This window comes from Amphiprion ocellaris, chromosome 12 (genome assembly GCF_022539595.1).
Source record: "Amphiprion ocellaris isolate individual 3 ecotype Okinawa chromosome 12, ASM2253959v1, whole genome shotgun sequence".
NCBI classification, from domain to species: Eukaryota; Metazoa; Chordata; class Actinopteri; family Pomacentridae; genus Amphiprion; species Amphiprion ocellaris.
The window spans coordinates 817848-962026 of record NC_072777.1 but is presented as its reverse complement, the minus strand read 5'-3'; the positions used below and the strand labels follow the sequence as shown (position 1 = coordinate 962026).

The window sequence follows — 144179 nt, the reverse complement described above, 5'->3', positions numbered from 1 at the left end:
AGGACTCAAACTAGATTTATTTTAGAAAACAAATCAGCTTAGAGGCATTTGTTCACACGTGGCTGAATAGGAGGCCGTCCAATCAGATTGGAGGTCTTCACTCTGTAGGTTGTTTGTTGGGTGAGACTCTTGGACCTCCATCAGCTGACGTGGATGTTTGATGGTCTTCCTCTCTAGTGCCAGATGATTCATCCATGAATTCAGCAGCTACAGACTGAAATGAAGCTCATGCTGCCGTGATTGAATTCCTGTTCCAGATCAAATGTTCAGAGCTCACCTTGAATGCAGCCGTCTGCTGTCTGATAGTTTTTCTCATTGTAGTCTTCAATAAAGTCTTTTTCCTCATGTCAGGATGTGGTGAGACTCTTTCTCAGTCGCTGCAGACGTCCCTCATTGTGCATCTCCAGAGAAGAAACAGAAAAACTGGTCACTGCTTCAGCATCACAAACGCTCTCCAGCATTGAGAGTGTTTTAGGAATTCATTCATTGTGTTGTGAACTTTGAAGGAGCAGAAACTTTACAGCTGCCAAAGATATGAGCTCCAATTCTGGATGTTTTAGGAAATGAAGTTCATCAAATGAACACTTGATTTTTGCTGATGACTCTCATTAAATTACTGAAGAAATCTAACATAAAAACCTGTAAACTCTCAGGCAGCTTTTGTTAAAGTTTGTCTATAATTCTATCATCATGTTCTGGAACCAGGACTCTGCAGAAGTTCCTTCAATCAGATACTTGTGTGTTTCTATTTAAGGCCTCAGGTTTGAACGTACAGCAGAGGATTAGAAAGGAGCGATTTTAATATTTAAATCAGTCCTGTAAATGTTTGGAGTAAAAATGATTCATATTTTGATTTAGATAGATTTGTGTCAAAGAATATTGTAGAGTCTCACTTAAATATATCCAAATGAATTCAGTGTATTTACATTTTATAGAATATTTGATTTCTTAATCTCAATACTGTAGGGTCTGACCCTAAATATTATAATGATGATGTAAATTTAAATAATAAATAATATTGTAGTGCAGAGTCATAAACTTTAATCAGCTAAACTTACATAATAAATATCACTGCACAATCTTAACCTGAACATTCATATTATTGAGGTAAATTTACATAAATCCTGATATTCTAGAGTCTTAACTGGAATATTTCTAACATGAATCTTTTTGTATTGTGCTGATAAACAACAATAACCAGACTTTCAGATAATATTTATTCACTGTGTATTGGGTAGTACTCATTCTGATTTAGACTGATTAGCATAAAGAACCCTGTGATGTTTATGGTTTACAGCTGAGAACTGGTTGCTAAAAGTACAGAATATTATTTCTTGTTTTCTGTGTGATAATTGGCAGTAAACATTCTAAGAAGTGGAAATTGTCAGGGTTGTAATATTGCTGTTCTTGCACAGTATTTGTCACTTAATTGCCCTCAGGATGCTGTCGTTGAGCTACTAGTTTTACAGAACAGGCAGATGTTGCAGCTAATGATGCTGTAATTCACATAAACAAGGAAACACATCCATCATAATTTGAATGTTAACAGTCCAAAATGAAAAGGTCATATAGAGCTTTCCTATTGGGTTAAAGAGCCAAAAAAACATGTAAAATACTTTGTAAAAGCGAGAGGTCAGTAGCAGCTTTCATTTTTTCTTACAACCCCCCCAAAATATCTGTTGTACCCCCCGTTCCCCCCCACTAAAATTAATCTGGATCCGCCCCTGTTAATGAAGGTTTATAATTGTCCCTTACTGCTTTACATAGCCAAAAAAAACTTTTTTAGAGGACAAATAATCATTTATATTAATCAGTTAAATACCTGATGTATTAATTAAAATAAAAAATGTTAATTATTTGCAGCTTCAACTCTAATAAACAGTGAAAAAGTCAAACTCGTGTCAGATCAGAGTTCACATTTATTTACCTTCTCTCTTTGTTTTTGAGGCTTGTATCTTTTCCTGCCGTCTGATTGGTCGGCCGCTGACACACCACCTGGAAACATCAAACAAACCAAACAAATCAACTTCCTGTCACATGACCGAGGAGGCACCATGTGACCCCCGACTGTTTACCTTCACTTCCCTGTTTGACCCACAGACAGACGTCAGTTTATCTGCTTAGAATCATCATATTATCATCCATTTATCTATAAAATCTATTTCCACCATTCATTTAAATTCAATCACAAAATAATAATAATAATTTACTGATTTAGACAAAACTTTACATTGAAAACATCATTTAGATCAGGGGTGTCAAACTCATATAGTCCAGCTTCCACCTTCAGTCCAGTCTGATCTCCAGTAAAACCAGTAAAACCACAGCATAATAACCTCTAAATAACCACAACTCCTCATGGTTCCGAATGTTGACATTTAAGGAATTATCTTTTTACTAAACATCATGAACAAACTGAAATTTATGAAGAAAAATAAATTCAGTTTCATCAACATTCAGCCTCAGTTTATCATTTCCACATTACAACTTCCAGATCACAAAGTGTCGACAAAGGAACACAACATTTAGTCACCTGGAACTGAACCAGAGAAAATTTTACATTAAAAAAAGATAAAAAAACAACATAAATAAGACAAATTATTACAAAATAAGACACATAACGACAAAAGCCAAAAATAAAATAACAAAAAATGAGACAAGTGACACAAAACAATAAAAAAAGCGACAAAAAAGTTATAAAGCAACAAAAGAATGGACAAATGACACAAATGAGACCAAAAAATGACAATACCGTGAAACAAAACAACAAAAATGATACACAAAATAATGAATAAAAGAAAACAAAAAAAACCTCAAAAATGAGACAAAAAACACAAGCGAGACAAAAAGGAAATGCAAAATGACAAAAACATGAGACAAACTACAAAATCAGTCAAAAAACAACAAAAACAGACAAAAAATTACAAAACTGAGACACAAAACGACAAAAGAACAATGAACAATCTAGTATTTCACTTTATGATCTAAACAACTTGTCATGGTCTAGAAATGATTTTAAATTAATAGTTTTACTAATTTACAATCTGCAGTTAATGTCTTCTCTGGAATTTTTACACTTTGAGGACCGGATTGGACCCTCTGGAGGACCACTTTTGGTCCATGGGCCTCATGTTGGACACCCCTGGTTTAGAGGGTTGATTTGACAGGATAAGGTTGGATCAACTTAATAAAATGTCTAATTTAAACTAAACTTTCTGTGTTTGTTGATTTAAAACTAAACTCGAGTTAACCGGCTTGAAAACTTCATTTTTCTTCACTTTGAGTTCAGGATTTCTTCCTACTAAACCCACCTGGACAGTTTCAGACAGTTCAGATTCTGTTTTAAAACCTGCAGCTAAAACTAAAATGACATAAAGGACATTTCAAGGTGAATAATTTTTATTTTAGTGAATATTTCCACTCTGATCCCACCAATAGTCGACTCACGTTCACGTTCTGTAGCTAATGCTAATGCTAATGCTAGTCATATTTAGCAGAGAAGTTCTTCATTTTAATAACCTGGTGGATTGTTCAGGAAAGCAACGTAAAACCAGGTGTCGTTTATTAGGAGACAAAAGAGACAAACAGTGAATCCAAGCGGACCGGAGTCTGAAACCAATCCAACCAATCAGGACCGACTCTGGTCCAACTCCTCCAGTAAAACTACAAAAGGAAAAAAACTACAAACATGGCTGCCACACCCCAGACAGGTGAGCTCAACATGAACGCTCAGTGCTGTGATGCTGCAATCTGATTGGACAACAGGACGGGACAACGGTCCAATCAGGACGGTCGTTGGGGGAGGAGCTAAAGTTTAATTTGACAAATCTGCCCGGATACAGACGAGTTTCCACATCTGTTTATAATCTGTGGTGAAATTATGTTTATGATAAAACACAGAAACAGTCAATTAGAGACTATTTTCCTGTTAGAATAATTAGTTAACTAAAAGCTATGACATGAACAAAAATATTAAAAAGTGAAAACTGTGGGAGACAATCAAGTTGGAGCAACTTTAAAAACAGTTTTTGTCATTATGATAATTAACATACGTGAGACACAAAAATGTAATTTAAATAACGTTAGAAAACTAGTTGGAACATAATGCTGTCACCACCGTGCTTCACATCATGATGATGCCACCACCATGCTTCATATCATGATGCTGCCACCACCGTGCTTCACATCATGATGCTGCCACCACCGTGCTTCACATCATGATGCTGCCACCACCGTGCTTCACATCATGATGCTGTCACCACCGTGCTTCACATCATGATGATGCCACCACCATGCTTCATATCATGATGCTGCCACCACCGTGCTTCACATCATGATGCTGCCACCACCGTGCTTCACATCATGATGCTGCCACCACCGTGCTTCACATCATGATGCTGCCACCACCGTGCTTCACATCATGATGCTGTCACCACCGTGCTTCACATCATGATGTTGCCACCACCATGCTTCATATTATGATGCTGCCAACACCGTGCTTCACATCATGATGCTGCCACCACCGTGCTTCACATCATGATGCTGCCACCACCGTGCTTCACATCATGATGCTGCCACCACCGTGCTTCACATCATGATGCTGCCACCACCGTGCTTCACATCATGATGCTGCCACCACCGTGCTTCACATCATGATGCTGCCACCACCGTGCTTCACATCATGATGCTGCCACCACCGTGCTTCACATCATGATGCTGCCACCACCGTGCTTCACATCATGATGCTGCCACCACCGTGCTTCACATCATGATGCTGCCACCACCGTGCTTCACTTCATGATGCTGCCTCCACCGTGCTTCACATCATGATGCTGCCACCTCCATGCTTCACATCATGATGCTGCCACCACCGTGCTTCACATCATGATGCTGCCACCACCGTGCTTCACATCATGATGCTGCCACCACCGTGCTTCACATCATGATGCTGCCACCACCGTGCTTCACATCATGATGCTGCCACCACCATGCTTCACATCATGATGCTGTCACCACTGTGCTTCACATCATGATGCTGCCACCTCCATGCTTCACATCATGATGCTGCCACCACCATGCTTCACATCATGATGCTGCCACCACCGTGCTTCATGTCATGATGCAAAACAAACAAATGCATAAGATTTCATGAAAGCTCTCAATAAAATACATTAAAAAACACATTATTCTATCAAAATGGTGCAAGTACCATCAAATATCTGTAAAATAATTAGATTTTTTAGAAGTTTTAATTGCAGTAGAACAGGATAATTTTATGGTCACATCTTGTCAAATAAAAACTAAAATATAATGATTTTCGACGAGTTGCTGTCAAAGGAAATGTTGGATTCATTTCTCTGTATAATTGTAAAAGCTAATGCTGCTAATTGGTTCTATCTTAATAGAAAAGAACAGAATTGAAAAGAATAATCACCTCCTAATTAAAATTCTTCTTCACCGGATGATTCATTTTGGATTTTTGCTGTCAGATATTCAGCCGCTGGTTTGTTGTTTACCCAGAAATTTAATGATTTCTTTAATTTGGTTTCATTATTTTTCAGATCACATCCAGTTATTGTTGTTTGTAGTTCAGAGCTTTTCATCTGCGCTCAGTAATTAGACGGGTCGGCAGGAAGTCTCACTTTGTGTTATTGTGTGTTATTGTGTGTTTGTGTTGCGTAACTCCCAGTGAGAGTAGCCTGCACAGGAAGCCGGTGAATCTCTGAGGATTCAGTCAGTCGTGTCTCTGAAACCTGCTGAGGAATTAAATAGAGATGATCTCAGAGACAGAAACAGAAGATGCTGAGAGGATCAGAACCAGCAGGAAGCAGAAGGATTTGGTCCTCATATGAAGTCCAGAACGTCAGTTTATGTCTACAAAGAACACAATCATCTCTCCAACATCTAGAGACTCCTTGTTCTTCTTCTTCTTCTTCTTCTACTCCTTTTTCTTCTTGTTCTTCTTCAGGCATCTTTCAGGTTATTCTGGTCAAATTTCAAGTCATTTTTTAAGCAAATTTAGAATAATTTTGGATCCATGTTTGTCTTTTTAATCAGGTTTTTGTCATTTTTGACAAATTCAGAGTTATTCCGGGCACCTGTTTTGTAATTTTCTACCTTTTTTTGTAAATTTTGAGTCATTAAAGACAAGTTTGTTTATTTTATTCAACCACTTTTTACTGTCCAGATGTGTTGCAAGAGCTCTGGGAGCAGAGCATCGTCGCACGACTAGGACTTCAATGGGATGGAAGCAAATTTTAAATCGGGTTTTAGATTTTTACAACAACAGTCTGAACTTTTTTATTGCACCTGATATCATGTTAGAGTGTCCTGATTATTATTGAGATTGTTGATGTTTCAGCCTCAGTAAATTCAGCTTTAATGGAAAATTGTTGCAGATTTACGACTGTAGTAAAAATCACAAACCTGATGCTTATTGTCACTTGTTTTGTGTCTCTTTGTTGTAGTTTTGTCTCTTTGTGGTCGTTTTGTGTCTCTTTGTGGTTGTTTTGTGTCTCTTTGTGGTTGTTTTGTGTCTCTGTGGTCGTTTTGTGTCTCTTTGTGGTCATTTTGTGTCTCTTTGTGGTTGTTTTGCGTCTCTTTGTGGTCGTTTTGTGTCTCTTTATTATTGTTTTGTATCTCTTTGTGGTCGTTTTGTGCTTCTTTGTGGTCGTTTTGTGTCTCTTTGTGGTTGTTTTGTGTCTCTTCTGGTTGTTCTGTGTCTGTGGTCGTTTTGTGCTTCTTTGTGGTTGTTTTGTGTCTCTTTGTGGTTGTTTTGTGTCTATTAGTGGTTGTTTTGTGCCTCCTTATTGTTGCTTTGTGTCTCTTTGTGGTTGTTTTGTGTCTCTTCTGGTTGTTTTGTGTCTCTTTGTGGTCGTTTTGTGTCTCTTTCTGGTTGTTTTGTGTCTATTTGTGGTTGTGTTGTGTCTCTTCTGGTTGTTTTGCGTCTCTTTCTGGTTGTTTTGCGTCTCTTTGTTCTAGTTTTGTGTCTTTTTAAGGACTGTAGTAAAAGTCACAAACTTGATGCTAATAGATGAGAGTAAATTACGATGTGAATATTATAAATTATTGTTCTGTTTGTGTTGTTTGGTGGCAGAATCTGATTTTATTTATGAAACTATGTCACTGAACCTGTTTTTCTCCTCTGTGTTGCATCATTCTGAACATTCTACACATGTGTTTGTATTCCAGTAACCTCCGTATTGGCTCTGCAGGGCGTCTGCACTCATAGTTTCCTGCTGTTTATTCTGAGGCTCCACTCCGACTCGGACTTTACTCACGTTCATCGTGGTCGTCCTGAAACCTCCCAAACGTCGGCTCCTTGTCGGCCTCCTCCTTGTTCCTCTCATGTTAAACACACAAACATCTGGAACGTCACAGCTGGAAGTTAATAATAAGTTCACGAACCTTCAGCGTCTCAACAGTCTGACAGAAATCACACACAGTCAGAGGTCAGACTGGACCTTTATCTGCAGCTGCACTTCTGGATCTGGGTGCGAAATAGTTCAATTATGAAAGTACAGTCAATTTAATGTGCACATTTTTAATCATGTATATATTCCAAATCCATGCACAATATTCTAATTTAATGTGCAATCTTTCATGTGCGACATTGCTTTGCTACCTCTCTATGAGGTCGTTTGTGTCATTTTCTGTGTCTATATTTGTGTGTATCTGTGTGTCTTTAGTGTCATTTTGTGTGTCTATATTTGTCTATATTTGTGTGTCTCCATACTGAGGATCTCTTCTGTCCGTCATTCTTCTGGTTTCCTGATCTGAGACCACTGAAGGGTTGGGTTTTATCATCGTTTATCGCTGCGTCTCTCAAATATTTGTCTGAATCTGAACCGATTCTTCTTGGGCTCATTGTTCTCGGGGTGTTTCCTGACTCACCGTTCTGTCAGGGATCAAGCACGAGACCAGGGAGGTTTGAGTCTGAGAAGCAGGAAGCCTCTGAATAGCAGCTCATCTATTGTCTGAGCTGCTGCAGTGTCTTCCTCCTGCAGAACCCGACCAAACCCAAGGAGACTCTCCGGCACCAGGAGGGAAGCTGCTGCTGATGGAGGGAAGCTGCTGCTGATGGAGGGAAGCTGCTGCTGATGGAGGGAAGCTGCTGCTGATGGAGGGAAACTGCTGCTGATGGAGGCACCAGGAGGGAAGCTGCTGCTGATGGAGGGAAGCTGCTGCTGATGGAGGGAAACTGCTGCTGATGGAGGCACCAGGAGGGAAGCTGCTGCTGATGGAGGCACCAGGAGGGAAGCTGCTGCTGATGGAGGCACCAGGAGGGAAGCTGCTGCTGATGGAGGGAAACTGCTGCTGATGGAGGGAAACTGCTGCTGATGGAGGCACCAGGAGGGAAGCTGCTGCTGATGGAGGGAAGCTGCTGCTGATGGAGGCACCAGGAGGGAAGCTGCTGCTGATGGAGGGAAGCTGCTGCTGATGGAGGGAAACTGCTGCTGATGGAGGCACCAGGAGGGAAGCTGCTGCTGATGGAGGCACCAGGAGGGAAGCTGCTGCTGATGGAGGCACCAGGAGGGAAGCTGCTGCTGATGGAGGCACCAGGAGGGAAGCTGCTGCTGATGGAGGCACCAGGAGGGAAGCTGCTGCTGATGGAGGCACCAGGAGGGAAGCTGCTGCTGATGGAGGGAAACTGCTGCTGATGGAGGGAAGCTGCTGCTGATGGAGGGAAGCTGCTGCTGATGGAGGGAAACTGCTGCTGATGGAGGCACCAGGAGGGAAACTGCTGCTGATGGAGGCACCAGGAGGGAAGCTGCTGCTGATGGAGGCACCAGGAGGGAAGCTGCTGCTGATGGAGGGAAACTGCTGCTGATGGAGGGAAGCTGCTGCTGATGGAGGCACCAGGAGGGAAGCTGCTGCTGATGGAGGGAAGCTGCTGCTGATGGAGGCACCAGGAGGGAAGCTGCTGCTGATGGAGGCACCAGGAGGGAAGCTGCTGCTGATGGAGGGAAACTGCTGCTGATGGAGGGAAGCTGCTGCTGATGGAGGCACCAGGAGGGAAGCTGCTGCTGATGGAGGGAAGCTGCTGCTGATGGAGGCACCAGGAGGGAAGCTGCTGCTGATGGAGGGAAACTGCTGCTGATGGAGGGAAGCTGCTGCTGATGGAGGCACCAGGAGGGAAACTGATGATGTTCTAGAGGAGGAGCTAACAGGAGAACAGACACAGAATCCAACATTTATTACTATACGTCTGAGATTACTTAGATCTAGAGAAGAAAAACCTGCAGACTGAACTCTGAAGGAATTAATGGACCTTTATTCACGATTAATTACAGGGATGGATTTATTGAAGTTCAAAATAATAAAAATTCTAATGATTAATATCCTAAATGAACAAAACTCTATTTGGAGCAGCTTTAAAAACCTGAGTTCATAAATATGGTTAAAATGAGACACAACAGTTCTTTATAATAAAGCCAGAAAACTATTTCAAACAACTTAACTTTTATGAGTAATGAGCTTTAAAACTGTGCTGCTGATCAATAAATAATTAAAAATACGTTTGATTGTAAAACGAAATTCCTCCTCACTGGTTAAATACTTATTCAAAAAATTTATTATAAAGGTATTTATTTTATTTAACAAAATATATTTATATATTTTTATTTTCTTTAAAATAAGCAATTTATTTATCATCAAGTTTATATATATATATATATATACACACACACTTTAAAGCAATCTGTTTATTTATTTTAAAGTAATATATTTATATATTTACTTATTTTATTTCAAGTAATTTATTGATTGATTTATTTTTTTTCAGTAATCTATTGATGTATTTTATTAAAAGTAATCTTATTTATTTAGTTCGTTATTTTAAGTAATTTATTGATTTATTTTAAGCAATCTATGTATTTATTGTTTATTTTATCTAAAGTAATCTATTTCTTTATTATTTTTTAACAAATGAAACATAATTCAACAAAGTTTTTATTGTAGTTTAGCAAAACTAGAAAAGTCGACACAATAATATTAATATTGGTTATTTGAAAATGTTAAATTATTTTTTTTTCTTTCCAGTTTACAGCAAATAAACTGCCAGTAAAAGACATTTATATTTATTATAACATACGTGATTTAATCTGTCTCATTAGTTTAGTTTAGTCAGATTCCTTCTATTATTGGTGAGAATTAATTTAATTCAATTCAATTCAATTTTATTTATATAGCGCCAATTACAGTCAGATTGTCTCGAGATGCTTTACAGAACCCATATGCCTGACCCCCAGAGCAGCCTTAAGGAGACAGTGGCAGGAAAACACCCTTTTAACAGGGAAAAAAACATCGAGCAGAACCCGGCTCTAATGTGGGGGAACCATCTGCTGCTGGCCGGACGGGTTGAGAGGGACAGAAGAGGTAGAGAGGTGGAGATAGAGGTGTAGAGATAGAGGGATAGAGGTAGAGGGGTAGAGATAGAGAGGGATAGAGATAGAGAGGTGGGGGGGGACACAAGGACCATAAAACACACAGTATAATACATGCATGATAAGACAGATGATACATGCAAAGTACAACTAACATGGAAACTGATTATAGTTTACTGCTATGGTGTACAGCTCTGGCATAGTCAGAACGAGGTCAAGGGTGTGATTAAAATTATGAGTTGGTTTATTTACATGTTGAGAAAACCCAATTGAGTCTAATATTGAATTAAAAGCAGTCGTAAGGCTGTCACTGTCCACGTCAACATGAATGTTAAAGTCATCCACAATAATGACTTTATCTGAGCACTAAATCAGATAAAAAGTCTGAGAATTGAGATAAAAACTCAGAGTTAGGAGCAGGAGGACGATATACAGCAACAAATAAAACTGGTTTCTGAGCTTTTAAATCTGGATGAGAGATACTGAGAGTAAGATTTTCAAATGAACTGTAACTAGGTTTAGGTCTCTGGTTCATTTTTAAGCTACAGAGGTAAATTGCTGCCACTCCTCCTCCTCGGCCTGTGATTGGAGGAACATGACAGTTAGTATGACTAGTAGGAGTTGATTCATTTAGACTAACATATTCTTCCTGCTGCAACCAGGTTTCAGTCAAACAGAACAAATCAATCTGGTTATCAGTTATCAAATCATTTACTAACAGAGATTTAGACGAGAGAGATCTAATATTTAACAGACCACATTTAATTGTCCTGTTTCTTCGCTCAGTTGAAATAGTGGTATTAATTTTAATTAGATTTTTATGGTTACTATGTCTTTTGTTTATATTTGAATTGTTTAATTTATTGAATTTTGGTGGTCGGGGGACAGACACAGTCTCAATAAAGCTAACTGAATTCCTGGAGGGTGACAGCTGAGAGGAAACTGCAGAGAGGTGTGGAAGACTACAACTCTGCATCCTGGTCTGAACTCTGGGTTGTCATGCTTTAGGAGTTCTAATAAAATCAGCCATATTTCTAGAAATGAGAGCTGCACCAGCCAAAGTGGGATGGATGCCGTCTCTCCTAATCAGACCAGGTTTTCCCCAGAAAGAGCTCCAATTGTCTATAAAGCCAACGTCGTTTGCAGTACACCACGTAGACGACCAGCGGCGAAACGATGCCATACGGCTAAACATATCATCGCTTGTCAGATCAGGCAGGGGTCCAGAGAAAACTACGGAGTCCGACATGGTTTTGGCAAAGTTACACACCGATGCCACACTAACTTTGGTGACCTCCGATTGGCGTAACCGGGTGTCATTACCGCCGACATGAATAACAATCTTACTGTATTTACCATTATCTTTAGCCAGCAGTTTTAAATTTGCTTCTATGTCGCCCGCTCTGGCCCCTGGGAGGCATTTTACTACGGTCGCTGGTGTCGCTAGCTTCACGTTTCTGACTACGGAGCTGCCAATGATCAGAGTTGGTTTCTCAGCGGGTGTGTCATTGAGTGGGGAAAAACGATTAGAAATGTGAAGCGGTTTGTGGTGTGCCGGGACAGCGGGCTTGAGCTTAGGACTACGTTTCCTACGAACTGTCACCCAGCTACCCTGACTTCCCGGCTGCTCGGGAGCTGCTAGGGTACGGCTAGCAGAAGCTACACTAGCAGAAGCTACACTAGCAGCTATGCTATTGCGGTCCGCAGCGGCTAAGGGGGCATGGCTAACAGCTAGCGGGGTGTTTTCCATGGTGCGGAGCAGAGAGCCTCGCCTCCAAAGCTACAGAGAGACTGCATTTATTACAGGTATCGTTATCACTAAAGGAGGCAGAGGAGTAACTAAACATGTGACACACTGAGCAGGAAAGAGAAGGAGAGGAAGAGGGAGAAGCCATGCTAACTGCTAAGTGCTAGGCTAGCGGACAGAGATAACAGATTAACTTAGAATTAAGTACTGAGAAGGTGCATGAAGAAAACGAGTGTATGTTACGATTGAAATATTACCGCTACACACAGATTTAATGAATATCAAATTAGATGGAGTGGATACGCTACAACAGTCACAGAACACAACACAGCGCTACAACAGGAAGTGACGCAATACGCTCACCGTAACGTCAGACGTCTGCAGGAACTGTTCTTGTGGGATTACAGCACCAAGATCAGTCAGTCTTCTGATCCAAACTGAACCTGTTGAACCGTTTGAAGCTTTTTCAGCTGCAGAATCTGAACAAGTTCTTCTTTGGAGCGTCTCAGTGTTTCAGACTGAAGCATCTTTATGTAACGTGAGATTTCTGTCAGCAGAGAGCTACAGAAAAAACCATGAGAAATTTTATTTTTATTTATATATATATATATATATATATATATATACATATATATATATATATATACATATATATATATATATATACATATATATATATATATATACATATATATATATATATATACATATATATATATATATATACATATATATATATTTATATATACATATATATATATATATACATATATATATACATATATAAGAGATAAGAGATAAAGTTCTTTATTTCTCCCCACTCCAGGGGAAATTTACATTGTTACAGCAGTTTTATTTACAATATATACAAGGGTGGCAAAATTTTTAACAGAAAAAATAAAAATAAAGTTTAAAAGTGCAAAGATGTGCAGTGCAAGAATGTCTGTGCAAATTTTATGGTTTGGGGTGGTAATGATATAGTCCAGTTTATGTTAAGTTTATATACATATATATACTTTACATATACATATACATATATATATATACATATATATACATATACATATATATATATATATATATATATATATATATATATATATATATATATATATATATATATATATATATACAGCAGAACAAACCATCAGAACAAAAGAACTTAACTCCAGCAGCTAAATAAAAGATAAAAGCCTCTCCAGCCCTGAAATACCTCCTTTACTCTGAACAAAGAGTTGAACAAACCGACTCTAGAAACCTTTCCTGTGATTGTTTGAACTTCATGACCAGAGTCCATCCTCACGGAGGAACAACAGAGAACCTGAACTGTCTGCAGCCAGAAGTAAATCACAAATCTGATTAAACATGAAAATACAACGTTTAAAAGATGCTGTAATAAATCATGTAGGAGTTCTAACTGATACAGCAGCTTTAATAATAAAGATTAATGTCATCTGATATCAGAGAAAATAACAGAGAACCTGGGGACACCTGGATTTACCATGGCAACAGCTAAGGTGTTAAATTTGGCAGAATCCAGTTCATGTTCAGTTTTATTCACTGTAACTGTAGTTAATAAAAACTATAAACTGTGAATTTAATCCACTAATGAAATTAATTTGAGAATATTTTCATTTCAGGCTAAACCTGAATTTGTTAACACCCTCGATATGAACAAAAACAAAAAAAAATGAAAGATTTCAGAGGAAAATAATAAAATCAACTTCATTTTAAAATGTTCGTCAACCTAAAAATTTGTGTTCATAATTAAGGTAATTAAGTTAGCTTACTTTAAGTTAGCATCCATTGGATTAGCTTCCATTAATTAGCTCACATTAAGGTAGCTTATGTTGATTAGCTTACTTTAAGTAAGCTTACATTAAGTTAGCCTACATTAGCTTATTTCTGGATGTTTCTTTAAGAACTACAAACTAAAATAGGTTAAATTCAGACACTCAGATATGAATCTTTAAACTGCACCAAACTTAAATGACTTGACATCCAATAAACTCTTAAAATAAATATTTAGGTTAAATAAAAGAAAAATTAACACCTCAGTTAGCATCAGTCATGTTTTTAACTTTATAATAAATCCTCTTCCATCAGTCAGAGCTCCTCATTCAGGGAGTTTTATTAGAAAATAGTGAATATAAATCCACATTTACAGTAATTCTTCCACACATGAATCTGCTCTGAGCCTCGTCCTTCATCTGATGTAACAGCAGAGAAACAGCAGCTTCACTTATCAGACTTTAATCAACGTTCTCAGCTGCTTCATGGACGTCTGCTTCCTCAGCTTCAGGCTAGAAGCTCTCAGAGGAACCAGATCAGGAGATCATCAGCAGAAGAAGGAAAAACCTGAAGGACGAGAGAAAAAACACAGTGGAGATAAATAAAGGAAGAAACATGGAGGAAAAACAGAAAAGAAGAAAGAAGGGAGATCAATACATTGTAAAAAAAATACCAACAGGTCAATACACTTTAAAAAATATCAACAGGTCAATACACTAAAAAATATGAACAGGTCAACACACTGTAAAAAAATATCAACAGGTCAACACACTGTAAAAAATACCAACAGGTCAAGACACTAAACAATATCAACAGGTCAACACACTGTAAAAAATACCAACAGGTCAACACACTGCAAAAAAATATCAACATGTCAATACACTGTAAAAAATATCAACAGGTTCATATACTGTAAAAAAATATCAACAGGTCAATACACTAAAAAATATCAACAGGTCAACACACTGTAAAAATATCAACAGGTTCATACACTGTAAAAAATACCAACAGGTCAATACACTAAATATCAACAGGTCAATACACTGTAAAAAATATCAACAGGTCAAAACACTAAAAAAATATCAACAGGTCAACAAACTAAAAAATATAAACAGGTTCATACACTGTAAAAAAATACCGACCGGTCAATACACTGTAAAAAAATATCAACAGGTCAACACACTGTAAAAAAAAAACAGGTCAATATACTGTAAAAAACATCAACAGGTCAACACTAAAATATATCAACAGGTTCATACACTAAAAAATACCAACAGGTCAACACACTGTAAAAAATATCAACAGGTTCATACACTGTAAAAAATATCAACAGGTTCATACACTGTAAAAAATGTCAACAGGTCAATACACTGTAAAAAAATACCAACAGGCCAATACACAAAAAAAAATCGTTTAACTGGATTTTATTCAACAATTTACTGTTAATTTACTGATTTTATTTGTTTTCACTCAAAAATTATTAACTGAAATATTAACCATAAAAAAATAAAACTATGTTATACATCATGATGCTGCCACCACCGTGCTTCACGTCATGATGCTGCCACATTTTCCAACAGTTTAAGTCAGTTTTGTTGATTTTTCTCCAACAAAATCGCATTTTAATGATAAAACAATAAATTCAGTTCGTTTTTAATCTATATCATAAAATAAGAGCATTTTTAGGGACTTTATGGAGAATATTTCCTATAAAAAGATGAAATCCTGCCTGTAAGTCGTGTAAGCAGTTGAATCCAGGTCACAGAGATGAAGGTGATTCATTCAAACATCAGCTCATCTTTATTTCATCACTTCAGCCGCTGCTGGAAAACATTTTTTCTATTCCTTCAGATCTTCTGCTGCAGGTTCAGACTCTGTTTCTCTCAAGGGAACAATCATTTAAGCTTTAATTTAAACAAAGAAAAGCTCCAATAAACAGAAACATATTCGTCAGGAATTTGTTTTTCTGCTCCAGATTTTTTTTTTATTTTCCGTCATCTGAAAACAGAAAATCCACGTTAATGAGCTGGAGAACAGAGTAAACGTTTAGAGTAAATGAGGTGGAAAATAAAACCCAGAATAAAACGGTAAAATAATAAAACATTAAATCAGTAAAGCAGTGGCTGAGAGATGAAACAGAAACTGGAATTGAGGAGAATCTCAGGAGGCTGCAGCTCAGCTTCTACTCAAGTTTATTCTTATTTTTAGAACATTTCATATTTTCCTCAACAAAAATATAAAGTTTGTGTTGAAATATCGTCTGTCTGCCCTGTACAGATAAATATACTGGAAAATATGTATTTAAACACAAATCTTTGAACATTTTTACTGTTATTTTACAGATTTGACCTGTTTTTAAATGATAATCTATAAGATCATATTATTAGTTTATCACTTTAGTAATTTGATGATGGCAGCATCTAGAGGTTTGAAAATAATTAGAATAATAAATTAAGTTAGATTATAACTATTTCAAACTATTTTAAGAAAAATACATTAGTTTTAGAGGTAAACAGACTTTTAATATTAAAAATCTGTCAAATTATACAAAATATTTATGTTGACTTCGGCATGAAACTCATTTTATACATGATATTATATCAAATTAGCATCCATCCATCCATCCATTATCTATACACCGCTTATTCCTCACTAGGGTCGCGGGGATCAAATTAGCAGTTAATAATAATTATAAGAAGTATTTGTTTAATAACTGGATTTAGATTTTATTTGCAGAGCTGCAGGATTTTAGATTGAAAAATGAACCACAGACTTAAAATGAGACAGAAACGTTCAAAATCTGCAGCTTTTATTTCAGTTTATTTCAGATCAGAATTAACGTCTGATGAGTTTTTAAATGAATAAAACCAGTTAAAGTTAAATAAAGTTTTTTTTAGCTCCTCCACCTCTGAAACAATGATCCACCTCATGACTCCTGATCTTCTCTTCTTCTTTATGCTCCACTTCCTGTGCGGCCGTCAGCTGCTTCCTGCCTGGCGCCAAACCAGCGACCGGCCGCCGCCCCCCGTCTCCATAGAAACAATATGATCCCATAGAGACGGGAAATGGCGACAGGAAGAAGAAGAAACAGGACGAATCCTGAGTGAAGAATAAAGTTCAGCAAACGGTGACGGAGGAGAAACTGATCCAGGATCAGATCAGAGGAAAACTTCACAGACATCAGGAGGATACGACAAGAAATACACAATTAGACGCAGAATAAAACCACACAAATACAAAACACACACAGATACACACTAAACACTAAAGAAGACTTACTGAATAAAACCACTGGATTCTACCAGAAATCATCTTTATATAGAGTAAAACTACTGGATTCCACCAGAAATCATCTTTATATAGAGTAAAACTACTGGATTCCACCAGAAATCATTTTTATAAGAAAAAAACCACTGGATTCTACCAGAAATCATCTTTATACTGAATAAAACCACTGGATTCTACCCAGAAATCATCTTTATACTGAAAAAAACCACTGGATTCTACCAGAAATCATCCTTATAAGAAAAAAACCACTGGATTCCACCAGAAATAATTTTTATACTGAATAAAACCACTGGATTCTACCCAGAAATCATCTATATAAGAATTATAATCACTGGATTCTACCAGAAATCATCTTTATATAGAGTCAAACCACTGGATTCTACCAGAAATCATCTTTATAAGAAAAAAAAACACTGGATTCCACCAGAAATCATCTTTATACTGAATAAAACCACTGGATTCTACCCAGAAACCATCTATATAAGAATAAAATCACTGGATTCTACCAGAAATCATCTTTATATAGAGTAAAACCACTGGATTCTACCAGAAATCATTTTTATAAGAAAAAAAACACTGGATTCCACCAGAAATCATCTTTATATAGAGTCAAACCACTGGATTCTACCAGAAATCATCTTTATAAGAAAAAAACCACTGGATTCCACCAGAAATCATCTTTATACTGAATAAAACCACTGGATTCTACCCAGAAACCATCTATATAAGAATAAAATCACTGGATTCTACCAGAAATCATCTTTATATAGAGTAAAACCACTAGATTCTACCAGAAATCATTTTTATAAGAAAAAAACCACTGGATTCCACCAGAAATCATCTTTATACTGAATAAAACCACTGGATTCTACCAGAAATCATTTTTATAAGAAAAAAACCACTACAAATTTACATGTTTGGTAAAAAAAAGAGTCAGAATTTTACAGATTTTTGTCATAATTCAGATTTATGTCAGAATTTTGCAGATTTTTGTAAGAATTGTACAGATTTATGTCAGAATTATCTGGATTTATGTCAGAATTTTACAGTTTTATGTCAGAATTTTATGGATTTGTCAGAATTTTAAAGATTTATGCCAGATTTGTTCAGATTTATGCCAGAATTTTATAGATTTACATCAGAATTTTACAGATTTGTCAGAATTTTCTGGATTTATGTCGGAATTATTCAGATTTATGTTAGTGGACTGTTGAACCTCCAGGTAGTTCCTGAAACATGTTCTATGTTCACTCTAAAAGAACTAATTTACACATTTTTTGTGGATCTTATCTACGATTTTGTCCTGTTTCTTTAATTATTAATGATTTTTGAATATGTGACTTAAAATTCTACAGTTTTACTGAATTGAATCCACTAAATTGTTGTTATCTTACAGAAATCTGCTGCTAGATTCACAGTTTTATGTTCGTTAATGTAATAATATTCCAGGATTTTCTCTTGTTGCACCAGAATCAGGTCAGGATGAAGGAATGAAGGAGGAGAATCTCCTCCATTCCTCCGAGGCTTCAGGTAAATATCACCTGAGCTGCTTCCTGTCAATCATAAGCCTCAGACTGAATCTGAGAAAAGCTCACGGAGCTCCGAGGAGACGAATATTTCAGACGAGTCGATGAAAAACAGACAAAAGAAGAAAGAAAAGATCAAATCTAGATTCTGTTTCCTGTTTTAGAGCTCCAACATGTGACTGAAGGTCAGGAGGTCACTGCTTCTCCTCCTCCTCTTCCTCCTCCTCCTCTTCTTCCTCCTCCTCCTCTTCTTCCTCCTCCTCCTCTTCCCCCTCCTCCTCCTCTTCCCCCTCCCCCTCTTCCTCCTCCTCCCCCTCCTCCTCCCCCTCCTCCTCCCCCTCCTCCTCCTCCTCCCTTAGAACTCAATGTTCTGCAGCTTCTCACCAAACCTGCTGACGACTCACCTGCCCAGGTATGCAGCAGCAGCAGCAGCAGCAGCCAATCAGAGGCCTCGGAGCTGCAGGTAAACAGGACGAGTCACGAGGAGGAAATAACTGGAGGTCAGGACAGATTAGAGCTTTAACATCAGTTCAGATGAAACTAAACCAATAATCTGGAATAAAAATAAATAAATAAATTAAACTGGAGGTCTGCAGCAATGGAGCAAAAATTATAAAATAAAACAAGAAAAATGATTTTAAAAAAATAATAATGGTATATTATTTCATTAAAAGAACATAAAACTGTGAATCTAGCAGCGGATTTCTGTAAAATAACATTTTAGTTGATTTAAATTCAGTAAAATTATAAGAATTTAGAAGTCACATATTTAAAAAACATTAAAAAGAAAAGAAACAAGATAAAACCATTTGTAATGTTCACAACAAAAAAGTTTCTATTTGTTCTATCAATGTGTTTATATAAACTAAATGTAATTATTTCAGATGTTAAATATTTTCTGTTGAATTAATCAGAATCCAGATGTTTATTATTTATCTAAATATAGAACCTTTAAATGTGGAAAGATTTTCTGATTAATTCACCCAACAGCTGCTATTATTTATTTTTTATGTTTTTATTATTTATTATTTATGTTATTTATTATTTTTTATGTTGCAGTGAAATCTCACCTGGCTGATGAACGTCTGTGATTGGCTGAAAACACCTGACAGGAGAAAAGAAGCTGATTGGTCAATAGACTCCACATTCCTCAGCTGCACCTGGTGATGATGTAAAACCAGGTGACCTTGTTTACAGGTACACAGGTGAGTACAACAGGTGTGTCTGACGTAATACACACACTCTCTAATGCACACACATGATGTGATGCACGAACAAAAACATGAAAGTAAGTTCAATAATTACATCTGCACATTTTTGTGGCAATTGTGCATGCTTTTATGGTGATTTTATGTATTTTTGTGGTGATTTTATGTATTTCTTGGCAATTTTGTACATTTTTGTGGCATTTTTACACATTTTGTGGCGGTTTTGCACATATTTGTGATGTGATGATTTTGCACGTTTTGTGGTGAACTCCAGTCTTCAGTTGCACCTGGTGATGATGTCAAACCATGTGACTTTGTTTACAGGTACACAGGTGAGTTCAGCATGTGTCTGACATAACACACACACACACAATAACACACACACTTTCTAACACACACGATGTGATGCACGAACAAAACATAAACAAATAAAATCAAAAATTACTGAAGAAAATTGGATGAACTGAATTACGTCGACTTGAAAACTAACATTTATGTAATTATGGTCATTAAATAAACAATTAAAAATAAATTACTCCTATCATGAAATAATTAAAACAGCTTTTATTGTGGCGGAGTTTATGGGTCAAAGGTCATTTCATTAAAGTCATTGGATTATGTTCATTTTGTCATTTCTTACTTTAGAATAGCGTCACCTTTAAACCAACAACTGAATAAGGAAAGTCTGATTTGAGCTTGCTGACACGTTTCAACTGCATCTGCAGTCTTTCTCAGAACGTCTTCTAGAACGTCTTCCAGAATGTCTTCTAGATTTGAACATCCTCTGGAACGTTGTCTCCTGCAGGACCACTGTTCTGAAAGTGAAGCTGCAGCTCTATGAGATGAATTCTAGAAGCTCTGGTTGTTCTGATTGGCTGATGTCAGAAATCAGAGTAAAATAAACAGAACCCCTGAGAGATTTTTATGACAAATTGTTCTTTCGTGGTTCTAAAGCAGCAGTTTCAATGATCCAGATCCTAAAATTAGCAATAATATAAAACCCAGATGTTCTCTTTGTGGGGATTTCATGTTTTTTAGTGGTGATTTTGTGTGTTTTTATGATGATTTTGTGTCTTTTTGTGCCTATTTTGCATGTTTTTGTAGTGATTTTGCACATTGTTTTGGTGATCTTGTACATTCTTGTGGTGATTTTGCACATTCTATAGTGATTTTGCACATTTTATAGTGATTTTGCACATTTATGTGCCAATTTTGCACACTTTTGTGGTCATTTAGCAAATTTTGTGATGATTTTTCACATCTTTGTGGTGACTTTACACATTTGCTGCACCTGGTGATGATGTCAAACCATGTGACTTTGTTTACAGGTACACAGGTGAGTTCAACATGTGTGTGTGTGACGTAACACACACACTCTCACACACACTCGTGATGCACGAACAAAAACATAAACAAATAAAATCAATAATTACTGAAGAAAATTGGATGAACTGAATTACATCGACTAGAAAACTAATATTTATGTAATTATGATCATTAAATAAATAATTATGAATAAATTGCTTCAATAATCAAATAATTAAAATACTTCTGACTAGTTTGTAGGTCGAAGGTAATTATGGAATCTTTTTATTGTGTTTTTGCATCTTCTTGGGGTGTTTACGAATCTTTTCTTGGTCATTTAGTGTCTTTTTGATCAGGATTTTATGACTTTCTATTGTGATTTTCATCTTTTTCTGGTATTTTTTCATCTCCTTGTGGTGATTTAGAGTTCTGTAGTTGAACTGAACCATCAGATATTTTCAGCTGCTAACAGAAAGTGAAACGCCGAACGGCTGGACTGGTTTTCTTTGTGGACTGGAACAGGTAGGATGGTTATATAACACATAGCAGCAGTTTATCAGATACACGCCTGTTTCTGCTCTTCGTCTGCAGAGATTCAATCCAAAAGACAATCTGCAGCAAATACAACAAATATGGAAACGTTCCCTTTTATTGTTCTCAATAGTTTTCAATTTAACGCACAAAACAAGCACTGAAAGGCACAAAACCACCAGTAAAAGGCACAAAACCACCAATAAAGGCACAAAACCACCAGTAAAAGGCACAAAACCACCAGTAAAAGGTACAAAACCACCAGTAAAGGCAAAAAACCACCAGTAAAAGGCACAAAACCACCAGTAAAAGGCACAAAATCACCACTAAAAGGCACAAAACCACCACTAAAAGGCACAAAACCACCAGTAAAAGGCACAAAACCACCAGTAAAAGGTACAAAACCACCAGTAAAAGGCACAAAACCACCACTGAAATGCACAAAACCACCAGTAAAAGAAACAAAACTACCAGTAAAAGGTACAAAACCACCACTGAAAGGCACAAAACCACCAGTAAAAGAAACAAAACTACCAGTAAAAGGCACAAAACCACCAGTAAAAGGCACAAAACCACCACTAAAAGGTACAAAACCACCACTGAAAGGCACAAAACCACCAGTAAAAGGCACAAAACCACCAGTAAAAGGCACAAAACCACCAGTGAAATGCACAAAACCACCAGTAAAAGAAACAAAACCACCACTAAAAGGTACAAAACCACCACTGAAAGGCACAAAACCACCAGTAAAAGGCACAAAACCACCAGTAAAAGGCACAAAACCACCAGTGAAATGCACAAAACCACCAGTAAAAGAAACAAAACTACCACTAAAAGGTACAAAACTACCAGTAAAAGGCACAAAACCACCAGTGAAATGCACAAAACCACCAGTAAAAGAAACAAAACCACCACTAAAAGGTACAAAACCACCACTGAAAGGCACAAAACCACCAGTAAAAGGCACAAAACCACCAGTAAAAGGCACAAAACCACCAGTGAAATGCACAAAACCACCAGTAAAAGAAACAAAACTACCACTAAAAGGTACAAAACTACCAGTAAAAGGCACAAAACCACCAGTAAAAGGCACAAAACCACCAGTAAAAGGCACAAAATCACCACTAAAAGAAACAAAACTACCAGTAAAAGGTACAAAACCACCACTAAAAGGTACAGAACTACCACTAAAAGGCACAAAATCACCACTAAAAGAAACAAAACTACCAGTAAAAGGTACAAAACCACCACTAAAAGGTACAAAACCACCAGTAAAAGTCACAAAACCACCACTAAAAGGTACAAAACTACCAGTAAAAGGCACAAAACCACCACTAAAAGGTACAAAACCACCAGTAAAAGTCACAAAACCACCACTAAAAGGTACAAAACTACCAGTAAAAGGCACGAAACGACCACTAAAAGAAACAAAACCACCAGTAAAAGGCACAAAACCTCCACTAAAAGAAACAAAACCACCAGTAAAAGGCACAAAACCTCCACTAAAGGGCATGAAATAATCAAAAGAGGTCAAATTAATGCTAAAAAAAAAAAATGACCACATTTCTGATTTTGTGTCCATTTATGTTGATTTTGCATCTTTTTGCAGTGGTTTTAAGTATTTTTGTGAAGATTCTGAGTCTTTCTCTGATGATTTTGCTTCTTTCTGAGGTCATTTTGTGTCTTTTAATGGTGATTTTATACCTTTTGCTTTAGTTTTAAATGCTTTGGAGGTGATTTTACATTTTTTTTGTTAATTTTGCATCTTTTTATGGTTGTTTTTTGCCTTTTTGTGGTGATTTTGCATCTTTTTATTGTGATTTTCAGTCTCTTTATGGTGATTCTGAGTCTTTTTATGGTGATTTTGCATCTTTTTGGACTAATTTGTGTCTTACAGCGATGATTTAATTTATTTTCCAATGATTTTGCTTTCTTTTAGTTGATTGTGACTGTTTTTGTGGTTGTTTTGTGCCATTGTGTGGTAATTTTATGTCTTTTTATGGTGATTTTGCATCATTATGTGGTGATTTTGACTCTTTTTGTGGTCATTTTCTGCCTTGTTGTTTGTTGGAATCCAGAAAGTTTGGCTTTATTTCTGATCTTTGAGTTGAAATGAGTGAAGTTTAGGATGTTGAGCTGCTTGTTTATGGAACCCACTTCTGAGTATGTACACATCGCTACCTAGGTTGGTAGGATCTAGGAGTAATAGCAACAACCACTGGACACGGGTATATGTTGCTATTGTGGACTTTTAGTTTTAGAAAACTATTTACACAGTACACAACATCATATCAATACAATACCTATGGGACCAATAAACTAAGAAAAACACATCAAATTGAAGTTATTCCGGTGGAACTGGTTCGTTGTGGATCCAATCAGAGTTCAGGTCAGTAAGTCAGGAGAGTAGTCAAAGTCTAGGAAGAGTATCTAAGTAGGCTGTCGTTGGTGTCGGTCAGTAGGACTGACACAATCCTACCACAGAATCCACTGGATGGTGTGGTGGAGGCTCAAAGTTCCACTGGGAGGTTCACCATCAACTGGATCACTGGTCAACCCCGTTGGACACCAGGACTGGAGTTTCACATTTTCCAGGCATCAAATAAGACCTGACCTGTATTTACAAAACAGCTCTATAGTCCAGGTTCTAATGCAATATCATCCAATGAGATTCATTCAAAGTGTTGTACAACATTAAAATTCATCTTTTCTGATAGGAAAAACAAAATACTATAGTTTACAAGTCGATAACCAGTTATTTTCATAATAAATGCTTCATAGTGTCAGGATATACCATTTTAACCAACTGTAATTACAATAAAGTGCAACTGTATGATCACATTCTACCAATGAATTCACTTATTTATAAAGGACACATCACCCTTTAAGGTAAAGTGAGTAACTTGTATTCTTCCAGGTGTATTGTCTCTCTATTTAACCCTTTGGAGCATAGGATCGGAGATTTTAATGAGATAAATGAATTACATTGTTTTAATTAACAAATTTAACATAAATTACAGCTTTGCTGCTTTTATCCATCCTAATTGACTTAAATGACATTTTCCCTTTCAGCTGAGTCTGGTTTTAACCTTCAGTCACATACAAGGAAGCTGACTTAGCACTTCACAGTAAAAGTCTCACAGTGTGCTTATTTTAGCGATACAAGACGGATTAATATGAATTATCAAGTCAAACTATCAAATAAATGCTTTTTATTGTAGCATTCTCCAAAAACAACATAAAATGTGCAACACACGGTAGCATGTAGCTAGCATGGTCTATTTCCCCATATACACTCATTAGGAACTCAGCAGGAGCTAGCTAAGGCGGTTTAATTAGCAGAAAACAGGACGATTAAAAGTGTTTCTTCAACGGTTCTCCAGCCTCTAAAATGAATTTCAATCAGTTTAAATCATCCACTAAGTCATTTATTGGTTTTCGTGCAAGACGAGCAGGTTTTCATACCTTTTTCTCTTGTTTTCAACTCTCACGGCAGCAGCATTAGCGATGTCAAGCTACGTCGAATGTTTTAGCGCACTATTTCCTGTCGCATTCAAAATAAAGTTCCGGTTTTCAAAATAAAACCCACAGTACTCATAAACGTAAGGTGGAAATAACTAATGATCAGAAATAAATAAAAATGGTTATTTAACCCTTTTTTAGGCGGGTTACATTTACATGCAGATATTTTTATCTAATGGTCATTCTATAATACTATTATTAACTATTCTGAAAAAGCTGCATTTGTGACTTCAAGTTTAATCTAAATGAGCGAATACGAATCTTTTTTGTTTACTGTTTTACAGCCAGTGGTTGGATTTTATTCCTGAAATTGAAATGATTTAAATCTGACAGCGTCCAGTCAGAAGAACAGAAAAACAGTTTTCTCTGCTGCAGCCAATTTTAAACAGTCTGACATCTTACATAACAGATCTATAATCTATAATCTATATCTGTATCTCTATCATCAGTAACTCTCCAGAGATCTGATCTTCTCCTGGTGATTCTGGAATCTGCTGAATAATTAATTAGAGTTCTTGAAATGCTCCAGAGAATAAATGATAAATAAATGTAGCTCCAGGAGAAGAGACGTATAAAATAAAAGTGTTGCTTCTAATTTATTTATTTATCTATTGAATAATTGGATCCTGTTGGAGGTTTTAGGCGGTCGGATCAGAAGACAGAAATCTGCTCTAATGAGCTCCACTGAGCCGATTTCATCACAACCTGAACCACAAACACTCAGAGTAACGCAGAATAAAAACAGGTTCAGAGCTCAGATTTAAAGCACAGAACTCTACAAATAAGATTCAAGAAAATGAAAATATAATGACACTTCATCATGACACTTCCTGTCCCCTGATTTTGCTTCTTTCTGAGGTCATTTTGCAGGTTTTGATGGTGCTTTTCCACCTTTATATGGTGGTTGTGTGTCATTGTATGGTCATTTTGTGTGTGTTTTGGACCCTTTTGTTTTGATTTCCTACCTTTTTGCAATGATTCTCAGTCTTTTTGTGTTGATTTTGCATCTTTTTGTGGTGGTTTTCTGTGTTTTTGTGTAGATTGAGTCTTTTTCTGATGATTTTGTTTGTTTCTGTAGTAATTTTGCAGGTTTTCATGGTGATTTTGCACCTTTATGTGTATATGTTGTGTGTCATTTTATGAGGATCTTTTTTCTTGTGATTTTGTGTCTTCTCATAGTGATTTTATACATTTTGCAATGGTTTTGAATGCTTTGGAGATAATTTAGCTTTTTTTGTTGATTTTGCAGCATTTTATGGTGATTTTGCATCGTTTTGTGGTCATTTTGTGCCTTTTTGTAGTGATTTTGCATCTTTTTGTGGTGATTTTGCATCTTTTGTGGTCATTTTGTGCCTTTTTGTCGTGATTTTGCATCATTTTATAGTGATTTTATATGTTTTGTAATAATTTTGAATGCTTTAGAGATGATTTTGGATTTTTTTTGTTGATTTTGCATCTTTTTGTGGTGATTTTATGTGTTTTTTTGTTGATTTTGCATCTTTTTGTGGTGATTTTATGCATTTTTGTTGATTTTGCACCTATTTGTGGTGGTTTTCTGTGTTTTTGTGGAGATTCTGAGACTTTTTCTGATGATTTTGCTTCTTTCTGATGTCATTTTGCAGGTTTTCATGGTGATTTTACACATTTATGTGGTGATTTTGTGTCATTTTATAGTCAGTTTGAGTGTGTTTGAGGTGATCTTGTATGCTTGTTTTGATTTCCTGTCTTTTTGTGATGTTTCTGAGTCTTTTTGTGGTTTATCGTTCTGATCGTTTTTATACCATAGAATGATTTTTTACAGCAAAGTCCCGATCATTTACTGAGGACAGATTTAACTGATTTAGGACCAGTTTAGATCCTTTCAGAGTTTTATTTTTAACTGATTTCAGGTGATTTTCATTCATTTTTGTGTCCGCTTGGACAGTTTTTGTGTTTCATAGATCTGTATTTTTATGAAGTTTTTGCCATTTTGGTCAAATTCTGTGGTTTTCTGGACAGATTTAAAGTCATGGAGACATTTTTAGACACATTTAAGTCATTTTGCATAAATTTAAATAATTTTGGATCATTTTTGTTCTTGAAGTTTTCAGTTTTAAGTCGTTTTGATTTTTGTCATTTTGAACACATTTCCAGTCATCCGTTTGGTTGTTGAGGAAATTATTGCCTACTTTGGACAATTTCTAACATCTCATTTTGGGGGGGGGGTAGTTTTGAAGACATTCTGAACAAATTTGGAGCCATTTTAGACCATTTTAAAGTCATTCTGAACAGTCTTTGTATTTTAGACTGTCATTTGTGACAAATACTGAGTCATTTTAAACCATTTTTTATGTAAGTTTGGACACATTTTTGTCATAGCAGAAGTTTTCAGCTTTAAGTCAGTCAGATTTTTGTCATTTTTAAGGCTTTCTGTTATTTCACACATTTCAATTCATTTCAAGGCAGATTTTAAGTAATTTTGGACACTTTAGTCAATTTGCATAAAATTTAAGTCAATTCGGACAAATTTGGAGCCATTTTAGACCATTACTGTGTCATTTTGGACGCATTTTATTTCACACACATTTCAAGTCATTTTGAGGCAGATTTGAAGTCATTCTGGGAACATTTTTGGCATTTTGGACAGTTTTTCCTTACGATGACCAATTTCTTCAACATCCATCTGGTTGTTCACCATCTAATGAGGCCACGAGTCGATGCAGGCTGTGTGTGTGTGTGTGTGTGTGTGTGTGTGTGTGTGTGTGTGTGTGTGTGTGTGTGTGTGTGTGTGTGTGTGTGTGTGTGTGTGTGTGTGTGTGTGTGTGTGTGTGTGTGTTGCGTGTGTGTGTGTGTGTGTGTGTTGCGTGGGAGTTGTCAGAGACGCTGCCTCCAAACACAGGGAGGATTGTGAGAATTTGTGCTTCTACATCTCCACGTGCCAACGACAGCATGAGGCTGTTTGTGTAGCAGCGCTGTGTGTTGCAGTGTGTGTGTTGCAGTGTGTGTGTTGCAGTGTGTGTGTGAGTGCGTGGGAGGCTGGATCTCCCGGTGGGACGGACTGCTGCTGCAGCACCGAGGAAGAAGAGGCAAAAACATTCAGATAAAACCTGAACAGGAGCTGCAGCTGATTTTAAATCCAACATTTAATGATGACAAACACTGAAAATTATTAAAAAAAAATAAAAAATTCCGATTTATCACAAGAACACATCTGACTGCAGTCACAGATCAGAAAACGAGAATAACTAGCACACAAATATAAAGAATAAACCAGGAAACTTTATCAGTGATCATAGTTCTACCTTCATACTGGAATATTTGCAGAGTTCCACAGAGGTGGATCCAGATTTATCACTTCTTAATGGACTTTTTCCATCATTTCTGAGCCTCAGAACTTCATCAGTGAAGCAGATAGAACCATGACATTTAGGAGGAAAACACATTCAATTCAATTCAATCCAATCCAATTCAATTCAATTCAATTTTATTTATATAGTACCAATTAAAAGTCAAATTGTCTCAAGACGCTTTATAGAACCCATATGCCTGACCCGAGAACCATCTGAGTTCTAGGAAAAACTGCAACTAAAATGGCAAATAAGGTTGAAAAATTAACACAAAAATGACCAAAATTATCACAAAAGGACACAAAATCACTCCAAAAAGAGCCAAAACTACCCTAAAAGATTCAAATATGCCAGGAAAAAACACCCAAAATCACCACAAAAAGTACCAGAAATACCACAAAACAGGGGAAATTGTGTCAAAAACTCAAATCTGGCTCAAAAAACATGCAAAATTACCACAAAAATGGCCAAAATTACCACAAAAACAGCCAAAAACCACATTGAAAGGTTCAAATATTCTAGGAAAAACACCCAAGATCACCACAAAAAGTACCAGAATTACCACAAAACAGGGGAAACTGCAACAAAAACTCACAAAATCACCACTTAAAGAGCCAAAATTACACTGAAACATTCAAATATGCCAACAACAATATGGAAAGTCACCACAAAAATTTTCAAATTTACCACAAAAAGGACCAAAACTACCACAAAAAATTGCAACAAAAACTCAAACTCAGCACAAAAAAAAATCAACCAAATAGGACTCAAGTTCCTTCCTGACCTCCTCAGAACATCTGGTTCTTCATCTCCAGTACCTTTATCAATGATCAGAGTTCTACCTTCATACTGGGAATATTTCCAGAGTTCCAGGTCCTTGAAGTCCATAGAGGAGAACTTCCCCTGGAGAAAGTTCTAGAGTAGACCTACCGACAACTGTCCAGTTGTCGGTAGGTCTACTCTAGAACTTTCCCCAGTTGTCAGTAGGTCTGCTCTAGAACTTTCTCCAGTTGTCGGTAGGTCTACTCTAGAACTTTCTCCAGTTGTCAGTAGGTCTACTCTAGAACTTTCTCCAGTTGTCAGTAGGTCTACTCTAGAACTTTCTCCAGTTGTAGGCAGGTCTACTCTAGAACTTTCTCCAGTTGTCAGTAGGTCTACTCTAGAACTTTCTCCAGGGGAAGTTCTCTTTCCTGCTTCCAGTGTTTAAGTTTAGTCTCACTTAGAACATTCCAGGTCCTTGAAGTCCATAGAGGAGGGTCCAGATTTATCACTTTTTAATGGACTTTCTCCATCATTTCTGAGCCTCAGAACTTCATCAGTCCAGCAGATAGAACCATGACATTTAGGAGGAGAAACACAACTGAGTTCTGGGAAAAACTGACACCAGATCAGTTTAAATCCATCCAGGTCTCACAGTCTGAAGAAGATCAGGAGTCAAATAAACTAGAAAAATACACAAAAACTGTTGATAGGATGCAGATTATTCTATGTAGAAATCCAGATGATGCAGAGATTCTGTTAATATTAGACAGGATTCTTCTGTATTTAGCAGTAATTCATATTCACGTACAGATCTGAACATGCAGATGTTGCACCAGATGTTTGCTCTACTGATATTACACAAATTATCGTTTATGTAGAAAAGATTTGGCCTGAAACATCAGAATAGGTGTGACTGCAGTGATGCTGCACCAGAATGAAATATGACGGTTATCTGTCAGGTTACTGAGCTTTTTAGTTTCATCTTTTGCAGATGTATGGATTCATAAACACATACGAAAACAGGAAATTAAACTTCTGCCGTGTTGGAGGTGCAGAAACGTGCACACTAATGCTGCACAGATTCTCCTATATGTAAATAAAAACATTATATTTTACAGACTTTAATATAGAAAATATCAGAGAACGTAGACGTTTGAATGCAGGAGTTAAATCTGACAGTTAGTGGTTATTTCTACAGCAGTAGAGCAGCTGGTTTTTGCAGCTCACATGACATGTTTGGATCCATGCACAGATATCAAAACAGGAAATTAAACTGCTGCAGAAACATGCACGCTGATGCTGATAGTGCACAAGTTCCTGTGGGTGTGATGGTTACTGTTTATTAGAAAACACTGGCTGAAGGTTTGAATGTGTTGTTTGTTTGTTTTTTTTTACATGAGATGAATATGACGGTTGTTTTTCAGCATATTGATCTTTTTAGTTTTAGTTTTTTAAAGCTCACGTGTTTGACAAAAATGTTCCCAAAATGACTCAAAAATTAACCAGAATGACATAAATCTGTTCTGAATGAATTGATAATGATCAAAAATGACTGAAAACTTGCAGTGAGACAAAATTTGTCCAAGATGCTTCAAAAATGATCAGAAATTATTCAAAATGTGTCTAAAATGGCTTGAAAAATGATCCAAAATTGCAGAAAAATTTCCAGAAAAGGCCTAAAATGACGAGAATTTGTTCAGAAGGACATGAAAATAATCTAAAATGATCCAAAATCTATTTGATATTCTCTCAGATGATTAAAAATGAACCAGAATGACTGAAAATTTGCAGAATGACACGAAATTTGACCAAGATGCTTCAAAAATGATACAAAATGACTCAAAAACTGTGTAAAATGGCTTGAAATTTGTCCACAATCACACAAAAGTCATCAGAAATGACAAAAAATTGGTTGTTTTTAAAGCAGGAGAGCAGCTGGTTTGGTTTTACATGATGTGAATGGATCCATGCACAGATATCAGAACAGGAAATGAAACTGTTGCAGAAACGTGCACGCTGATGCTGCTCGTGCACAGATTCCTGTAGAAATTACTGATGACAGAAACTGAATGAGGTGAGTTTAGGGAAACATGACGGTTGTTTTTAAGGCAGTAGAGCCTTTTATTTTGTATTCTTGCAGCTCACAGGAAGTGATGGGAGTCACATCAGGACAAACACTACTGCTGCTGTCTGGAGGTGCAGAGACGTGCACGTTAATGCTGGTAGTGCACAGATTCTTCAATATGTAGAAATTAAGATTCAGCACAGATGAGTCTATATGTAGAAACACGTTAATATTCTGCTGATTCCCGTGTGTTTATGGAAAAACTGACAGAAAATAAATATAAAATGATCAACATTCATCATTTATCTTTAAATATTAACAACATATTTGAACATTGAATGTTTTCTTTAAGGAGGCAGAGACGTTTATTTCTGTATTCAGCTGCAGAGTGGAGCTAAAGATGCTAAACATGAATCAGACGTCCTCATAGAGGAGGAAGGAGGAGGGAGGAGGATGGAGGTGGAGGAGGGAGGAGGAGGGAGGAGGTGGAGGAGGGAAGAGGTGGAGGAGGTGGAGGAGGGAGGAGGTGGAGGAGGTGGAGGAGGGAGGAGGAGGAGGTGGAGGAGGTGGAGGAGGAGGGAGGGAGGAGGAGGAGGAGGAAGTGAGTGATGGAGGGGGGAGGAGGAGGAGGAGGAGGGAGGAGGAGGGAGGAGGTGGAGGAGGAGGTGGAGGAGGGAGGAGGTGGAGGAGGTGGAGGAGGAGGGAGGGAGGAGGAGGAGGAAGTGAGTGATGGAGGGGGGAGGAGGAGGAGGAGGAGGAGGAGGGAGGAGGTGGAGGAGGGAGGAGGTGGAGGAGGTGGAGGAGGAGGTGGAGGAGGTGGAGGAGGGAGGAGGAGGAGGTGGAGGAGGTGGAGGAGGAGGGAGGGAGGAGGAGGAGGAGGAAGTGAGTGATGGAGGGGGGAGGAGGAGGAGGAGGGAGGAGGTGGAGGAGGGAGGAGGTGGAGGAGGAGGTGGAGGAGGTGGAGGAGGGAGGAGGTGGAGGAGGTGGAGGAGGAGGGAGGGAGGAGGAGGAGGAAGTGAGTGATGGAGGGGGGAGGAGGAGGAGGAGGAGGGAGGAGGTGGAGGAGGTGGAGGAGGTGGAGGAGGGAGGAGGTGGAGGAGGTGGAGGAGGAGGTGGAGGAGGGAGGAGGTGGAGGAGGGAGGAGGTGGAGGAGGTGGAGGAGGAGGTGGAGGAGGGAGGAGGAGGAGGTGGAGGAGGAGGGAGGGAGGAGGAGGAGGAAGTGAGTGATGGAGGGGGGAGGAGGAGGAGGAGGTGGAGGAGGGAGGAGGTGGAGGAGGTGGAGGAGGGAGTAGGGAGGAGGTGGAGGGAGGAGGTGGAGGAGGGAGGAGGTGGAGGAGGAGAGGGAGGAGGAGGAGGAGGAGGGAGGAGGTGGAGGGAGGAGGGGGAGGTGGAGGAGGAGGGAGGAGGAGGTGGAGGAGGAGGGAGGAGGTGGAGGGAGGAGGGGGAGGTGGAGGAGGAGGAGGATGGAGGGAGGAGGTGGAGGAGGAGAGGGAGGAGGTGGAGGAGGGAGGAGGAAGGAGGTGGAGGAGGATGGAGGGAGGAGGAGGAGAGGGAGGAGGAGGAGGAGGTGGAGGAGGGAGGAGGGAGGAGGTGGAGGAGGAGAGGGAGGAGGAGGAGGGAGGAGGTGGAGGAGGTGGAGGGAGGAGGGAGGAGGTGGAGGAGGAGAGGGAGGAGGAGGAGGGAGGAGGTGGAGGAGGTGGAGGGAGGAGTGGGAGGTGGAGGAGGAGGGAGGAGGAGGTGGAGGAGGAGGGAGGAGGTGGAGGGAGGAGTGGGAGGTGGAGGAGGAGGGAGGAGGAGGTGGAGGAGGAGGAGGAGGGAGGAGGATGGAGGGAGGAGGAGGAGGAGGAAGTGAGTGATGGAGGGAGGAGGGGGAGAAAAGAGGGCGGAGCCTCCAACTGCAGCAGAATAATGAGGGCGAGAGAGAGACGGGGGAGAGAGAGGGAGGCAGCATCACTGCAGAACCTCTCATTGATAAAGTAGCAGCGGTGAGAGCCGAAGGACTCAATTGCATGATGCTGTCAGACACACACTGACACACACACACACACAGACACACACACACTGACACACACACACACACACACTGACACACACACTCAGTAACACAAACTGACATGAACACCTCCTTCGTCTGGGATTCTGGCTTTAGTTCAGAGAAACACCTGTAACTGCTGCTGCACCAGAGAGACTGCAGCAGGACCAGGATCAGAACCAGAACCAGGGCCAGGACTAGAACCAGGACTAGAGCCAGGACCAGGACCAAGACCAGGATCAGGATCAGAACCAGAACCAGAACCAGGATCAGAACCAGAACCAGGACCAGAACCAGGACCAGAACCAGGACCAGGACTAGAACCAGGACCAGAACTACCAGCATCATAGAGAAGCAGCTGATGGATGCAGATATAAAGTCAAACAGCACCAGGAGCTGCTGTCCTCCTCCTGTCTGACTATTGATGCTCCAGTGATCTGTTTCATCGCCTCCTGAATCCTGACTCCTCTCTCCTTCCTCCTCCTCTCATCTCTCCTTTTCGTGTTCTTCAGCTGCAGCTCCTCCTCAGACTTCGACTGTTCCTCTGTCCGTCATCCTGGGATCCACGGAGGCGACCGGAACGCCGCCGTCGGCCATGAAGACCGGAGGAGGAGGAGGAGGAGGAGGGGGGGAGAAGACGGCCTCCTTCTCCTTTAAGAAGTGTTCAGCGTTCCAGTTCGTCAAGAGGAAGGTGAGTCTGCAGACTCTCACATGGTGGAGGGATGATGTCATCATGGAGCTTTAACCAGTTACAGTGTGTGTTCACAGTGTGTGTTCACAGTGTGTGTTTACAGTGTGTGTTTACAGTGTGTTCACAGTGTGTGTTTACAGTGTGTTCACAGTGTGTTCACAGTGTGTGTTTACAGTGTGTTCACAGTGTGTGTTTACAGTGTTCACAGTGTGTGTTCACAGTGTGCGTTCACAGTGTGTTCACAGTGTGTGTTTACAGTGTGTGTTTACAGTGTGTTCACAGTGTGTGTTTACAGTGTGTGTTCACAGTGTGTGTGTTCACAGTGTGTTTACAGTGTGTGTTTACAGTGTGCGTGTTTACAGTGTGTGTGCTCACAGTGTGTGTGTTTACAGTATGTTCACAGTGTGTGTTCACAGTGTGTGTGTTTACAGTGTGTTCACAGTGTGTTTACAGTGTGTGTTCACAGTGTGTGTTCACAGTGTGTTCACAGTGTTTACAGTGTGTGTTTACAGTGTGCGTGTTTACAGTGTGTGTTCACAGTGTGTTCACAGTGTGTGTTTACAGTGTGTGTGTGTGTGTTTACAGTGTATGTGTTTACAGTGTGTGTGTGTGTGTGTGTGTGTATGTGTGTGTGTGTGTGTGTGTGTGTGTGTGTGTGTGTGTTTACAGTGTCTGTTAACAGTGTGAGTTTTTACAGTGAGTTTACAGTGTGTGTTTACAGTTTGTGTGTTTACAGTGTTGGTGTTTACAGTGCGTGGTTGCAGTGCGACAACACAATACAACACAACACGATACAACAACGCAACACAACAACACAGCACAACACGATACAACAACACAACATGATACAACACAACACGATACAACACAACACAACATGATACAACAACACAACAGCACAATACGATACAATAACACAACACGACACGACACAACACGACACAACACGATACAACACAATACGATACAACAACACAACACGATACAACACGATACAACACAACGACACAACACAACATGATACAACAACACAGCACGATACAACACAACACGATACAACACAACACAACATGATACAACAACACAGCACGATACAACAACACAGCATGATACAACAACACAACACGATACAACACAACACGACACAACAACACAACACGATACAACACAGCATGATACAACAACACAACACGATACAACAACACAACACGATACAACAACACAACACAACACACACAACAACACAATACAACAACACAACAGCACAACACAAAATGATACAACACAACATGACACAACACAATACAACAACACAACATGACATCACTGATTCTTCACAAACTGAGGAAATAATGTGTCGCTGTTGTGTGTTTACTGGTTGTGTGTTTACTGGTTGCGTGTTGACTGGTTGTGTTGCTGTTGTGTGTTTAGTGGTTGCGTGTTGACTGGTTGTGTTGCTGTTGTGTGTTTACTGGTTGTGTGTTTACTGGTTGTGATCTCAGTGTGTGTCTGTCTCAGATGGTGTGTGTCTTTGTGGCTGTTTTGTGTCTCTTTGTGGCTGTCTTGTGTATCTTTGTCGTTGCTTTGTGTATCTTTGTGGCTGTATTGTGTCTCTTTGTGGCTGTCTTGTGTCTCTTTGTGGCTGTATTGTGTGTCTTTGTGGCTGTTTTTTAGGGCTTTGCGGTCGTTTTGTGTGTCTTCGTGGCTGTTTTTTGTGTCTTTGTGGTCGTTTTGTGTCTCTTCGTGGCTGTTTTTTGTGTCTTCGTGGCTGTTTTTTGTGTCTTTGTGGTCGTTTTGTGTCTCTTTGTGGCTGTTTTGTGTCTCTTTGTGGCTGTTTTGTGTGGTTTAAATTTTCCAGGATGTTTCTCCAGCTTCAGATTCTCTGTCATTCTGATCAGTTTAAACTTTAAATAGGAATCTAGAAAGCGTAACGTAGATCTGATGGATGTGAACGAATGAAATCTGGAGCGACTCGTCACACCGAATACAAACACAAAAACAGATTCCTGCAGTCCAGATCTGAACCAACTTCTAACAGACACACCTGATGATGTCATCTCAGGTGAGATTAGAGTTTTTTTTGACATTTTTAATGTCAGCAGGACTTCAGCATCAATTATCACTAATTAACCTGTCAACACTATTCAGCTCTAACGGCTGTTACACAACTAACGGTGTCGACAAGTCACTGCATGGACACACAATCCTCACTAACACACAACGCTCACTACAAACACACAACCCTCACTGCAGACACACAACAGTCCTGCAGTGACTAAGACTTTCCAGAGGAGCTGTGTCACGACCAGCAAAACCTCAGAGTGTGTGTGTGTGTGTGTGTGTGTGTGTGTGTGTTTGTGTGTGTGTGTGTGTGTGTTCGTGCGTGTGTTTGTGTGTTTGTGTGTGTGTGTGTGTGTGTGTGTGTGTGTGTGTGTGTGTTCTTGCGTGTGTTTGTGTATGTGTGTGTGTGTAGGTGTGTGTGTGTGTGTTCGTGCGTGTGTTTGTGTGTGTGTGTGTGTGTGTGTTCTTGCGTGTGTGTGTGTATGTGTGTGTGTGTGTTTGTGTGTGTTCGTGCGTGTGTTTGTGTGTTTGTGCATGTGTGTGTGTGTGTGTGTGTGTGTGTGTTCTTGCGTGTGTTTGTGTATGTGTGTGTGTTCGTGCGTGTGTGTGTGTTTGTGTCTGTGTGTGTGACTCACACACCGCAGCGTGTTGCAGCTCGTCGGTTGGAATGAAAACCGACTCCAGCAGGTCAGCAGGAAAACAAGCTGCTGCTGGATCAGAAACGTTCTGGACGAGTCTTTTATTTTGTGTGTTTCTGGATCAGTCGTTGTGTATCGCACCTCCTGACGCACAAACACACTCTGATCCTGCAGCAGCTTCTTTAGCATCCCTGCAGAGCTGCACACGGCTTCATGTCTGTGATGTTAGCAGAGAAACACTGAAATCATTTCCTCCTGGATCAGGAAGATTTAGAGCTGCAGCCCTGAATCTGATCCAGAAAGACGGAATAAATGATCCAGAAATACGAAAAGGAGACGAGTCGAGATGGACAGAAAAGAATGTAGAAGCAGAAATACGACAGAACTGAAACCACAAACACACATGAATGCTTTACTGCAGGGTAGGAGCAGCCTGACGGGGAAGGTCTGGTAAATTTAACTACACAAAACACCACAAAGACACAAAACAACCACAGAGAGACACAAAACAACCACAAAGAGACACAAGATATCCAGAAATAGACACAAAATATCCAGAAATAGACACAAAACAACCACAAAGAGACACAAAACAACCACAGAGACACAAAACGACCACAAAGAGACACAAAACAGCCACAAAGAGACACAAAACATCCAGAAATAGACACAAAACAACCACAGAGACACAAAACAACCACAAAGAGACACAAAACAACCACAAAGAGACACAAAACAACCACAGAGACACAAAACAACCACAAAGAGACACAAAACAACCACAAAAAAAACAAAAAACAACCACAAAGAGACACAAAACATACAGAAATAGACACAAAGCAACCACAGAGACACAAAACAACCACAAAGAGACACAAAACAACCACAAAGAGACACAAAACAACCACAGAGACACAAAACAACCACAAAGAGACACAAAACAACCACAAAGAGACACAAAACAACCACAAAGAGACACAAAACAACCACAGAGACACAAAACAACCACAAAGAGACAAAAAGAGACACAATGAATGATGTAGAAATCTGTGACTAAAACACATGGAGGTAAAAGAGTCCTGAAAACAGAAGGTGTGGAGATGTGAGATGTTCTCCTTGAATGAATGAATCCCGTATTTCTACAGATCCAGTCCAGGAGAGCAGATCTTCATCAGGGTTCATGTTAGAACTATGAGTGATGTTTAAACCTGGTGCCTCACCTGTGCAGGTGCGTAGATGGATGAGGAACCCGAAGGTGAGCGTGGAGAAGTCTCAGGGGAAGAACCTTCTGTATCCGTGTCCCAAGTGTCCGCTGGCCGAGGACTTCTGGTTCCACCACTTCAACTCTCCGTACGGCTGCTGCCACTATTCAGGCCTGCAGGGAGGAAACTTCTACCACCAGGAGCCCTGCTCTCCATGTTCTCCATGTTCTCCATGTAGACCTGCTGCTGGACCAAACCCTGGAGACAAGAACAAGACCTGCAAGGTACAGGACACACAACGACACTCTAGAACACAATATAACACACTATAACAAAATACAAGTCACATAAATAACACACAGTTTGTTTCTAATAAACTGAGACGTCTTTTCTCATTAATTTCTCTGTAAAACGTTAATCTTTGACATCTTTCTGCAGCTCAGGAACTTCTTGTTCCACATCAGAAGCTGTAAAACTCTCAGATGTTTAGTTTGGCTGCTGCTCTCCTATTGGCTGGGATCCAGGTCACATGGTTCAGGGTTACATCACATGAAGGTCAACCTGACGTCTTTCACCCACAAATCCACATCTAACAGCGTTTACTTTCATTTTCTGCTCGTCTGCTGATGATTATCAAAATAAAAGACTGAGAAAAGTTCAGAACTAGTAAATTAGGAGGAAATAAAACAAATAAAATAAAATATATTCATTAAAAACTATTTACTGTTGGCTTTTATTTTCTGCTCATTTATACTCTGTGAATAAAAACAGCAAAACAATACATAACACAAGAATAAATAGATGAACATGATGTTTTGAACATCATTATCAAAACGTCACGTTTTTGAGACGTTTTGGGATCATTTTTGATAAGTTTCAAGTCATTTTGGACGTTTTTTTGTGGGTTTCTGAATATTTTGAGTTCATTTGGATTTTTTTTTACCATTTTGTGGAAGTTTTGAGCCATTTTGTGTTTTTGTTTTCAATTTGGGACATTTAGCTGTCATTTCTGACATATATTTGACCGTTTCAAGCCATTTTGACATTTCTTTTTTGACCTTTTTGACAAGATTCGGGTCATTTTGGACTCAAGACTTCTACATTTAAATGTGTGAGGAAATCCACAGTAATATTTAAAAAAATATAAAAACTGATCCACTGTGGAAAATAGATGAGGCAGAAGTCTGAGTTTTTTGTTTGTTTTATTTGTATTTTGGGTCTCATTTCAGTTGATGTTATTGTCTTTTTGTTGTCTTGTTGTCGTACCTGGAAGCTGAGAGGAAAGTTTTTGATTTATCAGTCCATCTAACTTCATGTCTGGTCATGAACTCTGAGTAAAAACGACGAGATAAAACATGAAATCAGAGATAGATGCTTCAGTTTGTCTTCTTTTTCCTCATTTTGTGTCTTGTTTTTTGAATATTGTGTTTTGTTTTGGTCATTTTGTGTCTCATTCTTCTAGTTTACAGTCATTTTGATCATTGTATGACTTGTTTTTCCTGTTTTGTCTTGTTTTGTTTCTTATTTTGGCACGTTTTTCTCATTTTATGTCTTGTTTTGTGTCTCCTTTTTGTTGTTCTGTGTTTTGTTTATCTCATTTTGTCCCTTTTTTGCAATTTCTATCATGTTTTTCGTGTCTTGTGTTTTCTTCTGGTCATTTTGTGTTTCATTCCTCTTGTTTTGAGCCTCACTTGTGTCAGTTTTTCCAGTGTTTCCTGTTTTGTGTCTCATTTTGGTCATCTTTGGCCTTGTTTTTCTCGTTTTATGTCGTTGCATTTTTCCGGGATATTCTAACGTTCAGTTACAGTCATGAACTCTGAAAGAATCAGATACAAACGGATGAAATGAGTTTCCTCTGTAGGAAGTCTGGGCTTGGATTTTAGAAGAAAGGGTGAGAAGGTTGGACATCAGGGGAGCTGCTGAGATAGTTCAACATCTGATCAGGGTTTCTCCTGGCTGGAGGTTTTCTGTAAACTAGGAAGAAACCTGGAGTTGTCTGGAAGGATTTTATATCTCATCTGGCCCAGGAACCCCACAGGATCAAGCAGGAGAAAACTGGAAAATGGGAAGAAGGACGTCTGGAAGAACCTGCAGCTACTGAGGAAGAGAAAGAGGAAGAGGAAGAGGAAGAAGAAGAGGAAGAAGAAGAGGAAGAAGAAGAAGAAGAAGAAGAAGAAGAGGAAGAGGAAGAGGAAGAAGAAGAGGAAGAAGAAGAAGAAGAAGAAGAAGAAGAGGAAGAAGAAGAAGAAGAAGAAGAAGAAGAAGAAGAAGAAGAAGAAGAAGAAGAAGAAGAAGAAGAAGAAGAAGAAGAAGAAGAAGAAGAAGAAGAAGAAGAAGAAGAAGAAGAAGAAGAAGAAGAAGAAGAAGAAGAAGAATAATCCTCCTGGTCACGTCTAGTTCATCTCTAAGAAAGCAGCAGATTGAAGGGTTCAGACAGGAGTGAGGTTCTCAGGATGTTCCTCTGTAAACGTAGACCTTATCTGAAGAGTCCTGTCGTGTTCATTAACTTGATTTTTGTTTGTGACAAGAAGAAACTGTGGATCTGTTCCTGGCAGAGAACATTTCTGCACTTCTTTGCTGCCATCTGAGCTGAAATTAAAGTTTTCCTGAGAAATAAAAGATAAAGTCTGAGGCTGAATACGAGACGTTCAGAAGATCCTCCCTTCAGACGTCCACCTCGTCAGAACCATCTCAGCATCTAACTACGAAGCTTCAGCAGCTCTAAACATGCAGATAGCTTAGCTTAGCTTAGCTTAGCTTAGCGCAGCTTAGCCTTGACCTGCTGCAGAGAAACACAGAACCACTTCTGCTGCAGGTTTTCTTGTTCCATGAATCACAGCGCTGGAATCATGACGCTGCAGTTTCTCTGGAACATAAAGAAGATTAAAGAACCACAAATCAAAGCTGGGAGGAGATAAGATGTCCTGTTCTGTTCCTGGAGGTCTGCTGCTCGTCTCAACACGTTCTCTGATTCTTCTCTCTGATCTTTTCTTCACTTTTAAAGACTCAGCGAGGCTTTAAACCATCCAGCTTCCTGCATGTTTAGCATCATTTCACAGTAAATCAAGGTTCGGACACTGTAGTTCCAGAAGACTTTCCACAAACTGTGACGCATCGAAGCATCTGTAATGTTTGTCCAACGTTAGAAACTCCTGATGTCAGAAGATGTGGAAACTCCTCATTAATCACTGTCTTCCTGTTCCAGAATTCAGCCTTTAAACTGTGAACTAAATCTAAGAAACTGGTTTTACTGGAGATTAAAACTATAAATTTGCTCTGAATGCCGACTCTCTGTTGGCAGCTGGAGGATAAACTGAGGTTCTGCAGTGAAACGTTGATCTCAGGTGTTGGACCAGCTGGTTCTTCACCTGGATGACGTGTGAACATGTTTCTGCTCTTTGGACTCTGGTCGTTATCGTCAGCTCTCTGGTGGTTTATGTTCAGAGGCCTTTACCTGACTGAACCCTGGACTCCACCTGTCCACAGGTGTTTGAATCTGACCTGTCAGACTGGAGATGAAATCTGGAATTATACCCATCATTGAACCAAAATAAACCCTGACTTCATCAGCAGATGTTCAAAAATCACCACAAAAAGTGGGAATGTCACCATCAAAATACCCAAAAGAGCTATAAAACCACCAAAATTACCACAGAAATACCATAATAAAAATTTAAAAACGCCACAAAAATGTCCAAAATCACCGCAAAAACAAGCAACATTACCACAAAAACAATAAATCACCAAAAAGACACAAAATCACCATGAAGAGATTGGAAAGCACCATACAAACATGTGAAAACACCACAAAAACATCACAAAAATTTAAAATCACCACAAAAGATGCAAAATCACCACAACAAGCAACACTACCACAAAACTATGCAAAATTACCACAAAAATGCCCTGAATCACCACAAAGAAATTGAAAAACACCACAGAAACGTGAAATCACCACAAAATATGCAAAATCACCACTGAAATGCCTCAAATCACTGCATAAACATGCAAAATGACCATAAAACAACACAAAATCACCACAAAGAGAATGAAAAACACCATAGAAACATGTGAAATCACCACAAAAGATGCAAAATTATCACAAAACATCACAAAAGTACCACAAAAATACCCATAATCACAATACAAACAAGCAAAATGACAGCAAAAATGCTAAACCATGACAGAGATATTGAAAAACATGATAGAAAGATGTGAAATCACCATAAATACACCACAAAAAATAAAAAATCACCATGAAGAGATTGGAAAGCGCCATAGAAACATCTGAAATCACCACAAAAACACCACAAGAAAGGAAAAATCACCACATAAAATGCAGAATCACTACAAAAAGTGGCAATGTCACCACAAAAATACCCAAAAGTGTAACGAAAAAAAGCAAAATTACCACAAAAACACCATGAAAAATCACCCCAAAATACTGGCTGACGTCCAGCTGCAGCTCGGAGGGAAATCCAGCCTGGTTTTGTTCACGCTGAGTGTTTGTTGTTGCTCTAAATGTGTTTCACTGAGCGGCTCCTGGAAAGCAGCTCTCAGCTGTTTAGCATAAACGTAGCGACGGAAAAGTGCTAATCCTCAGCGTTCCTTTGTTCTGCAGCTCTGCAGAGAAGAATGCGGTTGGACTAATAAACCCTGAGACGCTTTTCTAGCATGAGTCCATCTTTACTGAGCAGAGAAGGAATGACTCAGGGTTTAGTTTCTCTAGATCCATGAGCAGAACTTTAATGACTCAGGGTTTAGTTTCTCTAGATCCATGAGCAGAACTGGAATGACAGTTTAGTTTCTCTAGTTCCATGAGCAGAACTGGAATGACTCAGGGTTTAGTTTCTCTAGATCCATGAGCAGAACTTTAATGACTCAGGGTTTAGTTTCTCTAGATCCATGATCAGAACTTTAATGACTCAGAGTTTAGTTTCTCTAGATCCATGATCAGAACTTTAATGACTCAGGGTTTAGTTTCTCTAGATCCATGAGCAGAACTGGAATGACAGTTTAGTTTCTCTAGATCCATGAGCAGAACTGGAATTACTCAGGGTTTAGTTTCTCTAGTTCCATGAGCAGAACTGGAATGACTCAGGGTTTAGTTTCTCTAGATCCATGAGCAGAACTTTAATGATTCAGGGTTTAGTTTCTCTAGATCCATGAGCAGAACTTTAATGACTCAGGGTTTAGTTTCTCTAGATCCATGATCAGAACTTTAATGACTCAGAGTTTAGTTTCTCTAGATCCATGATCAGAACTTTAATGACTCAGAGTTTAGTTTCTCTAGATCCATGAGCAGAACTAGAATGACTCAGGGTTTAGTTTCTCTAGATCCATGAGCAGAACTAGAATGACTCAGGGTTTAGTTTCTCTAGATCCATGAGCAGAACTAGAATGACTCAGAGTTTAGTTTCTCTAGATCCATGAGCAGAACTAGAATGACTCAGGGTTTAGTTTCTCTAGATCCATGAGCAGAACTGGAATGACAGTTTAGTTTCTCTAGTTCCATGAGCAGAACTGGAATGACTCAGGGTTTAGTTTCTCTAGATCCATGAGCAGAACTTTAATGACTCAGGGTTTAGTTTCTCTAGATCCATGAGCAGAACTTTAATGACTCAGGGTTTAGTTTCTCTAGATCCATGATCAGAACTTTAATGACTCAGAGTTTAGTTTCTCTAGATCCATGATCAGAACTTTAATGACTCAGAGTTTAGTTTCTCTAGATCCACGAGCAGAACTAGAATGACTCAGGGTTTAGTTTCTCTAGATCCATGAGCAGAACTAGAATGACTCAGGGTTTAGTTTCTCTAGATCCATGAGCAGAACTAGAATGACTCAGGGTTTAGCTTCTCTACATCCATGATCAGAACTGGAATGACTCAGAGTTTAGTTTCTCTAGATCCATGATCAGAACTGGAATGACTCAGGGTTTAGTTTCTCTAGATCCATGAGCAGAACTAGAATGACTCAGGGTTTAGTTTCCAGAGAGGCTGATCTGCTGGGATGTGAAGGAAGATCTGAGTTAGTTTTACACTCAGTTTTAACAAATTGGTGAAGAAAAAGTCAAATATTAAAGCTCCATAGAGACAAATCCATTATGTTGAAAGTGTTGAATATTCACACCGTGATCTAAACTGATCCATATCAACTGGTGATTATTTAGTCTTTCTATGACAATTATGACTCTGTGGTAATTTTGTATTTTTTCATGTTGTTTTTGTGGTGATTTTGTGGTTATTTAATCTTTTTATGTTTTTTTGTGGCTCTTTCCGGTGATTTTTTGTTTTTGTGTAGAAATTTTGCATCTCTTTTGTTTTTTGTTTTTTTTGCAAGATTTTTGTGTCCTTTCCTGGTAATTTTGCATCCTTTTTTTTTGTTGTTGTTGTTTTTTTTTGCATTTTTGGCAGAATTTTTGCATTTTTTTCATGGAAACTTGACATCTTTTCATGGTGACTTTGTCCTTTTTCGTATTGTTTTTGTGGTTATTTAGTATCTTTTTTTGGCTTGTTTGTGGCTTTTTCTGGTGATTTAATTTTTTGTGGTAACAGCACTTTTTTTGGTGATTTTTGCATCTTTTCATGGTGATTTTGTCATTTTTCATGTTGTTTTTGTGGTGATTTCGTATTTTGGATATCTTTTCATGATGCGTTTGTGTGTTTCTGTGGTGATTTTGTAGTTGTTTAGTCTTTTTATGGTTTGATTGTTGCTCTTTCTGGTGATTTAAATTTTTTGTGGTAATTTTAGATCTTTTCATGGTGATTTTGTGCCTTTTTTGGTGATTTTTGCATCTTTTGGGGGGGATTTTTGTGTGTTTTTCTGGTGATTTTTTTGCTAGTGATTTTATACTTTTGTGGGGATTTGTACTTTTTTTATGATGATTTTGAATCCTTTCATGGTATGGTTGTAGGTTTTTCTGGTAATTTTAAATATTTTGTGGTTAATTCACATTTTTAAACGTAGATTTCATATTTTTTGTCGGAGATTTTGGGTCTTTTGATGGTTTGTTTGGATGTTTTTGATTTGAATTTCTATTTTTTATTGGGGATTTGGCATCTTTTGCTGATTTTCAGTCCTTTAGTGGTGATTTTGTGTGTTTTTCTGGAAATTTTGCATCGTTTCATTGCATATTTGTGGATTTTTGCAGTGATTTTACATTTTTTTTTGAGATTTTGCATCTTTTCATGATTTGTTTGGATGTTTTTGCTTTGATTTCACATTTTTATTAAGAATTTGGCAACTCTGAGGTTTCATCTGCTCTGCGTCTGCTCTCCTTGTTGCCTCCCTGGAGTTTGGATCTGATCTGGCTTCTGATGGTTCATTGTTTTGTGGTCCAGAAGCTTCAACCTTGTTCTTAATAAGGAACTTATCTCTGAATGGAGCTTATGTAATTCTGCTGCTGCTGGAGGTCGACTCCAGAGGACGAAACGCTGAAGGAGGTTGAGAAGAAAAACCACAGAAACACTGATTTTATCCTCTGATCTGATCTGAGGCATGAAACGGGAGGAAAAATACGAGCCTGACTCAGAATTACCTTCAAATACAGCTAAACTGCATTCAGATTTATGCTTTAAAGACACATTATTTTGTTTGGGCTACAGCAGGAAGGGCTTTTATTTTGAAAGACTCGGGAGGTGAATGTCAGGAACCAGGATCTCCTCCATTATTCTGCATTTTCATTTATTTCCTTTCAGTTTTAACTCACTGTTTGGTCAAATTTAACCAAAAAACTTGGTTATGTTCAGGAAAATGTCACAGTTTTCATTGACTATAATAACTCTTACTGAACTGTCATTCTGGTGTAAAATCCTCACATTCAGACCTGTGCTTTATGGATGTTTTTACATTTAAAATACTTTATATCAAGTTGTTTTTTCAAAGAATCTGCGATATTAAGTGGACAGTCTTTATTTCTCATTTATTTTTCACTGATGATCCTACATTTCTGCTTTTCTGCTGGAACTACCTTCATTTTGAGAAGATTTTTGTCATTTCTGTGTAATTCTGGACAAATTTTATGCTATTTTGGATCATTTTCAGGTGATTTTAGACAAATTTTGAATAATTTTGGGATGATTCTGTGTCTTCTCTTGGTGGTTTTGCTTTTATTAGTAGTGATTTTGCAACTTCTGGTGATTCTTGTATCTTTTTGTGTTGAGTTTATGTTTTTTTGACGTGTGTTTGCATGTTTTTGTGGTAATTTCACATTTTTTTGGAGTTGACTTAACATCTTTGTCTTTCGTCGTCGTGTTTTTGGGATGATTTTGTGTCTTCTCTTTGGGGGTTTTGTGTGTTTTTGTGAAGATTTTTGCTTTTTAGTGATTTTGTGGGGATTCTTTTTGAGGTGTATTGGGGTTTTTTTGCTGTGATTTTGCATCTTTACATCATCACATCTGTAAGGTCATTAAGGATTATCTGACTTTAACTTATCTTAGACGCTTGCCTTAGTTTAATCACTAAAACTATGTAGTTCTGTTTAGGAAAATATCCGTTTGTTTTGTAATGTGACACTTTCACTGCATGCTGAAGAACATTTTGTTCTTATTTGTGATTTTTGACTCTCTGGACTGAGAACAGATTGAAGCGGCAAAATTCACTGAGTTGGTTCAGTGAATCTGTATTTTACTGTATCTTATTTAATATTTATAGCTCAGGTTTATGACTTGGTGGACTTTGAGGTGATTCCTGAAGAATTTTTTCTGATAGCTGCGGTTTTATCTGCAGCTCTGTGGGAGTAAAGCAGGAACCTGTAGGTGGAGCTGCTTTACGTAACTTTATCAGTGACTGTTTTCTAGAAGTGTTGGAGTTTAGGAGGTCAGTGGGGAGAATGTGCAGCCTGGCTGTTCTTACTGGTTGATTTATGGATGTGCTCTGAGCTTCCTGGACTATTTAACATGCTGACTTTATGAGCTGCTGGTAGAAAAGGTTTTACATAACTCCTGTTGTCTTGGAGGATCGCAGGAGGCCAACAGGAAACGACGTTTAACATACATGTGGATATTTTCATAACCCTAGAGGAATTCATGTTGCGTTCAGTGAAACAGATCAGATAAAAAGTGTTCATGTGTAAGTAGATCCACAGCCATGATGAATACTAATGATCTGCTCACTCATTCTAATATGATGCTAAATAAACATGTGAAGGTTTTAAATGAACAAAAAATCCAAAAAGGCTAATTATTGTGTCAAGATGTTAAAATACGTCTCCTTTAATGAAGCTTTTACTAGTCAAATAAAAGTTAAATCAGTTTTCTACAGCCACTGATTTATATTATCGATTGTAGACATATAAGCACGGTGGTGGCAGCATCATGATGTGAAGCACGGTGGTGGCAGCATCATGACGTGAAGCATGGTGGTGGCAGCATCATGATGTGAAGCATGGTGGTGGCAGCATCATGGTGTGAAGCATGGAGGTGGCAGCATCATGATGTGAAGCATGGTGGTGGCAGCATCATGATGTGAAGCATGGTGGTGGCAGCATCATGATGTGAAGCATGGTGGTGGCAGCATCATGATGTGAAGCACGGTGGTGGCAGCATCATGATGTGAAGCACGGTGGAGGGAGCATCATGATGTGAAGCACGGTGGAGGCAGCATCATGATGTGAAGCACGGTGGTGGCAGCATCATGGTGTGAAGCATGGAGGTGGCAGCATCATGATGTGAAGCACGGTGGTGGCAGCATCATGACGTGAAGCACGGTGGTGGCAGCATCATGATGTGAAGCATGGAGGTGGCAGCATCAGGATGTGAAGCATGGTGGTGGCAGCATCATGATGTGAAGCGTGGTGGCAGCATCATGATGTGAAGCATGGTGGTGGCAGCATCATGATGTGAAGCATGGTGGTGGCAGCATCATGACGTGAAGCATGGTGGTGGCAGCATCATGGTGTGAAGCATGGAGGTGGCAGCATCATGATGTGAAGCATGGTGGTGGCAGCATCATGATGTGAAGCACGGTGGTGGCAGCATCATGATGTGAAGCACGGTGGTGGCAGCATCATGATGTGAAGCACGGTGGTGGCAGCATCATGATGTGAAGCACGGTGGAGGCAGCATCATGATGTGAAGCACGGTGGAGGCAGCATCATGATGTGAAGCACGGTGGTGGCAGCATCATGACGTGAAGCACGGTGGTGGCAGCATCATGATGTGAAGCATGGAGGTGGCAGCATCATGATGTGAAGCATGGTGGTGGCAGCATCATGATGTGAAGCATGGTGGTGGCAGCATCATGACGTGAAGCATGGTGGTGGCAGCATCATGACGTAAAGCACAGTGGTGGCAGCATCATGGTGTGAAGCATGATGGTGGCAGCATCATGGTGTGAAGCATGATGGTGACAGCATCATGGTGTGAAGCATGGTGGTGGTAGCATCATGGTGTGAAGCATGGTGGTGGCAGCATCATGACGTGAAGCACGGTGGTGGCAGCATCATGGTGTGAAGCATGGTGATGGTAGCATCATGGTGTGAAGCATGGTGGTGGTAGCATCATGATGTGAAGCATGGTGGTGACAGCATCATGATGTGAAGCATGGTGGTGACAGCATCATGGTGTGAAGCATGGTGGTGGCAGCATCATGACGTGAAGCACGGTGGTGGCAGCATCATGGTGTGAAGCACAGCGTTTTATATTTTATCCAAAAATTTCACAGATATCTTTATAAATATCCGTATTTTATGCCATAAAAAATTTCGGCCAATCGGAGATGGTTTGACAGTTATATCTGCACCTACAGCTGGTTAGCTTAGCATAGCAGCAGGAGACGGGCTGCGTTCAGGATCACATTCTTTAACTGGTGTACTAACGGAGCAGAATGCTGAGTCATGCTGTTAATCTTTGACCTGTAGTGAAGGGAGCTGCTTGATTCTCGCTGAGTCGCTGTGATGTTAACATTCTGATGATGTATCTGAACGTCCTGGTGTTCTACTGGGACATCTACATACTGGATCACACTCCGTTTATTCACCTCTCTGGACATGAATCTGATCCTGGGTCAGATTTCCTCCCAGCTGTTTGTCCAGCAGCTGATGGAGGTTCTGATTAAACTCGTCTAACGTCTGAAGGACCTGAAGGACACGTCCAGCTTACATAAGAGCTGCAGGTCATCTAGTTTCCTTCAGGAACGCTGAGAACTTTGACCTCCAGCAGGTCTAATGTTCCTCCGTCACGCCTCCTCAGCTGCAATAAATCACCAGAAACACTCCAGCAGCAGCGTTTGGTTTTTAGAATAACCTGAAAACTGACAAATGTGGAGCTGAAAACACAAATAAAAACTGACAAAGTGAATCTAATAAATCATTTTCACATTAAAGGTCATGAAGAAGAACTTTTTATCTCTAGTTTCTAAGATACACTGTAAAAAAATATCCTGTAAAAACCTGTAAATCTGCTTGAAAACTACAGTAAATATCAGTGAAATGACGATATTTTAACACATTATTTACAGTTTTGGTTGCTTTTTAATAGTGTTTTGTACAGTTAGCATGTAAATGAATTATATTGTGTGACTTTTATGAGATATTACCGTTATTTAAAGTTTTAAACTGTTTTTAAAAGTAATTTTTACAATGTATATTTAATAAACTACTTCCTGTCTTTGAAAAAATGTTCTCAGACCATAAAAACAGAACTTTCCTTATTTATCCTTCTTTGTTGTTGTTGTTGTTTTTGTGTTTTTTAAGTGTTAAAGGAGGTAACAGACTCCTTCAGAGGAGTCATAGTGTAGCACGATTAGGAGGGCTAAGGGCTAGGCTATGGAAAAGGTTCGGCTCTGGGAGCTGTGTGAAGATTAATGAAGACAAAACACACAAATTATGTTACCGGTAATGTATGAAAAATAATCAACAGAAAATACTTGACTGTATCACGGTAGAACAATGATCAAAATAATAAATTAAAACAATAACAGAAAATCTGAAAAACCAAACCTTCAGCTGTCATTCAAGCAATTCAATCATAATCCAGCAGCTTCACTTTAAACAGTTTAAAGTGAATATGTGCAATGGTTCAATGCCAATAACACAACGACAGTTCTAGATTCAGGTGAATGTGGTTCCACTGTTGCTAATGGTGTTAATCAAAGTAATTCATCCATGAAACCAGTCCATGAACAAATCCTAACAACAAGTCCTAACAAGTCTAAACAGGGTGAAACAATCTAAACAAGTCCTACCACACCACTGGGGAAGGGATGAAGCTGTGAGGCTTGAGGCCTGCCAATGAGTGGGGGGTGAAGGGGTGAATCTTTTCAGACTCTTCCACTTCTTTCCAGGGACTCACCATCAGTTCAATCATCCATAGGAGCCTCACCTGTTCAGCAAAATGTTTGGTTTATGTTGGTGGCATCCAGAAGTCCAAGAGCTGGTTGTGGAGCTGAAGGCCTGTTAGCATTAGCATTAGCATGAGTATTAGCATGATACCAACAGCTTCAACTTGCTTCACATGAATTTTAACTCACTTTCTTTGATGCTGTGATTTCCAAGATTCCAGGCAGTGAAAGTGAATGTGTTTCCAGAGATGAGTGAATGTGGGGTGAACCTGCTGTTCAAGTGACTGAGTGAATCTGGATGTGCTTCAAACAAAGGAATGGGTGGATTCCAGGTGGGAGAGAGACTGCAGGTGATTGGCTCAGGTGTAGTGAGTGACAGTGAGGAGGTCCAATACTGTGGAAGTGACTGATTGTGACTGATTGCAGTTTTCTGTTCATGTTGGGATTCTAGATGGCCAACAATGAACTATTGCAGAGTGAACAACTATTGCAGAGTGAACAACTATTGCAGAGTGAACAACTATTGCAGAGTGAGTGCTACAGTAGGAGTCTTGGTGGCCTCCCTCTCTAGTCTCTTTCTCCTTCAGATGAGTCATATTTGTCTTGGTGGCCTCCTTGTATCGTCCTAATTGATGCTTTCCAACCTTTTCTCAGAGGTTCTTTAGTGTTCATGGTTTTATTTTTAACTCATTGTTTCTTCTTCCTTCCAGGTGAGGAAGTGGGGGATGTTGTCCCGTCACCATAGTGACAGCACCGTGAAGCAGAAGGAGGCGGAGCCAGATGTCCACCTGTGCAGCTGTCAGTCCTGGGGGCTCCACGCTTCGCCCCTATTGGCCAGTCCGGTGATGCTGGAGTGCTCGATCTGCAGCGGTCCTTACATCAGCTACGCCCTGGAGGACACCTGGCAGCCACGGCAACGCACTCAGGTGAGTCCGGTCTGCAGTAAAATACACCACACAGGTTAGTACAGGTAACAGGTGGGTTCAGATGGACTCCAGAGACCTCAGGTGGGTTTGATCTGCAGAGAAACGGCGGTAGAGTCTGCTCATTTACACGCTTATGCAGTGATTTGGAGCATTTTTAAGGTGATTTTGAGGTGATTTTTACAACTTATTTGGTGATTTTTCATTTTTTGTGGTGTTTTTATGGTGATTTCATTTGTCTCTATGGTGCTTTTCAATCTCTTTGTTGTGGTTTTGTGCCTGTTTGTGGTAAGTTAACATTTTTTGTCATAATAAAACACCGCCTGTTTTTGTACCTTTTTATTGTTTTTTTTCTGTTTTTGTGGATAGAAACCATAATAAATCTCCCAAATCCATCTTTCTGAGTCGCTGCTGGTAAAAATAAACTCCTCCAGTGAGTCACAGGGAAATTTTCAGACCTTCACCTCTCTGACCCTCACAGAACAAAAAACTCTTCCTCCCACAAACTTTCAGGCTTCTGTTGGAAAAATAAATCTGCCTGAAATATTAATGAAGAGCAACTCCAGAGTCGACGTCGCCATGGAAACCAACTCCACCAGAATCCATAAACAGCTGCAGAAAGAAAAGACGAAAAGATTCTACAGATGAGCTGGAAAATAAGATAAATCTGACAGTAGAACACTGAGAAACTGTGACGATAACCACAGATATATATAGAATAATGTTTTTAACAGAATATAAAAGTCTAATTTTCCAGTCACACGCTGTAACAGGAAAAACACAAAAACTTTGTAGTCACTGTTTCAATTTTTGTCATTATTGATAAAAATCCTGTAAAAGTGTAAAAATCTGGCAGAAAATGAGCCAAAAAAAAAGTTTAACCATAAGTGGAATATTTCAAAAACTGTAGAAATAAATGAATAAATAAATATGTTTTTTTAAATGATTTAAAAAACTGCTGTAATAGAAAATATACTCCAAAAATGGTATAAATAAAACAACAAAAAATAAATAATGAATAACTTTAAATATTTAAAAAAAAATCAAGTAACAAAAAAATCCTGTAAAAGAAAAGTGCAAAAATCTGGCAGCAAATGTGCAAAAAAAATGTAAAATGTTAAACAGCAAGTGGAATACTTCAAAAATGGTATAAATAAAAATAATAAGAAAAATAATATTAGTAGATAAATATAAATAAAAATCCTGTAAAAGAAAAGTGTAGAAATCTGGCAGAAAATGTGTCCAAAAAAAGTTAAACAATCAGTGGAATACTTCAAAAACTGTAGTATTTGTGGTGTTTTTCCTCTATATGCTACAGGTAGGAACTGTAATATGAAGTATAGAGCGTAAATCTGTGTACTTTTACACCTTCCTGCAGGTTTTACTTCACTATTTCAGCTGTTTTTATTCTATATACTGTAAAATGATAAATGACAAAAGTAGATGTAAAATGAATAAAAACACACTGAAAATGACAATAAAATGATGCAAAATCTATAAAAACTAACTCAAAATGACACAAAATAGATGTAAAATGAATAAACAGACTGAAAATGACAAAAATTGGATATCAAATGAATAAAAGCAGACTGAAAACGACCAAAAAACTGTGTAAAATATATGAAACAGACTCAAAATTATAAAAAATATATACAAAATGAATAAAAACAGACTCAAAATGACAAAAATAGATATAAAACAAATAAAAACAGACTCAAAATGACAAAAAACAGTTTTTACTCTAAATACTGTAAATGTGTACTATTATGTGTACTATCCTAACTGTTTTTACTGTATATACTGTAAATGTGTACTATTATGTGTACTATCCTAAGTGTTTTTACTCTATATACTGTAAATGTGTACTACTATGTGTACTATCCGAGCTGTTTTTACTCTATATACTGTAAATGTGTACTACTATGTGTACTATCTGAGCTGTTTTTACTCTATATACTGAGCTGTTTTCCTGACTGCTGGTCTGTTTCGTCCTCAGGCGATGGACCTTTACTACCACAATGAGTCAGACCCAGACAGCTACTGTTGCCCCGGCGACGGCAGTAAGTATCCAGCAGCTCTGTCGCTGTTTTTATTCCTTCCTTTTGCTTTCCATTTGCTGTATCACAGAATAAACTCTGGACTGTTATCCTCCATCACGGCTCCAGATTTTAGATTTTATTTCTGTGGTTTCCTCCTGCTGACGTCTCCTCGGCTCATCTGGCATCATCTCACCTCCATAATTACTGTTGTCCAGCAAGCAGATGACTGTCTGATGGGAGGATCCGTAGCTAGAGGCTGACGGTTCTGTTTACAGCCTCATTAAATAACATCCACATCAGCTTCAGTCCAAAGAACACCAACTACTGAGTCACGATCTGGCAGAGAGCCCATCTGACCTGGTCTACTTCTAAGAGACACCATTAGACCTCTGCAGGTCCAGATCACACACTAAAACCACATTATATATCATCACAATGTCCAGATCACAGACTAAAACCAGAGTAAATACCATCACAATGTCCAGATCACAGACTAAAACCAGAGTAAATATCATCACAATGTCCACATCACAGACTAAAACCAGAGTAAATATCATCACAATGTCCACATCACACACTAAAACCAGAGTAAATATCATCACAATGTCCACATCACAGACTAAAACCAGAGTAAATATCATCACAATGTCCACATCACAGACTAAAACCAGAGTAAATATCATCACAATGTCCAGATCACAGACTAAAACCAGAGTAAATATCATCACAATGTCCACATCACAGACTAAAACCAGATTAAATATCATCACAATGTCCAGATCACAGACTAAAACCAGAGTAAATATCATCACAATGTCCAGATCACAGACTAAAACCAGAGTAAATACCATCACAATGTCCACATCACACACTAAAACCAGAGTAAATACCATCACAATGTCCAGATCACAGACTAAAACCAGAGTAAATATCATCACAATGTCCAGATCACACACTAAAACCAGAGTAAATATCATCACAATGTCCAGATCACACACTAAAACCAGAGTAAATATCATCACAATGTCCAGATCACACACTAAAACCAGAGTAAATATCATCACAATGTCCACATCACACACTAAAACCAGAGTAAATATCATCACAATGTCCAGATCACACACTAAAACCAGAGTAAATATCATCACAATGTCCAGATCACAGACTAAAACCAGAGTAAATATCATCACAATGTCCACATCACAGACTAAAACCAGATTAAATATAATCACAATGTCCAGATCACAGACTAAAACCAGATTAAATATCATCACAATGTCCAGATCACAGACTAAAACCAGAGTAAATACCATCACAATGTCCAGATCACACACTAAAACCAGAGTAAATATCATCACAATGTCCACATCACAGACTAAAACCAGATTAAATATCATCACAATGTCCAGATCACAGACTAAAACCAGATTAAATATCATCACAATGTCCAGATCACAGACTAAAACCAGAGTAAATATCATCACAATGTCCAGATCACAGACTAAAACCAGAGTAAATATCATCACAATGTCCACATCACAGACTAAAACCAGATTAAATATCATCACAATGTCCAGATCACAGACTAAAACCAGAGTAAATATCATCACAATGTCCAGATCACAGACTAAAACCAGATTAAATATCATCACAATGTCCAGATCACAGACTAAAACCAGAGTAAATACCATCACAATGTCCACATCACAGACTAAAACCAGAGTAAATATCATCACAATGTCCAGATCACAGACTAAAACCAGAGTAAATATCATCACAATGTCCAGATCACACACTAAAACCAGAGTAAATATCATCACAATGTCCAGATCACACACTAAAACCAGAGTAAATATCATCACAATGTCCAGATCACACACTAAAACCAGAGTAAATATCATCACAATGTCCACATCACACACTAAAACCAGAGTAAATATCATCACAATGTCCAGATCACACACTAAAACCAGAGTAAATATCATCACAATGTCCAGATCACAGACTAAAACCAGAGTAAATATCATCACAATGTCCAGATCACACACTAAAACCAGAGTAAATATCATCACAATGTCCACATCACAGACTAAAACCAGATTAAATATCATCACAATGTCCAGATCACAGACTAAAACCAGATTAAATACCATCACAATGTCCAGATCACAGACTAAAACCAGAGTAAATATCATCACAATGTCCAGATCACAGACTAAAACCAGAGTAAATATCATCACAATGTCCACATCACAGACTAAAACCAGATTAAATATCATCACAATGTCCAGATCACAGACTAAAACCAGAGTAAATATCATCACAATGTCCACATCACAGACTAAAACCAGAGTAAATATCATCACAATGTCCAGATCACAGACTAAAACCAGAGTAAATACCATCACAATGTCCACATCACACACTAAAACCAGAGTAAATACCATCACAATGTCCACATCACACACTAAAACCAGAGTAAATATCATCACAATGTCCAGATCACAGACTAAAACCAGAGTAAATATCATCACAATGTCCACATCACACACTAAAACCAGAGTAAATACCATCACAATGTCCACATCACACACTAAAACCAGAGTAAATATCATCACAATGTCCAGATCACACACTAAAACCAGAGTAAATATCATCACAATGTCCACATCACAGACTAAAACCAGATTAAATATCATCACAATGTCCACATCACAGACTAAAACCAGAGTAAATATCATCACAATGTCCAGATCACAGACTAAAACCAGAGTAAATATCATCACAATGTCCAGATCACAGACTAAAACCAGAGTAAATATCATCACAATGTCCAGATCACACACTAAAACCAGAGTAAATATCATCACAATGTCCAGATCACACACTAAAACCAGAGTAAATACCATCACAATGTCCACATCACAGACTAAAACCAGAGTAAATACCATCATAATATCATCAAAACAACTGCAATGAGATGCAAAATGACGACAAAGATACACAAAATCCCCAAATAAAGCAAAACCAGCACAACAGAGTCTGAGTGGGACTCAAACTGAGGCCAAAAATACGCAAAGCAAACATGATTAGAACCAAAACAACCATAAAATGTGTTCAAAATGACCATAGATGGTGCAAAATGTTCACAAAAACACACAAAACCAACCACAAAATCAAGCAAAACACACGCAATGAGATGCAAAATGATAACAAAGAGACACAAAATATCTAAAAAGAAGCAAAACCAGCACAAAGTGACCCAAATGAACCACAAAAAGATACAAAACAACCACAAAAACATGCAAAATAACCACACAGTAACACAAAACATTTAATAAGAGGAGTAAAACAACTCAAAAAAGATGTAAAATTACTATAAAAAGACACAAAACAACCACAAAATCAAGCAAAACAAACACAATGAGATGCAAAATGACCACAAAGACACACAAAACAACCAAAAAGAAGCAAAAATGAGGCAAAAATGACCCCAAACAATCACTCAAAACAAAAACAAAAGCAAAATATGCACGAAATGACACAAAACCAACCACAGTGAGTTGCAAAATGACAACAAAGACACACAAAACATCCAAAAACAGACTCACAATGACAAAAATATATGTAAAATTAATAAAAAAAATAGACTGAAAACAACAAAAAAAAGATATAAAATGAATAAAAACACTGAAAATGATAAAAAAAAATATTTTAAATGAAAATGATTAAAAAATTATGTAAAATGAATAGAAATACTCAAAATGATAAAAATAGATATAAAATAAATAAAAGGAGACTGAAAATTAAAAAAAAATAGATGTAAAGTGAATAAAAAAGGACTAAAATGACAAAAATAAATGTAAAGTGATTGCAAATAGACTGAAAATGACAGAAAATAGATATAAAATAAATAAAAACTGATTGAAAATGAAAAGCATAAATGTAAAGTGAATAGAAATGAACTGAAAATGACAAAAATAGATGTAAAATGAATAAAAATAGATTTAAAATGGCAAAAAATAAATATATAGTGAATAAAAATGAACTGATAATTTCAAAAAATAGATGTAAAATGAAAAAAACAGATGGAAAAATGACAAGTAATATATATAAAAGTGTAGTTTCCTGCTGTATTTGATGACTTTAACTGTTTTCTATCCTGCTGGATTGTTAAACCGTCATATTTTCTGATTTTGCTTCAGATAAAGTTTTCCTATCAGCAGCTGATTAATAATGCAGGACGCTGCAGGAAGTCCAGATCCGTCCTCAGATAAACTCTGGAAACCCTCCAGGTTCTGCTGCTTCTGCTGACGGTTCTCAGAATCTTTTCACTCTCTTCTATGGTGTTTAGCAGATTTAAACTCACTGAGTCATTCCAGAGATGCTCCGCTGTGAAACCGACCCAGCAGCAACAATTACAGTCTGACAAACTGAGTCATTGTGACAAACACAACACAACCCTCTGACATAACGACAACCTGATGAAAACACAAACCTGCTGCAGATTTAAACACCGGAAGACAGAGATTTGATTTATCTGAAGTCGATAGATGCATAAAATTATACCTGGTTTAATGTGTGACTGCAAAGAGACACAAAACAACGACAAAGAGACATAAAACAATGACAAAGAGACACAAAACAACAACAAAGAGACACAAAACAACCACAAAGAGACACAAAATGACAAAGAGACACAAAACAACCACAAAGAGACAAAACAACCACAAACAGACACAAAACAACCACAAAGAGTCACAAAACAACCACAAAGAGACAAAACAACCACAAAGAGATGCAAAACAACCACAAAGAGTCACAAAACAACCACAAAGAGACAAAACAACCACAGACACAAAACAACCACAAAGAGACACAAAACAATGACAAAGAGACACAAAACAACCACAAAGAGACACAAAACAACAACAAAGAGACACAAAACAACCACAAAGAGACAAAACAACCACAAAGAGTCACAAAACAACCACAAAGAGACAAAACAACCACAGACACAAAACAACCACAAAAAAACACAAAACAATGACAAAGAGACACAAAACAACCACAAAGAGACACAAAACAACAACAAAGAGTCACAAAACAACCACAAAGAGATACAAAACCACCACAAAGAGACACAAAACAACCACAAAGAGACACAAAACAACCACAAAGAGACAAAACAACCACAAAGAGTCACAAAACAACCACAAAGAGTCACAAAACAACCACAAAGAGACAAAACAACCACAAAGAGACACAAAACAACCACAAAGAGACACAAAAGAACCACAAAGAGACAAAACGACGAAAAAGAGACACAAAACAACAACAAAGAGACACAAAACAACAACAAAGAGATACAAAACGACCAAGAGACACAAAACAACCACAAAGAGACACAAAATGACTACAAAAGACACAAAACAACCACAGAGAGACAAAACAACAACAAAGAGACACAAAACAACCACAAAGAGACACAAAACAATGACAGACACAAAACCACAACAAAGAGACACAAAACAACCACAAAGAGACACAAAACAACCACAAAGAGACACAAAGTGACACAAAACCACAACAAAGAGACACAAAACAACCACAAAGAGACACAAAACAACCACAAAGAGACACAAAATGACTACAAAAGACACAAAACAACCACAGAGAGACAAAACAACAACAAAGAGACACAAAACAATGACAAAGAGACACAAAACAATGACAGACACAAAACCACAACAAAGAGACACAAAACAACCACAAAGAGACACAAAACAACCACAAAGAGACACAAAACAACCACAAAGAGACACAAAGTGACACAAAACCACAACAAAGAGACACAAAACAACCACAGAGACAAAACAACAACAAAGAGACACAAAATGACCACAAAGACACAAAACAACAACAAAGAGACGCAAAACTACCACAAAGACACAAAAAAACCAAAAACACACAAAACAACCACAATGAAACATAAAATGGCCATAATTGCATGAAAATTAACCACAAAGAGACACAAACTAACCATAAAAAGATGCAAAACAAAAACACAGAACTTTCACAAGAGAAGCAAAATAAAGAGAAGATACAAAACAAACAGAAAAAGACAAAAAAAATTACCACAGACAAAATTAGCAAAAAGGGACACAAAGCTACTGAAAAAAGACAAAATGACGGCAAAAAGATGCAAAACAACCACAAAGAGACTCAAAATGGCCTCCAAATGATAGAAAACACTCACAGACAGAAAACAACAACTAGAGCTGCACAACGACCACAAAGAGACACACACTGATGACTAAGAGACACACAATGACCACAAAGAGACACACAACAACATAAAGACCTCAGAGAAACACAAAGAGGACAAAAGCAAAATCAGGACCTGAATGAACCCTGATACTGTTTTATCAGACTTACATAACGTTTGAGTACTTAACCTGGATTAGTGTGTGTGTGTGTGTGTGTGTGGGACTGTGTGTTTGTTACGGTGTGTGTGTGCTATGGGGTGTGTGGGTGTGTGTTTTGTTCTCTTTGTTGTCTTTGATAGAAATGACATTAACAGATCTGTTGTTAACTCTTTTCTCCCACCGTCGATGACTCATCACTCACCTGTTTAAACCTGCAGCAACTTGTTTTTCTTCTCATCCAGTGAACATGTTTTATTAAATCTGATCCTCAGAATCCAGCTGAAGTTCAGTTTGTGTTTCTAAAAGTCTGGTTTAACGTCAACCTGTGAATTCCTTAAGAAGCTCCTTCAGCAACAGACTGGTTCACCCTAAATGTAAGAAGGAACGTTTCCGCAGGTGTTTTATTCCAGCATCAGTCAGACTTTACAATGGTCTACCTCTGTTACTGCTGAACCTTCTCCCTCACATATGCAGACCACTTATGTGTTTCAACCTCATGGAAACAGTCTTCTTAAAAAAACAAACATCTGTGTATATAATGTTCTCTGTGTTTCTGCACTGTGTGTTTCTATTTATTCTGTACTGTTTTGATACTATTTTTTCTCCTTGGAGCTGCTGTAATGGTGAACTTTCCCCACTGTGGGATCAATAAAGTTTATCTTATCTTAACCTCCATCAGTGTCTGAGCTGCTCCCAGAGCTCCTGAAACCATTTAACTCTGAAGACCTGGAAACATCTCAGATCCCTGTGACTAAATGATTGAAAAAGTGTGCAGAACAACTCAAAATTTATCCTGAAGGATTTTAAAAAGTGTCTAGAACAACTCAAAATTTATCCAGAATGATTTTAAAGTGTCCAAAATGACTCAAAATTTATCCTGAAGGATTTTAAAAGTGTCCAGAACAACTCAAAACTTATCCTGAAGGATTTTAAAAAGGGGGCTGCACAGTGGTGTAGTGGTTAGCACTTTCACCTTGCAGCTAGAAGGTCCCTGGTTCGCGTCCCGGCTTTCCCGGGATCTTTCTGTATGGAGTTTGCATGTTCTCCCTGTGCATGCGTGGGTTTTCTTCGGGTACTCCGGCTTCCTCCCACAGTCCAAAAATATGCTGAGGTTAATTGATCATTCTAAATTGCCCGTAGGTGTGAATGTGAGAGTGATTGTTTGTCTCTGTATGTAGCCCTGTGACAGACTGGTGACCTGTCTAGGGTGTCCCCTGCCTTCACCTGAGTCAGCTGGGATAGACTCCAGCCCCCCCCATGACCCTAGTGAGGATTAAGCGGTGTATAGATAATGGATGGATGAATAATGGATTTTAAAAAGTGTCCAGAACAACTCAAAATTCATCCTGAAGGATTTAAAAAAGTGTCCAAAACGACTCAAAATTTATCCTGAAGGATTTTAAGTGTCCAGAACAACTCAAAATTTATCCTGAAGGATTTTAAAAAGTGTCCAAAATGACTCAAAATTTATCCTGAATGATTTTAAAGTATCCAAAATGACTCAAAATTTCTCCTAAATTAATTTTAAAATGTCTAAAATGACTCAAAATGTATCTTAAACGATTGAAAAAGTGTCTAAAACAACTCAAAATTTATCCTGAAGGATTTTAAAATTGTCCAGAACAACTCAAAATTTATCCAGAATGATTTTAAAGTATCCAAAATGACTCAAAATTTGCCTAAAATGACTCTAATGTTGTCCTAAATAATAAAAGTTTGTTCAAAATGACATACAGATGTGTTACAATTATATAAATATGTCCATAATGACAAAAAATATCCAAAATAACTTGAAGCTTATCAAAATGTGTCCAAAATTCATCCATAAAATATTCAAAACTTTGACAAAATGACTCTAATTTGCCCACACGACTCCAGATTTGTCCAAAATAAGTCCATACTTCTTCAAGATGAAAATATTCCAGATGCTGTCTTAAAAAGTGTTACTGCTGTGTTTGTTCTTTCTAGCTGGTAAACGTCTGTATTATTGTCTTATATTTATTTTTATTACTACTATTTTTCCCTGTTCTTCTTTTATAGTTTTTTTGAGATTCTCTTTCCTTAGAGCGCCACCATCAGCTGAAACTAGTTCCCTGTCTGTTGTGTTTGAACTCGATCATTAAACTGATTCTGATTCTGAGATCAAACCAGAATGAACTGAAATAATCAAATCCAGATCAGCAGAATTTAAATCAGAGAAAAATCACACATAAGAATTTTGTAGTGTTTTAAGGAGTTCTGAGTAAAATACAATTCTGCAGCAGCTGCAAGACAGAATCAGTGAAAAGATTGAACACTTCAGTAGTACTCCACTACTGTAGTACTGCTGTAGTATTACTGTAGTGGAGTACTACTGAAGTACTCCACTACTATAGTACTCCAGTACGAGACCAGGACCAGGACTCTGATGTTCTGGTCCAATCACAGCGCTCTGAATGGAGCTGTTCCCTCTGAATGGCTCTTATGTAACCAGTCAGCTGTTCTGGTTCATTTACATTCAGACCAGAACCCAGTGCAGCTCACAGACCCTCAGTGGCCCTCAGACAGAACTAAACAGAACCACCGAGAACCAACCAGAACCAGTGTCCTGAGGCCTGGAGGATGGATCTGTAGAGGATGGACCTCTAGAGGATGGATCTGAACATGGGCTGCTGGTTCTGTTCAGGCGGGTCTAAGGGGTACTGGGTCATCCAGGTCCAGAGTTTTGCTGGCGCCGGTGACAGAACCTCTCTGGTTACGTAACGGTTCCAGTGTTGGGAGCTTCCTCTTGTTCTCTGAGCAGCTTTTGTTGCTGCAGATCTCCTCAGAGCTTCAGTTGGTTCTGGTTCTGATCCGCTGATGCAGACTGAGCAGCAGGTCCAGCAGCCCCGACGAGGTAAAACCCGTTCAATCTGCCAGAACTTTTATTTCATCATTTAGACAAAAAAATAAAATGGTTCTGAGACAAACTTTACTGAAAATATACAAGAAAATACTGTGTTCAGCCGTACTTTACTGTAGTTTTACTGTTAACACTAAATAAATACCGTGTTCAGCAGTACTTTACTGTAGTTTTACTGTTAACACTAAATAAATACCGTGTTCAGCAGTACTTTACTGTAGTTTTACTGTTAACACTAAATAAATACCGTGTTCAGCAGTACTTTACTGTAGTTTTACTGTTAACACTAAATAAATACTGCATTTTAGTGTAGAAAGTGAAGTTTATAGTAGAATACTGGCAGTATTTTATTGTAGTTTTACAGAATTACTACTGAAACAGTAAATTGATTTCAGCCTCTACAGCAAATTATGAAGTTTACTGTTTAATACTGTAATATTTTCCATTATAATCAAAATAAACTGCAGTTTCCTGTAAATTAGAACGTTTTCTAAGCCATTTCTAAACAGCCTGCTGGTAACCTTCTGGTTTTTGGTTCTTAAAAGCTCCAGATTTAATAGTTTTTAACTGTATTTAGTAAAAACAGGTTTTATTCTTCCAGTATTTTATTCACTTTAACTTATTTTCCTGTAAAAATACAGAGAAACTCTGACAGTCGTCTGTAAACTGTGAATTACCAACATAAACCATAAATAACAAGTCTTTAATATTTAAGATACAGAATTTAGATATTTAAAAAAATACGTAGAGCAATAAAACACTCAAAACTATTACAAATTTTCTATTCCCTTAGAGTAAATAAAATTTACTCTAAGGCAATAAGAGCATGATGCTGCCATTTACATGCCTAATGGTAGGTTTCGTGTTCTTGGGGTTAAAAAAAGACCTGAAACCAGTCCTAAACCAGTCCAGAAGCTCTTCTAGAAAGCCACAGAGCATGATGCTGCCACCTCCATGCCTGATGGCAGGTTTGGTGTTCTTGGGGCTCATTTTGGTGCTTTTAGGGTTCTTTTCAGTTGTTTTGTGCCTTGTTCTGGTCATTTTATGTCTCATTTGGTCAATTTATGCATCATTTTGTCTGTTTTGTGCCTCTTTTTGGTCGTTTTTGTGTAAATCTCCAGAGCATGATACTACCACCTCCATGCTTGGTGGTAGGTTTGGTGTTGTTGGGGTTTAAAAAAAAGTCTTAGACCTGCCCAAGACAGTTTGAAACCAGTCCTTAAAAGGTCTAAAACTAGTCCAACATCCAGTCTGAAACCAGTCCAGAAACACTTCTAGAAAGCCCCAGAGCATGATACTGCCACCTCCATGCTTGGTGGTAGGTTTGGTGTTGTTGGGGTTAAAGGCCTCACCTTCTCTCCTTGGCTGAACGTTACGTAATAAAAACCAGCTGCAGCTTCAGCATTAAAGAGAGAGAGAGAGTGGAAAAGTTTGCAGAGAACTTTGAGTCGGAAAAGAACACTGTTATCAGCTACCGTTATTATAATTATTACAATTAGCATGTGTTTCCTCACATCTCTGCTTCTTGTCTTTCTTCTCTGACTATTAAACGGTGCAGTGAGTCATTAATCCTGCTAATAAAGGGTTCATTAATGAGCTTCCTGGCAGCTCCAGATGAACGTTAAACTGTTTCCCAACCAGGTTACTTTTTAATTTGGAGCTCAGCGTGAGAACGAGTCAAGCTGCTGCAGTGGAAAAAACCTGGAGAGGAGGACAGAGCTGAGGGTTGAAGGAGAGTTTTAGTTTTAACCAGTTATTTTCCTCTGGATATGCAGAAATATCACAGAGAACAGAACCTAAATACTTTATTCTTGGAGTGTAAAACTGAATTTAGAAGCTAATCTGATGCTTAATTCACACATTTAGACACTTTGAACAGTTTATAGATAGAATAATACATGTGCAAACAAAAATATCGTAAAAATTATCTGTACATGATGAAAATAGAGAGATTGTTGTTGCTCATTTTGTGTATAAAAACAATTTTCTTTATTGTAAATGTGCAATAAAGCAGGTGTAATATACAATATCTAAGTCAATTTAACACAATAAAACCTAATATACCCGAAATATCTCCTTGTTTTTTAAGAAAAAGAGCACAAATGTCATAAATTTCATTTAGCTCCCAAAAATAGCTTTAGGTTTTAGTTTTAATTGTATTTGGACAAACGGAACTCTGCTGTTATGATTTAGCTGAATTTTTACATTAATTTATTCACTTTAAACAGTTTTTTCTTTGTGTCTGTGTTTTTTTGTCTCTTTGTGGTTCTTTTTTTGTGTCTGTGGTTGTTTTGTGTCTCTTTCTTGTCGTTTTTTGTGTCTTTGTGGTTGTTTTGTGTCTCTTTGTGGTGGTATTGTTTGTTGTGAGAAGATTTTCTGTTATTTTTGCATTAGTTTAGGGTATATTAGGTTGCATTGTAACACAGTTTGGGGTGTTTTATTGCTCTATGCATGTTTAAGTGTTTTTATTTTTACTGTAATTATGCAGAAAAACAGTTTATAGTGAAGAAATTAGTGTAAAAATTCAGCTAAATCATAACATTCTAGCTTCATCATCCGGATTCACTCAAAACTGGACCAAATTTGCATATTTATTAACATTAAAATACAGATTTATAGAGCTATCAAAATCTACCTTATAGGTAGATTTGGCACCATTCTGAACCTCTCTACTTCCATAAATCTGTATTTTAATGAGCTGTATGTTAATAAACGTGCAGGGTTCGTGCGTAAAATCCAGTTTTGAGTGATAGTTTCCACATTTTCATCAACGAATCGAAGTGAAGCTGCAGAACAAACACCTGAACAGAGACTTTAGAGTCTTCAGAAGGAGGTCAGAGGAGCAGCGAGGCTCCGCCCGGAGCTCCGACCGGCTGGAGGAAGGAGGAGGCGGGACGTCACTCTCCGCCCCGAACCCCGAGGAGAGCAGCGGAGGAACGGTTCAGTCTGGATCCAGTCCCCCGTAGAGGAGTCCAACTTCAAGTCCAGACCAGGTCCAGGATCCAGACGTCCCCATGAAGGACAAAACCACCGCGCTGACGTGTGAGTAGCCGCCGCTGTGTGTTGTGTGTCTGGAGCCGTTTTACCGGAGAACTGGAGCCGTTAACCTGCATCAGAGCGGGTGTGTGGGGGAGAACCAGGTCCGGGATGCTGCTGCTGCTGTCAGAAGATCCTTTAAAAGCCTCTTTAGCAGCTTCAGCTCCAGGATGGAAACTTCACAAGTTTGTTGCTTTTTCATCCAAACTTTGGAAACTCGCGCAGCTTCAGGTGTTTGTTTTGCGTCTGTTTTGCCTTTTCACGCGCAGCCAAGCAGAGAGTTTACAGGTGGGATCGTGTTTCAGTCTCATTCCTCAGCGGGGTGTAGCTAGACCTGATCCAGGTGACTTACATAACCGACCTCACCGCGGAGCGCAGCGCAGCGCAAAGACGCGTTCCAGCTCCAAACTTTACCGCTTTAACCTCCGACCTGGACCCGGACCTGGACCCGGACCTGGACCCGGACCTGGACCCGGACCCCGACCTGCTCCGGACTCTCTCTGGATCGGAATCTGGATCTCAGGTCTCCTCTTTGTTTTCTCATGGATGCGTTCAGGAGTTTCTGTACTTTTCCACTCGGCTTTTTTCTTGGCACTCGGCCTCCTTCGGCTACGCTCGGCTTTCTGTGCGTCACAGCCGTCGGTTCATTGAGGAGCTGCCAGAGAGTGGAGCTGGAATTCTGTAGATCAGATGGAGAAAATTAAACCTAATATACTCTCAAATAATCTTAAAATAACATTGAAGATGCAGCGTGGCTCATGGTGCTTTTTGACTTAGAGAGGTGTAGAAATTCTAAACTTCTTTAAGTCTATAAATCTGTATTTTAATGTTAATAAATGTGGACATTTTGTTTATAAAATTCCATAAATATGTATTTTAATAAGCTGCATGTTAATAAATGTGCAGATTTTGTGCTTAAAGTCCAGTTTTGAGCGAACGTGCAACAAAATAAGCAAAAATTAAATAAACATCCAACTTAATAGAACACAATGAAACCTAAAATACCCTAAATACCTCATGCTTTTTAAGAAGAAGAAGAAAAAATGTAGAAATGTCCTAAATTTCCAACAAGCCCTTGTGTTTGTGGACAAACTGAACGCTGCTGTTGTGATTTAGCTGAATTTTTACAGTAATTTATTCACGTTTTTCTGCATAATTGCGGTAAAATAGAAACATTTAAAAACGCACACAGCAATAAAACACCCAAAACTGAAATATAATAAAACCTAGTATACCTGAAAATACTCTAAACCTGTTTAACCCTATAAATATATGTTTTAATGAGTTGAACGTTTGGTTTTTACACGCGCAGGAATCACTTAAAGCTGCAGAAAGTTTGTGCTCAGTTGTGTGTTTGCGGGTGTTTTGTGTGTTTGCGGGTGTTTGTGTTGCGGCTGTTTGTGTGTCTGTGACCTGTTGCGCTCTTTGTGAACTCCTTCAAACATTTGTACACTCAGAACAAGTTTTTTTTCCTGCGTTTTTTTGACGCAACCGCAGCCAGAGGCGCGGCAGTGACGCAACCAGAGTGCAACGGCCGCTGATTGGTCGGTTTACCAAACAGTGAATGTTTGCAGAAGGAGACGCCCCCCCTGGTGGGAGGAAATGGGAGGATGGGGAGGAGGGGAGCGGCTCCTCCTCCTCTGGATTCTTATAAAAGCAGAGGCTGAATCCAGATGTTCAGATTCTAACTTTTGTTCATCATGATGCTGAAATCAGACCCGGCTCTGACCTACTCCAGGTCCAGACGACTCGTAGCTCTGCTCACCGGTACGCTGGAGAGGAATGGATGCTCTGGGGGGGTCAAACATGAGGCCCGCGGGCCAAAACCGGCCCTACAGAGGGTCCAATCTGGTCCTTAAAGTCATTTTTGCAATATTTTGTCTTTTGTTTTTTTGTCTGACTTCTGTTGTTTGTCTCATGCGTTTGTTGTTTTGTGTCTCATTTTTGTCTCGCTTGCCTCGTTTGTCTCATTTTTTGTCGTTTTGTGTCTCATTTTTGTAATATTTTGTCTTGTTTTTGTTGGGGTTTTTTGTGGTTTTTGCACTAAAACAAAGGAAACATTAGGAGTTGTGGTTATTTATAGGTTATTCTACTGTGGTTTTACTGGTCCGGTCCACTGGAGATCAGACTGGACTGGATGTGGAACCTGGACTAGAATAGTTTGACTCTCCTGCTCTAACGTGTCCTTCTCCTCCTCCTCATTGGATTTACTTTAAATCTTTTTTCTTGTGTTTTGCAGCTTTTATGAAACAGAGGAAGATGGGCCTGAACGACTTGATCCAGAGATTCGCCACCAGCTCCTCCTACGGCTGCAAACAGTAAGTGGTTCTGATCCGCTTCCACAGATTCTTCTCATCCACAGCAGGATCTGAGCTCTTCTTCTTTGTCTTTCAGCCCGGAGGTCCAGTCCATCCTGAACCTGAGTCCTCCTCAGGAAGCAGAACTCATGAACACAAACCCGTCTCCTCCCGTGAGTCTCCACAGATGCTTTATTTATTTATTCACCTTCTGCACGGAAAAATCAACTTTCAGCTCAGTTTGCATCGATATTTATCACTTTAGACAACTTCTGATTAGCTTATGTTCAACCAACAAGCTTCATTAAGTTGGAGGAATTAGATTTTTTAAGTTAAGTTGTTCAACTAGTCTTTAGAGATTATTTAGAAAGATTTTTTGCGTGTTGCACACATTTTTAAAGTTGTTCCAGTTAGATTTTCTTTAGCAGCTTTTGACATGAATATGTTTCTGTTGATGAAGTCGCTTTAAAGTAATGTATTAATTCGACAAACTTGTTGGAAATGAACTTTTTAAATTTGGAGTTAAATCTGGAAAACAAAAACAAAACTAATTCTAAATGAAATGCATGAAAAGTCCTCTGTATCTGAGCAGACTTGTCAGGTTAAACTCTTTGATTTTTATCCTCCAGTTTGTTAAAATACTAAATTTCTCTGCTAAATATGACTAGCATTAGCATTGAATAGAATGGAATAGAATAGAATAGCTTTATTGTCATCATACAGCTATTCTATTCTATTCTAATGCTAATGCTAATCATCTTTAGCATTTTAATTTAATAATTTAAATAGCTACAGAGCTACATGTTCCATCAACTCTATCAGCAGCTGCAGAATAAAAGTTGAAAATATTCACCAATTCACTGCTTTAGTGGAATTAATTTCACCTTAAAATGTCCTTTTTCATCATATTAGTTCATCCTGCAGCCCCTTTCACACACAATATTTAAATGTTCAGGTTAAAGAAGTAGAAATCCTGAACTCAAGGTGAAGAAAAATGACATTTTCAAGCTGCTAATGCAGGATTTTGGGTTTAAATTACACACTATATGAAGCTGATGCAACAGGATATCAGCACAGCCCTTCAAAATAAAGTTTGCAGCTTAAATCAGTGAATTAGCAGCAAGCGTTGAAGCACTGCGGTTCTGATCTGGTTCCATCTGGTTCCCCTCCAGCCCAGTCCATCCCAGCAGATCAACCTCGGCCCGTCCTCCAACCCGTCAGCCAAACCCAGCGACTTCCACTTCCTGAAGGTGATCGGTAAGGGCAGCTTCGGGAAGGTGCTGCTGGCCCGCCATCGCACCGACGACCAGTTCTACGCCGTCAAGGTCCTGCAGAAGAAGGCCATCCTGAAGAAGAAGGAGGTAAGTCTAACCGGAAACCACAAGAACACATGACTGAGGTTCCATCCTGGTCAGAAGCTCTAACCTGCTGCTGTCTGCTTCCTCAGGAGAAACACATCATGTCGGAGAGGAACGTCCTGCTGAAGAACGTCAAGCATCCCTTCCTGGTCGGCCTCCACTACTCCTTCCAGACCGCCGATAAGCTCTACTTCGTTCTGGACTACATCAACGGAGGGGAGGTGAGTCCAGCCAGGAGGAGAAGCTCTGAAGGTTTCAGAGGAACCAAAGAATCAAGCAGACAGACGGACTTCCTGTCATGAGAAGCAGAACTTGCTCTAAAATGAGTTAAAGTTGCTCTAAAATGAGTTAAAGTTGCTCTAAAATGAGCTAAAGTTGGTCTAATATGAGTTAAAGTTGCTCTAAAATGAGTTAAAGTTGCTTTATATAAGTTAAAGTTGCTCCAAAATGAGCTAAAGTTGCTCTAAAATGAGCTAAAGTTGCTCTATATAAGTTAAAGTTGCTCTAAAATGAGCTAAAGTTGCTCTATATTAGTTAAAGTTGCTCTAAAATGAGTTAAAGTTGCTCTATATAAGTTAAAGTTGCTGTAAAATGAGTTAAAGTTGCTCTAAAAATAGTTAGTTGCTCTATATTATTTAAAGTTGCTCCATATTAGTTAAAGTTGCTCTAAAATGAATTAAAGTTGCTCTAACATGAGCTAAAGTTGTTCTAAATGAATTAAAATTGCTGTAAAATGAGTTAAAGTTGTTCAAAAATGAGCTAAAGTTGTTCTAAATGAGTTACAGTTGCTATATATGAGTTAAAGTTGCTCTAAAATCCAGTAATCCAGCAGACAGACGGACTTCCTGTCATGAGAAGCAGAGTAGAAGCTCTCTGAAGGAAACCCTCTCAGGAAGCCGAGGGAGGGTCGGGACGGCAAAGCCAAAATTAGCAGAGCGGCTAATTGAGACGATTTCCTGCGATTGTTGGATGAGCAGAGCGATTAAATATTCCTCTGCTTTCTCTTTTCCCTCCATCCTGCTGTTCCCGACTCCACCTCTAACCTCCATCCATCCATCAGGCTTTAGAAGATCCTTCCTTCCTCCATCCGACTTCCTGTCACTGCTTCTGGCTTTTCACTGATTCTGTCCAGTCTGGTCTGATTAGAGGGTAAATGTAGTACTAGAGGGTAAATGTAGTATTAGAGGGTAAATGTAGTACTAGAAGGTAAATGTAGTACTAGAGGGTAAATGTAGTACTAGAGTAGTGTTAGAGAGAATTTAGCTAACAAGCACCATGACAAAGACTTCTGAGGAGCTTAAGGACCTCCAACCAGAGCTGATGTGAGAATGTTCTTCCTACACCACCTTTTAGTCATAGGAGCTTCAGTAGAAACCAACCGGACTTTTCTGGAAGACGTTTCAAGAAACAATCACCAGGACCGGGATGAGTTCAGCTAGCAATGGACACCATGACAAAGACTCATGAGGAGCTTAAAGACCTCAAACCAGAGCTCAGGTGTTGAAGACAAACTGGGATCGACTAGAACAGAGTAAATATTTAACGGATGGAACAAAGCTGACCTGGTTATTGGTTGAAGATCAGAACACCTCCAGGTTCTAGTTGGTTCTAGATGCTGAGGTTTCAGGACAGTCAGCGTAACTTCCTGTTGTCTTTGCTCCTGGTTGCAGCTCTTCTACCACCTCCAGAGGGAACGCTGCTTCCTGGAGCCCAGAGCTCGGTTCTATGCCGCTGAGATCGCCAGCGCCCTGGGCTACCTGCACTCACTGAACATCGTGTACCGAGACCTGAAGCCGGAGAACATCCTGCTGGACTCGCAGGGACACATCATCCTCACCGACTTCGGGCTCTGCAAGGAGAACATCGAGCCCAACGGAACCACGTCCACCTTCTGCGGTACGCCGGAGGTAAGAACAGCCCGGTTGGTTTAAGCGTTCCTGCAGCGTTCTAGTAGCTTTATTTAACTCTCTTATGGTTTTTACCTGCAGTATTTGGCTCCTGAGGTTTTACACAAGCAGCCGTACGACCGGACGGTGGACTGGTGGTGTTTAGGAGCTGTTCTCTACGAGATGCTGTACGGACTGGTGAGTCTACTTCCTGTTTATCACTGAAAATATAAGTAAAGTTACACTTCAACCTCAGTATACATACAGTAAACATACACTACCGTTCAAAAGTTTAGGGTCACTTAGAAATGTCCTGATTTTTGAATTTTCCATGAAAGACATGGAATTGTTTTGGTGACCCCAACTTTTGAACATTAGTGTACATATTGAATTTACAGCTAGAAAACCAAAAGATCTTTAGTTCACAACAAAGACTGAAATTCTCAGATATGAGGAGATGAACATGACTAATTTAAACATTTTGCTTAGATATCATCTAATGATCAATTTTCTTGTTATTGATGGTTTCTTTGAGCCAAACAAGACTTTTGATCCACATTTTCACCATTTTCAGACATTTTAGACCAAACAATTCGATTAATCCAGAAGATAATCCTTCTTCTCAGTTCTGAGTTATTTCCACCTGAATCTGCTCCTCATCAGTGCTGGTTTGGTTCATTCCTTGTTTCCTGTTGCTATCAGAAGCTAACCGGTCCTTTTTGTCCCTCCCCAGCCTCCGTTTTACAGCCGAAACACGGCAGAAATGTACGACAACATCCTGAACAAGCCGCTGCAGCTGAAGCCGAACATCTCCAACGCTGCCCGACACCTTCTGGAGGGTCTTCTGCAGAAGGACCGGACCAAGAGGCTGGGCTGCTCCGAGGACTTTGTATGTTCTGGTTCATTAAATACCATCAGATCTAGAGATTGTTCTACCTCTGGGGACTTCAGCTCATTATCTGTCTCATTATTATTACCCAGGTTGAAATTAAGAACCACATATTCTTCTCCCCCATCAACTGGGACGACCTCAACGCCAAGAAGATCACACCTCCCTTCAACCCCAATGTGGTAAATTCACTTTTAAAGCTTCGCTTATTATTTTTATTATTCATTTATATACATGAGTGGTTCTGTTGGGTATTAATTAGTGGTTTTGATGGGTATAGATGGATGGTTCTGTTGGATATAAATGAGTGGTTCTGTTGGGTATAGAAGAGTGGTTCTGATGGTTCTGATGGGTTTAAATGAGTGGTTCTTTGGGTATAAATGAGTGGTTCTGTTGGGCATAGATGAGTAATTTTTGGGGTATAAATGAGTGGTTCTGAGTGGTTCTTTGGGTATAAATGAGTGGTTCTGTTGGGTATAGATGAGTAGTTTTGTTGGGTATAAATGAGTGGTTTTGTTGGGTATAAATGAGTGGTTCTGTTGGGTATTGAGTAGTTTTTTGGGTAAAAATAAGTGGTTCTGAGTGGTTCTGTTGGATATAAATGAGTGGTTCTGTTGGGTATAAATGGGTGGTTCTGTTGGATAACTCGGTTTATTTTGGGCTCAGAGGGTTACATCTCTGGACCGCGTAGTTTCCTTCAGTCTTTGGTCCTGGTCTTTATGTAACCGGACCCTGAATGAGAACATTTCCAGTTCTGGTTCTAGACTCTAAATCCTCGTCTTTATTCTTCTCCTGCAGACGGGTCCAAACGACCTGCGGCACTTTGACCCGGAATTCACCGAGGAGCCGGTACCGAGCTCCATCGGCTGCTCCCCGGACAGCGCCCTGGTGACAGCTAGCATCAAAGAGGCAGCTGAGGCCTTCGTGGGTTTCTCCTACGCCCCGTCCATGGACTCCTACCTATAGGACCGGAACGGGCCGAGCCGGGTCGGTTCTGAGGACTTTATGGATATTTAAAACCAAACCCTGCATCTGCACACGCGTGTTCTCGACATGTTTTGACTTCCTGCTCCAGACGTCTGACTCCAAGTTTGTGGAGGTTCTTGCACTCAGGCAGCTGACAAGCACACTCAGCCTCCACCTCGTAGTCCGGCATCATCCACCTCATCCTCTTAGCCTCCACCTCCTCCAACATCCTCCTAGCCCAACACCTCCATCCTCTTAGCATTAACCTCCTCCAACACCTCCATCCTGGTAGTCCAACACCTCTATCCTCTTAGCCTCCACCTCCTCCAACATCCTCCTAGCCCAACACCTCCATCCTGGTAGCCCAACATCTCCATCCAAGTAGTCCAACACCTCCATCCTCCTAGCCTCCACCTTCATCGTTGTAGCCTCCACCTCCTAGCCTCCATCCTCGTAGTCCAACACCTTCATCCTCGTAGTCCAACACCTCCATCTTCGTAGTCCAACACTCTTTAACCTCGTAGTCCAACACCTGCCCCAACACCTCCATCCTCTTAGTCCAACACTTCCATCCTAGTAGTCCAATACCTCCACCCTTGTAGTCCAACACTTCCGTCTTCTTTGCCTCATAGTCCAACACTTTTGTCCTCATAGTCCAACACCTTTACCCTAGTAGTCCAACACCTCCATCTTCTTAGCCTCCACTTCCTCCTACACCTTCATCCTTGTAGTCCAACACCTTTATCCTAGTAGGATAAAGATGTTGGTGTTGGAAGTGTTGGACTTCCATCCTTGTAGTCCAACACTTCCATCTTCTTAGTCTCATAGTCCAATACCTCCATCCTAGTAGTCCAGTACCTCTATCCTAGTAGTCCAACACCTCCATCCTAGTAGTCCAGTACCTCCATCCTAGTAGTCCAACACCTCCATCCTAGTAGTCCAGTACCTCCATCCTAGCAGTCCAACACCTCCATCCTAGTAGTCCAGCACCTTTATCCAGGTAGGATAAAGATGAGTTGTTGGTGTTGTAGGTGTTGGACTTCCATACTCCTAGTCCGACACCTCCATCCTTGTAGTCCAATACCTTCATCCTCGTAGCCCAATACCTCCATCCCCTTAGCCTCAACCTCTACCCTCATAGTTCAACACCTTTATCCTCGTTGTCCAACACCTTTGTTCTCGAATTCCAACACCTCCATCATCGTAGTCCAACACCTCCATCATCCTAGCCTCCACCTCCATCCTTGTAGTCCAACATCTCCATCCTCATAGTCCAACACCTCCATCCTCGTAGTCCAACACTTCCATCATCCTAGCCTCCACCTCCATCCTTGTAGCCTCCACCTCCATCCTCGTAGTCCAACACCTCCATCATCCTAGCCTCCACCTCCATCCTCGTAGTCCAACACCTCCATCATCCTAGCCTCCACCTCCATCCTGGAACCCCTTCCTGCTGGTCCTGGAGCAGCCGGATCGTCCCGGTGCTCAAGTTTTTGATTCTTTTCCGTTTATTTCTGCACATCTGACTAAAGGGAGTCTATTGGAAGCTGAATGTTACAGAAGGAGACGTTTTCTTCTCAGAGGTGCCTTTTTGTTTTCAGTTCCTCCATCCTCTCCATCCCCGTCGCTCCACCTGAGATGTAGCACTAAAGGTAGTCGAGTGTCTAACACGTGAGGAACTTTGATTTCTTCATTTGCACATGAAGCGTCTTCCATCACTGAAGCCAACATTCCACTTTAATATTGCTGTTTGACGGTATTTAAGTTTGTTTGTATATTTGGATTCTGTGTTCTAGTTTTAATATATATCGAACAAAAAGACTAAAGGTATGCTTAGATACGTAACGATTCATGTTCAATGTACTGTAAATTGTAAAATTGTTTGAGATTTATGTGACCATGTTTGGTTTGCAATAAAAGTTTAACTTTATTACACCGTAAACTGGTTTCTGGTTATTGAGAAATGAGCCAAGTTTACGTGGAAGAGATGACTCAGAGATGACTCAGAGATGGTTCAAAAGGATTCAAAAACAGTCTAAAAGGATTTAAATGTGCCCTAAATGTTTAAAAATACTCCAAAAATATGTTTAAAAGTGTCCAAAGTGAGTTGAAACTTGTTTGAAATAACTCAGAAATCATCCAGAACTATGTAACGGTGAACTTTCCCCACTGTGGGATCAATAAAGTTTATCTTAAAAATAGTCTAAGATGATTTCAGATTTGTTCTAAACATCTCAGAAATGGTCCCAGTTCTGAGATGTTTATAACAAGTCTGGTGGTCATCGTAGACTATTTAAAATCATTCTGGACTAGAGTTAGGGGTAGTTTCAACTAATTTAGGACAGTTCGAAACATATTTTGGGCTATTTTTAAACACTTCTGACACATTTAGCTCCTTTTGGACAGTTTTTGAATCATTCTGAACCATTTCTGAGTCATTTAAATGTATCAGAAATGGTTCAGAATGATTCAAAAACTGTCCAAAAGGAATGAAAAATGTCCAGTGCTTAAAAATTGTTCAATATAAATTTAAAACAAAACATGTTAAAAACGATTCATAATTATTTTAAACTCATCCACAATGACTCAAAATCATCCAAAGTGTCATTTAATTTCTAATATCATTTAAAAAGTGTCCAAAATGATTCAAATTCTTCCCAAAATGACATAAAATTAGTTTAAAATTATTCAAAATCTGTCAACAAATGTCCAGAATCATTTGAAAAATGATTCAGTGATTCAAAAACAGTTAAAAGGAATTAAATCTGTCCAAAGTGCTTAAAAATCATCCAATAAAAGTTTATGTGTCCAAAATGGGCTGAAACTTGTTTTAAATGACTCAGAAATGGTTATATATATATAACAGGTACAGAAGAAACTATTAAATTCAGTTTCATTATCTTTTAGTTTGAGCATTTTTAAACTAAATCAGTCTAAATTCTGTCATTAATCAGATAAATTATTAAATAAGCAAAAAAAACCTATATGAATCCTGATCAATATTAACTATTAGACTAATTGATTAGTCGTCAACTATTAGATTATTCTCAATTTTTTTAATAAAACGAGTCTAAATTCTGTGATTTCAGCTTCTTAAATGTGAATATTTTCTGGTTTCTTTCCTCTGTGACAGTAAACTGAAGATCTTTGGACTAATTTGGGGAAACTGATCCACATTTTGAACATTTTCTGACATTTTTCAGACCAAACTAATTAAATAATTCAGATAATAAATCCAATAATGTTTGTTTCAGTCCAATCTGACTCCACTTGGACTCTCTGTGTGGTTTGTTTGTGATGTTTCCTGAATTCTGCTGTTAAATCTACATTTTAGAGCCTCTTCAGGGCAAAAAATAACTATTATTTTATTATATTTTTAGTGTTTTGTCTCTAAAATATCCCATGATGGTGAAAATGTCCATCACAGAGTCTGAAAGTCAAAGGAGACGACTTTAAAATGACTTTTTGTTTCATAAAACTCAGTTTAATTAATCAGCAGCTATTTTAATTATCAGTTTGGGTCATTTTTAAAAATGAAAACAGTCTAAATTCTGTCATTTCAGCTTTTTCAATGTGAGTATTTTCAGTTTTTTTCCTTCCCTGTGACAGAAAATGGAATATTTGGGGATTTTCTGTAATTTTAGAACCAAACAGTTGATTTATTCATTAAGAAAATAATTCAGAGTGAAAATAATCCTTAGTTAAATCCTTATTTTGAAGATAAAAACAGTCTCACAACATCTCCATGATCTTTCTTTATCTGACACTAATTTACTCCAAATCTAGCGACAAAAACACAAAATAAATCAGAGGTTTGGTCACAAAAACGGACTATTTTTATTATTTTGCCATTAAAATATCCCAGGATGATGAAAATGTTCATCACAGTGTCTTAAAACCAAAGGAGAGGTCTTTAAAAACTAACTTTATATTCAACCAACAGTCATAAATTCATTAATAGCCAACTGTTTTGATAACTGATCAATCAATCTGAGTGTTTTTTAAAATAAAATCTGTCTAAATTCTGTGATTTCAGCTTCTCTAATGGGAATACTTTCAGGTTTCTTTCCTTCTCTGTGACAGTAACCTGAATATTTTGGGGTTTTCTGACATTTTAGACCAAACAACTGATCAATAGAAAATAATCATTAGCTGAATCTCTGCTGCCAAAAATAATCCTGGAAAAACAAGATTTTATCTCCTGAGGATCAATAACAGCTTGGTGGTAGTTCAGTGATCTAAATGTGTCCAAAGTGCTTAAAATGGTCCAATAAAAGTTTAAAACTGTACAGACTTATTCTAAACTTGTTGAAAATAAGTCAGACTTGTTCAAAATCATTTTAAAAAAAAATGGTCCAAAATGAGTTGAAACTTGTTCTAAATGAGTCAGAAATCATCCAGAATTACTCAAAAACTGTCCAGAAGGACTCAGATTTCATCTAAAATAACTAAAAAATGATCCAAAATTAGCTTTAAAATGTTCAAAATGATTGAAACTTGACTCAGAAATGATTTCTGAGACTATTTAGCACAAGTTTGAAGTCATCTTAAACAATTTTGAATCCTTCTGGATGATTTTTGGGTCATTTAAAACAAATTTCAGCTCATTTTGGACACTTTTAAACCTGAGTAAAACTGTCCTAATGAGCTGAAACATGTCTAAAATTATTTCAGAATTACTCTAAACTGTCAAAAATCATTTGAAAAATGATCCACAATGATTCATAAACTGTATAAAATGGATTAAATGCATCCAAAGTGCTTAAAAATAGTCCAATAAATAAAAGTTTAAAACTGTCCTGAAAAAGATTCAGAATGACTAAAAGACACAAGGAGAGAACTTTAGTAAAACAACAAAGATTTTTAACATTAAAATGAATAAAATAAAGCAGGAAAATTCATATTTTCTTCTGTTTTTGATTTCTTTTCTGTTCTTGTGGCTGCAAAGCTCCCAACCTGTGATTACATAACATAAACTAGTCCCTGTGTCCCGTTAGAGCCGTAACAAACCGCTGATAGACAACCTTTAGGACCTGAACTTGACCTTCAGCAGGTCAGAAGCTCCTGAAGCTGAAGAACCTGATGATCAAACTGGACTTTATCCGTTCGGTACGTCAGCGGCGTTTTACACAACATCAGTGACGTCTGAGCGACAGATTATTAACCTCACAACTCATTAATGCAAACACGCAACAGCAGCGTTACAGTAAACCTCTGGAGTTAATATTTAATGATATAAAAACACACAGCCTTCAACAGGACGACAACATGGACAGCAAGGAGTCCAGAATCAGTTAAAAATGTCCAGAATTACCGTAAACCTGGGAAAAATGACTCAGAAATAGTCCAGGATGAGCTAAAGAAAGAACAGAACAACATGAAACTTGTTCTAAATGAGTCAGAAACGGTTCAGACTGAATCAAAAACAGTCCAAAAGGAGCTAAATGTGTCCAAAGTGCTTCAAAATAGTCCAAAATATGTGTAAAACTGTCCAAAAATGAACTAAATGTGTCCAAAGTGCTTCAAAATAGTCCAATTAAAGTTTAGAACTGTCCAAAATTAGTTGAAACTAACTCTAACCCAAGTCGAGAAGGATTTAAAATGGTCTAAGATGACTTCAAACTTGTGCATTCTGGACAGTTTTCAACTTTTATTGGACTATTTTTAAGCATTTTGCACACATTTAATTCATTTTAAATAGTTTATGAATCATTGAATCGTAATGTTGAGAGTCAGTCTGAAATCATTTTAGCCACATTTCAGGTCATTCTGACAGTTTTACTCATGTTTAAAAGTGTCAAAAATGAGCTGAAACTTGTTCAAAATAACTCAGAAATCATCCAGAAGGATTCAAAAACCATCCAAATGACCTGAAACGTGTCTAAAACTATTTCAGACCGACTCCAAATTGTCCAGAATCATTTGAAAAATGGTCCACAATGATTCGAAAGTGTATAAAATAAATTGAATGTGTCCAAAATATGTGTAAAACTGTCCAGAATGAGTTGAAAATAACCCTAACCTTTGTCCAGGACCATTTCTGAGACCACCAGCACCAGTTTGAAGTCATATTTGACCATTTTAAATCCTTCTGGATGATTTCTGAGTCATTCAATCCAAGTTTCAGCTAATTTTGGAGAGTAAAACTGTCCAAATGAGCTGAAACATGTTTAAAATTATTGCAGACTGACTCTAAACGGTCAAAAGTCATTTGAAAAATGGTCCAGAATGATTCATAAACTGTACAAAAGGAATTAAATGTGTCCAAAGCACTTAAAACAGTCCAATATAAGTGGAAAACTGTCCAGAATGAGCTGAAAATGATCCATGATTATCTCCAACTCATCCACAACTCAAACTGTCCAAAGTGACTTTGAATTTCAAAAATATTGTTAGAAATGTCCGAAATGATTCAAATTCTGTCCAAAGCGACATAAAACTAGTTTAAATTTTCTTAAAACCTGTTACCAACTGGCCAGAATTATTTTAAACTGGTTTGTAAAAATGAACTGTTCACAGTGCCTCGAAACTTGTTCTAAATGAATCAGAAATTAGTTCAAGGTCGGGTTTTTGTGTTCATAAAGTTTGATGGATTGTAAAAGCTTCAGAGGATCACCATGGAGACGACCTCTGACCTCAGAACCCGAACCAGAAGAACCCTGTAGAACATCTGCTCATCACTGTTTCTGTTTGTATTCCAGGCCTGTTCTGCCCCCTGCTGGTTCAATGTGGAACTATACCATCAGACCGGTTACCACGGAAACAGTGATGAGCGTCAGACAGACTTTATAAACAGAATAATTTCAAATCGGAGTGAACAGATTTCACATCATTTTTGACATTTTAACAAATTTTCAACCAGTTTCAAATAATTCTGAACAGCTGTTAACAGATTTGGAACAATTTAAAACTAGTTTTATGTCATTTTGGGCAGAATTTGAATTATTTTGGACATTTTAAAAAATGATTCAGGAAGTTCTGAGTCACTTTGGACAGTTTGAGTTGTTGTGGACGAGTTGGAAATAATCATGGATCAGTTTCAGTTCATTCTGGATACTTTCAAACAGAATAAATCATGGATTGTAGAAGAACATCAGGACTCAGAAACAGAAGAAGATTTTTATTGAACTAAATCCTGGATCAGCTGATGAAGCTCATGAGATAATTCCAGTTTAAATTCAGATCATCAGAGAACATCTGAGACCATCTGCTCTGGAGCTTCAGTCTGACTTTTACACTTTGGAGTCATTTTGAATCAAATGCAATTAATTTTCAATGTTTTTTAAAAATCATTTTGGGGGAAAAATGTAATTTTGGACAATTTCTGACTCATTTTGAGTCACTTTTTTTTAGTCATCTCAGACAATTTTTTACAATATTGGACATGATTTCAGAACTTTTAGACAAATTTTTAGGCTCCTTTTTGGATAATTTTAGCTCATTTTCAACATTTTGGACGTTTGGTTGTGATTTTAGATCATTTCTGAACCATTTAGGAGAAATTTTAAGGGATTTTAGACCTTTTTTTTTTTTTTTTAACCATTTTTTAAAAGTAATTCTGGGTAATTGTGGGTCATTTTTGGTCCCATCTTTCTCACTAGGCCAGTATTAAAATCTTTTTGGGATTTTAGACTTTAATTTTGTACAAACATTTCAAACATTAGATGTTGAACAAAAGTGTTTTCCAGCAGAGAAATAAAACTAACATTAGAAAAACAAACGTGTTTAAATATTAAAGTTAAGACACAACAGTATTATACAGATTATACACATAAAATACAACCTCAGGAGTTTAGATATTAAGATTAAGATACTAAAATATTTCATAAAATATAAATATAGTGACATTTAAACATTAAAATGAAAATCCTTCATTATTCTATCATCAGTCTGTAGAACAACAGGAATCAAACAGGAAAGAAAGAAAGAAATGCATACATAAATCTGAACAAAATGTCTTATTACATTAAATATATTAAATGTCCCAAAATATTGATAAAATATCTAAGAAAAATTCCCAAACCCCTAATAAAGGTAAAATGTCAAAAATATCAGCAAATTGTCTTCAAATTTTTACAAATATTTATGTCTAAAAATATTATAAAATTCTATAAAATGTTCCAAAAATATCCCATACCAAAATATTTTGACAGAGAAAAAATAAAAAATCCATAAAATCCATCCAATATGTCAAAAAATATCAGTAAAGTGTCGCTAAAATGTCTGAGAAAAAAAGTTCTGAAAATGTTATAAAATGTCCTGAAAATTAGCCTAAAATATTATTAAAATGTGCAAAAATAAATAAACAAACAAATAACCAAAACAAAATATGAACAAAATATCTTAAAAATAAATTCAATATTAATAAAATATACCAGAATTGGTTCCAAAAAAGTTGGGAATTTTTCAGAAAACTATTAATAAAAAGTGAAAAAAGGATAAAATATTCAAAAAGTTAGAAAAATTTTTTTTGAAATGCATTAAATGTCCCAAAAATATTAATAAAATATCTTTAAAATATATCAAAATCTTCTATTAAACATAAGAAAAATAAAATTATAAGGCCCATAAAACTGATAAAATCTGTAGGTTTTTTTTTTATGTGAATAGTTTGTCCCTAAAACTTTCCTCATACAATCACTGTGGTCATTTAAAGAATCAGCTGGAGAAACACTTCAGGAACACTGCACCTGTTTTTAGCCGTTTTTTAGCCTTTCTGTTCTAAAAGTCTTTGTGTATTGTGTTTTGTAATACTGTGTGATTTACTGTATATGTAGCCTGTTTCTGTTGTTCATCTTTTTGTGTGCCGCCTCTTGACCAGGTCAAAATGACAACTAGTTCTTCATTAACTTACCTGGTAAAATAAATAAATGAATACTTTATCTGAGTTCAGGTAAAAACAAATGAACAGGAGAAAGTAAAGAAACTAAAGAACCTAGAGGAACTAAAGGAACTAAAGAACCTAAAGAACCTAAATGAACTAAAGAACCCAAAGCTGCTGCTGGAGATTAAATCTGAACCTCGATCACAAATCTGGGAAAGATTTGGCTGCAAAACCTGCTGACGCTGGAAAAGAAGTCAGACTGAACGACATTACATAACACACACACACACACACACACACACACACACACACACACACACACACACACACACACACACACACACACACACACACACAGAGTAAGGCTCAGATCAGATGACTGAGGTTCTAAACAGGTCAAACCTATAGAACGTCTAAAAACATCTCTGCAAAACTAGGACAGATTCACACAGAGAGAGAGAGAGGTCACATTCAGACACAGCTGCACACACACACACACACACACACACACACACACACACACACACACACACACAATACACTAAACTGATGACAAAATACATAAAAATGACACAAACGCCATTAAAACGATCACATTCTACATAAAAAATGATTACAAATGGCCTTGGAACCAACACAACGCCATTAAAACTAACACAAACTACACTAAAACACAAACTACACTAAAATTAACACAAACTACATTAAAACAACACAAACAACATTAAAACAATCACAAATTCCATTAAAACTAACACAAACTCCATTAGAACTAACACAAACTACATTAAAACTAGCACAAATTCCACTAAAACTAACACAAACTACATTAAAACTAACACAAACTCCATGAAAACTAACACAAACTCCATTAAAACCAACACAAACTCTATTATAAGGTAAGTACACTAAAATGATGACAATCTGCACACGCACACATAAAATAATCACAAACTACAATAAAATAATCACAAACTGCGCACAGACACACACACTACAGTCAAAGTACCACAAACTGCCTCAAAACTGACACTAAAACTAACACAAACTGCATTTAAATGATCACAAACTGCACACAGACACACCAACTAAGTTCAAAGTAACACAGACTGCCTCAGGACTAACACAAACTGCACAAAAACCAACACTACAACTAACACACACTGCACACAGACACACGCAAACTGAACACAGACACACACACACTTCCTGCTGCAGAGCTTGCTCCATGTCATTCCTGCTGGATTACTCTGGACCAATAGGAAGCCTCGCTGGGGGCTCAGGGGCAGGTCTGCTGCTCCTATTGGCTGGGAGGACCGCAGTGGGCGGGGCTAAAGTGGTGTTCTGCCCAAAACAAGCAGAGTTCGTGCAGAAACACGAGTCTGGCCGTGAGACGGACAGACAGGAGGACAGACAGGAGGACAAACAGGAGGACAGACAGGCCGATGGACCGACAGACGGACTGAACGGAGAGCAGCTGCAGGTAGAAAAACTTTGGTAGAAGCAGGAAGTTTGTTCAGGTGAGAAACACCTGAAGAAGACCAGCTGCTGTTTATGCATCAACAGTTTACCTGCTCAGGTAACCAGAGTTTGTCCAGTCAGAGGTCTGCTGGAGGTTAGAAAGTCTGCAGGAAGGAATTTATTAATGACCAGAGCTCAAACTGACTTTACTGATCAGGTTCTAGGTCAATCAATCAGCTGATCGGTTCAAAAATAGTTCAAAATGTGGATCAGTTTCCTCAAATGTCTGGTTTAGTCCAAAGATCTTCAGTTTACTGTCACAGAGGAAAAAATAACAGAAAATATTCACATTAAAGAAGCCGGGATCACAGAATTTAGACTGATTTTATTTAAAAAATGACCCAAACTGTTTATTAAAATATCTGCTGATTAATTGAACTGAGTTTTACGACCAGCAGTTGAACAAAAAGTCATTTTAAAGTCGTCTCCTTTGACTTTCAGACTCTGTGATGGACATTTTCACCATCCTGGGATATTTTGCCGACAAAACAGTAAATATCTAATAAAATAATAGTTATTTTAGCCCTGAAGAGGCTCTAAAATGTAGATTTAACAGCAGAATTCAGGAAACATCACAAACAAACCACACAGAGAGTCCAAGTGGAGTCAGACTGGACTGAAACGAACCATTATTGGATTTATTTTCTGGATTACTTCATTAGTTTGGTCTGAAAAATGTCAGAAAACATTAAAAATGTGGATCACAGTTTCCCCAAATGTCTGGTTTAGTCCAAAGATCTTCAGTTTACTGTCACAGAGGAAAGAAACCAGAAAATATTCTGTAGTACTCCCTTTGCACAACTGGGTACTTTTCAAAGAGGAGTAGAGGAAAATATTTGAACGCTTGTATAGATTTTTTTAGAACACATAGCCGCCATTTATTTAACAATAACACGTAACCTTATGCAGTTTCATACCTTTTGTGAAATTTTATGATAACCAACACTAATGCAAAACCTTCCTTAGTCCAGTAGGATTCAGCTTGTTGGGAGTTAAATTGTTCTTTCCCTTATATTGTCCTTTAAGATGGGAAACTCAGCTCTTCCCTTATATTGTCCTCTCAATCAGTTCAGTTTGGGAAGAAAACTAAACATGAAACGAAATAAAATCAGAGCTCTGACGAAATAAACTAAATAAAATGAGACCAAAGTCTATCTACCCAGGTAGTGTGTTTCCTGTGGCTGTAGTGTGATGATTGTTCAGTGCTTATCTGTGTGATGGACTGAAGAACATGGAGTGAAAGTATCCTCCTAATCTGCAAGGCCATCCTCTGCTCACCTGTGATGTGCTCTTTGTCCGTCTGTGGCACGTCTTCTGTCCGTCTGTGGCACGTCTTCTGTCCGTCTGTGGCACGTCTTCTGTCCGTCTGTGGCACGTCTTCTGTCCGTCTTCTGTCCGTCTGTGGCACGTCTTCTGTCCGTCTTCTGTCCGTCTGTGGCAAGTCTTCTGTCCGTCTTCTGTCCGTCTGTGGCACGTCTTCTGTCCGTCTGTGGCACGTCTTCTGTCCGTCTGTGGCACGTCTTCTGTCCGTCTGTATGTCCATCAGCGGGTTGTGCAATAAACTCAGCTTCTTTCTCTCTCTCAGTTTGTCAGGGTAAATAAAAAACCAACCTGCAAGCAGGACAACAATAATTATTCCCTCATAATCTCATACATCACCAGATCTGGAATTTATACTCTTCAATGTTCTACAGTAATACATTTACAGAAGGCTCAAAGTTGCAATACATTAAACCGAACTTGCTGTAGACATGTAGATCATGCAGAGCAACATGACAAACATTTTTCTTCATTCCCTCGATTCATACTTTAGTTTGCATACCACAAGTCCTACTCCGATTGGTTTTTAATACGTCCTCTCACTAACTTCCAAAACTATATTCATCAACACAGAAAATAGCAAGCAAATACCGTTTATCCATGCCATTTCCATTTTACTCTTTGTAAGACAGTACTTCAGCTACGCTACATTAGCTAAGCTACATTAGCTAAGCTACATTAGCTAAGCTACATTAGCTAAGCTACATTAGCTAAGCTACATTAGCTAGCACGGCATGTAAAGTTTTTAACAACACTCACCGGAGAATAGGAAAAACAAAACCTTTAAATCCTTGACAATCCTTGACAAAACTTGGACCAGTTACTCTTTGTAACTCTGTCTAAAATACAGTTTGTTCAGAAGAGCCCTGAAGTTTACTGGTTTCTCGTGCTAATTAAGTCCGTGGTGTGTTTCATCCTCTACTTCTCTTCCGGCGGTCAGTGACCCTTCCTCTGGCTGCGGCGCTACCACCTGCCATCTGCTGGCGGGAAGTGGCTATTACATCTAAAAAATGAAAACAAGTTCATCCTGATTTAGGCTATTTTGAGTGGGTTACAATTTACACTGAAATCTCACTGGAATCACAGAATTTAGACTGATTTTATTTACAGATTAACAGTTTATTCTAAAATCTGCTGGAAGCGACCAAACTTGGAGCAAAAAATCTGGATTTATTCATAAATGTTCTCTTTCTGGATGAAAATTACAATTTTTTCTGATGGAGCTTAATTATGGAAAATGTTCATTAACAGGCTTATATTAAAGATTATTTTGAACATTGATTAAACAATTAGTTTTTTTGTTTCTAAAATGTGATAAAATGTTAAAAATGTAGATCAGAGTTTCCTCAAATGTCTGGTTTAGTCCAAAGATCTGCAGTTTGCTGTCACAGAGGAAAGAAACCAGAAAACATTCACATTGAAGAAGCTGAAATCACAGAATTTAGACAGGTTAAAACAAAGGAACTCTTTGCAGATTGATTTGATAAAACGTGTAAGAGAGAGACGAGTTTATCTAAAGGTTTCAGATCCGTTCCTGAACAGTCTGACTTCAAAAACATCTTCACAAAACGTCCCAAATGTCTTTTAGAAAGATTTCCTAATCAGGGACACGATAACTGATTCATGTACTCAGTAGAAAGAGTTTATCAGTTCTGATGATTCACAAAGTTGTGTTAATCTAGTTTTCTTAGTTTCATGGCCTCTTAACTCCTCCTGAGTGATTCCAGTCAACTACAGCTGCTGACTCCTCTGATCCAGTTTAAATAGAACCATTAGATCCACTCATTAGACTCAAACTCTACAGGGGGAAAGTCTGAGGAGCTCAGCAAAGATCTGAAGAAGTTCTGTGGTCAGATGGAACAAAAACTGAAGGTGAGGCCTTTAAGACAACAGATGTAGTGGAACTGAACTAATTCTGGTCCAGTTCACCTACATTTGTTGTCTTTCTGCCTCAGACTTGAGTTGCTTAAATTGATAGTATAATGATACCGCCACCTCCATGCCTGACGGTAGGTATAGAGTCCAGAGGAGTCAAAGATGAACCAGAAGACTGAGACCAGAAGAAACGAACTGAGGAGGAAACGGACAAATTTAACCAAATACTAGCATTTCTGTGTGCTGCATGGAGGTGGCGGTATTACTATCTGGGGTTTTTTTGGTATTTTTTGTTTGTTTTGTGACTCTGTTGTGTGTTTGTGTTGTTCAGGCCTACTGATAGAGGCTGATGATGGACCACAAACCTGAGACCCAGAAAATGACCACATACCTGCCGGGCAGCCCCACCTCAGAGACCCAGAAACTGGCTCCGCCCCCAGGACCAGGTAAGCTCACCTGCTCCAGCTAATATCACATACAGTCACAGGTTTAGTTTCACTGAAATATTATTTGATGATTACTTCATATACATGTTCAACCTGCAGGACCGACTCCCAAACATCCAGAGAGTTTCAGGTTGAACTGCAGGCAGTGTTTCCTCAGACAGACTGAGAGGAAAACCAAAGCTACTGGATCAATAAAATAAAGACAACATGAGTCCAACATTAGTATTAAAGTGGATTAAAGTGAAACTCAGGTTGTGTAGCTTCATCTCCGTCATCTCAGACTCTTTATGATGAAGCTGGAAGATCTTTATGGCTGATTTTATATGTCAGTCCAGGTCAGAGTGACCGAAGATAAAAGCCAGAAGAACACCTGAGACAGCGACGCTCACCTGTACAGGTATACACATGAACCAGTTGGAGGGTCACAGTGTTCCTTCAGTAGGAACCAGCTGGTTAACTAGTCGTGTTGTTTAACTAGTTGTGTAGTTTAACTAGTCGTGTAGTTTAACTAGTCGTGTTGTTTAAATAGTTGTGTAGTTTAACTAGTCGTGTAGTTTAACTAGTTGTGTAGTTTAACTAGTCGTGTAGTTTAACTAGTCGTGCTGTTTAAATAGTTGTGTAGTTTAACTAGTCGTGTAGTTTAACTCGTCGTGTAGTTTAATTAGTCGTGTTGTTTAACTAGTTGTGTTGTTTAACTAGTTGTGTTGTTTAACTAGTCGTGTTGTTTAACTAGTTGTGTTGTTTAACTAGTCGTGTTGTTTTACTAGTTGTGTTATTTAAATAGTTGTGTTGTTTAACTAGTTGTTTTGTTTAACTAGTTGTGTTGTTTAACTAGTCGTGTTGTTTTACTAGTTGTGTTGTTTAACTAGTTGTGTAGTTTAACTAGTTGTGTAGTTTAACTAGTTGTGTAGTCGTGTTGTTTAACTAGTCGTGTAGTTTAACTAGTTGTGTAGCTCATTTAGTTCAGTGGGTTTGTCTGACCAGGTGTGTCGCTGACGGCAGGTTTAAACTTGTCGATCAGGTAAAGCGTCGATCAGAGTTCTGATGTTCAGCAGCGGAAAGAAAAAACACAGAAATTAAAAACCTTTCTGGATGTTTTTTTGTTTTGAACAATTCTCTGTTATTTTACAGATTCTCTCTGTTTTGTTAAATTCCAAATAATAATAATCAGCAAAAGCACAGAAAAAAATATTAATTTAGATGCTGACTGCAAAAATAAATTAATAAAAGATGTCCAAATTGTCAATAATGTTCACATCTAAAATCTGTTTTTTTAAAAAAATTTGCTTGATAAAATTAGACTTTAAAATGACACTTTTTACTGTATTTAAATCAGCCTAAATATGATTTTACAAGTATTTGTTATTATTGAGAAGAAAAAAAGCAAGCAGAGATTAAAGAATAATAAATGCTTTATTTAACGGTTTCCTCTGTTTAGTTAAATTACAGAAAATGTCTGAAAAATTTACAAAAAAACTATTGAATTACATAAAAACTGAAGAAAAATAATGTCGACATCAATAATCTATATTATTTTATAAATGGTAATTTATTCTTTTACAGCAATTTACTGTTAAATGACACATTTATTTACTATATTTAAATATAAATATTATTTTATAGATATTTCCCATTATTTAAAAGTACTATGATGTATATTAGCGATTGATAGAGTTTTAAAACTATTATTATGACAGATTTTCCCATAAATAATAACCTAGAAAAGTCACAGCAAAAGTATTGATTTGTAAAAAAAATCCATTAAAAAAATGTACATATCTAAAATCAGTATTTTAATAAATATCAATGTGTGAGTGTAAAATTCCTGCGTTCTACTGTATTTAAATCCACTATAATCTAATTTTTTTAATCATATTTTTCTCTTACTGCCACTGTTTTTGCAGTTTTTGAACATTTCAACATTTTTTTCTGTATTTTTTTCCTCACTTCCTGAGTTTCGCAGTTTTTTTTTTTTTTTTACAGGTCTGTATTCAACATAAAATATTGAAACTTCCAGCTGAATTAAAACTCTGATTCCAGCACTTTTCTGCACAGTAACATCAGAATTTTCTGTCAGGTTGATGCTTCCTGTCTGAAGGTCTGAAGGTGGGTGTCGCTGAACCAAAGTGGAAAAATGAGACAGAAAACAACAAAAATGAGACACCAAATGACACACAAAAAGGCAAAAATGAGACACAAAATGACACAAATGAGACACAAAATGTCAAAAATGAGAAACAAAATCACAAACATGAGATACAAAATGTCAAAAATGAGACACCAAATGACACAAAGGAGACACTAAATGGACTAAAGGTGTGCAGGTGGGAGGTTCACCTGTACAGGTGTCATCTCGGGTGTTAAAAGGAGGGTTGGTCTGGTTTTTAATGCAGGTTTAGATAGTAAGAATGAAAGTGTTCAGGTCTTTTTCCAGGCAGCTGAAGTGAACCTAAAGCCTGGAACAGAAGCGATAACGGATCAATAAATGGCGTTCAGCTTATCGTATCTGAGCTGCAGTAAAAGCTAATCTCATCAGTCTGCTATCTGCCGCTGTAATAATCACACATCAGCATTATTCTGTCTGACCTTTACTTCCTCACACTCAGCAGCTTCAGGCAGAAAAAAGGAGGGTCTGCACAAACGTATTCCTGGAAATAACCATCAGACCTGCTGCTGTTTTCACTACAAAGTCCACAGAAACAGGGTTTATCATTAAATATTTACAGCAGCTTCTAAAAGACATGAAAAAGTTATTTAATAATCCAAAACATGCCATAAATTAACTTTAAAAACTGTAAAAGCTTCAAAGTTCACACTAGATGGCTGAAAACAAACCAGAGAACAGTCACTGAGTGGGAATCAGAAAAACATCATTATTATTATTATTATTATTATTATTATTATGTATTTATATAGCTGCATTTAACATAAATCATCTCAGGACACTTTAAATAGGAAGACGGAGACCTGAAGGATGAAATTATAGAATAAAAATAAAAACAAAAACCCAAAGATTCCCTTTGAGCAGCTCCAGACGAACCTCCAGCAGAACCAGAAATACATCAGTTATTTATTCAGTTCAGTGTTTTTAGAGATTTAGAAATAATTATCAGACCAGCTGATGGACAGACAGATGGATGGATGGACAGATTGACAAACAAACAGACAAACAAACACACAAATGGATGAACGGACAGACGGACACACAAACAGACAAACAAACAAACAGACAGACAAACCGATGGACGGACGGACTTCGCCGATCATCACAGAACTCCGCTGTGTCCCATGGCATAGTGAAAATAATTTTGTCAACATGATGCCACGAAACAGTAAAAATGTCCAAATCAGACAGAAAAAGGAGACTCAGTGGAAGACAAAGACCTCAGAGAGCTTTAGTGTAGAGAACCAGGTTCAGGGAGAGCAGACGTCTGCCTCGACCAGGCAGGGTGAGGGTTTAACAGAACAGACAGCAGAGAACATCAGAACATCGTCAGGATGGAGACATCCAGAGACGGACATTAAATCACTAAACTCAATGAACATTGGAACAGCGGGTTTCTGTAACTCCACGTTTTAAACTGAACCTCAGCTGATCAGATGTTTCTGGTCGCTGCAGGTTGTCTAGCTGAGAAAGCAGAAGATTAGAAATGTGACCTTTTATCTGATCACCTCGGGTCAGAGTGTTGTCATCTGACCTACTAAAGACAAGAAAACCTCTGAAACTGGAGAAGAACCATTAAAGAGTTTATGGAACCTCCGGCAGTTCAGATCCTCTAGGAGTCATTTTAATAAAAACCATCTAAAGTCTGAGTCCTCCTCTATGACAGTAAACTGAAGATCTTCAGGCTGAACCAGACATTTGAGGAAACAATCATCCACATTTTTAATCGTTTAGAACCAAACAGCTGATCGACTCCTCCAGAAAATAATGAATCAGAGTCAATCAGCTGTTTGGTTGTAAATGGTTAAAATGTGGATGATTGTTTCCTCAAATGTCTGGTGTGAAGATCTTCAGTTTACTGTCATAGAGGAGGACTCAGACTTTAGATGGTTTTTATTAAAATGACTCCTGGAGGATCTGAACCTCAATGTTTAAAACAACGACTGAAGGGATTCTACTGACGGTTCAAGGCTTGGTTCCAGTTTGTGAAGTACAGAACGGTGAGTTTTAACTTCTTGTAGTTTCCTCTCTGAGAGTCTGTTTGTGTTCCAGGATGCAGCTGGCTGGTCGTCATGGCGGCAGTGGCGGCGTCGCTCAGCGGCCTGATGCTGGGCTACGAGATGGGCCTGACGTCTGGCGTCCTGCTGCAGCTCCGAGGCGTCCTGTCGCTGTCCTGCCGGGAGCAGGAGCTGCTGGTCGGATCCCACCTGCTGGGCGCTCTGCTCATCTGCCTGGCCGGAGGTCCCGTCCTCGACCGCTACGGCCGCCGCTGCTCGCTGCTGCTGAGCGCCGCCCTGGTGGTGGGAGGAACCGTGGTGCTCGTGGCCGTCACCTCGCTGGCGGCGCTCACGCTGGGCCGGCTGATCGTCGGCATGGGGACCGCCCTGTCGGGGACGGCGGCGTGCCTCTACATCGCAGAGATCTCGCCGCAGGAGAGGCGGGGCCTGCTGGTGACGCTGTACGAGCTGATGCTGGTGGTCGGCGTGATGCTGGGCTTTGGCTGCAGCTACGCCTTCGCCTCGCTGCCCCGCGGCTGGGCGTACACCTTCGGACTGGTCGTCCCGCCAGCGCTGCTGCAGATCGGAGCGCTGCTGTTCCTGCCGCTCAGCCCTCGCTTCCTGGTCGCCCAGGGTAGGGTGGAGCAGGCCAGGGCGGTGCTGGCCAGGCTGAGGGGTGGAGTCAGTGAGCAGGTGGAGGCGGAGTTGAGAGACATCCAGGTGGGGCTGAAGGAGGAGTCAGAGCACAGCTTCTGGGAGCTGTTCAGCGGTAAAGCTAACCTGCGGCTACGCCTGCTAACAGGTGTAGCTCTGGTGTTCCTGCAGCAGGCGACCGGCCAGCCCAACATCCTGTCCTACGCCTCGCCGCTCCTCCGCAGTGTCGGCTTCAACAGCGATGCCGCCGCCACGCTGGCCTCCACCGGCTTCGGGGTGGTCAAAGTGGTGTTCACCGTCCCTGCCGTGCTGCTGGTCGACCGGGTCGGGCCCAAGAGCTTCCTGTGTGTGGGTGCCGTGGCCATGGGGATGTCTTTAGCCGCTCTGGGAACTCTGACTCTGCAGAGCCACACCCACCTGACCAGCCTCTGTAAGAGCCACACCCACCTGAACCACACCCACCTGCTCTGGGATCTAAACAGAACCGCTCTGGACCAGGACGACCTGGATCTTTACTCCAGTCAGCTCCCGCCTGAGTGGATCAGCGAGGAGGCGGCGGGGACAGAGGACCAATCAGGAGGAAGGACTCATGTCGAGGTGTCGTCATCACTGAAGTGGGCGTCGCTAATCAGCCTGCTGCTGTACATAGCGGCCTTCTCCATCAGCCTGGGGCCAAGTAAGTCCAGATGGAGGGAATAGTGGGGTTAGAGGTTTAGGGTTAGAAAGACCAAAGATCCAAGACCACCCTCAGTCAAAACTACAGCAGGTCCGCGGTTTACGATGTCCTCAACCTACGATGTTTCATGGTTGCATCCCCATCTCCCATAAATTTATTAAGAAAGTCTTGTTCCATTATTCCAACATAGTTGGCAAGTGGAGCGGACTTGGCGTCCTAGATGATGATTTTACCGCCATGTTAGCATAGGTGAGTGACAGGTACTTACGTACATATGTGAGTTCCGACTGAAGGCGAAAATCACATTACGTCGCGCTGTAGAAACGGAATTCCAACATAAGTTGAGACCCCCAGTATCTTCAAAACAAGTGTTGAAACTCAGTGCTCCTCAGTCCAGACTGAGGGAATAATGACCCAAAGACCACCTCAGACAAAACTACAGCAGGTCCTCGGTTTACGACGTCCTCCACCTACGGCGTTTTGTGGTTACGTTGCCAGAAAGTCCTGTTCCATCATTCCGACGTACGGCGTTCGCAACATTAAAACTAATTTCATACGGGAACTAGTTGGCAAGCGGGATGATGTCAGATTTTGAACTTTGGACACTTTTTATTGTCATGATCCCAAAACCTCAAGTGACCCCCAGAAACAAAAATAAATAAACGAGTGTAAAGGAGCTCTTTGCACTACAAAGGATCAAACATTTACATTATTGCACTCAAACACAGTGTCACAAGAGGGAGTATCATGCTCTGTGGAACTGGAGCTTTCCACAAAGTAAATGGAACAATGAAGAAGGAGGATCACCTCCACGTTCTTCAGGAGAACCTAAAACCATCAGCAGAAGGTTGATCTTGGACACAGTTGGATGTTTCAACAAGACAATGAGCCCAAACACACATCAGACGTGGTAAAGAAATGGTTCCATCAGGCTAGAATGAAGGTTCTAGACTGGTCTCCCCAAAGTCCTGACTTAAACCCATCAAGAACCTGAAGAACCAAGTCAGAAAGACCACACATGTAGTGGAACTGAACCAGAATTGGTGCCGTTCAACTACATTTGTTGTCTTTCTGCCTCAGACTTGAGTCACTTAAATCGATAGTATAATGATACTGCCACCTCCATGCTTGACGGTAGGTATAGAGTCTAGAGGAGTCAAAGATGAACTAGAAGACTGAAACCAGAAGAACCGAACTGAGGAGAAAACGGAAAAATTTAACCAAATATTAACATTTGTTTGTATATTTATGACCCATATTTCCAGAAGAACTTTAATAAATCTATAAAGAACCAAAATTCATGATTGTTTTAGTGAGAAAGATTCATGTTTCAATGGTTCCATCATAAATTCAGAGTTCTAGGAGTCACTGGAGACCAAAGACTGATGATAAACATGGACTTCATAGTAAATGTGAACTCTGCTCTGCTTCTCATTAGAGATCTTTCTGTCTTTTCACTGATTCTGTCCCTGAATGTGTCTCCAGTGGTGTATGTGGTCCTCAGTGAGATCTTTCCGATGGGAGTTCGAGGTCGAGCTGTTTCTGTGGTGTCAGCTGTGAACTGGGCCACAAACCTTCTCATCTCCATGACCTTCCTCACCATCACAGGTGGGTTTCACTGGTTGGTTTACTGAGGCCTGTACAGACGCTAAAACAAAGGACATAACTGAAAATATCATGGATATTTAATGATCAGAGTTCTACCTTCATACTGGGAATATTTCCAGAGTTCCAGGTCCTTGAAGTCCGTAGAGGTGGGTCCGGATTTATCACTTTTTAAAGGACTTTTCCATCATCCATTTTGAACAAATCTTGACATTCATTCCTGACATGTGAATCATTTGTAACAAAGTTTAGGTAATTTTGGACAAATTTTAAATCATGTGGACGTTTTTTTAAATCATGTTGGACGGAATTTTGGTCATTTTGGTCAGTTTTGAGTCATTGTGAAGTAGATATTGTTAGTTTGGCAAATCTGGAAAAAACGTTGAACACATTTTGAGTCATTTTTGGGCGCCTTTTTCTTTTTTTGTCATTTTGGGCCAAAATGTAGTCATTTAGGAGACGTTTCTGATGATTTTGGGTGACTTTTGGGGTTATTTTGGACGTCTTTTGACTAATTTCGCCCAATTTTTGAGTCGTTCTGGACAAGTGTAGAGGAAAAAAAGTTCATTCTGGGAAAAGTTTGTTGGTAGGTGGTTGGTCAGAACTATTAAAGATGATGGAAGAAGAAACCAGGATCATCTGGAGACACCATTCCTTTAATGTTGGATAAAATGATGATGAATGTCTTCAAAATGACTTAAAATGTTCAGTGTGACTCAAAATGTCCAAATGACCCCTCATAAAGCTAAAATTGACCAAAAAGATGAACATAATGACTAGAAATGTATCTAAAATGACTCACAAATTACCCAAAATGAGGAACCCATTGTCGAAATCACAGAAAACATTCAAAATATAACTCAGAAATTGACCAAACTGACTCCAAATCGTCCAAATGTACCAAAATATGTCCAAACTAAACAAATAAATAACCAAAATGAAGAACAACATACTCAAAACGGATCTAAAATAACTAGAAAATATTCAATATGACTCAAAAAGCTCATTCTGGGTAAACTTTCATATCAGCATGTTGGTGGTTGGTCACAACTATCAGAGATGATGGAAGGATCATTTTACACACATTTTCATTGTTCAGTTTAACAGAAACTTGTTCAAAAATGGTTCAAAAGTCGTCCTGAATGACTGAAAATGTGACTGCTGTTACAAAAATGGTTCAGAGCAACTCAAAATGTGTCTAATACGATAAAACTTGTTCAAAAGGAACCGACATTTGTTCAGAATGACATAGAAATAGTCTAGAATTACTCAAAAATGGTCAACAACAACAAATTTTTAAAAAAATTTTAATTTCAAAATTATCATTTTCGACAATTCTGGGTGATTTTGGAGAAGTTTTTGTCATTTTGGGCCAAAATTTAGTCATTTAGGAGATGTTTCTGATCATTTTGGGCGACTTTTGGGATTATTTTGGATGTCCTTTGACTGATTTCGCACAATTTTTCAGTCATTCTGGACAAGTGTAGAGGAAAGAAGTGCATTCTGGGTGCATTTTATGCTTGAGATCTTGAGGTTCTTCAGATATCTCATGTTTCTTTGGTTCCTACAGAGAAGATCGGCGTTCCCAACATCATGTTCCTCTACGCCGCCATGAGCTTCGTTCTGCTGGTCTTCGTCATCCTCTGCGTCCCGGAGACCAAAGGCCGAACTCTGGAGGAGATCTCCAAAGAGCTGGCTAAGAAGTGAGCGTCAGCGTGAAGGTTCTCGTCCATCTTCTGACCTGTGAGGCTCATTCTGGTTCTTTCTGCTCCAACAGGAAGAACTTCCAGCTGAGGCTCTGCAGGAAGGTCCAGCCCAAAGAGGGTCTGATCAGGACCAAGAGTCTAGCAGTGGTCTGAGTCAGGACGGACTTTTATTATCGCAGTAAAACATCTTCATCTTCATCTTCATCCACAGCTGGTCCTTGTCCTGCAGCTGCTTCCTTCAGTGTTTGTGGATTCATCAGATTTAAACTCTCAGGGTCAGAACCAGGATTACATCATGTAGAATAAACACGCCGACAGCCACAACTCTAAAACCAGCTGCTGGACTCTGAAGGTCCTCTGATTGGTCCAAAAAGTTTTTTCTGGGTATGTTTTGCATCTCTTTGCAGTTTCTTTGTGGTTGTTTTTGTCTCTTTTTGCTAATTTTTTTTCAATTAGTGGTCATTTTGCGTCTCTTTGAGGTAATTCGTTGTCCATTTGTTATGTTGCATCTTTTTACGGTTTCTTTATGGTTGTTTTTTGTCTCTTTGAAGTAATGCTTCATCTTTTTGTGTCTCTTTGCAGTCATGTTTCGTCTTTGTGGTCATTTCTGGTCTCTTTGTGGTTATTGTGCGTCTCATGATGATATTTTTGCATCTTTGCGGTTCCTTTGTGGTTATTTTGTGTCATGGTTTCTTTTGCATCACTTGGTTTTTATGTTTGTTCTCATTTTTCTTCTTTCAGTTTTTTTTGTCGGTTTGTGGTCATTTTGTATTTTTGTTCGGTTCTAATGACTTCAGACGCTACCAGTTCACCAAACGTTCTGCAGATGTTCTGATCCAGTCGTCTACATCACAGTTTGTCTCTTGGATCTGTTACTTGTTTTTACCTGCTGCCTCATAGAGCCCCCTACTGGCTGTTGCCATGGTAACCGGTGGTTTTAATGTTGTGGCTCGGTGTGTTTTATTCCAGATTTTACTCCCCTGAATGAAACTAAACCTACTTTAGTGTTTTCATTAGTTTTTTCCATTTTCAGCGAACTTTATGCTGTAGAGACACTAATTACCACTCATTCCTGATCCTTTCACAATAAAATCACCTCTTCAGGAACGAGAATTGAAAACCTCATCAGGTCTGTAGTGAGGTTTGGTAGAAAGTCTAACAGTAAATTTTGTAGTCGGAAGTTTGAAAAGATGTTTTTGTACTTGTGATGCCAAAATGTATATGAATTTATTAATTAACACAAAGAGGAATGTTTTAAATCCTGCTGTGGACGATCAGTTCATGATTAAAACGGCACTTTTTAGATGTGTTTTAATGAAAGCTGTAGAACTGCTGCTGCTGCTCTGAGATCAATGGACACAAAACACGCCGAGGCCTTTTCATCGGACTTTATTTTCATACAAAATACAAAAAATTCAAGTGTCATGAAGCTTCAGCTGCATCGTCGAACGTGTTCTTCCTGTCACGGGTTATTTACATACGTGTCGTCTCCATGATGATGCTGCTGCCGTTTCTCGTCACGTCTCTGCTGCAGCTCTGGACAGTTTTTACATCCTGATCCAATAAAAAGCTTCTTTTTCTGAATGTTAATAAAGCAGCAGCTGTGTTCAGTGAAAGCCGAGGAGATTCCTGTCCTGTTTTAAAACCAATAAAATCACAAACACGTGGAAAACAAACTGAACGAAACAAGAAAATCAGAAAGAGGTGCATAAAGTGAATCTGAGTCCACCTGGAACAGTCCAACATGGAGCTGAAAACGAGTGTTTTCTGGACGAATAATGAGCCGTTTGGTCTCGAAAATGTCAAAGAAAGTGGATCAGTGTTTTCCAGGATTTAGACTGTTTTTAATAAAATCATTGCTGATATTGATGAATGGCTGCAGCTCTGGTCGGATTCGTCTCTTTTAATGCAGATCTTTTGTTGGACGGAGATTCTTCCAGAGAAGAGGACGTTAAAGGTGAGTCTACGGATACCGAAGCTTTAAACTGTCGGAATCTTTATGTAAAAACGTCTTCAGCTTCTGCTCGGAGTCCAGAAGACGTTTTGTTAAAACCCAAAGATCCAACAGCAGGGTTCAAAGTGTGAGAGACTCGGCTGGGTTCAGTCAGAGGAGTTATCTGTAGGGATGAAACCAGTCCAGCGTTAAACCAATCCAGCGTCAAACCAGTCCAGCGATAAACTGGTCCAGCGTCAAACCGGTCCAGCGTCAAACCAATCCAGCGTCAAACCGGTCCAGCGTTCAACCAGTCCAGCGTTAAACCAGTCCAGCATTAAACCGGTCCAGCGTCAAACCGGTCCAGCATTAAACCGGTCCAGCGTCAAACCGGTCCAGCATTAAACCAGTCCAGCGTTAAACCGGTCCAGCGTTCAACCAGTCCAGCGTTCAACCAGTCCAGCGTTAAACCGGTCCAGTGTTCAACCGGTCCAGCGTTAAACCAGTCCAGCGTTCAACCAGTCCAGCGTTCAACCAGTCCAGCGTTCAACCAGTCCAGCGTTCAACCAGTCCAGCGTTAAACCGGTCCAGCGTTAAACCGGTCCAGTGTTCAACCAATCCAGGGTCAAACCGGTCCAGCGTTCAACCAGTCCAGGGTCAAACCGGTCCAGCGTCAAACCGGTCCAGCGTTCAACCAGTCCAGCGTTAAACCGGTCCAGCGTTAAACCGGTCCAGTGTTCAACCAATCCAGGGTCAAACCGGTCCAGCGTTCAACCAGTCCAGGGTCAAACCGGTCCAGCGTCAAACCGGTCCAGCGTTAAACCAGTCCAGCGTTAAACCAGTCCAGCGTTAAACCAGTCCAGCGTTAAACCAGTCCAGCGTTAAACCAGTCCAGCGTTCAACCGGTCCAGCGTTAAACCGGTCCAGCGTTAAACCGGTCCAGCGTTGAACCGGTCCAGCGTTGAACCGGTCCAGCGTGCAACCAGTCCAGCGTTCAGGTGCTTCTTCATTTGCAGAGCGGCTTCTGACACTCGAACAGCAGAGGGTAAACCTCCTCCACAGCCGTGGCCACGTTCTGCACATTTGGTCCTAAAGCAGAAAAATAAAACTAGATATGAGCAAAAGAGGCAACAAAAAACACAAACAGACAAACAAAACTGGCATTAAGGTTTAAATTGTAGGTGTTGTGGATCAGTGGAGGATGGACTGTCAGTGGAGTCTGGTGGTCTTAAAAAAAATAACTCATAAAAAACGCAATACTGCAACTCAAAGCTGCAAAATTGCCACTGAAAGACACAAACCCACCATGAAAATATGCAAAATCACTACAACAATGGATAGAATTACTACAAAAAGATGTAAAACTGTCACAAACCAATGCAAATCTGCTACAAAAAGATGCAAAATCACCACAAAAAGTTGCAAAATCCCTACAACTATGTGCAGAAACATTAAAAAAAACACAAAACTGCCAATAAAAGATGCAAAATCACCAGTAAAAAATGCTAAACCACCCTGAAAATGGGCAAAACCACCACGAAAAGATGCAAAATCATCTTTAAAACATGAAATCACCAGAAAATGATTCATAGCCACTACGAAAACATGCAAAAAACACTAGTAAATACACAAAACCAGCACAAAGTGATGCAACATTGCAACTAAAAGATGCAACATCACTACAACAACGTGCAGAATTACCACCAAAAGTTGCAGAACTGCCACAAAGAGAAGCAAAATGCCACAAAAGACACAAAACAACCAGAAAAAGATGTAGAATCCCTACTGACCAGAAACTAAATTTAAAGACAAAAACTGCCACTGAAAGATGCATAACAATCAATAAAAGATGCAAAATCCCTACAACTATGGACCGAAACAACATTTAAAGACACTAAACCACCATGAAAATGGGCCAAACCACCTCAAAAAGATGAAAACTCATGACAACAAGAACAGAATCACTGCAAAATGATGCCAAACTGCCACAAAATGACACAAACCCACCATGAAAAGATGCAAGATCATCTTGAAAACATGAAATATCCAGAAAATGACACACAGCCACTATGAAAAGATGCAAAAGCCACCATTATGTACACAAAACCAACATAAAAAGGCTCTCCTCTCTGAGGAACATTTGGAACCTCTGAGGACTTCATTTATTGGTCATTCTTTAGTTTCTCTCAGCTCTGGTCTGAGATCAGCTTCATTCCACAAAAACAGGAATAAAACTTTGAGTCGACTGAAAACAACAACATTCCTCCAAGAATTTACTCCACTAAGTTCTGAATGAGTAAATTCTGAGGAATTAGGTTGTCTGACTAGAGACCTGAATCCTTTAAGCTGCTGACTGGAGAAAGAGTGTGTTCTAGTGTGTGTTCTAGTGTGTGTTACCTGTAACAGTGATGCTGCCGGTAGAGAACACCTGGATGGTGGCCTTCAGGTGTTTGATCCTGTAGGTAGCAGCAGGATGGAGCTCTGGTTCATAACTGATAGAATAAAAACACATGAAGGCTGTAGTTAATAAAAAGACAGGAAATAAAAAACCTATGACTGTTTTAGATTCAATCAAGATGTTCCAAAATGACTCAGAGGTGTCCAGAAAGACTTGATACTTGTCCTGAAATATTCAAAAGATGTACAAAGAACAATAAAGATGGACCAACATGACTTGAAACTTGTCCCAAAATATTTTAAATTTGAGGAAAATAACAAACATATTTGAGTAAAATGACAAAAATGAATATTATTGGTCCTTGAAAATGGGGGAAAAGTCTTCGGTCAACATTTTCACCAAAAATGACTTAAACTTTGTCTGAAATTATTTGAAATTAACTTGAAACTTGACCAAAATGACTGAAAGTTGTCCAAAATAAGTTAGAACATGTCTGAAGTTACTGAAAATTGTTTATAATGACTCAAAGTTTGTCTAGAATGACTCAAAATGGTCCAAAATAACTTCACATCTCTAAAATGATCCAAATGGACTCACACTGGCATTTAGTCTTATGATCTAAAAACTGGAACCTTGTCTGGTCCAACTTTAAACCATCAGATTCTACTGATGTTAGAGTCTCAACAGTTGGACAAATGTGGACCAAAGACTGGATTTTAGTAGAAATATGGATCCATCCATAGATATAGACCTACAGGACCTTTATGGAGACACTAGACCAACCTGAAAATATCATTTTTGGACCATTTTCAGCCATTTTGGACAATCTTCATCTTATTTTTGCAAAATTTCAAGGAATTTCAGACAAAATTTAAGTCATCTTTGGTAAAAATATCAACTAAAAACTGTAGATTTTGCTTTTTTCCCATTTTAAGGGACAATAACTATACATTTTTGCCATTCTGGACCAATATTTATCATATTTTGCAAAAACTGAAAGTCTTTTGGGAAAAGTTTCATGTCATTTTGGTACATCTTTATCTTACTTTATACATCTTTGGAGTATTTTAGGACAAGTTTTGAGTCTTTCTGGACACTTTTGAGTCATTTTAGAACGTCTGATGAAACTATTCTGTCTGTTCTCAACACATTTCATGGATGTTGGAGTTTTATTTATGGAGATGTTGAACCATTAAAATAGCTTCACAGGTAAAATGTTTGAGGGTGAAAACAGAAAAAAAATCCATGTCTGAAAACATGAAATTCTCAAAAATTGACCTAAATATTTTCCAGAACAAATAACTAAATAAACTGTGAAGCAAACGCGAGCTGGTGGAGGACCACGTCTCCTGACTGACCCTCCTGTCAGATAAAGGTTGTGATCAGTTCTTCCACCACTAGAGGTCACCAGACACCAGCAGATGTTGAAGACCAGCAGGACCAGAGCTGCTGAAGGTAAACATGAAGACTGGAGGCTGTGTTCTGACGTCTCCAATAACGGTTACTGATCAGAGGAACATCCAGTGGAGCTACCTGGCGATGGGTCGGTTGTTCTTGGTGAAGTCTATGAGATGGATGGCAAACGGCATGGAGCAGACGGCCAACACGTTCACCACCCTGAAGGCCGAGAACCTCACCTGGAGATACAGGAGGACATTTACAGGTGAGCAGAGCCTGAGGTTGGAGGAGAACACTCCGGTCTGTTAGCTCAGGTCTACGAAAGTCACACTTAAGATGTTCACTGGATTCAGGAGAAATCTGAAGATGATTGCAACTTCTAGAGCAGGAAATTCAAAACTATTCTAGACTAGGTTCCACAATGACAAAAAATGGGACAAATAACATGAAACAAAACAAAAGAGAGACAAAAAATGGGCAAAAAAGTTACAAAGCGACAAAAAAATGGACAAACAACACAAGCAAGGCAAAAAGGAAACACAAAACAACAAAAACAAGAAACAAAACGACAAAAACAAAAGGACACAAGACAAAACTTAGACAAAAAAAGACAAAAAACAACAAAAACAAGGCAAAATATTACAAAAATAAGAAAAAAATTAGACAAAAAACACAAGCGAGACAAAAAGGAAACACAAAATGACAAAAACGAGAAACAAAACGACACGTCAGGCTTCAGTTCTTAGATGTTGGTTCCTGTGAAGTTCTCGTTCCTCACCTTGAAGCCAAGTTTCTGCAGACAGCGAGCCAAACGACGAGCTCCCAGCTTGGCCTCGTCCTCACTGGACACAGGATCAGAGGTTAGATCAATAACTGATCAATAACTGATCAATAACTAAAGGCCTCGTCCTCACTGGACACAGGATCAGAGGTTAGATCAATAACTGATCATTAACTGATCAATAACTAAAGGCCTCGTCCTCACTGGACACAGGATCAGAGGTTAGATCACATCTAAACTGTTCTGATAATCACTGATATCTGATCAATCAGTCTAATAATCTATCAGCTGAGACAAACGTAGAGCTGCAGACATGAATCTAGATTTATCTCACATTCTGGCTTCACTGAGCTTCTAGTTCCTGTAGAATTCATTTGTTGTTTCATCTTTTATTGCTCCGATAGAGGCTTTTATTTTGGAGACTTCTGACGTCCTGTAATTAATTTTATTTACTATTTTACTCGACTCCAACAGAAATCTGCACAAGAATTCCTGAGTGTTTGAGCACAAATGGTGAATAAAAAATCTGGAATCTTGAGTTTGTTTCTTTGTAAAGTGTTTTGCAGCATAATTAAATAAATAAAGATGATTATTACAAGACTATCACAGTTTGTGCTGTTATTATTAACGATGCTTTATTTCTATTATTTTACTACTTTTAATGCACTTTAATTGCTTAACTATGTTTTATTTCTATGATGATGTTATTTTTACCTGGTAGCTCCGGTGCAGATGATCTTTCCTGAGGACCAGATTGAAGCTGTGATCTTCGGTTTCCGGAGCTTCATCAGAACTTTCTGAAAACACACAGAGGTTCACATTTTAGTTTCCTTAAAAGGTACATTTAGCTTTCTGAAAAGAAACAAACCCTCAGAATCTAAACATGAACTTTTAGTTTAAAGATGAAACCATTTATCAGACATAAACTACAAAAACAGAACTAATCACTGGACTGTCAACATTCTGTTAGGAAAATACACAAATCTAAACCTAAAATTACAAGATTTCATCAATAACAATAAAAAAATCATCAAAAATTAAGTGTTTGTTCAAACCAGATTCTGTAAAAATGAAATATTCTGAGTTAAAACCCAACTGAGCTGTGGCCAACAGTTACCTGGAAAAATACAGAATACAGAGACTGGAGAGATGGAAATGGACAAATATCTGGAGTATGTGGAGATTAACCACCACCGCCAGCAAAAACTGTCAGAAAACGAGACAGAAAACCACTAAGTGGAAAAAACTAAGAAAAACAATAAGAAAGGAGATAAAAAATGACAAAGATGAGATAAAACTGTCACAAAATTAGACATAAAACAACCACTAAGACAAAGAAAATGGCCAAAATGAGACAAAAAACAATCTATAAAAACAAGACAGAAACTCACAGAGGGAAAATGAAAAATGACAAAAATTACACAAATATGTCACAAAATGAGACAGAAAACAACCACTGAGTGAAAAAAATTGTCCCAAAGACACAAAAAAAGACAAAAAAACAACAAAACAAGACAAAGAACGAGAGGAAGGAGATTTTAAAAAATGACTCACAAAACGAGACAGAAAACAACCACTAAGTGAAAAACAATAAACAACTAAAAAATGATAAATATGACATTTGAGGTATTTTAGACAATCTGTTAGTCATTTGGATGATTTTATTTTGTCCTTTTAGACTAATTTCATGTCATTTAAGATATTTTTAGTATTTTCTGACAACATTTTGACATTTTCAGTGAGTTTTGAGTCACTTTAGACCATTTAGACAAAGTTCAACTCATTTTGAACAAAGTTTTGTCATTTTAACCCAATTTGAGGCGAGTCCTACTGATAGAAGACATCTGAGTTCTCTCTCCTTCTTCATGATGTTCTGGTTCCTCAGAGCTGCAGGACTTTAGATTGAAACAATTGAAACAAGCCACAGTGCAGAAGATGACACGAACATCTCAGTGTTCAGAGGGTTACTACAGTAAAGTCATTAGATCTTACTAGAAGTTCCTCCAGAATAACTCCTCTCTGACCTTTCTAGAAGTCTCTCCAGAACAACTCCTCTCCTGTCTGACCTTTCTAGAAGTTTCTCCAGAATAACTCCTCTCTGATCTTTCTAGAAGTTCCTCCAGAATAACTCCTCTCCTGTCTGACCTTTCTAGAAGTTTCTCCAGAATAACTCCTCTCTGACCTTTCTAGAAGTTCCTCCAGAATAACTCCTCTCCTGTCTGACCTTTCTAGAAGTTTCTCCAGAATAACTCCTCTCCTCTGTGGTTTTCTCACCCCTACTTCGGGCTTGTAGATGACGTTGGTTCCCTCCAGGGCGATGGTCCTCAGGTTGAGGTGACACCTGGTCCTGAAGGTGGCCACCACGTTGGTGACGATGATGTCGAGTGCCTCGTCGCTGGAATCCATGAGGAAGTGTGAGGAGAGTTTGATCTACGCCTTCATCACCGACGCCACCGGCATCTCACTGGTGGACAGAAGGGGACGAGCTGAGGACGTAAAGAAACATTAGAAACGTTTCTGATCACGGATTTATCACAAATATGGAATAAAACCACGTAATAATCCGGCTACAACATTTTTGGTGCTTGATAGTAAAAACTGATGCTCCTCGTTTCCTGTCTGTCTGATAGAACATCATTTACTCTGATTTACAGCTGGATTTTGTGCGACCTTGTGTCTTGTTTTTGTCGCTTTCTGTCTCATTTTTGTCATTTGTGTCTCGTTTTTGTTGTTTTGTGCCTCGTTTTTGTGTCTTGTTTTTATCATTATCTGTCTCATTTCTGTCATTTTATGTATTGTTACTGTCGTTTTGTGTCTCAGTTTTGTCCTTTTGTGTCTCGTTTTTATCATTATCTGTCTCATTTGTCATTTTATGTATTGTTACTGTCGTTTTGTGTCTCGGTTTTGTCCTTTTGTGTCTCGTTTTTATCATTATCTGTCTCATTTGTCATTTTATGTATTGTTACTGTCGTTTTGTGTCTCGGTTTTGTCCTTTTGTGTCTTGTTTTTATCATTATCTGTCTCATTTCTGTCATTTTATGTATTGTTACTGTCGTTCTGTGTCTCGTTTTTGTCCTTTTATGTCTCGTTAGTCGTTTTGTGTTTCATCTTTGTCATTTTCTGTCTCGTTTGTCGTTTTGTGTCTCATTTTTGTCAACCTAAAATAAAAACCTTAATTATGCAGGATTTTTTCACCTCAGCAGCAGCAGATCATCCGGTTCCTCTTCAGAAACTAAACTGTGGCTCAGAGCTGGGCTCACTCAGACATCTGGAAAACATGGACATGACATTTTTTCAGGTCTTCTATGAGCATTACCACAGGCTAATATACAGGATAATATCTCTGCTGCTGTTTCCATCCAAGATAACAGGGAAATAAAACCCTTAAAGTTTATTTAATGTCGGTTTGAAGCATCGTTATGATCATATCCAAGCTGTGTTCATCTAATGAGGCTGATAGCTAATGTTGTTAGCATCACAAACCGGCTGTCAGCTGCTCTCTAACCACCTCAGCAGGAACTAAACTGTTGTTATGGTGAGAATCCAACACAAACTAACCACTAAAAGCAGACAATCCGCCCTGCTGGGCTGATAAACACCTTTTTTAAGGAGCCGTTAGTAACAAAGGCAGCAGCTAATGAATGAAAAGCTGTTAGCTCGGCAGGCTAGCAGGCTAACTGAAGAACAATACATTAAAAGATGTTCTTTAAAGGATAAATGGGAGCTAAAAACTGATGTTTGTATCTGAAAGGACACTTTAAAGTCTTCATCCACCTTATTTATCTGCGTCCAACTCAAACTTCAACCAGAGTTTGGGAACAAACCGCTTCAATCCGCAGACAGAGGACCGGCTAACAGGCTAACATCCGGATTCGACCATCCGGGTTCCGTCAGCTGACCTTCAAAATACAACTGTCAAAATAAAAGCACAAAATATTTTATATTTCTGTCTCACTTATACCCTTGTGTTGTTCTTCGTCTCAAAATTGACCCGTTTTAAAGTTTGAAAATGTGGATTCTTATAAAAATCAACCAAAATCCAGCGAATTGCGCTGGATTTTGGTTGATTTTTATATGAATGTTCTTAAAGAAAATATTAGAAGTTCTACTGATTGTTACAGCCTGGCTCGAAAGCTGTCACAAAACAGGGAGACAAAAACAGTGTGGTGACTAAAAATTACTTTATTGCAACCAACCAATCCAAAATGTGCACAACAAACCACAAACTGAAAACCCATATGCATGCAGCTGAAGCTCCCGCAGGCAGCAGCTTCTGTCAGAGCTGCAGTAGGAGACAGGGAGGTTCTATAGAGCTGAGCCACCTGATCCCAGGTGGAGATCTTCAGCTGACGTCACCCCCCCCCCAAAGATGAAGGTTCCCCCTACGAATCTCAGACAACACAGAGGTAGTAATTTGTCACCATTTTCCTAAATACGCACATGTTCCAAACATCGTTAAACAAAACAGCTACACCTACAATTCAGTCCCTTCAAGTAAACAATTTCCAGGTCATCATACTCACCAATCCTATGCAGACCCCACCAGCCAATCCACCATCTCCATGCTGCACCCAGCAACCCCTGTCACATGGAGAAGCACTTTGAGTGTAGGAGGACAGACAGACAGGGACCAGAAGGACTCTGCATGGATCTAATGAGCACAGTTTACCAACCAGAGCTCTGGACAGACAGCCACCACATTTCAGAGCCTTTACTGTGGCGTGCATCCAAACAGTGGGACCACACACACAAAAAAACACGACTATGGCCAATATTCCATTACCAGTTCATGCACTCCTTCCTCCCCTTCACAGGACGGGTGCTGCAGGGTACAGGCTAAAGCAGACTGAAACCTCAGTTTGAGGGTCATACAAACACTGTTCACTCCAGGGATGGGAGGGCTGGCACCTCCTCACCCTAATATACCGAGACACATCTCTCTTCATACGAGGCCAAAAGAAGTACTTACAGATGTAATCATACATCTTACCAACCCCCAGATGTCCACACTGACCGTAAGATGTCCTCAGTACCTCCCTCCGGAATGTTGAAGGCACAACAATCTGAAAAACAGGATCCCCAATGAAATCTTTCCCATTTGGCTCCCATTTCCTGACCAACAGATTGTTTTTCACCAGATAACCCTGTGCAGAACTCTCCTCATCCAAGAGCCCAGAATCAAACATCGCACTGAGTGAAGGATCAGCTCATTGTTCTGCTGCCAGGTCACTGTGAGAAACTGAAGGAAAAAGATCAGGTATCACCACAATGAAGGACCCTCCATCCTCTGGACCACTCTGCTTGGAGCCTGATTCTGCCTCTCTACCAAACACTGAGTAGGTAGCTGCACTCACAGGGAACATCTCTACAACAGAAGGAGAAGCTGTTACCACAGGTTGAGGTGGACCATCAGCCCACACATGGCTACCAGCCAAGTCATTCCCCAGAATAACCTGCACCCCCTGGACTGGTAGAGCCGGTCGCACCCCCACGGTCACCTCACCCTGAACCAAACCACAGTCCTACCTCAGTTTATGAGCTGGAACAGGAAACACATCCAAATCCATTCCCTGCATCAGAACCTTATCACCAGTAGCAGTGAACTGAGAGAACGGCAGCACAGAACTCACAATATATGAGCGGCTCGCTCCAGTATGTCTCAGGATTTTAACTGGTACTTTACCATCACTACCTACCAGTGACACGTAGCCATCAGACACAAAAGCTGAGAAACCAGACTGCAACCTACCAAAGACCACTGCAGATTCCCCTGAACTCTGGGAGAGAGGACACCAGGAGAGAGGACACCAGGAGAGAGGACACCAGGAGAGAGGACACCAGGAGAGAGAGGACACCAGGAGAGAGGACACCAGGAGAGAGAGGACACTAGGAGAGAGAGGACACCAGGAGAGAGGACACCAGGAGAGAGAGGACACCAGGAGAGAGAGGACACCAGGAGAGAGAGGACACCAGGAGAGAGGACACCAGGAGAGAGGACACCAGGAGAGAGGACACCAGGAGAGAGAGGACACCAGGAGAGAGGACACCAGGAGAGAGAGGACACCAGGAGAGAGGACACCAGGAGAGAGAGGACACTAGGAGAGAGAGGACACCAGGAGAGAGGACACCAGGAGAGAGAGGACACCAGGAGAGAGAGGACACCAGGAGAGAGGACACCAGGAGAGAGGACACCAGGAGAGAGGACACCAGGAGAGAGAGGACACCAGGAGAGAGGACACCAGGAGAGAGAGGACACTAGGAGAGAGAGGACACCAGGAGAGAGGACACCAGGAGAGAGAGGACACCAGGAGAGAGAGGACACCAGGAGAGAGGACAGCAGGAGAGAGAGGACACCAGGAGAGAGAGGACACCAGGAGAGAGGACACCAGGAGAGAGAGGACACCAGGAGAGAGAGGACACCAGGAGAGAGGACACCAGGAGAGAGGACACCAGGAGAGAGAGGACACCAGGAGAGGGGGGACACCAGGAGAGAGGACACCAGGAGAGAGAGGGAGGACACCAGGAGAGAGAGGACACCAGGAGAGAGGACACCAGGAGAGAGGACACCAGGAGAGAGGACACCAGGAGAGGGGGGACACCAGGAGAGAGGACACCAGGAGAGAGGACACCAGGAGAGAGAGGACACCAGGAGAGAGGACACCAGGAGAGGGGGGACACCAGGAGAGAGAGGACACCAGGAGAGGGGGGACACCAGGAGAGAGGGAGGACACCAGGAGAGAGAGGACACCAGGAGAGAGGACACCAGGAGAGAGGACACCAGGAGAGAGAGGACACCAGGAGAGGGGGGACACCAGGAGAGAGAGGGAGGACACCAGGAGAGAGGACACCAGGAGAGAGGACACCAGGAGAGAGAGGACAGCAGGAGAGAGGACACCAGGAGAGAGAGGACAGCAGGAGAGAGGACAGCAGGAGAGAGAGGACACCAGGAGAGAGAGGACACTAGGAGAGAGAGGACACCAGGAGAGAGAGGACACCAGGAGAGAGAGGACACCAGGAGAGAGGACAGCAGGAGAGAGAGGGAGGACACCAGGAGAGAGAGGACAGCAGGAGAGAGAGGACAGCAGGAGAGAGAGGACACCAGGAGAGAGGACACCAGGAGAGAGGACAGCAGGAGAGAGAGGACACCAGGAGAGAGAGGACACTAGGAGAGAGAGGACACTAGGAGAGAGAGGACACCAGGAGAGAGGACACCAGGAGAGAGAGGACACCAGGAGAGAGAGGACACCAGGAGAGAGGACACCAGGAGAGAGAGGACACCAGGAGAGAGGACAGCAGGAGAGAGGACACCAGGAGAGAGGACACCAGGAGAGAGAGGACACCAGGAGAGAGGACACCAGGAGAGAGGACACCAGGAGAGAGAGGACACCAGGAGAGAGAGGACACCAGGAGAGAGAGGGAGGACACCAGGAGAGAGAGGACACCAGTGAACTTCCTGCCAGGAGCAGTGAGTGCAACAGGCTCCACCTTCAGAATTACTTTTTACAGGACATCCAGCCTCTACAGTAGTTACATATTTTATTCTAATCAACCTGTGCCTGGCTCCAAACAAACCTGTCCGTTCTACTCTTGCTGCTAAGTGATATTTATTTTCACCACCATCCTGAGCTCTGTAGTCACCCTGATGTGTTAACACACAGTCGTCGGCCAGAGCTGCTGCTTCCTCTGCTGTCTTCACCTTATGTTCACCTATATAGATGGCAATGTGAGGAAGAACTGAGTCCTTGAACTGCTCCAGGATCACTAAATCACACAGAGCGTCAAATGTATGAACATTCATTGAAGAACACCACTGACTGAAATGAGTCGTGAGCTCTCTGGCAAACTCCATGCGAGTCTGGTGACTAGACTTCTCCCAGGACCTGAACCTCTGTCTGTAGGCCTCAGGAACTAAGTCACAGGCCTTTAGTTACCGTCTGCCACACTGAGAGAACAGTTCCCCTCCTGAGCCTTACCTGTTAGAACACACTGCAGGAGTAACGTTCTCTCAGCATCTGACCAGCCTCTGGTCTCAGCCACTCAAACAGAGAAAAGAACATGTCAGGATCACATTCACTAAACTGAAGGACCAAACGCAGATTTGTGGACACATCAAATGAATGTGGGGGACCAGAGGAACCCCCAGGAGTCTGACCCACAACCCCAGCAGAACTCAGGCTTAACATGCGTTCCTCCAGCTCAAGTCTTTTTAGCTCGACCTGTAACAACAGCAACCTCACGCTGCTCAAATGTTAAAGTAGAGCTGCTCAGAGAAGCAACAGCCTCCCCAGAGTCTAACCAGCCTCAACAGCCTGAATTTTAGGCTGGAGAACTCTTGTGTCAAGTAGATTTACCTTCAAGATGTGTTTCATGTTCTCTTCAGATATTTTATGACCAACATTCATCTTGAAGTATTCTGCTATTTTTACTAGCTGCTCCCGTGAACAACGATCCAGGAAGTCCTCTGATGGAGCTCTCAAAAACCCTCCACTGAAGCCATGACTCAGCAACAGATACAAACCTGGTTACACTACTGCTGTCTAACAGTAAAACCTCTGCAGCTAAACCAGCTGGATCGTCACCGTGGCTCCGTCCCTCTAACTGCCTCAACAGAATCTAACTACTCTCCCCCCTAGTCTTCAGGTGCTACTAGTGGAGGGTATTTATGCACTGATCTCCTGCAGACCCAGTGAAGCAACCGAGGATCAGCGACTCCACCTGCAGCCTCAGATGTGCTCCTGAAACACCTGCTCCAACCACATTCCCACCACACTACCGACCCCCCAACGGACTCCAAGGGAGTTCACTCTGAAGCCTAACAGAGACAGAACCACAGCGACTGTCCACCACTGTACAGCTACAGAAACACCAGCATCACAGCCTGGCGACAACCTGTCCTCTGAGCCAATATACAGAATAATTAACTTACCAAGAGCTGCTTCTTAACTCCAGAAAACCCTCACCGACAACCAGAATATGCAGTTCCTCATGAAATGCTAGCAAGCCACAAACATTTTACCCGGTTTACCAAAGTGTGGACAAGCCCCTATTTGTTACAGCCTGGCTCAAAGGCTGCAACACAACAGGGAGACAGAAACAGTGTGGTGACTAAAAATTACTTTATTGCAACCAACCAATCCAAAATGTGCACAACAAACCACAAACTGAAAACCCATATGCATGCAGCTGAAGCTCCCACAGGCAGCAGCTTCTGTCAGAGCTGCAGTAGGAGACAGGGAGGTTCTATAGAGCTGAGCCACCTGATCCCAGGTGGAGATCTTCAGCTGACCACCCTCAGCTCCCAGAAGGAGCACCTGTCCAGGTGGAGGTCATCACATGGTATATATGGAATCACTTTAGATATTTTTAGGATTTTTTTGGAAGATTTTTACTCATTTTTTGAAAATATTTCCAAGAATTTTCTTGCCAAATTTGGGGGATTTAAAAAAATAAATAAATAAATTTTAAGGGAAACTTTTAAGGAATTATTGGAATTTTCTTCCTGAAGGTTTTGCAAATTTTCAGAAATTTGGGGGATTTTTTTCTGAATTTTGGATTTTTTTCAGACAAGGAAACAATATTTTTTGGTGCCGTAAATGAAGACAACAGGAGGATTAAGTCACCGTGGTTCATGTTAAAGTCCTGCTGCTCCGAGGAACAAGAACATCATGAAAAAGGAGAGAGAACTCAGAGATGTCTTCTGTCAGTAGGACTCAGACAAGGCTCAGAATTTACATAAATCAACTCCCCGTCCCCAAGAAGCCACGGATCACAGGACTCAACGACTACAGACCTGTGGCGCTCACCTCTGTAGTCATGAAGTCCTTTGAGCGCCTGGTCCTGTCCCACCTCAAGACCATCACCACCCCTCTCCTGGACCCACTGCAGTTCGCCTACAGAGCCAACAGGTCTGTGGACGACGCAGTCAACCTGGCCCTCCACTCCATCCTGCAGCACCTGGACTCCCCAGGAACCTACGCCAGGATCCTGTTTGTGGACTTCAGCTCTGCTTTCAACACCATCCGCCCTGCTCTGCTCCAGGACAAGCTGTCCCAGCTCAACGTGCCCGACTCCCTCTGCAGGTGGATCATCGACTTCCTGACGGACCGTAGGCAACACGTGCGGCTGGGGAAGACTGTCTCGGACTCGGTGAGCATCAGCATCGGTTCCCCCCAGGGCTGTGTACTTTCCCCCCTGCTCTTCTCCCTGTACACCAACTGCTGCACCTCCAGCCACCAGTCTGTGAAGCTGCTGAAGTTCGCAGATGACACCACCCTCATCGGGCTCATCTCAGACGGTGATGAGTCCTTCTACAGGAGGGAGGTGGCCCGGCTGGTGTCCTGGTGCAGCCACAACAACCTGGACCTGAACGCCCAGAAGACAGTGGAGATGATCGTGGACTTTAGGAAAGTCACAGCCCCACCACCCCCCCCTCACCCTCACTGACTCTCCCATCTCCACCGTGGACTCCTTCCGCTTCCTGGGCACCACCATCACCCGGGACCTCAAGTGGGAGCTGACCATCAGTTCCCTCCTCAAGAAGGCCCAGCAGAGGATGTTCTTCCTGCGGCAGCTGAGGAAACTCAAGCTGCCCACCAAGATGTTGGTGCAGTTCTACACGGCCATCATCGAGTCCATCCTCACCTCCTCCATCACTGTGTGGTACGCTGGAGCCACCGTCAGGGACAGATTCAGACTGCAGCGCATTGTGCGCACTGCTGAGAAGGTGATCGGCTGCAGACTTCCATCTATGCAGGATCTGTACGTCTCGAGGACCCGGAGGCGTGCAGGTCGGATCATTGCCGACCCCTCTCACCCTGGACACAGACTGTTCACCCCCCTCCCCTCAGGCAGGAGACTAAGGTCCATCCGGACCAGAACCTCCCGCTACATGAACAGCTTCTTCCCCTCTGCCATCAGACTGATGAACACTAGATGACTCTACGTCACACACACGTGCCTATGTTCAGCAGCTCAGCACCGACTCATCAACAATTACCACTGTTTTTTGCACTACAATATTTGCACTACGTGGTGGCCCCCACCACCTGCTGCTACTGGTCACTTTATTCACTTAGTCACTTTTTTGTTGTACAGTGTACTTAGTTGTTAGTTTTTATTATAGTAGATGTTAGCTTTTATTATAGTATTACTTTATCTTTATCTTTATTTTTATCTTTATTTTTATCTCTACTATTTGTTAAATGTTTAATGTAGCAGCATTGCACCGAGTCAAATTCCTCGTTTGTGAACCTCATGAACAATGGCAATAAAACTCATTCTGATTCTGATTCTGATTCTGATTCTGATTCCTACTTGGGTTAAAATGGCAAAACTTTGTTTAAAATGACTTGAACTTCATCTAATGTGACTGAAAAATTGTCTAAAATTACTCAAAACTAACTTAAAATGTCAAAATGTTGTCAAAAAATACTAAAAATGTCTTCAATGACATGAAATTTGTCTAAAATGACAAAAGAAAAACATCCAAAATGACTAATAGATTACCTTAAAATCACTATTTATTTTACAAAAATGCAAAACAAAAACTGAAATCTTCACATCTATCTTCTTTCTAAATGTCCACAGACGTTACCAACACTGTGATAAAATGAGTAATGTTAAAACAGTTTTTGGACACAGTTTCTGTGATTTTGGACATTTAAAAAAATATTTCTTAGCAACTTTATGTAAATTTGACAAACTGAGTCAGTTTGGACATTTTTTATATGTGTTTGAACGTTTTTATGTAATTTTTGAATCACTTTGACTATAAATATTTCCATGTTTCCAGCCTAAGAACACCAGCAACGGTTTAACTCACTTATTGGTGTTTTTCTGTCTCTGTTTCCAGACGTTTCCTCTCTACTCTGCTCATCATCAGTAGATGTTCCACCATGCTGAATGGATCTCCAACTACTAGAAGATGTTCCACCATGCTGAATGGATCTCCAACTACTAGAAGATGTTCCACCATGCTGAATGGATCTCCAACTACTAGAAGATGTTCCACCATGCTGAATGGATCTCCAACTACTAGAAGATGTTCCACCATGCTGAATGGATCTCCAACTACTAGAAGATGTTCCACCATGCTGGATGGATCTCCAACTACTAGAAGATGTTCCACCATGCTGGATGGATCTCCAACTACTAGAAGATGTTCCACCATGCTGGATGGATCTCCAACAACCTGCTCTTCTGTTCTCTGTTTCTGAGTCATGCTGAATTTATTTGATTCATCCAGTAACTTTGGTTTTTCTTTCCAGTGTCAAACATTTTAGGTTTTTTTTTTTTACAAAATCTTGTCAGTGCAAAAAGTTTATTTTTGACTAATTTCTAAATGATATCTCGGATGTGGTTTTTTGATGGGACGACGCCTAAAGAATGAGAAGCTGAAGGACAAACGATAAAGTGCAAATCAGATGATGATGATTAGAACAGGATGAACATTAAATATCACTAAAGGCCCTGACTCTATTGCAAGCAGGAAGTTGGTCTAAAGCTGGTATCTGGCGCCACCATGTGGACGAAAAATACATCATTTGAGGAAACAAATGTTCAGTCTTCTACTAAATGAACCGATATGTTCTGATCTCTGGGTCTAAATAAGAGTTAAGGAGTTAAAATTGACCGTTTCCAAACTCTGAAGTCACAGATTTGTGTCTTGAATCATCTCGTCTGCCATCATTACACTCAGCAGACGTCTGTTAGCGCCGTTTCCCGTCAGCAGAGTGGGACTTCTTCAGTATTTATCAGGAATTAATCTTCACGGATTAGTGAGGAACATGAACTCATCTGGTCAGTGAACGCCTGACAGAGGAAGAGAAGCTGTTTGTCTGATGGATGGGAGGATTCAGACTGAATGAATCCGTTTGTTAAAGTCATCCTGAGGAGCTGATAGTGAAGATGGAGAACATTAGAGCTGCTCTGACACGATTCTAGATCTTTAGTGTGACTATTTAGTGGAACTAAACATGAATCTGATGAAGCCTGGAACACGTCAGAGGGTTTTAAAAGCATCTTGTCTTTAAAAAAACACCAAAATGAGACAATTCATGAGAGAAAAAAACCACAAAGTTGTGAAAGAATCATTGGATTTTCAGCGTTTTATCTTTTCTTGAACTCCTCATTTGTTAGGGGAAGTCCTGTTGGAAAACCAAACTGAAATCTGCCAAAATAAATAATAATACTAACGAGTTAGATTTATATAACGCTTTTCAAGGCACTCAAAGCGCTTCACAATGAATCCATTATTCATTCACTCACACATTCTCACTCAGCGGTGGTAAACTACATTTGTAGCCACAGCTGCCCTGGGGCAGATTGACGGAAGCATCAGTCTGATTCTCTGCCCTCTAAATGGTGTCTTTTAACTATTTTGAATGATCAGCAAGAGACACACATGAGACAAAATAAAGTAAAGGACACACAAAATAAAAATGAGGCACAAAATAACACAACCACAATACAACATTACTAAATGTGAAGCGACAATATGAGAAAAAGAAGAAATAAAATGAGAAAAAAACAAAACACAAAACAAGAAAGATGAGACAAAACAAGAACAAAACAAGATATAGAGTTAGAAAAACAAAATACAGATATGAAAAACAAGACAAACATGAGAAAAATGAGACAAAATGAGAACATTTGGACACCAAATGAAAAAAAATGAGACTAAAGTGAGACAAAGTGAGAGAAAGAAGAAATAAAATGAGAAAAAACAAGACCAGAAATGAGTAAAACAGAGGCAAAACAAGAACAAAACGAGATACAGAGTTAGAACAGCAAAACACAGATATGAAAAACAAGACAAAAGATGAGAAAAATGAGACACAGAATGAGAATAATAAGACACAAAACAAGAAAAATAAAACACAACAAAGTAAATGACACAAAATAAAAACGAGGCACAAAATAAGAGAATGGAGACAAAATTAAAAAGAGACAAAATGAGAAAAAATAGACTAAATGAGAACATTTTGACTAAATGAGAAAATTGTAGAACAATTTGCACAAATATGAAACACGCCAACAAAATGAGACACAAAATCAGAATAACAAGACACAAAATGAGAAAAATGGGACAAGATGAGAAAATGAGGAAGTAAAACAAGAAAAAACTAAACACAATATAAAAAGATGAGACAAAACAAGAAAAAAATGAGAAGCAGAGTTAGAACAACAAAACACAGATTTGAAAAACAAGACAAAAAGTGAGAACATTTTGAGAAAATCAACACAAACATGACACGAACCAACAAAATGAGACACAAAATAAGAATAACAAGAAACAAAACAAGAACGATGAGACAAAATGAGAAAAAAATGAGAAAAATTTGAGAAAAATCAACACTAATGTGATACAAACCAACTAAATGACACACAATATGAGAATAAGATACAAAACAAGAAAGATGAGACAAAATGAGTAAAATAAGATAAAAATTAAAATGAGAAAAATGAGCAAAAGAAGTAAAACAAGAAATACAAAACACAAAACAAGAAAGATGAGACAAAATAGGAACAAAAACTAGATGTGGAGTTAGAACAACAAAACACAGATATGAAAAACTAGACAATGAGAAAAATTTGACTGAATTAGAAAATTAAGCGAAATATCAGCACAAATACGAAACTAACCAACAAATGAGACACAAAATAAGAATAACAAGATACAAAATAAGAGAAATGAGACAAAATTAGAAAAATGAGAGAAATATCAGCACAAATATGAAACTAACCAACAAATGAGACACAAAATAAAAACAAGGCACAAAACATCACAAACAAGAAAAATGAGAAAACTACAATGAGATAAAGAAGAAATAAAAAGAGAAAAAAAACAAGATTTGAAATGAGTAAAAGATGAGACAAAACAAGAAAAAATAAAATGCAGTTAGAACAACAAAGCACAGACATGAAAAAGAAGAGAAAAAAGAGAAAAATTAGCACAAATATGACACAAACCAACAAAATGAGACACAAATGAGATGAACAAGATATGAAAACAGAAAAATAAGACAAATGAGAAAAATGAGAAAAAGAAGAAGTAAAACAAGAAAAAACTAAACACAAAATAAAAAAGATGAGACAAAACATGAAAAACTAAATACAGAATTAGAACAACAAAACACAGAAATGAAATAAAGACAAAAAATGAGAAAAACCAGAAATATATCAATAGAAGTATGAAACAAACCAACAACCTGAGACACAGAAAGTTTACATGATTAAAGATAAATGAATTTTTTTCGGATTCCTGATGTTCTAACAGTGAGTTAAAATGAGACAGAAAGTTTTTATGATGAAATATAAATTAAATCTTTCTCTGATTCTGAGCTAATCTTCTGCTGGACTTCTGGGGGTTAAACTCTTTGTTTGTTCATTTCTCTGATTTATTTCTGGGTTTTTCTTGTTTCTGATCGCTGCAGAACTTTTCTTCCTCCAAAGCAAACGGAGGAATCTGTTGTTGGTGTTTGGTATAAAAGTCAGATTTACAGTTTCCAGCTACTCAAGAACAACAGAGGAACCTCATAAAGAACCAGATGAACACTTAGAGCAGCAGAACAAACATGTCTGAGGAGAAGGAGAACATCGGGAATAAATCTGGAACATTTCTCATCCTGCATGTAAACAGTCAGAGAAGTAGCTGTTAGTGAAGAACAAGAAGGAAATTATTCATAGAAATCTGTCCTGTTGGGTGGAACGATATCATATATTAATATTATTAATATACTATTATTATTATTATTATTATTATTATTATTATTATTATTATTATTATTATTATTATTATTATTATTATTATTATTATTATTATTATTAGAGAAACAGAGAGAGTGAATGGAGACTGCACTGTAAAAAATACAACACTAAAGGTAATATATCAGTGAAGGAAAATAACTGTCTCAGAAAATAATTTATCTGGAATTAACTGATTCATGATGAATAAAATAATAATTAAATGGATGATATTTACCAGTTTTTTCAACAGGTCTAAATGGAGACTGCACTGTAAAAAATCATAGCACCAAAGTTGTTTTAAAAAAAGAATAAAGTTAATGTTTCAGTTAAGGAAAATAACTGTCTCATAAAAGTAATTTATCTGTAGCTAACTGATAAAAATATAAATAAACTAATAAACAAATAAATAAATAAATAAATGAATTAATTAATAGTTAATTTTCTTAATTTCTGAAAATTTTTATGTTAAATTAGGAATATTTATGTGTAAATACTGTAACACACTGTAAAAAATTAAACAAAAAAGGTCGAGTAAAGAAAAATAACCATGTCATAAAAAGTAATTTTCCCTAACTAAGTAATTAATTAATTAATAGTAAGTAAAATAATCGTTAATCTTCTCCATTATTTAAGCTATTTTTTATGTTAAATGAAGAATATTTACATCTAATTACTGTAACACACTGTAAAAAATAAATGGGAAATATATGTATACATATATACATATATATGTATACATATATACATATATGTATACATATATACATAAATATACATATACATATATATGTATACATATACACATATATGTGTCATGTCATATATATATATATATATATATATATATATATATATATATATATATATATATAAAGTATATATAAAGTTCTCTAGTAAAAGCGAAGCTGGTCTGGTCTGTAGTGAAGCTCGTATCCCGGTGTGTTTGTTGGAACCTCGTTGTGTTTATGTTGGGACGACTTCACAGGACGAAGGAGGAACTGAAAGCTTTCAGAGTTCTGCTGTTAACCTCTGGGGGAACTCCAGTGTTTACTGGCTGGATTAGAAGATGATCAGATAGAGGACTGGACATAAATACAGAAAACAGCAGGACAACAAGAAGAATTACTCCGATTTAAACAACTAAAGGTCTGGATTTAGGTTCATACTGAAGAAAACATGTAAAAACTTTAGCATTAAAAGTCCTCGTTAAGCAGAATAACATGTATTAAAGGGTTATAGTTTATATTATATTCTAATTATTGATGCATTCATGTGTTCATGTCTTTATTGTTAAATCTGATTTGAATCTGCTGTCAGTGAATTTAATGATCTTAATCTATATAATCACTTCACAGTTTATCTGTTGATCACATTTTAAATTATTCAAATAAATCTGCAAAGTAATGGTGATGCAGTCGAGTAAAAGATATTATATTTGCCTCCATTTGTCTGACTGGAGTCGTTCTAACTCCAGAAGAAACAAACTAATGGAGACTAAAACTAAAAACTGTTCTGGAGGAACAAACTAGTAAAGCTGAGGCTGATGGTCCTCTGGGCTCTGATTAATGACGGCACTGTGTGTGTTATCATGTGTGTGTTTTATGTGTGTGTGGTATACTGTGTTATAGTGTGTGTGTTATGTGTTATACTGTGTGTTATAGTGTGTTATACTGTGTGTTTTATGTGTGTTATACTGTGTGATAGTGTGTGTGTTTTATGTGTGTTATACTGTGTGTGTTATAGTGTGGGTGTTATAGTGTGTGTATTATAGTGTGTGTTTTATGCGTGTTATACTGTGTGTGTTTTATGCGTGTTGTACTGTGTGTGTTATAGTGTGTGTGTTTTATGCGTGTTGTACTGTGTGTGTTATAGTGTGTGTGTTTTATGCGTGTTGTACTGTGTGTGTTATACTGTGTGTGTTTTATGCGTGTTGTACTGTGTGTGTTATAGTGTGTGTGTTTTATGCGTGTTGTACTGTGTGTGTTATAGTGTGTGTGTTTTATGTGTGTTGTACTGTGTGTGTTATAGTGTGTGTGTTTTATGCGTGTTGTACTGTGTGTGTTATAGGGTGTGTGTTTTAGTGTGTGACAGAGATGGATGGTGTGTTTCTGGTGTTCCTTCAGATTCCAGCTCAGCTCAGTATAAACAGAGACGTGGGAACCAGCAGGTTGTTTACATCAGATCCATTCTTACTGGGACCAGTCAGACCAGCAGCAGCACTGGGATCATCTAACGCCGTCACACACACTCACACACAATAACACACACACACACACACACACACACACACACACACACACACACACACACACACACACACACACACACACACACACACACACACACACACACACACACAATAAAACACACACATTAAACACAGTAACACACTCTGCTAACAGGAATATTCAGAAAAGTTCAGATTCTGCAGAAGTTTTGCTTCACTAAATAAAAGTTTCTCATGAATAAAAATGAGGATGAATCAGTTGTTTAAGGATTTAAAGTCAAATATTCTATAAATTTCTGTCAGAATCTAACATCAAAAGTAAAAACTATCTGTAGATCAGTTTATTATCTATAATTAGTTGATAGTGAATCATATTTTTACACAGTTGAAGTGATTTATTAAAGGACTTAAAACAGAAAACAGCAGCTGACTGCATTCTACACTGGAAAAAATGAAGAAATTTAACAAATCTTCCTTTTTATTTTAGTTCATTTTTTACATTTTAATTTAAATACTTAAAATCTATATTTTTAATCTTATGTAATTGTGAATTTCCATAAAATTTCATTTTTTATGATAAATTAGAATTGTATATGATTTTTTATGAAAGAATTTAGTGTAACTTCATTAATATTTCCTTTTTTATTTATCAGATGAAGTTTATTACTGTAAATATCCTTCCTCCTTGTTGTACAGATTTTTTGTATTTTTGAAATCTATTTTAAAATTCAATAAAATGGAGAAAAAACTAAAAATGTAGATGTCTAATGGGAAAAACATAAAACTGAATAAATCTAACGTTAGTAAAAATATTTACAAAGAAAATGGATTTGTTTTCACTTAAATTAATAACACATTCAATAATTACACAAGTAACCTGTGATTCAACGCACTTGCAGTGAGGTGGTCCAGATCTATGGCGCTAATGCTAATGCTAACACCCCTGCAGTGAGGCGGTTCAGATCTACAATGCTAACGCTAACGCTAACACACCTGCAGTGAGGTGGTCCAGATCTATGGCGCTAATGCTAATGCTAACACACCTGCAGTGAGGTGGTCCAGATCTACAATGCTAACGCTAACGCTAACACACCTGCAGTGAGGTGGTCCAGATCTATGGCGCTAATGCTAATGCTAACACCCCTGCAGTGAGGCGGTTCAGATCTACAATGCTAACGCTAACGCTAACACACCTGCAGTGAGGTGGTCCAGATCTATGGCGCTAATGCTAATGCTAACACACCTGCAGTGAGGTGGTCCAGATCTACAATGCTAACGCTAACGCTAACACACCTGCAGTGAGGTGGTCCAGATCTATGGCGCTAATGCTAATGCTAACACACCTGCAGTGAGGTGGTCCAGATCTACAATGCTAATGCTAATGCTAACACACCTGCAGTGAGGTGGTCCAGATCTATGGTGCTAATGCTAATGCTAACACACCTGCAGTGAGGCGGTCCAGATCTACAATGCTAACACTAATGCTAACACACCTGCAGTGAGGTGGTCCAGATCTACACTGCTAATGCTAATGCTAACACACCTGCAGTGAGGTGGTCCAGATCTACAGTGCTAATGCTAATGCTAACACACCTGCAGTGAGGTGGTCCAGATCTAAAGCGCTAATGTTAATGCTAACACACCTGCAGTGAGGTGGTCAAGATCTACAGCGCTAATCCTAATGCTAACAGCTGCAGTGAGGTGGTCCAGATCTACAGTGCTAATGCTAATGCTAACACACCTGTGGTGAGGCGGTCCAGATCTACGACGCTAATACTAATGCTAGCACACCTGCAGTTAGGTGCTCCAGATCTACGGTGCTAATGCTAATGCTAACACACCTGCAGTGAGGTGGTCCAGATTTATGGTGCTAACGCTAGTACACCTGCAGTGAGGTGGTCCAGATCTATGACGCTAACACTAATGCTAGCACACCTGCAGTGAGGTGGTCCAGATTTACGACGCAAACGCTAATACTAACACACCTGCAGTGAGGTGGTTCAGATCTATGACGCTAACGCTAATGCTAGCACACCTGCAGTTAGGTGGTCCAGATCTACGGTGCTAATGCTAATGCTAACACACCTGCAGTGAGGCAGTCCAGATTTATGGCGCTAACGGTAGTACACCTGCAGTGAGGTGGTCCAGATCTACGATGCTAACACTAATGCTAGCACACCTGCAGTGAGGTGGTCCAGATCTACAACGCTAATGCTAATGCTAACATGCTCATGTAGAAGCATCAGATATAGGATGGTTACAAACTGCTGACTCATGTAGAAACATCAGATATAAGATGGTTATAAACTGCTGACTCATGTAGAAGCATCAGATATAAGATGGTTATAAACTGCTGACTCATGTAGAAGCATCAGATATAAGATGGTTATAAACTGCTGACTCATGTAGAAGCATCAGATATAAGATGGTTATAAACTGCTGACTCATGTAGAAACGTCAGATAGACGATGGTTATAAAGTGAGGCTCTGCTGTCGTTTGGGTTCTAGATTAATTTCCGGATTGTTTACGCTCTGATTGCGACATCCTCTGAGAGACAGACGGAGAAACAAACGTCCTCGTTAGATGATATGTTTGGACAGAGGAGGAGCTGCTGGATGTCTTCTGGAGTGGATTCTTCCTCCAACACTAACAACAACAAACTGTGGTGAGAACCAGGAGAGACTCTGGAGAACCAGGAGAGAACCAGAACCAGGAGAGACTCCAGAGAACCTCACATGAGCTGAAGAACGTCTCACCAGAGTCCTAGAACCAGTCACTGGCTCCCTGGATGTGATTCTGTTGCTGATAATCCACCAGAGAAAACTTTAAAAAGTGACATCATCATTCCCACCTCATGATGCCGCCACCACCGTGCTTCACATCATGATGCTGCCACCTCCATGCTTCACATCATGATGCTGCCACCACCGTGCTTCACACCATGATGCTGCCACCTCCATGCTTCACATCATGATGCTGCCACCACCATGCTTCACATCATGATGCTGCCACCTCCATGCTTCACATCATGATGCTGCCACCACCGTGCTTCACATCATGATGCTGCCACCTCCATGCTTCACATCATGATGCTGCCACCACCGTGCTTCACACCATGATGCTGCCACCTCCATGCTTCACATCATGATGCTGCCACCACCGTGCTTCACATCATGATGCTGCCACCTCCATGCTTCACATCATGATGCTGCCACCTCCATGCTTCACATCATGATGCTGCCACCTCCATGCTTCACATCATGATGCTGCCACCACCGTGCTTCACGTCATGATGCTGCCACCACCGTGCTTCACATCATGATGCTGCCACCACCATGCTTCACAGTGGGGATAGTGTGTTTGTGATGATGTTCAGTGTTTGCTGTCCATCAATCACATCATCTAGTCTGATAGACATAAAGCTCCATCCTGGTCTCCTCAGACCAAAGAACCTTCTTCCAGGTGTCTTCAGAGTCTCCACATGTCTTCTGGTGAACTCTAGTCCAGATTTAATTGGAGCTTTTTCCATCAGTCTTTCTCTTTGTCTCCTTAAAACTTTGACTGGTGAAGAACAGACAACAGTTGTTGGATGAACAGTCTGAAGCTGGAACTCCTTCAGAGGAGTCATAGGAGTCTTGGTGGCCTCCCTCTCTAGGGGAGTCATATGTGGAAGGATGAATTCTATTTAAAGTAACATATAAATCTCTGATGTGTTTCGTTCTCTTGCTAACTCCAGTCTTTGTTTTTCTAAAACTCCAGTCTCCAGCTGAGTTTAACGTGATGCTCTTTTTCATGTTCAATCAAACCGGAAACAATTATGTTGAAACCCGTCTAGAACTCTCCAGTTAAACTCTGTGAACTTGGGTCCAGGACATGGAGGCTGTAAAAGTGAGATCTGATGGGAAGGGAGGAGGAGATGTTCTATCTGTGGAGGAACTCAATCTGTCTGACGGAGCTTTATTGGCTTTCTCTTAATGACTTCCTGCCCAGCGAATAAAGACTCCTTTAATGTCCTGTTTGTGGAGCTAGATGTCCTCTCTAAATGTCTCCTCACCTCCTTCCATACGTCTCACCATGAGGAGCAGTCAGAACCTCTTCACCAGGAGGAGATGTGACCTCTGCAGCTCGTCCCTCTCAGCGTTACTAATGAGCCCATGTTCTGAAGATGAAGCCTTTTTCCAAGAATCTTTTCTCCCAAACGCCCGTGGCCTTTGGATGACTCCCCGAGGAGGCCATTCATTTAGATATGGAGAGAGCAGCGCTTTGTTTTATCGTGCAGATACACTTCACAGTGTGTGTGTGTGTGTGTGTGTGTGTGTGTGTGTGTGTGTGTGTGTGTGTGTGTGTGTGTGTGTGTGTGTGTGTGTGCACGTCAGCAGAACCACACACACTGTACAAACGACACCCCGACAGTCCCACGTCTCAAACACAACGCTGCCTTATCTCCCCCCCCACACCTCCCGTCAGTCCACACCTTCACCCCGACTCACCCCCTAAACCCCAGCCCCCCATCCCCCCATCCTCCAGCCCCCCAGCCCCCAGCCCCCCATCCCCCCATCCTCCAGCCCCCCATCCTCTAGTCCTCCAGCCCCCTAAAGCCCCTAAACCCTCAGCCCCTCCAGCCCCCCAAACATCCTTCTGCATCAACACCTCCCTCCCCCACAGCACCCAGCTGGAGAGTCCTACACACCAACATAGGAACACGTTAACACGCCAGCATAGAAATGTAGAAAGACAAGAACATATGAACACAAGAACATAGGCACATGCACATATAAACATATAAAGACAAGACGATAGAAACAGCAGGACACATAAAGACATGAACATAGGCACATATGAACACTTGCACACGCACATAGGCAGACATAAAGACATGTAAACAAGAACATATGAACACAAGAACACGTGACCATGAGCACATATAAAGACGTAAGCAGATGAACATATAAACACATGAACATGTGAACACATGGACATATAAACATATAAACATATTCCTTGTCTCCTGCAGTTCTGCCTCTTTCATCTCATTTACAGCGTTTCTGAAGATGTTTTGGACTTTTAGTCGTTTTACACTTTTATCATTTTGCAAACATTTTCAGACATTTTGAAGTTTGCACACATGAACACGTGAACACATGAACATGTGAACACATGAACACATGCACACATTCAGTCTCCTCTACAGATGAACTTGCTCAGTATACCAGGAGTGACAGTGATTTCATTCATTTCATTTTTGATGAAAAATGAAAGATTGCCAGTGTCTCCTTAGGGCTTCTCTGGGTTCAGGCATATGGGTTCTGCAAAGCGTCTTGGGACAATTTGACTAACTGGCACTATATAAATAAAATTGCATTGAAAAAAATTGAATTCATTTTTGATCATTTTTAATATATTCTGGACAATTTTGGAACATTTTTTGTGGCTTTCTGAACAAATTTTAAATAATTGAAAACACATTTTATGTAATTTTAGCCTTTTTTTTGTCATTTTGGAAACATTTTTAGCTATGTTGGAGTTGGCAGACATCCATTCTCCTCTATAGATCTGCTCCTCTATCCTCTCAGACACGTTACCATTACCAGGAGTGACAGCCATTTCATTCAGTTCATTTTAGACTATTTTTAATATATTCTAGACAAATTCAGAGTCACTGTAGAACTTTTTATGTATTTTGTGGTGTTTTTAAGTAATTTTCAACAATTATGTATTTTTAGACTTTTTTGTCATTTTGGAAACATTTTCAGCTATTTTGGAATTTGCACACGTGTATAAATGAACACGTGCACAAATGAAGATGTGCACACATGAACACACGAACACGTGCACACATGTAATCTCCACCAAAGGATTGCATGTCTCTCCTCTTATAATGAACATGCTCGCTAGACAAACAGTGACAGTGATGCATTCCATTTCTGATAATTATCATCAAGTTCAGAATCATTTGGGCTCATTTTAAGTCACTTTGAACTTTCTATGGTCATTCTGGATATGTTTTTAAATTATTGTAGAAAAATGTTCAGTAAGTTTGGACTTTTTTCTGTCATTTCAGACACATTTGAAGCCACCTGTGTGTCCAGTCTCCTTACAGATCTGCTCCTCCCTCCTCTATACGTGAACAGTGACAGTGATGCATCTTCCTCCTGATTGCTTTATTATCTCAGAGACCAGGTGTGGAACTGGAGGGTCACTGCAGGAAAAATCCATCAGCGCCTCCAACGCTGATATCAACACTATTTCTGTAGGGCAGGAAAATGATGGTGCAGCAGTTATCTGACGGGGTTTAATTCTTCAGTGAACAGAACCTCAAATTTTACACTTTTCAAGAAAAACTATATTAGGAATTAGTTTATCATCAGAGTGAACCATGTCTCCAGATGATCCTGGTTTCTTCTTCCATCGTCTCTAATAGTTGTGACCAATTATCTACCGACATGCTGAGATGAGCCTAAAGATTTACCCGGAATTATCTTTTTCCCCTAAACTTGTTCAGAAAGACTCAAAAATTGTCCAAAATGCATCAAAAGACATCCGAAATAACCCCAAAACTCATCCAAAATGATTAGAACATCTCCTAAATGACCCAAAATTGTCAAAAATTTTGATTTTGAACATTTTTCAATTTGTTTTTGACCATTTTTGAGTAATTCTAGACTATTTCTGTGTCATTCTGGATAATTATAAATATTTGGACAAGTTTTATCACATTAGACACATTTTGAGTCATTGAGAACAACTTTTCTGTCATTTAGGACAACTTTTGAACCATTTTGAACAAGTTTCTGTTAAACTGAACAATCGAAATGTGTTAAAAACGTTATCCTTCTATCATCTCTAATAGTTCTGACCAACCACTGATAAACAAGCTGATATGAGCCTTAAAGTTCACCCAGAAGGAGCTTTTTAAAGTTTTCTCTGGTGAATTATCAGAAACCAGTGATTGTTTCTAGGACTCTAAACTGTTCACACTAGGAGACATCCCATAATACTGATGATGATTAGGAGACATCCCATAATACTGATGATGATTAGGAGACATCCCATAATACTGATGATCACACTAGGAGACATCCCATAATACTGATGATCACACTAGGAGACATCCCATAATACTGATGATCACACTAGGATACATCCCATAATACTGATGATCACACTAGGAGACATCCCATAATACTGATGATCACACACACATACATCCCATTCAAGATTTCTCCATAATGAACCAAAATTGCTCAAAATGACATAAAATTTGTTCAGTCGCTCAAACAAACTTAATCCACAATGAGTCAATAATCATCTATAGCGGCTTAAAAATTGATCTGAAAAGACTAAATTTGTTACAAATGACATGAAAATTGTCAAAATGATTCCAAAAGTTTAGACTGAGACACCTGGATGGACGTAAAACTGTCTAAAAAACATCTCCAGTTCTGAATGTTCTAAGTGAGACTAAACTTAAAGACCGGAGGCAGGAAAGGAGAACGTCCCCTGGAGAAAGTTCTAGAGTAGACCTACCGACAACTGGAGAAAGTTCTAGAGTAGACCTACCGACAACTGGAGAAAGTTCTAGAGTAGACCTACAGACAGCTGGAGAAAGTTCTAGAGTAGACCTACCTACAACTGGAGAAAGTTCTAGAGTAGACCTACCGACACCTGGAGAAAGTTCTAGAGTAGACCTACCGACACCTGGAGAAAGTTCTAGAGTAGACCTACCTACAACTGTCCAGTTGTGGGTAGGTCTACTCTAGAACTTTCTGAAGGTAGAACTCTGATCATGAATAAAATTACTGGAGATGAAGAACCAGATGTTCTGAGGAGGTCAAGAAGGAACTTTAGTCTTTTTTGGTTGATATTTTTGGGCAGAATTTGAGTTTTTGTTGCAATTTTGCTTGTTTTGTGGTTATTTTGGTACTTTTTATGGTGATTTTGCATGTTGTTGTTGGCATATTTAGACCTTTCATGGTAATTTTGGTTCTTTTTGGGCTGATGTTGTGCCTTTTTGTGGTAATTTTGGCTATTTTGTGGTTATTTTCCAACTTTTTCAGTTATTTAAGTTGCAGTTTTCCCAGAACTTGGATGTGTTTTTCCTCCTAAATGTCATTGTTCTATCTGCTGGACTGATGAAGTTCTGAGGCTCAGAAATGATGGAAAAAGTCCATTAAAAAATGATAAATCTGGACCGACCTCTGTGGACTTCAAAGACCTGGAACTCTGGGGGAACTTTGATCAAGTTTGGTTGAATTTTAAAGATGCATTGTTTAATACCAGCTGAAAAACTAACCATCTCTGCATCCTGAAAGTGACTGTTTTCTAACATCTAAACTCAAACATGATAATACTTCATTGTAACGTGTTTTCTTTGCTGAGAGTCTAAACAGAACTTTAATCCAGTTCCAGTTCTCCTGAGGAACATCTGCAGCAGCGTCGGGTCTCTGAAGGACTTGACCTTCATCAACAGGCAGTATTTTAAGCTCAGTGTTTAGACGTGGGGTCTGTGAGTTCAGATCCCCCACAGGAGGAACCATCATGATGGATATCTCCGCTTTGTTCTCCGTCTACCACCACCAGATTCAACATATTTGGACAAGAAGCTCATATCTAAGACAAACACCGAGGAAACATCAGCAGCTTTTCCTGTTGATAAGGAGATCTGGAGACGGCCAGAATAAACAGAAAGAAAGAATGTAGATAGATAGATAGATAGATAGCTAGATAGATAGATAGATAGATAGATAGATAGATAGATAGATAGGTAGATAGATAGATAGATAGATAGATAGATAGATAGATAGATAGACAGATAGACTCTAGATCTATAGATAGATAGATAGATAGATAGATAGATAGATAGATAGACTATAGATCTATAGATAGATAGATAGATAGATAGATAGATAGATAGATAGATAGATAGATAGATAGATAGATAGATAGATAGATAGATAGATAGGTAGATAGATAGATAGATAGATAGATAGATAGATAGATAGATAGATAGATAGATAGACAGATAGACTCTAGATCTATAGATAGATAGATAGATAGATAGATAGATAGATAGATAGACTATAGATCTATAGATAGATAGATAGATAGATAGATAGATAGATAGATAGATAGATAGATAGACTATAGATCTATAGATAGATAGATAGATAGATAGATAGACTATAGATCTATAGATAGATAGATAGATAGATAGCTAGATAGACTATAGATCTATAGATAGATAGATAGATAGATAGATAGATAGATAGATAGATAGATAGATAGATAGATAGATAGATAGATAGATAGACTATAGATAGATAGATAGATAGATAGATAGATAGATAGATAGATAGATAGATAGATAGATAGATAGATAGACGATAGATAGATGATAGATAGATAGATAGATAGATAGATAGATAGACAGATAGATAGACTATAGATAGACAGATAGATAGATAGATAGAGAGATAGATAGATATATAGATAGATAGACGATAGATAGATAGATAGATAGATAGATAGATAGATAGATAGATAGATAGATAGATAGACGATAGATAGATAGATAGATAGATAGATAGATAGATAGATAGATAGATAGATAGATAGTTAGATAGATAGATAGATAGATAGATAGATAGATAGATAGACTATAGATAGATAGATGGAGTGGAGGAGGAGTAATAAAAGTTGATGGAGGACTGTAATCCAAACAGTCCAGGTCTAGGTCTTTACGAGTCTTTGCGGCTGCTATAATCTGAGCTGTTATGGTTTCAGGCAGCAGCAGACTGTGTGGGCGGACCACTCTGGTTGTGAGTCTGTGCAGCGTTGTGTAGTTTGACGAGCAGATAACCACAACAGTTTATTCCATTTCGTCAGACGCTCTTGTGGCCCTAATGGACGCAGAGCAGAACCCACTTTTTATCTGGTTGCTCAATAAAATGCTCTGAGACTCGGCATCTCTGCATAAATATGTGGAACTGAGCGTCCGAGTGGGAAACACTAGAGTCTGAGAGAGTGTGTTTGTGATAAGTGGAGTGGAGGGAACTTTCTGTGGGAAGTGTTTAAGAAAAAGAGCCTCCAACATGATATCATTGGTCCTGGCAGCGGATTCTCCAAACACCTGTGTTTAAGGCGTGGAGTGAAGATAAATGGCGGCTCTAAGCTCACAGACGTGTTTAAAAGATGGAGTGTTATGTGTATTTAAAAAACGCTATTTTTTATTAGTCACTGCTTATTTAAACGTGTGAGTTTACACACACCTGTGTTTAAAGAGGCCATGTGTGAGGCCGGCTGAGAAATGATCCGCAGCGTTTATTATCTTTAATTAGCATCCAGATAAGAAGCTCAGCTGATGGATCTGTTCTCTGTTTGTTCCCACTGAGAGGAGAACCCAGCATCTCCAGAGTCATCCTGGATCACAACCCTCCAAACATTAGTCTGGCTTCATTTATTTCAGCTGATTTAATCTTCATTAAATCTCTTTATGGAGGGAGTCCTGCCTTATAAACAACAGACTAAAGTAGAACACGTTAAAACAACCAGAACACTGAAGATTAACAGTAAAAAATGCAAACCTGGAGAAACAACGGAGAAGATCTGAAAAAAAAAGTGGATTCTGTAACTCTCTAAATTTAACAGTCTGTAAAAATAAGCCAAGTATGTGTACACTGAAACAAATTTTTAGTCATTCTGGACAATTTTTTGGTAATTGTCAGTAATTTTGCCCAATTTTTAGTCATTTTGGACAAAATAGAACACATTAAAACAACCAAAACACTGAAGATAAACAGTAAAAAACACAAACCTGGAGAAAAAAATAGACAAGATCTGAAAAAAATGGATTCTGTAACTCTCTAAATTTAACAATCTGTAAAAAAAAAAAAAAAAAAAAAACCAAGCCAAATAAGCTTAAACTGGTGATTTTTATCTGACTATAATACATGTGGATGTTATTTGCAGTTGTGGTCAGTTGTTTACAGTTAAAATGGAATTAATATTTTTTTCTGAGATTTCACTAAATATGTATGTGTATGATTTAACAAAACAGAGAAATCTGTAAAAAAAAAATGTTTTTTTAAATCTAGCTTTTGTTCTTTCAAATAACAAATATCTGTGAAATAAGTACTTTTTAGCAAAAAATTTAAGCTATTTTGACTTAAAATGATGAATGAGTGACTGAATTAACTTAAGTTTCTGAGCTGAATGAGTTTAAAGCAGATTACAGTGGAGGTTCTCTTATTAAAGACTTTTATTTTGGAGTTTTGCCTAATTTCCTGTGTACTGTTTTTGGGTCCAACTAAACACCAACATAACCCAGTAAATAAAAAGCAAATAAATGATTGTCTCCATGGTTTAAAACATTAAAGAATGTAGGTTGTTAAAGGGTTTCCTAAACTTATAAATAAGACAAATCCTGTTTTCATCCTAAAAATTAAGCCAACCTTCAGTTTTTTCACCAGATGTTCAGTTAATGCTCTGACAGAGGAAAGATGTTGAGGTTCATTCCACCTGAAGTCTGGATGCTGGAACATCTGAGATCTGGAAAAAATCATAGTGTTCACAACAAACTTTAGATGAATATTCATGAAGCCTGCAGCTGATAAAAACAGTCAAACTCACAGAGAAACAGAATAATGCCATCTGCATAAAGATGCACTTCAACTCTGTCCTGGAGTTCTTTATGAAAATAAAACATTAAACTGAGTCTGACTCCTTCAGAGATCTCCAGGAGGCTGATGTACATCTGCAAATACAGACTTTCTTCTATCTGAAAGTGGTTCTGCTGTTTGACTTCACCCAAACCGATGTTTCTGCTTAATACCATCAATTGTTCCCAACATATCTGCTGTTACGATGCCATGAGCTCATCTAAAGACACACTGAGTTTCTCTGAACACACTAATGTTAGTCATGAAGATTCTAAAGTGTAGATGAGGACAGGAAGTTTGGTTGATAGAGGGGAACATGTCAAAGACTTCCTCTACAAAGAAACCAAGTTTTACCACATTTCTCTCCAGAAGCGTCGTCACATCAGAGATTCATTCATGCTCATTGTGGAATCTCTGCTGCTGAAACTTTATTTTTGACTCCTTGAGCTCTGAATGAACAAAAAGTTTCTGTGACCAAAACCTTCAACAGTTAAAGACGATAACGATGATGATGCTGAAAGATGTAAAACCTCAAACGCACACAGACACACAAACTTCTCGCCTCTTGAGATGCTGTCAAATAAATAAACTGCAAAGAAAATCTGCCTTCAACAGCTGGACAACAGCTGATGCAGCACAGAGAGAGTTTAAAAGCAGCAACATGTCCGGGGAAAACCACTAAACATGGACTAAGTCCAACTGTAGGGGATTATTTAGGAGATTAATTCATAATGCTGCTTCCAGAACATCTCTACACAACCTCCTCAGAAACCAGAAGACCTAACAGCTGCAGAGAAACACAGAACTGGTTGAACAGATCAGTATCTGAAAGATCAGTGAGCAACTAAAACCAGTGAAGCACAGAGTCAGCAGGAATCAGGAGGTCTAGAAGGAGTCATAGTAATACTAATCAGGAGGTCTAGAAGGAGTCATAGTACCACTAATCAGGAGGTCTAGAAAGAGTCATAGTAATACCAATCAAGAGGTCTAGAAAGAGTCATAGTAATACTAATCAAGAGGTCTAGAAGGAGTCATAGTACCACTAATCAGGAGGTCTAGAAGGAGTCATAGTAATAATAATCAAGAGGCCTAGAAGGAGTCATAGTACCACTAATCAGGAGGTCTAGAAAGAGTCATAGTAATACTAATCAAGAGGTCTAGAAAGATTCATAGTAATACTAATCAAGAGGTCCAGAAGGAGTCATAGTACCACTAATCAGGGGGTCTAGAAAGAGTCATAGTAATACTAATCAAGAGGTCTAGAAGGAGTCATAGTAATACTTATCAAGAGGTCTAGAAGGAGTCATAGTACCACTAATCAGGAGGTCTAGAAGGAGTCATAGTACCACTAATCAGGAGGTCTAGAAGGAGTCATAGTAATACTAATCAAGAGGTCTAGAAGGAGTCATAGTAATACTAATCAAGAGGTCTAGAAGGAGTCATAGTACCACTAATCAGGAGGTCTAGAAGGAGTCATAGTAATACTTATCAAGAGGAGAGTAATCTTATCAAGAGGTCTAGAAGGAGTCATAGTACCACTAATCAGGAGGTCTAGAAGGAGTCATAGTACCACTAATCAAGAGGTCTAGAAGGAGTCATAGTAATACTAATCAAGAGGTCTAGTAGGAGTCATAGTACCACTAATCAGGAGGTCTAGAAGGAATCATAGTACCACTAATCAGAACTCTGGACAAATTTTGAGTAATTTGTGATCAGTTTTTTATCATTTAGGCATTATTTTGGACCATTCTTTAGTAATTTTGCAATTTTTAGTTGCTTTGGATCAATTTTTGTTGTTTTGGACACATTTAGTCATTTTGGACAAATTTTTTAGTGGTTTTGGACAAGTTTAGAGTCATTTTGGACCAATTTTAGTCATTTTGGACCATTTTAAAGTCATTTTGGACCATTTTTTAGTAATTTTGGACCAATTTTTAGTAATTTAGGAAGAACTTTGTCATTTTGGACTAGTTTTTATCATTTTGGACCAATCTTTAGTAATTTTACACAATTTTTAGTCATTTTGGATCAATATTTTGTTGTTCTGGACTATTTTTTGTCATTCTGGACACATCTTTTAGTTGTTTTGGACTATTTAGAAGGAGCCATAGTACCACTAATCAGAGCTTTAGACAAATTTTGAGACATTTTGGACCAATTTTTAGTCATTTTGGATCAATTTTTAGTCATTCAGGAACACATTTTTAATAATTTTGGACAAATCTTTAGTAATTTTGGACACTTTTTGTCATTGTGGATCTTTTTTTGTCATTCTGGACAATTTTTAGTCACTTTGGACCAATTCTTAGTAATTTTGGACCAAGGCATTTGTAGTTCCACTGACTTCCTCCTGTGGAGCCCGAATTTAACACAAGAAATCTGAACTGTAGTTTGTAATCTGATAACAGAAACAGAAGTAATCTGGTTACTGAGGGGAGAATTTTTAGTATCATCTGACATTTCCTTGCCGTTGCAAGGGTTGTACTCACTGCTGCTGTTAACTTGAATTAAATCTTTATTGAACTGTGATTATTGAACTGTGATTATTGATCTATTATTGTTGATCTGTGATTATTGAACTGTGATCATTGAACTGTGATCATTGAACTGATTATTGATCTGTGATTATTGATCTGTGATTATTGAACTGTGATTATTGAACTGTGATCATTGATGTATGATCATTGAACTGTGATTATTGAACTGGGATTATTGAATTGTGATTATTGATCTGTGATTATTGAACTGTGATCATTGAACTGTGATTATTGATCTATGATTGTTGATCTGTGATTATTGAACTATGATTGTTTATCTGTGATTATTGAACTGTGATTATTGATCTGTGATTATTAAACTGATTATTGAATTGTGATTATTGATCTGTGATTATTGAACTGTGATCATTGATCTGTGATCATTGAACTGTAATTATTGAACTATGATTATTGAATTGTGATTATTGATCTGTGATTATTGATCTGTGATTATTGAACTGTGATCATTGAACTGTGATTATTGAACTGTGATTATTGAACTGTGATCATTGATCTGTGCTCATTGAACTGTGATTATTGAACTGTGATTATTGAACTGTGATTATTAAACTGTGATTATTGAACTGTGATTATTAATCTGTGATTATTGAATTTTGATTATTGATCTGTGATTATTGAACTGTGATCAGTCGAAGGTTTTGTGCTGCAGACATCTGGTTGTGATTAAAGTTGTGATGCTGTTGTGTCTGTCCTCTGCTTCTAAGTGGGTCTGTCTGCAAACTGCACACACATAGAAAAACACAAACATACAAAGGCTCACAATCGCACTCTAATGAGCTACACAAACACACACAAAGACGAACAAACAAACACACTAATGAGCTGCACACTCTGGCTGCTTCCTGCTCAGGGATTCAGGATCTCAGAGGTCTGTCAAGATCTGAGGGTGTGTGTGTGTGTGTATGTGTGTGTGTGTGTGTGTGTGTGCGTGCGTGCGTGCATGCGTGCGTGCGTGCATGTGTGCGTGTGTGACCTCCTGTTTAGCCTCCGGTAGCATTAAGTGTGCGTCTCGTGGGACGGCTGATTGAAACACCCACACAATCAGAGACTGAGAGGAGGTGTGAGAAGGTTAAAGACACACAGAAGACACACAAAATGATCTCATGGAGACACAACTAGGAGACACAAAACCATACAGAGACAGAAAATATGCACAGATAGACACAAAACAACCAGAAAGAGACACAAAGATGCAAAACCACCAGAAAAGAACTTCAAGGAGGCAAAAAGAGACACAAAACAACAAAGAATGCAACTACAACGAGGCAAAAAGAACCAAAGAGACACAAAGACACAAAACAACAACAAAAAAGAAGACACAAAGTCATCAAACGACAGAAAATATGCACAAAGAGACACAAAACAATTAGAAAGAAGAAACAAAAGAAGACACAAAAGACACAAAACCACAAAGAAAACAACTTCAAGAGGCAAAAAGTGGCACAAAACAGCAAAGAAGACAGAAAACAACCAGAAAAAGACACAACATGACCAGAAAGACAACAACTACAAGGAGGAAGAAAGAACCAAAAAATAACTAGAAAGGAACACAAAACCATAAAGAGACAGAAAATACGCACAAATAGACACAAAACAACCAGAAAGAGACACAAAGATACAAACAGCAACAACAAAGAGACATAAAGTCATCAAACGACAGAAAATATGCAAAAAAGACACAAAACCAACACAAGGAGGCAAAAAAGACAGAAAACAACAAAAAAGAAACACAAATGAAGACACAAAATCACCAGAAAAAGACATAATACAAAGAAAAAAACAAGGAGACAGAAAGAACCACAAAATACCAACAAAGAAGACATGAAAGAAGACACAAAGACACAAAACCACCAGAAAAGGATACAACATCACCAAAAAGTGACAAAAAACCAACAATGGAGATCTAACTCCACTGCATTGGTTACCATGGAGATCTAACTCTTCCGCATCAGTTACCATGGAGATCTAGCAGGCTAAAGGAGATGCACCTGTAGTGAAAACTCAGACTTTAGGTTTAACCGACAGACTCACTGATCTCACTTCCTGGTTCAGAACTCTGATGGTGAAAATAAACATCCACAGTAAATCAGATCTAGACTGTGAATATCTCTGGGTGAAGCTGTGTGTTCAGTGTTTGTGTCAGCCTCCCCTCAGTATGTATCAGGCCCAGGACGGAGCCTCTCCCTGGGCTGAATCACCCCCAGAAGGAGGCTCCATCCTGGGCTGAATCACCCCCAGAAGGAGGCTCCGTCCTGGGCTGAATCACCCCCAGAAGGAAGCTCCGTCCTGGGCTGGATCTCCCCCTGAAGGAGGCTCCGTCCTGGGCCTGGTTCCTCCCTGCAGCTCCCTGGGTGCTGCAGGGAGGAACCAGGCCAGTCAACACGTCGCTGCTATCAGCTGCTCTGCCTGGTTTATCCACAGATTGGGCCGGCTGTGTGGGCGTATCGGCCTGGAGTTTGTTCATGCAGACGTGAGCAGAGATTCTGCACACAAACAGACACACAAACAGACACACACTCCCTGCAGAGGAGGCTGGGTGAGGCCTGCCAGCCTGATTGCGTGGTGTGTTCAGGGACCTCATATCTGTCTCCGATAGACTCCGTCTCCCTCTGAGCGTCAGTAATTAATGCCACAGGAACCCAGAGATAGTGTGGGTCTGTGTGGGTCTGCAGCTATGAGCTCAGAGCTGAAGATATGATGCAGTGAGATCATTTCATTTACAGGAGCAGAAAAGATGAATGAATGCGGCTGCTGCAGTTAATGCACACATAAAAAGACAAAACAACCACACAAAACATGAAACAACCACAAAAACACACATAATGACCACAAAGTGACCCATAACAACCTCCAAGAGACACAAAAAGACACACAAGAACCACCAAGTAATGCAAAACAACCACAAAAAGACACAAAACTCTCACAATAGACAGCAAATGACCACAAAGAGACAACAGAGATGCAGATAAATACGAAATAAGCACAAAAAACATAAACAACCACAAAGAAACACAAAACAACCACAGAAAGGCAAAACACGACCACAAAAAAAGATGCTAAACCACAAAGAACCACTAAAGAACCACAAAGACACGCACAGACACAGACACACACAGACACACAACCCTCTGGTGCAGCTGAGATGAGCTCATCTGGTTTGAGGAGGAAACTTCAAGTATCTGCAGAAATGTTGATAATAAATAAAACTGAGAGCTCAATAAACAGAATATTTTAACCCTGCTAGTCACAACTCTGGAATCTGGAACACACACACACACACACACACACACACACACACACACACACACACACACACACACACACACACACACACACACATACACAAATACACACAGTAACACACAAAAAGGACCAAAATCACCAAAAAAAGGACCAAAATCACCACAAAAAGAGCCAAAATTGCCACAAAACAGGTGAAATTGCAACAAAAACTCAAATTCAGCCCAGAAATATCAACCAAAAAGGACTCAAGTTCCTTCCTGACCTCCTCAGAACATCTAGTTCTTCATCTCCAGTAACTTTATCAATGATCAGAGTTCTACCTTCATACTGGGAATATTTCCAGAGTTCCAGGTCCTTGAAGTCCATAGAGGAGAACGTCCCCTGGAGAAAGTTCTAGAGTAGATCTAAAGACAACTGTCTACTCTAGAACTTTCTCCAGTTGTCGGTAGGTCTACTCTAGAACTTTCTCCAGTTGTCGGTAGGTCTACTCTAGAACTTTCTCCAGTTGTCGGTAGGTCTACTCTAGAACTTCCTCCAGTTGGTGGTAGGTCTACTCTAGAACTTTCTCCAGTTGTAGGTAGGTCTACTCTAGCACTTTCTCCAGCTGTCGGTAGGTCTACTCTAGAACTTTCTCCAGTTGTCGGCAGGTCTACTCTAGAACTTTCTCCAGTTGTCGGCAGGTCTACTCTAGAACTCTCTCCAGATGTCAGTAGGTCTACTCTAGAACTTTCTCCAGCTGTCGGTAGGTCTACTCTAGAACTTTCTCCAGTTGTAGGTAGGTCTACTCTAGAACTTTCTCCAGCTGTCGGTAGGTCTACTCTAGAACTTTCTCCAGTTGTAGGTAGGTCTACTCTAGAACTTTCTCCAGTTGTCGGTAGGTCTACTCTAGAACTCTCTCCAGTTGTCGGTAGGTCTACTCTAGAACTTTCTCCAGCTGTCGGTAGGTCTACTCTAGAACTTTCTCCAGGGGACGTTCTCGACTGAAATCACTCAGGAGAAGTTAAGAGGTCATGAAGCTCAGAAAACTAGATTAACACAACTTAATACATCAACAAACTGATGATTCCAGTTTCTGTTTGTTTATTTATGATCCATATTTGCAGAAGCCTTTTAATAAATCTATGAAGGAACCAAAATACAGGATTGTTTTAGTGACAGAGATTCACTTTTCAGTGATTGTGTGATGTCTTTAGTTTTATAAATCTTATTTTTCCATCATAAAGTTGTGATTTGATTATCAGATGTTCCAGTTTAGTCTCTGGTAGCTTTGGTTTGTTGTTTCCAGATGAACAGTTTTTCTGTTTTCTTGTTGATTCCGTATCTTAAAGTGAATTCCTGTTGTTCCTTCATAGGATCACAACTTTAGCAGCTCAGTCTGGAGACACCCCGTCACTATGGAAACAGCCCTCTGATTGGTCCGCCGGTGTCCATGCATCCATCAGGTTGTGTAACTCCAGATCAGCGGTTCCTCCTGCAGGACTTCCAGGTCGTTCACCTCCGGGTGACTCTGGATCAGCTTCATTCTGCTCCGGATGTCGCTGTCAGAAGATCACAGCTCAAAGTTCTCCCACTCCCAGAGAAGTCCATAACTCCCTGTTAGTGTCAGCTAAACGTGCACTCCCTCAGCTGAACGTGCACTCCCTCAGCTGAACGTGCGCTCCCTCAGCTGAACGTGCGCTCCCTCACCTGGACGTGCACTCCCTCAGCTGAATGTGTACTCCCTCAGCTGAACGTGCACTCCCTCAGCTGGACGTGCACTCCCTCAGCTGAACGTGCACTCCCTCAGCTGAACGTGCACTCCCTCAGCTGAACGTGCACTCCCTCACCTGGACGTGCACTCCCTCAGCTGGACGTGCACTCCCTCATCTAAATGCACTCTGATGCTTTGATTTTAGCTTTTTTCAGAGACACTTGAACTGTTGAACTGAAGTGTCTGTTGTGTGTCTGTTGTGTGTCTGTTGTGTGTCTGTTGTGTAGTTGTGGTGTGATAAGGTTTGGGGAGTTTCAATGTAGTGTTATTATTGTGTAACTGTGTGTAGGAGGCTGTGTGTCTGTTGTGTTATTGTGTAGTTGGGGTGTGATGAGGTTTGGGGAGCTTCGTCGTAGCATTATTATTGTGTCTCTATTGTGTAGTTGGGTTGTGTATCTATTGTGTTGTTGTGTATCTATTGTGCATCTGTTGTGTAACTGGGTTGTGTGTCTGTAGCTCCGTCATAGATTGATGATGTTTTTTTTCTCCTCCAGCTCAGAACTGTGTTGTTTTTCTTTCATTCTTTCAGATTCTCCGTCTGGATGTTTGTCCACTAAATAATCTTCATCAGTCAGACTTTAACGTGTCGTCCTGAAGTCAGTAATCTGGATTTATCTTCATATCAACACACAACAGTCAGACCTCCTTTTTTAGGAAACACAAAGTTGAACAACCAGCTGAAGAACCGACACGGGAGCTGAAACTAAAACCAGTCAGACTCACTGAAGCTGAATCTTTAAACTTTAACATGAATTCATCTCACTTCTGTTTAAGGAACTATAATGTAGAATTTAACACACATCTGCGTCTGTTGCTGTTGTGTTACTATTGTGTTGTTATTGTGTTCCTGCTGTGTGTCTGTTGGGTTTCTGCTGGTTAATGGACATCTGAACAAACTTTCCAAACACCACCTTAGCAGGAGATAAGAGCTGAGGGTCGGTTTGTTATGTTTGGAAAGACGGACGAAGAAAAGAATCCTGTAAAAAAGAAAAAATCTGGCAGCAAAGATCCCTGAAAAAACACATAAATAAAAGCAGGGAGCTGTGAAAATAACAGAAAATATCACTGAAATAATATGTGAATTTAAAATCACCAATAAATACAGGAAAACGCTGATTTTATCAAAGTTATTTACAGGTTCGGATTTTTTTCAAAACCTGCTGCATCGTAAATAAACAAACAGGAACTGGAATCATCAGTTTGTTGATGTATTAAGTTGTGTTAATCTAGTTTTCTTAGTTTCATGGCCTCTTAACTTCTCCTGAGTGATTCCAGTCGACTACAGCTGCTGACTCCTCTGATCCAGTTTAAATAGAACCATTAGATCCACTCATTAGACTCAAACTCTACAGGGGGAAAGTCTGAGGAGCTCAGCAAACATCTGAAGAAGTTCTGTGGTCAGATGGAACAAAAACTGAAGGTGAGGCCTTTAACCCCGAGAACATCAAACCTACCATCAAGCATGGAGGTGGCAGTATCATGCTGCGTGGAACTGGAGCTTTCCACAAAGTAAATGGAATAATGAAGAAGGAGGATCACCTCCACATTCTTCAGGAAAACCTAAAACCATCAGCAGAAGGTTGATCTTGGACACAGTTGGATGTTTGAATCAGACAATGAGTCCAAACACACATCATACGTGGTAAAGAAATGGTTCCATCAGACTGGAATGAAGGTTCTAGACTGGTCTCCCCAAAGTCCTGACTTAGACCCATCAAGAACCTGAAGAACCAAGTCAGAAAGATGACACATGTAGAGGAACTGTTCAATTACATTGATTGTCTTTCTGCAACAAAAACAAGACACAAAATGACAAAAACAAGAGACAAAATGTCAAAAATGAGACACAAAACTGCACAAACAAGACACAAAATGACAATCACGTGACATAAAATGACAAATACAAGACACAAAATGGTGCCAAACCAAACATTAACATTTGTGTTGACTGCATGGAGGTGGCGGTATTATAATGGAGGAGGAGGAGAACCTGAAACCATCAGCTGGATGTTTCAGATTCACGTTGAGTCTCATTAAACTTCCTGTTTTGGTTTAAACTACGTCTAAAGTGATTCGGTTCTCGGGGGACAACATCTGGATCTCGTCCCTTCCTGGTGACATCACAGCGGTCTGACCTCTGACCCTGAATCGGCCAATTAGCAGGCTGTTGTCGGGCGGATCTCCGTCCACCTGTCGCCTCCCGTCAGGAACAAACTGAGCATTTGAGTTTCTATTCCTGTGTGAATGAAGGCGTTCCTGCAGCTCTGGGTTTTTCTTTTAGCTCCTCTGGTGGATCCGTGGATCTCTGAGGCCACCATCAATCTAACAGACTCTATTATTGCTTCTCCTCTAAGTGCTTTGATTCTCGGCCCACCCAGGAGATCCTTCCTCCCCCTCACCTCCAGCCTCTCTCCAGTTTCTCTCTAAACTTTTCCACTCAAAGAGCTGGAAATCAAGTTTAACTGCAGCTCGTTGAACAGTTTCCTCTCTTTAGATGAAAACTACACGCTTTAAAAACATCCAACAGGAAGAAATACAGAACCGGAACCCGAACCCGAACCGGAACCCGAACCCGAACCCGAACCCGAACCCGAACCAGAACCAGAACCAGAACCAGAACCAGAATCAGAGCCAGAATGAGAACCAGAACGATTTTATTGTTCCAGAAACACACGATGAAAACAGGAACACAACTCTCTAAACAACAGACACACACACAGCACAACCTAGCAATAAATAACAGTCTCATAAGTGACTAATAAATAAAAGTACGAAGAAAAAATCCTCAATATACAATCTTTCTCAAAAAGAAAGTTTTTTAAATGTAAATTATGAATTAATACTAAAGCAATAGACTTTTAAATTGTTTTTCAACAGTCAACCGTTTACAGCTCATTTTTACAGATTGTTTAGACAATCTTTGTCTGAAGTATAAATTTAAATGTTAATTTTTAATTTAAATCATCATAAACTCAAATATTAATATTTTATATATATTTGCTGTTATGTGATAGAAAAATATGATTATTATTGTTTTAAATTTTAATTGTAATTTTACAGATTTTAAATTACAAATAATATTTAGTAAAATCACAGGAAACATATTCATTTGTGTATTCATAAAATACATATATACATACAATTTATTCATAAAAATAAAATGTGAAACTAAAAGATAAAAATAAAAATCACAAATATTGTTCGTAACGTCTGTTATTTTCACAAGTTTTTACTGTGTTTTTTTAAACATTACAAAATTCCACTGTTTACTTTTTCTGGCTCCCAGATTTTATATTTCTTTCAATTTTCTTACATGCTAAATATTTTTTGTTAAATTACAGATAATATCTGGTTTTTAAAATGATTAATTCACATGTGACAGTAATTTAAAAATAAAACAGACACGAACTTAAATAATGTCCATATCAGATATCTGTTTTTTTAATAATGTTTTCTTTTTTCACATTACAGCAGAAAATTTACACTACTTTTACTTTAAATCAGCATAAACTCAATAAAAAACTAATATTTTCTGTTATGAAAAAAATCTGTTTATTAAAGGTTTTTAAAACAGTTTTTGGAAATTACACCCTCGCTCCCAGATTTTTATTTATGTTATATTTCTTTTTAAAATTTTTATTTTTTTTTTTTACATTTTTTGGACAGGAAAAAATCTCACCCTTTATTTTCTTTCTTTCTTTATTATAGTTTTTTGTTTAGTTTTTGTACATTATAAAATCTCACCCTTCAGTTTCCTTCTATAATTTTTAAATAGTTTCTAGCCATTTTAAATCCCACCCTGTAGTATTTTACTCTACATCCTGTCCGGCTGCAGGTCTCCTAGTTGAGGCTCTGCTGATAAATCAGATAAAGTTTGGTTAGACTCTCTGTGACTCCAGAAGCTCAGAGGTTAGAGGTCGACCCTCCAGAGACTCGACCTGATCCCTTCAGAGCCCAGCAAACTCCAGCAGATACACCTCCAGCAGAAACACCTCCAGCAGAAACACCTCCAGCAGATACACCTCCAGCAGAAACACCTCCAGCAGAAACACCTCCAGCAGAAACACCTCCAGCAGATACACCTCCAGCAGAAACACCTCCAGCAGAAACACCTCCAGCAGAAACACCTCCAGCAGATACACCTCCAGCAGATACACCTCCAGCAGAAACACCTCCAGCAGATACACCTCCAGCAGATACACCTCCAGCAGAAACACCTCCAGCAGATACACCTCCAGCAGATACACCTCCAGCAGAAACACCTCCAGCAGACACACCTCCAGCAGAAACACCTCCAGCAGATACACCTCCAGCAGAAACACCTCCAGCAGAAACACCTCCAGCAGAAACACCTCCAGCAGAAACACCTCCAGCAGAAACACCTCCAGCAGATACACCTCCAGCAGATACACCTCCAGCAGAAACACCTCCAGCAGATACACCTCCAGCAGAAACACCTCCAGCAGATACACCTCCAGCAGAAACACCTCCAGCAGAAACACCTCCAGCAGAAACACCTCCAGCAGATACACCTCCAGCAGAAACACCTCCAGCAGATACACCTCCAGCAGAAACACCTCCAGCAGAAACACCTCCAGCAGATACACCTCCAGCAGAAACACCTCCAGCAGATACA

General features: G+C 39.2%; 3 protein-coding genes and 1 long non-coding RNA gene across 10 annotated transcripts in view; 2 read left to right on the top strand and 2 right to left on the bottom strand.

Annotated features, from left to right (window-relative positions):
- The window catches only part of LOC129350209 (uncharacterized), a 1596-nt gene extending 2 nt beyond the window's left edge, over nt 1-1594 (bottom strand). The window contains exons 1-2 of the long non-coding RNA XR_008603557.1: nt 278-1594; nt 1-214 (exon numbers count right to left, since the gene is read on the bottom strand). The exon at nt 1-214 is cut by the window's left edge and continues 2 nt beyond it. This is a non-coding gene — a long non-coding RNA (uncharacterized LOC129350209). The remainder of the gene's footprint in view (nt 215-277) is intronic.
- A 31873-nt stretch (nt 1595-33467) lies between these two features.
- sgk1 (serum/glucocorticoid regulated kinase 1) lies at nt 33468-75004 on the top strand. Of its 5 annotated transcripts, XM_055016018.1 has the most exons (13): nt 33468-34179; nt 38107-38364; nt 51070-51285; nt 53279-53342; nt 67906-67984; nt 68061-68136; nt 69136-69324; nt 69411-69542; nt 70992-71228; nt 71310-71405; nt 71941-72096; nt 72189-72278; nt 72895-75004. In XM_055016018.1, exons 1-13 carry the CDS (start codon nt 34084-34086, stop codon nt 73060-73062), a joined length of 1857 nt encoding a protein of 618 aa, XP_054871993.1. In that variant the 5' UTR covers nt 33468-34083; the 3' UTR covers nt 73063-75004. The 5 variants fall into 5 exon arrangements, with proteins under 5 accessions (XP_054871993.1, XP_023116960.1, XP_023117042.1 ...); XM_023261192.3 differs by lacking the exons at nt 33468-34179; nt 38107-38364; nt 51070-51285; nt 53279-53342 and adding an exon at nt 62431-62624; XM_023261274.3 differs by lacking the exons at nt 33468-34179; nt 38107-38364; nt 51070-51285; nt 53279-53342 and adding an exon at nt 65458-65672.
- Nucleotides 75005-83215: 8211 nt separating this feature from the next.
- Nucleotides 83216-97469, top strand: slc2a12 (solute carrier family 2 member 12). 3 transcript variants are annotated; one of them, XM_055016020.1, is made up of 7 exons: nt 83216-83369; nt 86934-87048; nt 91265-92539; nt 94025-94147; nt 94267-94293; nt 95715-95847; nt 95922-97469. In XM_055016020.1, exons 2-7 carry the CDS (start codon nt 86952-86954, stop codon nt 96001-96003), a joined length of 1737 nt encoding a protein of 578 aa, XP_054871995.1. In that variant the 5' UTR covers nt 83216-83369; nt 86934-86951; the 3' UTR covers nt 96004-97469. The 3 variants fall into 3 exon arrangements, with proteins under 3 accessions (XP_054871995.1, XP_054871997.1, XP_054871996.1); XM_055016021.1 differs by having other exon boundaries at nt 83323-83465; XM_055016022.1 differs by lacking the exon at nt 94267-94293.
- Nucleotides 97224-106248, bottom strand: tbpl1 (TBP-like 1). Its single transcript, XM_023295473.3, has 8 exons — nt 106135-106248; nt 105556-105628; nt 104635-104846; nt 103075-103157; nt 102358-102421; nt 101715-101818; nt 100181-100275; nt 97224-98872 (listed from the first exon to the last, which is right to left on the bottom strand). The coding sequence occupies exons 3-8, from the start codon at nt 104764-104766 to the stop codon at nt 98790-98792; spliced, it is 561 nt and encodes a 186-aa protein (XP_023151241.1). The 5' UTR covers nt 104767-104846; nt 105556-105628; nt 106135-106248; the 3' UTR covers nt 97224-98789.
- Between the last annotated feature and the right edge of the window lie 37931 nt (nt 106249-144179).

What these genes read in the sequence shown, in the direction of transcription:
- sgk1 (XM_055016018.1), top strand. Translation starts at nt 34,084, where the DNA reads ATGAAGACCGGAGGAGGAGGAGGAGGAGGAGGGGGGGAGAAGACGGCC. An exon ending in CCTTCTGCGGTACGCCGGAG is followed by an intron (nt 71,229 to 71,309) that starts GTAAGAACAGCC and finishes TTTTACCTGCAG; the next exon opens with TATTTGGCTCCTGAGGTTTT. An exon ending in TGGGCTGCTCCGAGGACTTT is followed by an intron (nt 72,097 to 72,188) that starts GTATGTTCTGGT and finishes ATTATTACCCAG; the next exon opens with GTTGAAATTAAGAACCACAT.
- slc2a12 (XM_055016020.1), top strand. Translation starts at nt 86,952, where the DNA reads ATGATGGACCACAAACCTGAGACCCAGAAAATGACCACATACCTGCCG. An exon ending in CTCCATCAGCCTGGGGCCAA is followed by an intron (nt 92,540 to 94,024) that starts GTAAGTCCAGAT and finishes ATGTGTCTCCAG; the next exon opens with TGGTGTATGTGGTCCTCAGT. An exon ending in GACCTTCCTCACCATCACAG is followed by an intron (nt 94,148 to 94,266) that starts GTGGGTTTCACT and finishes GAATATTTCCAG; the next exon opens with AGTTCCAGGTCCTTGAAGTC.
- tbpl1 (XM_023295473.3), bottom strand. Translation starts at nt 104,766, where the DNA reads ATGGATTCCAGCGACGAGGCACTCGACATCATCGTCACCAACGTGGTG. An exon ending in TCTACAAGCCCGAAGTAGGG is followed by an intron (nt 103,158 to 104,634) that starts GTGAGAAAACCA and finishes GTGTGTTTTCAG; the next exon opens with AAAGTTCTGATGAAGCTCCG. An exon ending in AACAACCGACCCATCGCCAG is followed by an intron (nt 100,276 to 101,714) that starts GTAGCTCCACTG and finishes TTATTCTATCAG; the next exon opens with TTATGAACCAGAGCTCCATC.